The 144,179-nt window shown below is 42.2% G+C and overlaps 1 pseudogene across 1 annotated transcript; it reads left to right on the top strand.

The window, feature by feature from the left end:
* Positions 1 to 569: 569 nt before the first annotated feature.
* On the top strand, positions 570 to 59,563 carry LOC308614017 (annotated as a pseudogene). Its single transcript has 7 exons — positions 570 to 657; positions 760 to 785; positions 24,950 to 25,123; positions 41,372 to 41,496; positions 54,590 to 54,683; positions 58,473 to 59,178; positions 59,306 to 59,563. The product of its transcript is annotated as an uncharacterized misc_RNA (transcript).
* The last annotated feature ends 84,616 nt before the right edge of the window (positions 59,564 to 144,179 follow it).

Here is a 144,179-nt window from a genome sequence, read left to right on the forward strand (position 1 = left end):
ACATGTGATATTTGCTCTAGGATTTAGTACTAGGAAAGGACAGCAATCTTTGGAAGCAGGAAGAAAAATGAGCTTCTGGGCTCAGAATGGAAAGGACCCCACTGAAATCTTGGAAAATTTCCACCATGTTTTCTACATGGTTACAAAGGACAGAATTGTAGTATATGCTGATTACCTCCAAAAGTATATATATATTCCCATCTGAGTCCAGTTTAAAAATGCTGACCAAAGGGCAGTGCTTCATAGATTCTGACTGGAACAAGCCCAGTGCGAAAAGGCCTGGAAAGCATATGGCAAAGAAACTCTGAGTCTAGAGTATGATTTAGAAACTGAAGTGGTATGTGTCATCTGTATATATCTATATAACTAATTATAATGGTTGAACTCTGCCTATTTCTCATCCAACCCAACTAACAGCCCTGAAAAAGAAAGATAACAATGACCTGTGTGTTTGGGAGTCCAGAGGGACCGTCGGTGACAGAGCTCACCGGGTCCCCAGGAGGACCAAGAACACGGTCCAACCAATCGTCCTCTGGCAAGCTAAGGGTGGGCAGAGGAAGGCATGAAGAATGGCTGCACTTCTACATCTGAAGGACAGAGCTCACCGGGTCCCCAGGAGGACCAAGAACACGGTCCAACCAATCGTCCTCTGGCAAGGTAAGGGTGGGCAGAGGAAGGCATGAAGAATGGCTGCACTTCTACATCTGAAGGTCAGAGCATGAGATCAAGCAATGTGTCTTTGCTATTTTAAATCTGCAGCCTTTGAACCCCCAGAAGGTAAGCAGGTGAGTCCTGTTCACCGACTCGTAATGCAGGAATTCCTTCTCTCTTCTGTACCTCCTTAGATCAGGCCTAAAAGGGATAGCAGGTATTAACCTCTGTGATCCCTTCATTTGAGAAGGGAGGAAACTAATGTCCAGAGGACAACGTGATATGCCCAGAGTCACCTGGGTAGATGGCTTCGGAGCCAGGATGGGACCTTCTAACCAACCCAGCTTTCCTTTCCCAATCCTCAGCAGCTCACCTGGACGCTGACCACAAAATTGGCTCTGATTCTACATTCATTTGAATATATTCAAATATACCAAGCACTGTTCACCATATATTTTCTTTCCCTCACATTACTTCCACAATAACCTTGAGGTGGCCAGGGGAAAAACAAAAGAAAATACTACCCACTTTCACACTCGTTTAAATGAAATGTATACACCAGGTATCTGACCTGGACTCTTACTTCAGTGCCAATCTCCAGCTCAAATCAATTCATTTCCCTAACAGAAAATAGGAGTCAACTTTGCAGATGGAAAGTAATTTCCCTGCAAATATTAGCAGACAGGTTACTAGCACTACTGGACTGTTTTATTATTACTTTTGTTTCAGGCTAAGGTGTGGAACTCTACATTTGCCAGGTAGTCTGGTGAAAAAAGGTAGAGTTTAATTTTTTTAATTTTATTTTTTTATTGAAGTGTAGTGGATTTACAACGTTGTGTTAGTTTCAGGCACACAGCAAAGAAATATATATATTTCTTTTTCAGATTCTTTTCCTTTATAGGTTATTACAGAATATAGAATATAGTTCCCTGTGCTATACAGTAGGTCTTTGTTGGTTATCTATTTTATATAGTGTATTGTGTCTATGTTAATCCCAAATTCCTAATTTATCCCTCCCTTCCCATTCCCCTTTGCTAACCATAAGTTTGTTTTCTATATCTGTGGGTCTATTTCTGTTTTGTATATAAGTTCATTTGTATCCTTTTTTTTTTTTTTAGATTCCACATATAGGTGATATCCTATGGCATTCGTCTTTCTTTGTCTGATTTACTGCACTTAGTATGACAATCTCCAGGTCTGTCCATGTTGCTGCAAATGGCATTATTTCAAAAGGCAGAGTTTTTTTTTTTTTTTTTTTTTTTCTTTTTTTGTGGTATGCGGGCCTCTCACTGCTGTGGCCTCTCCCGTTGCGGAGCACAGGCTCCGGACGCGCAGGCCCAGCGGCCACGGCTCACAGGCCCAGCTGCTCCGCGGCATATGGGATCCTCCCAGACCGGGGCACGAACCCGTATCCCCTGCATCGGCAGGCGGACTCTCAACCACTGCGCCACCAGGGAGGCCCAAGGCAGAGTTTTTAACTCTGTATTAGTTTTAACATCAGAGGGCAAAACAAAGAACAAGTGTGTTGGCTGCATGCTGAGTACTTGGAAGAGCACCTCACAGGTTCCTGGCTTTCCACCTCACTTCCCACACACAAACTTTCAGATCCTGAAACATCGCATGGGTTGAAGGGAATTACTCAGCAGCACCAGCCTGTAAACACTGGTTATCAGCTCATTTGCAACGTAAGCCAGTTGAGGGCAAGTTAACGTGTTTTACTCTTCTCTGGATTTAATAGAAGGTTGTTATGTTTTGTTTTGTTTTTTTAAATTTTTGGCTGTGGTTGGGTCTTCGTTGCTGTGTGCAGGCTTTCTCTAGTTGCAGCGAGTGGGGGCTACTCTTCATTGTGGTGCACAGGCTTCTTATTGTGGTAGCTTCTCTTGTTGCAGAGCATGGGCTCTAGGCACGCAGGCTTCAGTAGTTGTGGCATGTGGGCTCAGTAGTTGTGGCTCGCGGGCTCTAGAGCGCAGGCTCAGTAGTTGTTGCGCATAGGCTTAGTTGCTCCACTGCATGTGGGATCTTCCTGGACCAGGGCTTGAACCCGTGTCCCCTGCATTGGCAGGCGAATTCTTAACCACTGTGCGTGCCACCAGGGAAGCCCTGAAGGTTGTTATGTTTTATGAGAACCCAATCATCTAAATATTTCACATACAGATGAGAAAACTAGACAACATAAAGATAACCAAGGGCTTCCCGGGTGGCGCAGTGGTTGAGAGTCCGCCTGCCAATTCAGGGGACACGGGTTTGTGCCCCGGTCTGGGAAGATCCCACATGCCACAGAGCGGCTGGGCCTGTGAGCCATGGCTGCTGAGTCTGCGCATCCGGAGCCTGTGCTCCACAACGGGAGAGGCCCCAGCAGTGAGAGGCCCGCGTACCGCAAAAAAAAAAAAAAAAAAAAAGATAACCAAAAGAGTATGTCATTAATAGCCACTTAGGTGTATTTCATTAATAGCCACGTATATGTACGGGCTACTTGAAGTCATGTTTTACTATCTATGTATTTTCTAAAGGGTTAGAAAGTGTTCGGTGTAGGGCTGCCAGATAATATACAGAATATTCAGTTAGATCTGAATTAAAAATAAACAGTGAATAAACTTTTGGTGTAAGTATGTTCCAAACATTGCATAGGACATATTTTTATTCATTTTAAATCAACACTGGGTCCGTTACTCAGCCGGTTTATTTATTATTCAGATCATTTTTGCCTCTGCTTCCTTCTTTTTTGACCTTTTGGTGGCTTAATTTTAGGAACCCTATTAGAGGGTGCAGGGAGAAATACAATTCAAGCACATTGCGTGTCCTACTTACCATCAGCTGAGGCTCATGTTTTAGTAGGGGAAGAATTTGATACTTTGGATTGAAAATGGTGATTATCTGCATTCTCCCTATTACCATATAGACAGAATTAGCCACAGACTGATGTTTTCCAGAGTTTGGATTTTGCAGAGCAGTAAAATGTAAAAAGAAAAGGAAATTGTGAAATTGTGAGAAGATCAATATATGGTTGCCAAGTTTAAATTCGATCAAATAAGAATGTTAAAAATACCACAACTGCCATCTTCAATGATCATTAATTCATAAAAGAAAATAACATTTGAATATCCCCAAAGTAGGAAGGACACAGTCTTAGAAAAAAGAATAATACTTCTTAAATAAAGTTGGCAGCCTTCCAATGTACCACTCTCAGTTTTGTGGAAAACTGTCGAAGTGTGGTGCTGGCCCTGGGATCTAAGCACACCCAGCCAGGGTATGCCATAGCAGCATAAGCCCTGCAGCAATCTTGCACATCATACAGGTTTGTGCTGGTAAGAGATAATCACAGAGCAACTTCTAGTAAAGGGAAGAGAAGGTGAACACCGCCAGTTTGCATTTCGATGATCTTAAATTTAGCTAATTTAAGGATTTAATTTCCGAGAAGCATCTTATTTGTGTGGGAGTCTATTGTGACTTTTCTCAGACCAGGAAGCATTTCTTCAACTTAAAACTTACAGAAAACCTTTTCCTAAATTTCCTTTGGAGCACAGCACAATCTCTGTACTCTTCCTCTCTCTCTCTCTCTCTCTCTCTCTCTCTCTCTCTCTCTCTCTCTCTAAAATGAATGCTTCAGGAACTGGAAAATATGACATTGAATTTCAACAGCCCCCTTCCTAAGAGAGTTCAGAGGTCTTTGAAACCACGGGTAATGAAGCCTCCTGGCTCCTGTGAGCTGGCAGAACGTGTGACCCCAGCTGAGAAGAGCTGGCCAAAAGACAGGTGTAGCTTGTAGCAGTGCTGGGAGACCGAGTCCCCAAGTTCAGAGTTTTTATCACCCTTCCCATTACACAAGGGAAAACGATGGTGTGAAAGTGGAGAATTGCCTGAAATTGCTGAGTAATTAATAGAAACCACGATTAAAATCAATTGCCTAACCCAAGTCTTGTGGGTAGTTTCTTCTGTCCTTCTCCTGCCTGAGAAACACACACAAAGACTTTTTACCACAGGAACTTTTCTTTAAATAGGACTAAAATTCAATTTCATAAGCCGCTGAGAGATTCAAAGTATTATTTACCAATGATCTTCAGATATTCTTTCCTTCCCCCATAGCTAGGAAGTTGGAAACTTTTAGGGGCTCTTAGAGGCAAAGAAGTAGTCACTGAACACACAACACACACACACACACACACACACACACACACACTGAAATATATGTTAGCATATGCTTAAAAACATGAAAAATACCCCTAACTTTAAAAATTTTTTGATATAATTTAATTTTTTTCTAGTCATAGGGGTATTTGGTGTCTTTTGATTCTATTCTATTCTATTCTATTTATACATTTATAAAATATATAAAAGTATATATTTTATTTTTGAAATAACTGTAATTGTTTATTACTTTAATAATAAGTAAAAAACAAAGATACAAAACACAAACTCTCCCATTAAAACTCACTTCAACATAAATTTTAAGGAGACCATTTAGCATCACCTCATAATCACACCCTATTGACCACAGTCCTCGCCTGACCCACGCGAGAAACTCAATACCCCTTCTGTGTTTGAGACATTTGTCTTTCTGAAAGAAGCAGTGCAACCTATTTTTTTTTAACCTCTCAGAATCTCAGCTCTTCTGTAATTACTGTAGCTCAGGTATCTTCCCCGCAGTCCTTTTCAATATCAGCTGTTTACATTCCCGTCTCTTTGTTGTTTGCCTTACTAATTCTGACACGATGTTTTTTTTCAGGCTCAACTGAACAGAAGAGAGAGATTTTGGCTTGGATTCCATAATGATGTTTCACAGAAAGTCAGCTCTGGTTCCAGGTACTTGATAAACATCTCACTAACTAATTTCTCGCTGTTTCTAAGCGATGAACATTTTGGTTAGCAAGTCCAGAGCCCTTCAGACATCGTTTGCATCCTACACAACAAGTGAGCTAATGAAACCCACGGAGCACGGCCTGGCCCTCTGCTTCTCTGTAATGGTGTAATGGTTTCTGTCATCCCAGCCAAGCTGCCGCGTCCAGGACTCTGCACATGGGGTGTTGCCTCAGGGCAGGTGGAGGGATGCAAATGAGTGTGGCCCTCAAATTGCAATTGAAGGGTAGCTGTTAGGTTATACTCTTCCCATATTTTTCTCTTCCTAACCACCAAGCTTGAGGATAATGTGCTATTTTTACTTATTTTCAGGGGAGAGAACATTAAACCTTAGGGTGATGGTGGCATATTGCTGAATTACGTCTTTTAGTCCAACTTGAATAAATCAGATTTTTGTTGCTGTTGTTGGAGAGAGGGGAGAAAAGAGAGCTTTCAATCCAAAGAAATTAGGTGAAAAAGCTAGGTTTTCCTAATTCCTGGGTTGTAGACATAAACAAAACATGATGAATAATATAATCAAACCGTAGGAAGTTGTGATCATTGACAAGGTGTTTCTGGCCAGACACCGAAAATCTGTGTACTCAGATTTTAATTACAGTTGTCCCTACTGATTTAAAATATGCTTTCTGCAATCAGAATGCAACGACAAGATTTAGAGGGAAAAGAACAGGTTCAAAGGCTTTCCAAAAGCGTTCAAGGCTTCTTGGACAGCGATGCTTTCATTCAAGGATGTGGCGTGGCATCACAGAAATGAATCAGAGACTCGGCCCTCCATTTCCTTAGAAACAGAAACAATCTGCATTTTGCTTTTAATTTCAACTAAAGAAAACACCCTGGGCTTCCCTGCTGGCGCAGTTGTTAAGAATCCGCCTGCCAATGCAGGGGACACGGGTTCGAGCCCTGGTCCAGGAACAACTAAACCTGTGCGCCACAACTACTGAGACTGTGCTCTAGAGCCTGCAAGCCACAATTGCTGAGCCCACGTGCCACAACTACTGAAGCCCACGTGCCTAGAGCCCGTGCTCTGCAACAAGAGAAGCCACCATAATGAGAAGCCCGCGCACCGCAACAAAGAGTAGACCCTGTTCGCTGCAACTAGAGAGAGCCTGCGCAGCGACAAATACCCAATGCAGCCAAAGATAAATAATCAATAAATAAATTTATTTTAAAAAATAAACCCAATTCACTTTGGACTTGTCTGGAGAAAAATCCTGAGCCTCTTCATCTCCCTTCCTCTACCCAAGTCAACTCTGGTATGACTGACTGCATTTTCAGTTTCTTTATTTTCAGATCTGGCTCTCACTGTGGTTGTAATGCTGTTAATAGTGGAAGTGATCATCAGGTTTATCACTTTAAGAGTCACCATTTTAAAACACCAAAATATATATATTTTTAGGTTAAACATTCCCTGTGCCTGTTTCTCAAATAAACTCCCCGAGGAAGCATGTTCCTGCATATTTAGAAGTGATCTACAAGTAGGAGGGCAGAGAAGCTCATGCAGGTCCTTACAGAGACCACTCCTTTTCATTTTTCTCTGCTCAGGCTGGGAAGGACAGATGCAAACAACCCTATCTCGCCACTCTTGGAAAGGGGGAGGGGTGTGGTGCTCATATTCCCTGGCTTTTACTTGGATCAAGTGTGGGTAAAAGAGAAGGGGAAACTAAACCTGTAGGAAGCAGAAGAAGGGAAAGTAGCCGCCCCCCCACCACCAAATCACCTAGCAATCTGCCTTTCGCAGTAAACTGACTCACAGTAGGTAGGAGTACCTTTATGGGCTTGAAAGTATCCAGTTATCTCTACTCTCAAGCAGAACGCAATCTAAGATTGCTGAAGACGGATGCTGACCATCGGTTCTTCTTTTTATTATTGTGGTAATTTGTAGGGGAAGAAAAAATTTCTTTTTCCTCTACCCATCTTGGATTCGTTGCTGGGGTCCTGCAAATTAGACTGATAAAAGGCAGATTAATGAGCGAAAAACAAGTTTATGAACTCAACACATAGAATACTCAGTGATGAGTAACTCAAAGGAATGCTTACAACTTGGGCTTCTATGGCATCTTAGCAAAGAACAATAAATTTATGGAGAAGTGACAATACAAAGGAGAAGGGTTTTAGGTTTCCAAGAGTGGTAAATATATGGGGAAAACCAATGGAAAATAAGGATTGTTTTAGCAAAGTTTATTACGTAGAGTCCTCTGGTGTAGTTTCTAGGCTGGTTAAGAGTCTAGAGTTGTCTCCGGTGGTTAAGAATTGGCCTGCCCTTCCTGGTAGTGAGGGGGAGGCCATAGAGTTTGTCTTGTGTCTGCTTTTTCTCAATTGTGTTTTCAGCTCAAAATAAGCCTTATGCCAGAGTGGCGTATTTTGGGGTGGCATACTCTGAATCCCATTCAAGTTTAATTTTTCCTTCCTAAAAATAAGACATATACTTGGTAGAAAATCTGGAATTTATATAGAAGTTACAAGAAGCATGCAAAAACATGACTAAATCTTATCTTATTAGTCACATGCAACCACAACTAGGAATGGTTCCAGTATTTTCTCCTATGCTCTTTTTTTCTTCACATAATTAAGATCATTCTTTACGCAGAATTTCACATACCATGTTTTTGTTCAATCAACCAAAAATATTTTCTCATGCTATTATTAATTCTTTAAATATTATTTTAACGGTAGTATCATTTTCCATATGACTATACCATAATTTATTAATAATTTTCCTAATATTAGACATCTAGGGTATACTTAAATACTTTGTGTATGTGAATAAATCTTAGCATTTCAAATTATCTCCTTAGGATAATCTACTAGAAGCAGAAAAATATGGGATCAAAGGATATCATCATTTTTCAGGTCTTTAGTACATATTACCAGGAAGGTTGTATCAATTTACATTAACACAGTACATGAAAGTCTTCCTGAAGCTCTGACTGCATTGATAGATGTCATTTAAAAATCTTTGCTATTCTGTCAGGTCCCTGTTACTTAACTTTGTCTTCACTGGTGAGGCTGAAAAATTGTTTAGTATATAAGAAGCTATTTGTATTTTCTCACCTATGAATGATCAGTTCATGACCTTTGTCCATTTCCTCATTGATTTATAGTAACACTTTATAAACTACAGTCATTCGCTTTCTTTGTGTCCCAGTTTTTGAAAAAAATACATCTTCTTGCCTGTTTGCTTTTGTCCTCTGATTTTGTTACAATTATTTTTGAGGTATAAAAATTTTATATTTCTCTATATTTCAAGTCATTGGCATTTTACCCTGATATTTCTTCCATTGCTTTAATGTATAGAAAATCTTTACCCATCTACACTAGATAAATATGCAGAAATACATTCTTCTAGTTATTTAATCGATTTTTCAAAAATAGTATTTCTTGAATCTACCTAGAACTTAATTTGTTACATGGTATGAGAAAAAATATATTTTTTCCTAATAAACTATCAGTTATCCTGGCACCACTTGTCAACTGTTTTCTGCACAGTTTTTATACGTATTCTGTATACACATATTCAAGACTACTCTTAAAAATGCAGGATTATGTTTCCGGGTTTTCTACTGATTTCTTTGCCTTTTCTTTAACCAGTAGTTTCTCCACCCCTAATTTTTGTTTTTAGATGTTCTTTTATCTCTTATATTGCATTCTTTCCACTTAAAAGGTGGCCAAGATTATGTACAAAGAAGATCGTTTAAAATTATCGGAGAAAGAGAATCTCTGCCTTTATAGTTTTGGGTCTTAGGTGAACAAGATACAGTTCACCTAAGGCTTCACCTAAGGTGAGTTTTTCTTGTGTCTATGAAGGGTGGGGTTCCCACTATGACACAGAAAATCAGAAAAGGACTTTCTTAGTTTCTTGATAGTCATAGTAACAGTAGTATAAAGAAGAAAAGTGACGTATCTTTTTATTCACCTCAAGAAAAGAAAATTTCCAGTGAGAAGATTAAGATGTTTAATGTTGAAAGATCATCTCCCCTTCTAGGGCACCAGTAAAGATTTCAACCCATGTATCTACAGAAAATTTCCAGAAACTGTCACAAAATGAAAAATGAGAGGAAGCCTCATGGTCCTGCTAGGGTTCTATAAGGTATGTGCCGAATAATTTTCTGGTTTTAAGGCTTGCTAACAGTGAGTATCTTAGGATGATGGAGTTATAGTTGACTTTTTTTTCTTTTTTAATTTCATTACATTTGCATTTTCCCCCCAAATTGCATAGAAGTTGTTTTCTTCATAATGTTCTGTTAATTAACTTCTGAAAATACAGTACTGGAAACCTTAGTCCCAAGAAGTGCAACGGTACCAAAAGTGGATTTTCTATTTCTTCACCTCTTTTCTTAATAGACACAGCAACACTAAAATTCATCTCATTAGAAGAGATTTTGAGAAAATGAGAAAGGACATTTCTAAACCAAGTGCTTTTCCTCTGAATAAGATTTAACCCAAAATGAGGTTGGGGACTGGAAGAAGGTATGAAAAACTACCTCTTAAAATTGCTGTTTCTAACGCTAATAGGAATTCTTTTGCAATAGCTTTTTTTTTTTTCCCTTGACAACCAAGGATTGATACATCTTGCATGTTAAAAAGTAGAGGACTATGAGTAAGTCATCACTGGCTACAATTTTTTTTCCTTGTAAATTCCCTTTTCGTGATAAAATTGTTGCTCTTTTACTGTCTTAAATTTTTCCATTTTTCTTTAATGGTCTCTCCTTTCCTCTTTTCTTAGTTCTTAATTGTTCTGCTTTTCATCAGTAGATAATTCTCTCTGGCTGACGAACAGTGATGGGGGTCAGAGTCACCGACAATATACTATATCTGGTTTTGTCTGGCTGCAGAAAAGTTAAATGGTGCTTCAGCCTCAAATTAGTCACTTTAAGTACAAGCGACAGTCAGCCTCCATGGTTGCAATCATTTCGTTGTTGTAAGCACTTGAGAATACCTGGTGTAATTTTTTCACATCCCCCTGCCCCAAAGCAAGTTTATCTTTGTTCTTAAACCCTAAGCCACACTCTGTATTTCCTTTCCATGCCACATTGAAAAGAAATAAAAACCAAGTGCCGTACATATCACTTCAACACATAAACAATTAGGTAAAGAGTCCATTTCTCCCTTAAACCTTTCATGGAAAGGAAAAGGAAAACCTTGTTTTCCTATCTTAGAATAAGACTTAAAAGCCATCAAAGCACCCACAGAACAAGTAGCTCTTCATTTCAGGGGCAGGGGTAGTGTCAGGTGTGTGTAGTCTTTGCTCTACCATGGATGTCCACGTAATTTCTTAGAATAAGGCTTGCAGTGGATAACCCAGTGAGATGCAGGAAGCTTCTTTCCACTCAGATCCTGTCAGGGCCAATATGCCTTTCAGGAGACTGTCTGTGAGATTCTGAAGATTGGAAGTGTAAAAAAGATTGAGCTGGACAGATCCTTGCCACCACTTTTTCTGCTAAATATAGATAAGTTGTCATCAGGTTGCACAAGCAATTTCCAGCTACAGCTCCTCAGGAAGAGAAGCAGGCACTGGGGCTCATGTCTCTGGTGGGTAAAATGCATAGAGAGGATCTGACCCAGACCTGGGGTTTGTGGGGAGCTAGGGAAGAGGGTAGAATGAAACGGGAGAAAGGAGTCTACGTTTTGGTTAAATATATAATGACACACTGGGGGGTATATAGCAAATGATGGTATCAGCTTAAAATCTCATTAAGCATTGATAACTTGTTAGAAAAGAGATATAGAAGGGGCGCTCCCCCAGGAGTCTGTGTTCAAGTTCCTTCTCTACTACCACTTTGGAAGCAATGTAGGAACAATGGGAAGAGACTATGAGACATGGTGTCAGATGGTCCTGAGTTTGAATCCTGGCTTCATCTGACCCTACGTTTGATGTGGAGTTAATTACTTAAGTTCTCTGAGGCTCAGAGTCCTAATATATAAAATATAGGTAAAATAATATCTCTCACAGTGTTCTTAGGATTAACATTAGGATTAATGTACATGGCCCTACTACGTGCTCAAATTCTGTTGGTGCCCATCTCCTTTTCCCCTTTGAGGCAAACCGTTTAAGCTTCCCTGGACTCTACTTGTTTTTCTCTTATCAAGTCCTTTGGGTTCTACCTCCAAAGTATATCCAGAATTTGTCCCCTTCTCTCCAATTCCATTGCTACCACGCCAGTACAAGCCACTGGATGTCTTGCCTAGGCCACTGCAACAGCTTTCTAACTACTTTCTCTCTGTTTCTAAACCCTGTACAATCCATCTCTACACAGCAGGCAGAGAAAACTTTAAAAAAATGCTTATTAAATCATGCCATTCTTCCACCTGAAACCCTCCAGTGGCTTCTTACTGAGACTAATATCCAAACCTCATCACAACCTTCGAGGCTCCTTGCCATCTGGCCCCTGCCTACCTCTTTACTCCTTGACTTCATCTGTATCACTTCCTTCTTCTAGTAATATTTTCCAGCTGTACTGGCCTAATTTAACTCCCTAGAACACATCAAGTTTATTTCTACCTCGGGGGCTTTGCATGTGCTTGGAAGAAGTTCCTTCTATGTTTTGTTGTGGTTGAAACCTTCTCAACAGTTAGGTTCAATGTTCCCTCGTAAAATTTGTCTTCCCTGACCTAGTCTCTATCACAGCCCTATATCATTTTTTTTTATAGCACTTATTACTGCATGAAATTATTTTAAATTTTGCTTCTCTGATTCCCCCGCTGGGGATGTAAACTTCATCAAAGAAGGGGACTACACTTTTTACCTCTGAATAATCCCAGAACACTCGGGCAGCATGTGGTGAACAAATTCTGATTAAATACGTAAAATGGGGTAATGATAACTTCCTGAAAGTTTGTGACTGGATTTGGCAGTCTTTCTATGTCTTTCCATTGCTAAAGATTCTATGACGCCTTGAACAGCAAGACTGAATCCCAGAATAATTTAAAAGAAATGTAGTTAGGAAATTTTCAAATACTCATCATATACTAATTCATATTAGGTTTACCCAGTTGAAACACTGTCTATCGGCTTTAATGAAAAAAAAATAAGAAGGACTTATAATTTGCATGTCAAGGGATCCTTTTAAACTACTTTTAAAAACTGTGTTCCTTTCAGTAGCATTAAGGTTTTCCCAACAATCTTATTTACAGTTGGCTTAGCACATCCTTAGTTCACAGATCTTGAAAAGGAATGTGATTCCACAGCATAACACATCTGCTAAAAGAAATGGCTCAGGTGAGCACAAACTGTGTGAATGGCATTTATTCAGCTCAGGGAGTCATTCATTCCACTTCTGGGGCTGGGCTGTGAGAGGGACACCGTACAGAATGGATCAATCTTAGGGAAGGAACCGGAAACCCTGTTAGGAGAAGAAAATGGGAAGGCCTAATTGAAGGCAGGCCTCGCTGGTCCGAAGCCTGATAACTGTCAAATATCTGGAGGTTTCTCATGAAAAGATGCTGCCCCGCACATGCCCTGGGACAAATCTAGAGCTGGTGAGTAGAAGCTACTGGGAGGCAGGTTTTGGTGCCATAAATGGAGGGAATTTCTAGCAGTCAGTCTGCCCTCATATATAAGCAAAGGTCTGCTTGGAAATACAATAAGCAGGTGCCATCACTGGATGTTTCAACTTCAGACAGGCAGACCACTAATCAGCAATGTCCCACAAGAATTCTTCCCATTTTTGGGCTTCCCCGGTGGCGCAGTGGTTGGGAGTCCGCCTGCCAATGCAGGGGACGCAGGTTCGTGCCCCGGGCCGGGAGGATCCCACGTGCCGCGGGGCGGCTGGGCCCGTGGGCCATGGCTGCTGGGCCTGCGCGTCCGGAGCCTGTGTTCCGCGGCACGAGAGGCCACAACAGTGAGAGGCCCGCGTACCGCAAAAAAAAAAAAAAAAAAAAAAAGAATTCTTCCCATTATAGGTGGGCAAGTTCTCACGGAGCTCTTTTCACGAATTCCAGGCTGACTAGTGGGGTCTAATATTCTGTGATTTGCATCACACAGCGTTCTTTCTAGTATGTAATGTGCAGAATATGATGAGTCTCTTATTGCTAATGATTCAGGCCCAGGAGATTTTGAATTTCAAAAGTTAAGCTAGAATCTCATAAATCCATGGTTTTACTTTCTGACCTGGAAGGAAGTTACTGGCTATTTCCTACCCAAGAGATTTCTTACCTGGAAGGCTGAAGCAGGCTACTTCTTCTCTTGGTGAATAATAGTTTGTGTCCCAAAAATAACCCTGGGTTTAGGGATAGAAGATAAGGCTGGAGAGTTTAAGAGTTGAATTAGCTCGCCTTTTAATTTGTGGTCTAAGAACTCTTTGTTACCCTTTACCTCTCCCTTCTGGCAGGGTGGCTGGTAACTCCGGGCAGAAGCTGACCCCCTGCTCAGCGACATCCCCCAGCCTGACCCCTCTTTTCACCTTCTTTCTTTCCTTCCTTCGCCTTTCATTAGAATCCCTGTGAGCCTTTGCAAGCTTAGCATGAAAATGAGCCCATTTTATTTTTGGAACCCACAGAGGCAGCCCTGAGGGGAGTTATTGTGTTGCTTTTAGCAGCTAAACAAAAAGGTGTGAAATCATTTGCTGGCTGTTCTAGAATGGGAAAAAAATAAATAAATAAACTGGGCAGGAAGGTTCGGGACAGTGTGTGGTCACTTGGACAGAACCTCGTGACGTGGCTTCTCTGAGACTTATTAGTAATAAAAGTGGCTGTGGGAATGTCTGTACATTTCTCTCACCTTCCCGGGAAGTTACTAGAATAACACGGGAAGCCACTGGGATTTTTTTTTCTTAAATGATTCACTTTGAAAAACTAGTTCCACGTTGCTTTGAAAATGACTTGGGGACGCGACTAGTTTGAGAAAATTCCTTAGAGCCTTTTGCAACGTTCCCTGTACAGGGAGGGTGAGGGAGGGAAGAGAGGACCATTTCACCAAGGGTTTTTTAAGAGCTGGGAACACCCAGCAAACGCCTCTGTGGACAAGTACGGGAGTCTTTACCACGGGCCTGTAACGATTTAATCACATTACAGTGGTAAGAGACAAAGACCGCCAGCAACAAAGACTTCTCGTGAAACTTGAGGTTTTTGCCTCATGCTGGTAACATTCACTGGGAACCATCTCCTCTTCTGGGGGGCTGTGGGCCTCTCTTTTTGGAAGAGCATCCTATTTTGAAATGTCTCTTCATTAGCAAAGGCAACTTCATTTTCAATTGGCATCTTGGATATGGGATTTTTTTCCGTTTTACAATGATGTAATCTTTTCTAAACTACAAAATATCTAAAACATGCAAAAATGCAGAGACTTGGTAAATGCATATCCTATTCCCAAGATGTCACAATTGCTACTTGAGCTCTTCTTAAAAGAAAGAAAATGCTATGGTTGTGCTTTCCTATCCCCATGCTTCTTTCTTCCTCTTTCCCAAGAGGCAAACTCTGTTCAACTGGTGTGCGTCCTTCCACCCTTGGCCCCTTCTGCAGGCCTGACCAAATAGCCATTTGGTTTAAAGAACTTGGCCTTTGGAGTATTCAGGCAGCCAGGCTTCTGTGATGGATGGGCATCACCATGCAGTGGGCAGTCACTGGGCCTGTCTTACTAAATGGCAACTCTTCTTTTCATCCAGCATTCAGGGCAGAATTACAGTAGAGTCAAACACTAGGATAAGACAAACCTTTAAAAAATACTATTTAATTGATTAATCAATCCATAGAACAAATGATATTGACTGCCCACTTATTGCCAGGGACCACGCTATGGAAGTCACAGACAAATGGAAATTATAACCACTGTAATATCAAAGCTTCTCTTAGGAAAGGAACTGTCTTTGCTTAGGAAAATTCCATGATAAGCCATGGCCATGATGAGGTGGGCAACAAGAACCAAGAGACAACTTCACTGAGCTGAGCGGGATTGTGGAGTGAAGGAGGAGAAAGGAGAAGGAGAGGGAGGAAAGAAATAACTAGGAATCTCAGGGTGAGAGAGAGAGGGAGAGATGAGAGATGTGAGTGGGAAAAAGGACAAAGGGGGAAGACAAAAGGATCTGTGGCAAAGTGGCTTAAGTGAAAATAAAAATAATGGTGTTTCAGGTGCTTCAACAACAAGGTCTCTAAAGATCAATTTGGGGTTGTGTGTGTTTCTGTGAAAGAAATCCATTGTTTGGTACCCATCCTCTTCTCTACACCCCAGTAAAATGTTAAGTGAAATAGATTTTTTAAATCAATTAAGGGATGAATTTTATATACATGTACACATATGTATACGTATATATATGTGCACGTGATATTTATATGTGTGTGTATAGATACACGTACATGTACCTAGAAGACACTGGATAAACTGAAATGGATCAGTGAAAAGCAGAAATTCAGCACCAGAGGTGACCATGAAAACCGAGCCCTGGTGCCTCCCCCTTACGCTCTCAAACCTTAGAATTCTCAGAAATCCGGCAAAGTCTTGGCTTTCCATGCAGCCTGGGGAAAGTGCATTGAGAGATGTCTCAAAGAGCAGAGAGAGTTATTTGACATCGGAGCTGGGAGCAGAGCTTACTGCTTCAGTTTTACACTGTAGGTAAGAGGGGACATGATTTGAATATGGGGGTGCATTCTGAAGTCATGATTTATCAAACCTCTACCACGGTTGCCCAAATGCTCTTTTCCCTTGTTTCCAACTAGCAAACACCTACTCATCTTTTTGGATTGTACTTAAATCTCACTTTATCTGTGGAGTTTTCCCTGACCCCCAAAAAGGGTAATTTTCTTCTTCTGAACTTCTGTATCTCTCCATATATATCTTTCTCTAATACACCACGGATGACATGATACCACATGCGATTGAACCTGCACACAACAAAGTAGACCTCAGGGTACCACTTTTGAATCCCCACTGCCCAGCAAGACATACGGGTCCTTTACAGAATAAAACCTGGCATCCGGATGTGAGTAATAAAGGGAAACTTACAAGTGGACACACAGCTTCAGAAAGAGCAGAACTCCAAGCCCCTAAATGGCGGTACCACTCTCCCCCAATAATTTTGCTATTGGATGCCATCTGTCTTGCCCCTTGTTCCTATTTAAAAATAAGAACCCCTTGCTCCCCAGAAGTAAAAGCAATGTAATAGTCATTTGTTTGTTTATTCCCTGAGCCAAGTCCCAGGGTGATGAGGCTGGATTGCACACGGGGCGTGGGCATCAGAAACTGGGAAGTCTCACCTTGCCCGGCCTGTCTGGCTCGTATGCTTGGGCAAGTCACATAGCTCCCGTGGGACTCCTCACCCAGTGGTAATGACCGGCTTCACAGGGTGGCTGCAAAGCTTAATTAAGGATTGAGAAGGAGGCAGAAAATATAAAGTGCCTCATACACGCAAAGGATTTTCTTCCCATATTTATCTTTGGGCTCAGTAGCCTGTGGTAGGAAATGTTTATAAGCTGGAAGAAGAGTCTAGCAAAAACTATAATTACTATTCTCATGCTAAAATGGCTCACTTGTATTGATTGGGGCAAGGATCACATATTTATTTCTTTTATTCCAGTACATTCTGTGGCCCTTGCTGCTAACTCCATGGGGACAGCTTGCTACCTCTTGGCCTCAGTTTCCCTGACTCCAAGGACTTTCTCTATGATTCCTTTATGCTCAGATGTATTGTGATGCCTGAAACTTTTATCTCAGTCCCCAGACCCTCAGATCACACTCAGAAACAAGGTTCAGGGACTTCCCTGGTGGTCCAGTGGTTAGGAATCCGCCTTCTAACGCAGGGGAGCCAGGTTCAACCCCTGGTCGGGGAACTAAGATCCCACATGGCCCGAGACAATTAAGCCCACGCGCCACAACTAGACAGAAACGCGAGCGCCGCAACGAAGATCCCACGTGCCACAACTAAGACCCAACTCAGCCAAAAATAAATTTAAAAAAAAAAGAAAAGAAAAGAAACAAGGTTCACAGATGGTACACAAAAGTTTGTGAGTGAACCCGTAGGGGTTGGTCCCTGAGCCAGAAGGCACAGGGACTTGTGAAGCCTTGCACAAGTGACCCCCCCTGAGTCTGCCTGGCTTCGTAGACACGCATCTCTCTTCTGAGCACTTGGAGACCTCGGCAGATTCACTGTTTCCATCACTGCCAGAGCCTGCAGCCTCATTGCCAATTGTTTTGCTGAACGATTGAGCAAAAGAACAACTGATCCCGAGGTAACAGTGAGAAGGGAGGAGAGAGACAGAAAAACAAACCAAAACAGTGGGTTGGGTTACTACTTTGAAAAACCTTCTTATTCCTTACTGCATTTTGTTTGCTTGTTTGTTTTGTAATCACAGAGGCCATTGCTGTACTAGGGATATTTAAAGACCAAAACCGTTCAGAAGGAGAAAAGGATTCTAAAGCTTTATACCCCAAACAAACTTCGCATGCAGTGTTTGTTGTCAAGAGAGGAATACAGGCCAGAAGATGGCTATTATCTCCATAGCGCCTCCTCTGTACCCTCATCCTGCCTCGCTGTCTTCAGAATCCCTGGCATCGTACCCCAGGAGGCAGCTGGGTCAGCCACAGGGATCAGATGAAGAGGTGGAAGAGTGGGACAGCTATTGCAGGTGCCCAGCCAGGTGTGGCGGTAGCTGCGGAAATGCGTGGAACCACCAAGGCTTATGTAAGAAGGAGGCCAAAGGGGAAGATGTAAGGTAGATTCTGATTGGCTAACTCAACATGAGGCCGACTGAGGGAGGAGGGGAAGAGCGGAAGAGAAGATACTTTTGATAGCATGACAGTGTCTCATTTGTACGCAAGTGAATATGAAGGTGTCTTCCAAATACAGTCCTGAAGAAGGTGGGGATAAATGGGAAGTTTGATATGCAGTAAACCACACGCCGCCTTAAATATATACACACAAATTAAAGAAGGTTGCTATCAGTAGAATATACTATATATCCTAACTACATCAATATTGGATGCATTGTTAATACAATTTCTCAAATGTATTTAAAAATGACTTGAAGAAAATGAAAAAAAAAAGAATGAAATAATGCCATTTGCAGCAACATGGATGGACCTAGAGATTATCGTACTGAGTAAGTCAGACTGAGAAAGACAAATATCATATGCTATCGCTTATATGTAGAATCTAAAAAAACGGTACAAAGGAAATATTCACAGAACAGAAATAGAGTCACAGATGTATAAAACAAACTTATGGTCACCAGGGGGGAAAGGGGGGAGGGAGGGATAAATTGGGAGATTGGGATTGACATATATACTATACTAATATAAAATAGATAACTAATAAGGACCTATTGTGTAGCACAGGGAACTCTACTCAATACTCTGTAATGGCCTATATGGGAAAAGAAGCTAAAAAAGAGTGCAGCATATATGTATAACTATTCACTTTGCTGTACACCTGAAACTAACATAACATTGTAAATCAACTACACTGAAATAAAAATTTTTAAAAAGAATATGCAAAAATAATTTTTGGAACTTTAACCTTGAGTGCCCATAGATCATTTTCTTAGGAAAATGTGACTATTGGAAATGTGAGATCTTTTTCAAGCCAAAGCATTATAACTGGTCTCCCATGCACCTAGAGTAAAATTTTCTACTTGAAGCAGTGTTATAGAAAAATACCACATGCTATAGATTAAACACAGAAACCAGCTAATCACAACACATGAAGGGAAATTTAGCGTGTTCTGAGAAGTGCAAATATGTTGAAACATGTCTACCGTGAAATACAGTCTTAACAATCCTCTGAAAAATAGCCCTTCTGCAAGGAGCACTTATACTTCACTGAGGGATCTCAGTTTCAAATAAGGTTCATTTTATGCACTTGGGTGATGGAAACAAAAGATACTTTGGAAACATCCTTTTAGTCCTGAGCACCTCCTCTCTTTTCTGGGAGGAGGGGAGCTTTCAGTGATTCCATGTATTTCTTACATTCAATAAATTGAGGATGGAAAGCAGTGCCAGGTAATTCTAACACTTAAACTGCTACTTAAGCATCAAGCTGTTAAAGGAGTTCAAATGAATTGTTAGCTACAAAAGGGAGGTTTCTCAACCTACATCCCACTCCAAGGTCAACTCTCATCACAGGTGCACTTGGCCAGGAGGCACTCGTAATCTCAGAAGCAGATATGGCTGCCAAGTTCAAGTTGCCATGACTCTGAACATAGTATATAACATTCCGCTCCAAGCCAGAGTCCATAACTCTTGCGGCTGTTCAGATGAGGGCCCTTCTTGGTACCGCTTAGGCTCACACCCACTGGCTACAGTAATGCAGCAGGTGAAGGACTTAAGTGTCACTCAGCTGGTTTCCAGTTGCTTCCAGGAAAAAAAAAGCCATGGCGTATAAGATTCTTGCATCTGACACCTGGCAAATTTCCCCTGTGTTCACAGGCCACAGACAGGATATCTGACCACTGCTGTCGTGGCCTGAAGTGCTGTCTCCCACACTTTGAGGGGCCCTGTGACATCCAGAAAGCTGGGGATGTTAGCATTTTGGAGACAAGGTATAGAAAAAGACTCTACATGTATCTGAAAACTCTGCCAAGCACCTTATCCCTGACATGCCACTTGTGAGCTCTTCCAGCTTCAGAACATTCTGTCTCAGGAGTTGTCAGCTCGACCTCATATTCTGGTTTTATGGTGTTGATTCACATCTACCAGAAAGGAGGCCAAAAGGAAGGACTCACCTCCATCGCTATCTTCTGCAAATGAGCCCCCGCTTTGTTCCTGGGCCGTTTCTCCATGTACTGTTCTTGGGCTGTCTGTCTAACTTGGACTGGGAATCTGTGGCCCTGAGGTTCCATGAATATTCAAATAATAAACAATAGTGCTATCATTACCAGTAGGTTCCTCAAAAAGCAAGAGAATAGCAAACTCACCTCAACTTGGCCTTTGTTTCTCTGGCAAATGAAAGGTCAAAATGCTATTTTGTCATTTTTGCATAGTCATTTACGTTGATATTTTCCCCTTGTGGGATCCAATCTTCAACGTGAAAATAAATCTAGAAACTTTCTGTTCACACGCTTTTAGGTGTGTGCCCCGAATGACACACTTGGGAGGTAAGCACGAGTCATGGTAACTGGCCACATCCTTTATCTGTTGGGACCTGAGAGTTAGCAGAACTTTATCTTTATGATGAAGTGGCCTTTAGAAGTGGGTATCGCCGAGTTCAGAATGCGAGCATCGTTACTGAGAAAAAGCACTTTCCTTTTAAACAGAGAAACCAACAGCCATGCACTACAAGGCCTGAAAAAAAAAAGCTGAGCTACCACAAAACAAACAAATATTCAGCTCGGTTTCAGGAAGTTTAGAGAGGATCAAACAAGCCTTTCTCTATTGAAGTTGTTTGAGAACATTGGTGCTCACTTCAGCCTCAGTTCCTATTTATGCTGCTGGCTTTTATACACCGACCTCAGGAGGGCATTCCAACTTCAGGTTACTCACAAAGTATCTTCAGAAAAGAAGGTCTGAGCATCCCAACCCCAGTGTGAGGGAGGGGAAGCACATAGATTTGAATTTGTTTACTGGTCTGTCCTTGAGGCGAAGACATCTCAAAAACTGGAGAGAGAAATTCCACAGAGAGAGAGAGGGTGAGAAAGCTTTCCCATGGTGTGAACATGCCTGTGAGGAGAATGACTCTTCTTGTGAGACAAAACCAGGAGATGAGAGAGGCTATCTGTGGAACCCTTGTGAAGGTTTCCACGCAGAAGGAGCCTGCAATTTTCTGATGGTCCCTGGGGAGGAGGATTTGGTAGACAGTTGAATTTTCAAGCAAACTGTCTTCCAAAATAAAAGAGGAACGATGCCAACCCCTTGCAAACAATATTCTTGTTTCATCAACCTATTACTTTTTAGTTCTTAGGGTCATTCATGCTCAGAACAATGTTTTGGGTGGTGTTGTTAATCCCCATTTGATGAATTAGAAAATTGAGGCTCAGAGATTAAGTCCAAAGTTACACAACAAATACGTAGAAAACCTAAGATTCACACCTGGGTCTTTCTGCCTCTAATGCCTGAGGTCTTTCTAACATGCCACATCAGCACCTTACTACATCCTTCCTAACAAAGCATATTATTACCAGTGGGAAGAGAGAGAAACTTTTGGATTGACTGGGGAGTGGGCACGACGTGGAGGGAAATGTTGGCACTTCGGTCATTGTTACTATGTCTGCATCTTTTCGTGGAAACATACAGAGATTTCTTCTTAAAATCTGCATGTTGGAACTTGGTGGTAAAACTTAAGTACCATCCTGCATATGGTGCAAATTCACATCAGAGAAGCAAGAGGTGAGAAAGCTGCTGTCTCCAGTAGGGTCAAGTCTGAAGGACGCACACACCTAAAATCACATAAATACTCACACTGCTTGCCTCTGGAGAAGGTCTCAGTAAGGTTTACCCATATGTCAGCAAGAATGAGTCCTCCACAGACATACAGATGGCCAACAGGCACGTGAAAAGATGCTGAAGATTGCTAATTATTAGAGAAATGCAAATCAAAATTACAATGAAGTATTACCTCACACTGGTCAGACCATCATTAAAAAATCTACAAATAACAAATGCTGGAGAGGGTGTGGAGAAGAGGGAACCCTCCTATCTTGTTGGTGGGAATGTAAATTGGTGCAGCCACTATGGAAAACAGTATGGATGTTCTTCAAAAAACTAAAAATAGAGTTGTCCTATGATCCAGCAATCTCACTCCTGGGCATATATCCAGACAAAACTACAATTTGAGGAGATACATGCACCCCTATGTTTATAGAAGCGCTATTCACAATAGCCAAGACATGGAAACAACCTAAATGTTCACGGACAGATGAATACATAAAGAAGATATAGTACATATACACAATGGAATATTACTCAGCCACAAAAAAGAATGAAATAATGCCATTTGCAGCAACATGGATGGACCTAGAGATTATACTAACTGAAGTTAAGTCAGACAAAGACAAATACCATATGATGTCACTTACATGTGGAATCTAAAATATGACACAAATGAGCTTATCTATGAAACAGAAACAGACTCACAGACATAGAGAACAGACTTGTGGTTGCCAAAGGGGAGGTGGGGTGGGGTAGGGTGTACTGGGAGTTTGGGATTAGCAGATGCAAACTATTATATAGACAATGGATAAAGAAAAAGGTCCTACTGTATAGCGCAGGGAACTATATTCAATATCCCATGATAAACCATAATGGGAAAGAATATGAAAAAGAACGTATATATGTACAACTGAATCACTTTGCTGTAGAGCAGAAATTAACAACATTGTAAATCAACTATACTTCAATAAAATAAAGTAAAAAATAAAGAACGAGTCTTCCACAAGCAGAGTGTTTTTCTTTAGGTATCTCCCACCATATACACGCCTTGCTATACAATTAGGTGACTTACTCTGGAACTGAGAAAAAGCTTCCTACCTATGCTGAACAACTTCCCTTTTATTCATTATGAAAGAATATATTTTGGTAATACAAACTATGCATCTCTTCTACAGTACAAAATTGAGGTGTATTCCCTATGTGGCCTCCATTCTCCCATGACATCAATACCCTCAAGTACACAAGAAGGCTTCCACTCCAGGAGGTACCCTCCTCCCACCCTAATCTTTTTTAAAGTTGGTACAACATGTCTATAAAGTCGACTATCCCTTCCAGAATTTCCAACAGCCATTTTAGTCACCTAAATCTGAGAGAGATAAATTTACAATCCACTTTAGGTTTATGTGGGGAACCGTAAGTATCAGGCTTGAGCCCTGAGGGCTAGAATTTCATGGGCCATTAAGTGTGTCACCAGGTGGAGAGCTGTCAAGAGCTGGAAGTGAGTTACATGGAGATAAGCACAGTCAGGCCTGCTTAAGAAAGTGTAGCCCCGATCAGAGACAGGTACCCTTTCCCCCCTGGCTCCACGGTTCCACTCACTGGTTCATCCCTCCCTCCTCGGAACTCAGTTCTCGTTCGGTGTTTAGGATTTGTCCCCTGTGCCAGACAGCAGGCTGCCTTTCTCTTACCTAGATTGAAAAGTCTAGGTGCCATATGGAAAGAACAGGAGATTGGCGGTGAGGCACAGCTGGATTTAAGTCCTTGTTCTGTCATTGGTGGCCATGAAATAATGCGCAAGTTACTTAACCTGTCTTAGCTCTAGTTTTCCCAGCTGTAAAATTATTAAAGATAATTAATAGTATAAGAAAGGTATAGCTAGGACCAACAGGGAGAGGTTGTAGGGAGATGGATTTCCTGCTCAGCAAACAAAAGAACCTTCTAAAAACGAGGTTGGCTCAAAAATAGAATGGGCTGCTGTGAAAAGACATGAAGAAGTAAATACCAGCTACTGCAGGTTTTGTGCCTAACCTGGATGCTGGGTGGAGGACTCTGGGCACAGGTCGGAGTTGAGAGTGGCTACTGCAATTCTCCCTGCTGCTCTTGAAATTCGACGATTCTATGATTTACACATGTGTCCTTCCAGAAAAGCCAAGATAAATCCTCTCAAAATCCACAGTGGAGAATAAAAGTAAAATGACATGATTTTTTTCTCCTTTTCATTTTCCTTCTAGAAAACTAATTCCTCCCATGTTTTTTTCCCCTCCACTCAGTTGGTAGAGAAACGCATTGCTACTGAGTGCACAGAACACACTGAACCATTTTGAAACACAGCATTTAACACAAAGCACGTGGCCATATGTTTTAATTACTTCCCAGTACACAAACAGTTCCATTTTTAGAAAAGTCAAAAGTCTGTACGCTGCCTCTTGCTCTCCTTCTCTCCACCGTGTCTCTGCTGGACTAGCCCAGCAGTGTTCTCCCATCCTGCCCTCGTGCTGTTGGAGCCCATGGCACCTGCCAATAAAAGTGATGACAGACTTGGACGCTCATGCAGGTTTCCAACAACAGAGTTCACTCCGTAATCACCTGGGTTCAGCCAGTGAACCCGATCTGAGTGACACTGGATTTTTTATGAGATGTTACACCATGGGCTTTCATTGCCACAGGTGATGAACCACTTCGAAAGTGAATCTTGTAGCTTGCTAGGAGAAATGACCTGTGAGTCTGCAGACAAATCCCACCCGATTGGGCAAAGCCCAACCCTTGGTCTAGTGCTTGAGTTTGCTTGGAAAATTGGCTGTCATGTATGAGTCATAGATACAAGGTCATCCTCTGGGAGAGTGTGAACCTGTGCTTGTGTGTGTCTTTGAACATGCCCAGGACAGGAAGTGAATCATAAGTGTACTTTACAAATAGTGGCCAAAGGGAATGTCAAGAGCAGTCTTAAACTGAAGGAGGGCCACAGAAGGTGAAGGGTGTCGTGCAATAGGGAATGAGGGGAGGGCTAATAAGACTAGGGCTGCCAGCCTAACCCTCATCACAAAATGATGGTTACACATTGATTACACATTGATCAGCCAGGCACCTGGGGAAGCAGGTGCTTGTACCCACATGACCTTATTTATTCAGCTAATTACCGTCATCCCCATTTCACAGATGAAGCTCAGAAAGGTTACGCAGTCTGCCCACAGCCACGTTACTCCGGGTGGTGGGAGAGATGGAAGTTTGCCCTACGATGATGCCTCTGGGGCCTCAGGACACTGTCCAGCTTTTGGTGCAGAGTCTGACTGTATCTGCTTCTTGGGCCCTGCCTTAGCCACCCTGTCTCATGTTTGTCTCTGATATTATATTTCTTGCTATTTGTGGTCAGATTCCTCCCTCTCCAAGTCGTTTCTCTTATTTGCCTAATGTTATAATTTATGCTTCAGATACCCAAGGGCATCTTCTCACGTTCAAACTTTCAAAGCTACAAAGCACTTTAGGGACAATTAAAATCCCATCAAGAGCATCGATTCTGCCAGGAGATCCCGACCTGTGCAGCTGACACTGAAGATGCAGAAGAGGCTTCTCAGATTCCCCTGGTGGCACAGTGGTTAAGAATCCATCTGCCAATGCAGGGGACATGGGTTTGAGCCCTGGTCCAGGAAGATCCCACATGCCACGGAGCAACTAAGCCCATGTGCCACAAGTACTGAGCCTGCGCTCTAGAGCCCATGAGCCACAAAAACTGAGCCCGTGTGCCACAACTACTGAAGCCCACGCGCCTAGAGCCCGTACTCTGCAATGAGAGAAGCCACCGCAATGAGAAGCCCGCGCACCGCAAGGATGAGTAGCCCCCGCTCGCCACAACCAGAGAAAGCCCACGCAGCAACGAAAACCCAACGCAGCCAAAAATAAATAAATAAATAAATAAATAAATTTTAAAAAGAAAAAAAAAGAAAAAGAAGTGGCTTCTCTTCCTTTGCCATGAACGCTGCCTCTTTGGATAGCTGGGATTTAGAATATCTATTATCTTAATCAAAGAAGCTATGGAATAAAGACTCATTGACCAAAGTTTCTCATAGGCTAAGGATGGAGGAAACTTATTTCTTCCCTTTGTAAATCAAGATTCAAATCTTTTCATTCGGAAATATGGATAATGTGACAGTTAAGATTTATACTCTAAAGTTCTTGATGGTACCATTAATGTTTGGTTTTCAAGGTAGAGTTTTGTAAGAGGAAAATTTATTTTTAAACTTGACACAATTTGAATTTAACAGACATATTTTCTCCACATTTTATTTTCCACATTTACTCCACTGAAACTATATGGCTGGAATAAAGCATCAAAAACAAACAAGCAGACAAGTAAGCAAACAAGCAAAAACCTACTCCATTTCCCCCTTGACAGGCAACCAGAACCTAAGCTCTTTGAGGTTAGAAATGTTGTATACTTTGTTGCACTAGGCTGAAAATGGCCCTCCCTCCCCAAAAGATGTCCATATCCTAGTCCCCGGAAACTGTGACTGTGTTATTTCAGATGGCAAACGGGACTTTGCAGATGTGATTAAGTTAAGAATCTTGAGATGGGGAAATTATTCTGGATTATCCTGGTGGGCTCAGTGTAATCACAAGGGTCCTTCTAAGAGGTAGGCAAGAGGGTCAGAGACACAGAAGGTGAAGTGACCATGGAAGCAGAGCGACAGAGAGAAAGACACCAGAAGATGTTATGTTGCTGGTCTTGAAGATGGAGAAAGGGGGCATTCGGCCAGGAATAAAGGTGGCTCTAAAGCTGGAAAAGTCAGGAAGTAGACTTCCCCTAGAGCCTCAAGAAGGAACTAGCCCTATCGACACCCTGACTTTAGCCCAGTGAAATTGATATCAGACTTCTGAACTCCAGAACTTTAAGAGAACGAATGTATGTTGTTTTAAGTCCCATGCTTGTGGTAATTTGCTATAGAAGCAATAGGAAACTAATGAACTCGTTTATCATTTATTGCCTCATATCTAGCATAGTGCTTGGCACATATATGGACTCATAAATTAATATTTACTGAATAAATTGAAAATGTACATGAAGGAAATCATGAGAATGGAATGTACCCAACTCAGGCAACATTTTTTTGGTTTAAAAAATTCCCTATTTCTAAGGATGAGAAGAACAGTTCTTTAAAGCTCACTTGGGTGGACGGTTACTCAGTTATCCATGACAAGACCCCCAGAGTTTATGCAGCTTTGCATTAGCTCTTCAGGGCTAGCAAGCTCTTTCTTGGGAGCAGGTGCAGGAGGCCATGGAGCATGATAAACAGCCTTTAGAGGCTGACTGCTTTAAGAATAACTATTTTGTGGGCTTCCCTGGTGGCACAGTGGTTAAGAATCCACCTGCCGACGCGGGGGATGCAGGTTCGTGCCCCGGTCCGGGAGGATCCCACATGCTGCGGAGCGGCTAGGCCCGTGACCCATGGCCGCTGAGCCTGTGTGCCCGGAGCCTGTGCTCCGCAACGGGAGAGGCCACAGCAGTGAGAGGCCTGCGTACCACAAAAAAAAAAAAAAAAAAAAAGAATAACTATTTTGTGTTTCCAAGGACTCAAAGCCCCAGGAAGACAGGGAGGAAGAAGAGGCAGTGCCCATACTGTACAATGCCAAATACCAGCACCTTGAAGAAAGTCTAGTATATAGTAGGCACTGAAGAAGAAAATGGTAGAGGGGACTTCCCTGGCGATCCAGTGGTTGAGACTTCGCCTTCCAATGCAGGGGGTGTGGGTTCGATCCTTGTTCTGGGAGTTAAGATCCCACATGCCTCGTGGCCAAAAAACCAAAACATAAAACAGAAGCAATATTGTAACAAATTCAATAAAGACTTTAAAAATGGTCCACATCAAAAAAAAAAAAACTTAAAAAAAGAAAAGAAAATGGTAAAATGAATGACATTAGAGCCAGTGTACAATCGTGACCTTGCACCCCTGCCCCGATCCCCTTCCTAAAGCCTTCTACAGGAGATGTCAATCTCCCCCCACCTCTGCCTGCTCTGCCTCCTTGGATGTCATTTCCATCAATTTTACTCATATAAACTAAAGAAGAGCGAAGGAGAGCACCCTCTAACCTCAGACACACACACACACACACCCAACAAGCCACAGGTATTTTGGCCACAGGGGCTGCAGACCACAGTAATACACCCCACCTTTTCTGAGACCCTCTGGCTTGTTCAATTTCTGCAAGTCTCATAATTTAAGAAAAATAAACTAAGCCATTCTGGCTGACTGAAGAATAGTTATCCTAAGGAACTTAACATCTAACAATCATATTAGTGATTTACAGTACTTCTCATTCAGGACTCTTTTAGATTTATCATAGAGGTAAAATCAATACCTTCTACCAAACTGGAGAGATTTAGATGATTCATTTTTGAAATATAGAATGGGAAAAAAATTAATGATAACGACTAAAAATAACTCTAGTTCTCCCAATTTAAGATGTGGCTGTCTCTTAAGGTCATAATTTAGAAAGAAAGAGGCCTTGGGGGTCATCTAGTCCTGCTTCTTTACTTCACAGATAAGGAAAACTGAGGCCCAGGGGGCATTTACCAGATCACACTGGCTAGGAAATAACATTTCTCGGCAATGGGGTCCAGGCCTTCTGAGTCCTGAATCCAATATGCATATCCACCTGCCTTGCGTCATCAGATGATGGTACAAGTTTGAATCACATAAAAATAGACACTAATCTTGCTTTCAAGGCGTTTATAGTCTAGCAGGGGCGATAACACGTATACATATAAATATAAATTATTACATATGTATATTATTACATATACATATAAATTATGACACAAAGTAAACAGAGATAGGCTCTACTAAAGTGGTGTAGATTAAAAAGGAATCTTTAAGTCACTGACCCCTGAACATTTTTTTCAATTTTTTAAATTATAGGAATCAAACTTGTGAAATAGTGAAATTCTTCCTTTTTCCAAGATTCCTTGAAACCAAGTATTTGGACTATAACTTAGTTAAGGATTTTACAACACCCGGTATTTGGGTATCTGATTTGAAAAAACAAACAACCAAGCCAGACCACACAATGTACATTGGATGAGATCTTCTGGGCAGGTATCTCCTGTCTATCCAGGAAAGCCAAACCAAAGAAGGCACTGGGTCAAAAAGGAAGGACGAGTAAAGGATAAATCCACTGACCACCACCTGAGGAGGCCAAGACACTCTCTCCTCCCTATTAGTCGTGGCTGGCTCTAAAATAAAAATAACACACTCAAGCTGTGATAGAGGAAAGCTCTTGGTTTGGAACCCAACTACAAAGTATTAGCAAAGAGAGATTATTACCCACTAGAGACTCTCTTTTGGGTATAATTAGAAGAAAAGAAAGACCATTGAATAGTGGTATTTGTGAGAAATATGGGTCATGTGTCTGCAGCACTAGTTGCTTGCAGAACTGGCTATGTGGGTTGGCACACAGCACCGTGAATATTAGAAACCACAAATCTCCAGAGTTTGCTGAACAAAGTTAAAAGGCCTTGTCTACGGATTGCCTGGTCGGAGGTCAGCTCATGAAAAAAGTCCCTGGATGAGCTCAAATGCTACCTGTGCGTTTCCTACTTCTCCTTCTCTCCCCTCTCACTCCCCCTCCTCTCCATCTTCCCCTCCTTCTCCTTTCATTTTGGATATGGGCATCTCAGTGGGTCTAACTGTAGCTAATGATGCTTCTGCCAACCCCACAGAAGAAACAGGCCCTCTCCGTGACAACAACCAGCTAGGAATTCACAAGCAGCTTTGGACAATGGGACAAACCATATTTCCATGAATAAAACCAAGGGAAGCTGATTCTTTTGCCCCTCAAGGACTAGAGGAGTTATTCCCCTGTCAGATTATGCGGCATTCAAAGGCCTGAAAAAAGAACAAACCTCCCTGTATTGACAACAAAACCAATTCTTGAAAAGCTGAGCCAGAGCGGGGACCCTTCAAAAACTTCTTGGGAGCCTGTTATTGAAACCAAGCACTTCCCTGTTTTCATTTGTCCAAAGATAGACTCCTCTACAGGATCGTTATCTTGAGTTCTAGAAAGTTAAGTAGATGTCTTTTAGTAGGTATAATTTGAGAAAAAAAAGGAAAAGTTGAAATGAATTTTTCAATTCCTCGGGATTAAGTATACCTTGGACAAGACAAAGAGCCACGTTTGTGCACCGTACTCCCATCTACCTCTGCCTGGAATGTTCTCTCAGCTCTTCCTTCACCTTCCTTCATGCTCTGAAATATTACTTAGCTACATCTTCACCCCAGGTGATTTCCAGGAGCCCCCAGTTTGCAGGGGGGTATCCTAGGTCATCTGCTTCCTTATTACTTGCCTCCAAAGCACTTAGATTCTGCATTTGTGTACTTTTCTGTCTCTGTACCCCTGCCTCCTCCAAAAAAAGGGGGTGGTGGTAGTGATAGAGATTCTCTGTCCCCAGTGCTTTCTACACATTAGGAGGTCAGTAAGCACAGGGCAATTCCTGAACGAACACCCAAACCCAGTGGCTGGTTTCCTCACAGACCACACCAACAGGGCAGTCCCTCTGTCTCTATTTCTATTTTCCTATCTGCTTGTATAACCATGTTTTTAGGAATCAGAGGTTGCTCTTTGTAAAACTCTTGAAAAGACTGGGTAACAATTATTTTATAAATGCCAGTCTGATCCTCTACTTTATCTCAATGAGCTGCTATTACATACTATGCAAAGAAGAGAAAATTTAGCAGGGAAGTTTGTGCTTAAAAGATTTTGGCCACAAATGTTAAACAGGATCAATGTTTCTATTTAGAGAAAAACATCCCTACTTCAATTGTGATGTTTGGAATTTCAGCTTACATTACAAAAGGCCTTGGGAAAGGCTTTAATAGCAGAGGCTGACGGTTCTCGTGGAATCACTAGGCCAAGTGTATCTTCCTGTCAGCCTGGACTGTCATTTGAGTATATTGACCCGTCCCTGACGGAAAGTCTATGAAAAGCCAGAGGGGGAAGAACAGGCTGCAAACCTGCTGCAGAGCATTAACAAGAACAGAATTAAACATTAGCACTTCTGGGACTTATCACACAACTTGGAAATGGTATTCAATAAAAGAAAAGATAATTTGGGGCCACACTACCCGGCATGAACATCTGACTCACAGTCACTGGTCTGGATTTAGAAAACTGCTTTGATCCCCAGAGAGTAGATTGTTAATGAGTATTTTAAAGGACAAGATTGAGGTAGCATGATAAGAGTAGAAAAGGGTACTGGTTTCCAAGGGTTCCAGTCTTGCTTCCACGTCTGTAAAAGCAACTGGAACTGACTTTGAACAAGACAACTGACTTTGAACATGACACTTTCTAATTCCCTGAGAAACTGTCCTCATCTCAAATATTGGAGGTGGGGACCACCAGATGAACTCTCTCTGATCCATTCAAGTCTCAAATCTGGGCCTCTATGACCATAACATTGAAAAGATTTAAAAACAGAGCAAATAACACTCATACCTTTTTCCTACCTGAAGTGAAGGTGAGGGAACTTTAATATAAAAGATAATTTTTCTTACATGCCTGCTAACAGTTCATGCATAATTTTTATAGCAAAGCATGGATTTTAAGAGATTATTATCAGCTTCCTGAATTTGACAAGCTCATCAGTGTCACCTCATTCTCCTTAAAGACTAATTATCCAAGGTGGTCAAACCTCCAATGTAAAAGTAATCATCTTATAAATCACAGACAAGAAGGTGAAAAAAAGTTAATCTATTAAAAAAATTTCAAGCTTATTAAAAAATTGAATAGTATAATACATCTCCATGTACTCCTCCTCTCCTCCCTGGTAAAACATTTGCTCACTCTCGTTTCACCTATCCCCAATTTACTTTTTTTCTGGAGCATTTTGAAGGAAATCTCAGACATCTTGTCATTTTACCCCCTAATGATTTCAGTACTCATCTCCAACTGATAAGAGATTAAAACGAAAACAAAAACAAACAAACAAAAACAACTGCCAGGGGCTTCCCTGGTGGTGCAGTGGTTGAGAGTCCGCCTGCCGATACAGGGGACACAGGTTCGTGCCCCGGTCCGGGAGGATCCCACATGCCGCGGAGTGGCTGGGCCCGTGAGCCATGGCCGCTGAGCCTGCGAGTCCGGAGCCTGTGCTCCGCAACGGGAGAGGCCACAACAGTGAGAGGCCCGCGTACCGCAAAAACAAAACCAAAAACAAAAAAAACAACCTCCAGGCCATTATTACGCCTGACAATATTGTAAAAAATCCCTTAACATCATCTAAAATACCAGTTCATATTCAAACTTCATCAACCACCTAAAAAAATTCTTTTTCAGTTTTAGCTTGAATCAGCAACAAAACAAGGGCAGAGGTGAAACTGATTTCACCCAGGTCACAATTCTTTGTCTTTTAAATATTTCTTTTAGACGCTACCATTACTTAGACACAGTGTATCTGGACACAGATAATGTGAAGGCCACTTTCATCGCAACTAAATATTTCATTATTTGAAATATCCTATTCTATGAAGCAGATACAAATGTAGTTAAAGACTCACAACTGGAAAGATACCAAGTAATTCTTATAGTTTTCTCAAACGCGTAAACAATTTGGGCAACTTTAACTGCATGCTTTAAAGATATTTTGTAAAACTTTATAACATTCCCAGGAAGAATCCCATCTGACAAACCCTAGTGACCTTTTTTTTTTTTTTTTTTTTTTGCAGTACGCGGGCCTCTCACTGCTGTGGCCTCTCCCGTTGCGGAGCACAGGCTCCAGACGCGCAGGCTCAGCGGCCATGGCTCACGGGCCCAGCCGCCCCGCGGCATGTGGGATCTTCCCGGACCAGGGCACGAACCCGTGTCCCCTGCATCGGCAGGCGGTCTCTCAACCACTGCGCCACCAGGGAAGCCCTAGTGACCTTTATTTTACCCATATAAAAGCTGAATGTCCTAAGCTGTAAAGCGGCCCAATAGCAAATGTAGCATTTTCATCTGTAGCTTCATCTCTACTTCGAAAAAGACACATCTGAAGGAACACAGCAACAAAGACACCAGCTTTGTAAATAGGGCTAGGAGCCCTAACCTGTCATAGACTCTGACTTTTGGGAAGGAGGAAGGTGAACAACTTCTCTATTCAGGCCTCTCTGGTAATACACAGGAGCTGCTGTGATTCATAACTGGAAACACTGTTTTATAACACGAGTCTGTGTTTTATAACACACACTGAAACAAACACACAAACAAACAAGACAATTTAGAAACCAAAACCAAGCCCTGCAGCGGGGCATTGATATCAATATCTCAAGATGTCAGAGTGGCTATTTAATCCAGGTGAAGTAGGCAAGGCCTTATCGCTTTCCTCGGCAAGAAAGTGGAAGCTTCCTGCCTGCTGCACATGCCTGCACGAGGAGCAACCATGAATTATAATTTTCTTAAAACAGAAGCATTTTCAGACTTGTGTTTTCCTGGACAGCTGCCTGGTGGCTGTACTATGTAATAAGGGCGTGTAATTGACAGTAATGTGAATCACTCACAAATTCTGGCAAAAAAAAAATCACGGAGCTATTTTTTTTTTTCCAGGAAAAAGTTAAGGAGCAGATTTATCCTGTCCATTGAAAACAGCAATTACTTTACATGTCAGCTCATTAGCTACCTTTATATAAAAAAAAATCACTGTGATTTGCACTAACTATCAGCATGTATTGTAAAGAAGTAGTGTGGATTCACAGCTCATGCAATGGAATGGTTTGGGTCAGACATAATCTGTGAAATGGCAAATTTAGATGGGTTACTTGTTATATATATGGGATTCCTCTCCCAAGATCCAGTTGTAGGAGACTATCCTCCCAATGATTTTGCCACTTGAAAAGCTGCCATCTGTGAGGACCTTGTAATTATTATGGTAATACCCAGGGCAGACTGATCAGGCTGCCATTGACATTCACAGGCAGCTTCAGAATTCCTTTCACAAGGCCTCAGACACAGGGATCTCCAAAATAATGGCTGGGGATTTTCCCAGGTAGGAGCTTTTGGAACCATGGAAGCTTTTAGACAAGGTAAAGTGTTGCTCCAATCTATTAATTCTCTTTGAATAAGGGAAAGAATAATCTGAATTAACTTCACTATCAACCTGAAAGGGGCCCTCTTTTCCAAGGCAGAGGCATAGAAACTAAACCGTGGAAATCCATGAAGATTGAATTCCACTGAGATAAACCCTGACTCCATCTGAACTCGACAGGTTCAGAAATTTATACCTTCAGCATCTGTGAAACTGGAAAGCTCCTGTTCAGATCTGCAAGGTGTCTTGAGCTTCTGGTTCTGGAGGGAATAGGGGTATTCTGAACTGTGGAAACCTCAGAATCACATGAAGAAAAAGCTGGGGCTTTAGAATGTTGGGGTTCGTGTTGGGGGGATTATTTTGAAGCAAGGTGAAAAGAGTGGAAACACTTAGGTCTTTCCTTCCGTTTATAATACTCCGTGAAGACAGTTTGGATTTTCTCAGAATGGGATCTCTCATTCTTAGAAGTAAAATTGAAGTCAAAATTTGCTAAATCAAAGGGTATGTTGAGATTTTAAGGAATGAAACTAAAGTTCATTCTCCACTCCATCACTAATTACTACTGAGAAGCTTTTCTTCCATGACGACAGTTGGGGGCTGGGATTATTGGCTCAGGATGGTCCTCAACACTGACAGCCACCACTAATCTCCAACTTAATTCTGAGTTTATTTGGCAAGTAGCTGCTAACAGGCAAAATGAGGGTGGAGTCCCATAAACCACTAAAAAGAGAGACATTGTGTACATAAATCAGCCCTGCAAAATATTTCAGATACTGTATCTCAATTATAAAACAGTAGCAGACTGCTAAAATCTGAAAAGTGACGCATAATATGTATAACTAGTTCTTTTCAGGCATGTTCTTTGTTCCTATATGAATACATTTCACATGAGCCCAAAGAGATGGAAATGACTTATTTATTTTTGTAATTGAGAAAAATGTGTCAACTCTCTGGAATGTCCATGTGTGGAAAAATAATACATTATATGGAATTGCACACACATGATTTATAATGCACATATCCAGAACCAGAAATTCTAACGAAGAACCTTATTCAACAGAAAAAAACTTTTTTTTTCTTTAGCATTTGCAATTCTGGTATACCATAATGCTGAGGCCAAGCATATATTTTATTAGTTTAAATCCTAGCTAAGCAATAAAATGTGTGTCATTTTAGATAAAGAAAACGTGTTTTTCACAAAAGTTAAATTTAATGTCCATTTTGGCTCCCCTGCGGTGATGCTATGGTGTGCCACCCAGATCTCTCCCTTCAGGATTGAAGCCCTTATTTCCCCTCTGGCCCAAAGTGTTGACTGCCAGTGGCTCACAGTTGAGTCATTTTCTGAGCCTCATCTTTAGCTAAAGGGAGCTGTCTTGCCCAAGACGATGCCCTTCCCTGGGGGCAGCTGGCATCCAGTGGCTGGTTTGATGCAGGGTAAAGTATCCAGTCCCTCTGCCTCAATCTGGGACATCTCTCAAAGGCTGTATCCTTGCTTCTGATCTCTCTGTGGCATCGACCAAACTGTGGTCACAACTGTATGACAGTTCAATTTCTCCTGTCCAATCCAGCTTCCTTCACTCATTATAGGTGTTGTTCCTAAGTGCACTCCCCAATCAGCTTTCTGTACATAAATCTCAGCATCTCCGAGTCTATTTTCTGGGGAACCCAATCTAAGATATCCACTTATTTAAGAATACTTCAGTGGAGCGACAAGTTGGGAATAATGATGAATTTTTAGATGAGAATATGGTAGAACTTCACTTTCTTCAGTGTGAGGTAGTCCCAGCCTAGCCTTGATGCCAAGGGGGTTGGTTCCAGAAGTTTCCTAAGTTTGGCATTGCGAGGTGAGCTCACTTAATGGTGATCATACCATATAGGAAATTTCATGATGAGATTTTACTATTGTATTAATACAGACAAATCATGGACAGTATGTGGATGCTTTGGCCATATGCAGAATGTTAGAAGTTGGCTCTTCTCTCTTGGGTTAGAAGTTAACCCAACCCTTTAGAATTCTTCCCTATAAGTGAGACTCTGGGATAGACCATTAAAGAGTAGCTTAAGCACTAGGAAAATCTGTGAGAATGGGACCCATATTGGTCATTTTATTCATTAGAAACCTAACTTAAGAGAAACACATCAATAGAATCTCAGGTAAAGCAATTTAGGGCAATAAAAACATAGTCTTTAAATGATACTGTCCCCCAGTGGCTCCCATAATGAAAATGAGAACATTTTCCCATCTCTCAAATCACCCCAATTATACACAGGATTAGGTAACTTCCACAAATCAGGCCATGGAAAGTGCTTTGATTTAGAGATATCAGTCAGAACTCTTTTTTTTTTTGGGGGGGGAGGGATAGTGGTGTGTATGTATGTGTGATGGCATAACAGCTTTTCCTTTTCCAACCTGGAAAACCATAGGTTCAGCTGCCTTTTAGGCCCGTTTCTACCTTGATTGCACTTTGCTGTGTGAAACTGCAGCACGAAATGAAGATAGCTCCTCTCCCTGCGTTATTAAAAACTCCCATCTGAGAAAGGAAAGGGATGAAAGAGACTACCAGAGATGGTGTTTCTATGAAAAAGCAACTTCCGAGTCCCTAAAGATCTCATAAGTTCATCCTGTTGTCATTGAGCTTGTTAATAGATGCATAATGACAGAAGAATTATTGTGAAGCTGAGATAACTAGGATTTAGATTTCATATGAAGAGATGGACTTTACATCAGAGGCAAAGGACTTTTATTCTCTGATTATAATCATTCTAAAGTGCTTTTTGACCTTGGAAGAAAAAAAATCAGTGTTAAGTTGGAATTGGATAGGTTATCGCCTAAGGAGGCATAAAAGGCCATCAGGAAATAAATTAAAATTAAAATAGATTCTTTTATTGGGTCACATCTCATCCTTTCATTTGTAAGCAAGCTTTCCACTCAAGGAATTGATTCTGCAGGGGATAATTTCGCTCCTCATGTTTTGACTCAAGTAAAAGTTACAAACAAAAGTGGGGAGGAAGCTGCACATAAAGCTTAAAAGACAGAGAGTTCTAAGGAATAGCAGACAGAAACCATGGTTGTGTGCAGCTACTTATGAAGTGGACAATGGTTTTGAAATCAATGGTCCCTGCTAAGTTAAGGAAACATACTTACATTCCAGACCAGACAAACATAGCAATGTCACATGTTCTGACCTTGAATAAATAAATGTCATTTCTTTTCAGAGTTTACTTTAAGATTCAGTAACTAATCTAGGATTATCAGAATATCTACTTCCCAGATTCTTTAACATATGAGGATCACCTTTTCCTCTAGAGACCAGACAAATACAGGATATTTCCCTTGACAGAATATACCCTCCATTCTTGGAAAGATCAGCCAATTCTCTTCTCTAATAGGTGGTTTTCTCCTTTGCATTTACATAGATGCCAGTGGTAACTGAAAATGTCTCTTTCCTTTTTACTCTATAGATTTGATGATCTGGTTTATAAAATCTTGTATGGATAATGCAAACAAATGGTATCTAAGAGGTCACGTATTCTTCATCTTTAGATGACATAAAAATATTTTTAAATTTTCTGGATGAGATTCTGATTTAAACCTTATAAACTGCTAACAGAAACTTTAAAGCAAGCAGTTCTATAAATCAACTCTACTTCAATTAAAACAATTTAAGAACACGAAACAGAGCAATTTGATCAACTTAAAAAAAAAAAAAGCAAGCAGTCCTAAAACTGAGACTCAAAATACATCCAGTAAATTGTCAGACATCAAGAAGCCCTTTGAGTTGTAGCATTGGTTTCCAAAGTAATATAGTACAAATCTCACAATATAGTTTCACATAATAAATATCTGTTCTTCCTTATAGCTGTTAACAAGGAAAAGGTGATTATTTTCCTCCATAGTCAAATGTGCAAGAAGAGTGGTCATAAAATTGTGTATGTACACACACACATGCACACACACACACACACATCAAGTCTACAGAAATTAACTGAGCACATAGTAGATACCAACCACTCTGCTAAGTCCAAGATATATCAAGATAATTAAAGCATATCTAGTGGGACAAAGCTACAGAACAACAACTATTCTATAAGATATTTTCTGTACTGTCACCTTAACAATGTCCTGTGGGAGCAAAGGAACTGCAGCAATTAATTTCACAAGGTAGGGTTGGAGAAGGCTTTGCATGGAAGTTGCTATTTGTGTTGGCCTTTGGTGGAGCAGTAAGACTTCCACGGGTGCAGAAGTTGGCAAAAGACATTCCTGGACAAACAAGGTAATACAGTAGAACCAAAGGCGCTGAGACATACCCACACACAGAGTCTTCTAGGAACTAGTCATTCAGGGTGGCAAAAACTGCTGGCATAGAAGTCAGGGAAAGAGCAATGGAAAGATTAAGACCAGGTTGTGAAGGGCCTTGTTTGCCATATTAAGTAGTTTAGACTCCTCAGGCAATGGAGAGCCCTAGAAGGTCATTAAGAAGGTAAAATAAGAAGATCCTGCTGACAGTGGAATCCCAAAGCAGGCCATCGTTTTTCTTTTTCTTTGCTTTTTATCTGGGGGAGGAGGGAGTAGGAACTGCTGAATGTAAAGGTAGTATTTTCTAATATACCTGGTCTCAGAGAACAGAATTTAGCCAAGGCATGTTCTTAGCACACAACCCTAGCACCATGAGACAAGACTGATCTCTCCACTAAGAGATTCACAACAGTCCTTCTTATTATTGGTGTTCTACTATATTCACACAGCAAAGCAAGCGGAGTGCCAAGCTGCATCTTGAGTACTCTGCTGCAGATTTACTGCCTGACAAGCCTTAAAGTTAGAAGAATATTCCAAGCTGAATCTGTCACTAACAGCTTTATACAGTTTGTTGTTTCCTGAGTCGTCTGGCCACTGGGAGACCAAGTCTGAAAAACACGTTTCCAATGGTGAGCCTTACTGACAACTGCTTTATCATCCTTCATGTTAAATAGACCAGCATATCGAAGCTCTTTCAAGCCAGGAAGCCAAGCTGATGATGTGAACAACCAAAAAGTGATTTTTCTCCTAACTGCCCACACTTATCAGAAGTCTGAATTTATACAGTACATGGGTAGCAAAGAATGCAACACTAATTTTTTTATTACTATTTGATTCCCCTTCACGACAGTCCCTTGTGGCAGGAAAGTGGTTAGTTTGCAGATAGGAGACACCTAGGACCAAAGAAATAAAATAATTGGAAATCATTGTTTTGATGGAGTTGAGGCAGAGTTAGCAACCGTGTTCCTGGGCTGCTGCTCTCCCAGGGAAGCCCGACAGCCTTGTTCCCACTGCAGACTTAAATGTTCTGAATCCATGTAGATCAATTCGATTCCTGAGCCCGAATGACAAGCTAAACTGGCAATAATGCCTTGCACAGGATTTTAAGCGACATAATCAACCGGAGAGGGACTTGTGTCAGTTAGACTTTGTCTCCTTAAAAATCAAGAGTAACAGTGGTGAGAGAGAAGTTTTTAACAAGGAGGAAAACCCTAGACAGTTGTCTCTAAGATTCTTCACCACAGCTTCAAGGACAACCAGGAAAAGAGCTGCTATTTGAGGCAACTTCATTATAAAATCATTTTTAATAAGCAATCTTAACAAAGAAAGGGAATACTCTGGTGGAGAAAGCCTCCAGGGACCCAGAGGCTGCCCAGTTAAGTTATTAGGAAGTTTCACACAAGGGACCAAACAGCTATTTCATTGGCCTCGGGGGACAGAGTTTAGTTTTCACCTGTTCTCTAGAGGCACTGGTGTTATCCTGTCTAAGAACAGCAGAGACTGGTAACAATCAATTATCCTGACACCCCAACTTGGTGAGGGAAAGTGAATATTCAGTTTTGTCAACACAAAAAGACATGGTGGAGAGAGACAGATAAATTAACGTGATTTGGTTCATTATATACGGAAGACTTTTCTGAATATGCAGCCAACAGAAAGCCTCATCTGAACCTTGCTGTTCTTTAAGTGAAACAACAGAAACTCGTTCTCGGAAAATGAAGAAAGACCAGCAAAGAGAAAAGGGAGTATCATTATCTTCTAACTGTACTGTCCAGCTATGTAAGGGAAATAGTTCTTTGTGCTTATGAAAAAATAATAATGCAGTTTACTTTACGTAAGGAGTGAGCAAGATTGGGCATGCGGGGTTCAAATTTTTGGAAAGCTAGGTAGGTGTGGCTGAGTCCCGGTATATTACAGTCGTTTCCAGGCAATTAGCAGCACGAAGGAAAGAAAGCAAAAAGAACCATTAGCCACGCAATTCAAAGTGCATGTGCAGTTTTCAAGTTTCACTGCTTATTTCATTCCTCTGATTTTAATGAAATGGCAAGCACTGGTCTTACAATTAGACCTTCAAACTGGGAAGATGGAGGAAAAAAATGAAACGCTTTTGCTTTAATAGTTAGAACAGCCTTCTCTTTTTGGACTAGATCTTTCCTGCTCAAGAAGCACTTTCTACACAGGTGATCAGAGGGGAGACCAGAAAAGGACCTCGATCTGAGGATAAGAATTTTGTCTGAGTTCAGAGAAGGGAATGAAGTATGGAACATGTGATTCCTATGATGCTCACTAAATGACAGCAATAAAAACACTGTTTACAGGTCACTGTATTTTTCACACCCATTCTGTGGCTCCCCGCTGGTTATGAGATAAAGCCAAAACCTTATCTCTGTTGTCCACGTCCTCTTTTTTTTTTTTTTTTTTTTTTGCGGTACGCAGGCCTCTCACTGTTGTGGCCTCTCCCGTTGCGGAGCACAGGCTCCAGACGCGCAGGCTCAGCAGCCATGGCTCACGGGCCCAGCCACTCCGTGGCATATGGGATCTTCCCAGACCGGGGCACGAACCCGTGTCCCCTGCATCGGCAGGTGGACTCTCAACCACTGCGCCACCAGGGAAGCCCTCTTTTTTTCTTATTAATACGCTACTGTAGTCAGACAGGTGTATACAACGCCCCTCCCCCACGAAGTCCTCCATCAATCTACCTGATCACACCTAAGCCTCGCTACCCTTCCAGATCCAGCTCAGCTCCCCACCCGTGTTCTCCACTCAGACAGACAATCCAACTGAATCACAGGCCTGCAGTCTCCTGCAACTCTTTCATTACTAAAAGCTCCTCAAGTGGGTCTATCCTTTCTCCTCGGATGTAAACTATTGGAGTGTGAGGACTGAGTTAAACTTTCTATTTTACACTGTGCCTAACACACTGCCAGACACAGAGAAGGGGTTAGAAATATTAAGCTAATAAAATCTTTCTGACTCCCAGACGCCTGCCCTTTGTACAGGGATTGGCTGTGGTCTGCTTTCCAGCCTTCCTTCCTTAGATTCCAGTATAGCAGGTATCTGGATCATCCACCATATAGTCTGCTCCTTCTCTCCTCTAAAACAAAAAAATTATAACAAAAGATGTATGGATTAAGTCTCTTTCACTGAATCCAAACCTGAATCTTGCACATTCTTGCATTTTTTGCTCTTCTCTTCAATATGCCCTCTAATCATTATGCTCGGCTGTTAACTATTTAAGACATTAGGAGCTAAAGTCCATGCCTACGAGTTCAATGAAGTCGAACAAGGTAAAGAGCTATCACTCCCTCATAAGAAAAATGTTTACCCAGAGGTGGAGGTGAAGTGGGTGGAGAACATTGCACTGTGAGGAATCTCGGGCAGTCACAGGAAAAAGGGTAATTGAATGCGTGGAAATGAAAAAGTCACCGTTTGTGCAGATATGGACATCAATTATAATCAAGAGGATCATGTGACTACAAATACATTAACTTCCTGGAAGTGTAGTTGATAGACCTAGTGTAAAATTTTTTGTATAATTCATAAAGCAAGTTAACATAGACCAATAACTTTCTTCATATTTCAAACACGTTGACATCTCTGCTTCTCAGTTTTCAGTCCTTTGGATGCAGATCTCCATAAAGAGAGAAGTTGATGTAACTGTAAATCCAATCCTAAATTCAGGTACTCTGAAGCATACTTGAAACCTAGATGCTTAATTCTCTTATGCATCCTTTTGATATATATTTCAGTTCCCTAAGGAACTTTTAGCTTTCATGGTTGTGTTTGTTTGGTTTTGGTTAGGTTTCAGGGAAACCACAATATCCTGAATCATACTACCTCTTAGTGGCAGTGAAAGTTATACATGGATTATCAAGTTGATCTGACAAAAGAATGCTAACATACAATTTTCTTATAAATGTCATTAATGTCTGTTAAAGGCTTTGTTGCAGTGGAAAACAAGTTCATGCTGTAAGAAATATATGTTACTACTAGTGTGGGGGGCATAACTATCTTAGAAGCAAAAATAACCATTTTGAACTCTTGTTTTATTACAGAATCAGTTGAGGTGAATGAATAGTGATGGTAAATGGATGTCAGTTCTTTGATGAATGAGGTTAGGTTGTCAAAAAGATAAGTAATGGTCATTTTAGGCCAACTGATTTAAATGAACTTTTTCATATAGTGGGAATAGCATACCTCCTTCTCATAATCAGTTGTTTCACCAAGCTTAGAAGCCTTTACAGGTAAAATAGTTCTAAGGTAAAAGATAACCTGAGTGAATTGTAGGAATGACTGTTCGCTTGGCTTTCTTCTTATATTTTCAAGTGGAAGGACTGCTCTAAGGAATGAAGTTCTTTATCCTAGGCTCTGTGGGTTGGCTTTAAACCCTGGCTCAACCACATACCAGCTAGCTGTAGAACCCTGGGCCTCAGTTTTCACCTGTAAAATGGGGATGGTAGCAACATCTCCCTCCTAAGATTGTGGTAAAGATGAAATAAAATAACACGTACAAAGTGCTTAGAGAAGCATCTAGCACTTAGTAAGTGCTCCACAACGTGGCACTCGTGTGCATGCAAGGAGTCAATCTACTCTGAGTCCTGGCTCTGCCCATTTCCAGCTGGATGAGTTTGCAAATTTTCTCACTTCTCTAAGGTAAGTTACTGACCCCCTCAGACAAGTTTTCTCATCTAAACTGCGGGTACAAGTAGGACAAAGCTCATGGGGCTGATGAGAAGATTAAATGAGATAATGCAAGTAGAGCGCTCGACATAATGCCTGGAATATTAGAACTGCGCATTAGGTGGTAGCTCCTGCTTTTGCTGCTACTACAGCAACTACTGGTACCTGGACTTTTCCTATCGCCACTTTGATTATTATTACACTATTATTATTATTATTGAACTCGAAGTAACACAAAATCCTGAAAAGACATCGGCCCTTCTTTAAAGATCAACTCAATCATGTACAAGAGTTTCACTAAATATACAATAAATCCATCAAGTAGACACCAGTACTTGGTAGGCTAGGCATTTTTATTTTCTAGCGGTGATGGTGGATTTTAAAGAGCCATTCCCCATCCCAATACACCCTTTTGAACCTATGTTCTGAAATGAGAACACAAATACTTTTTGTCCAAATTCAATTCACAAATCTGAGGTCTATGAACAGCAAACTTGAACCAACTGGATGCTCTGATGTAAACACTTAGCTAAATATTCAGATTTTTAATCAATTAATTTTTTATAATTTTTATTGGAGTATAGTTGATTTACAATGTTGTGTTAATTTCAGGCATACAGCAAAGTGAATCAGTTATACATATACATATATCTGCTCTTTTTTGGGTTATTTTCCCATATAGACTATTACAGAGTATTGAGTAGAGGTCACTGTGCTCTACAGTAGGTCCTTATTAGTGATCTATTTTATATATAGTAGTGTGTACGTGTCAATCCCAATCTTCCAACTTATCCTTCCCCCACCCCCAACTTTTCTACTACTATTGACAAGGAAGGGCCTTTCAAACAATTAGGAAAATTGCAGATGGCTCTCTGTGGATGTGAATATGAATCCGCTCAACAATCTGCTGGGATCCAGATGACTATTCTGACCCTATTGTAGCCTCAGTTGCCTCTAAAACACCAATACATATGTATATATGTATAGGCTTATAAAGTATATACCTATGCTGTTACATCAGTAGAGTATATGCACATCACAAATCCTATTCAAAAACCTTACGAATCAGAGCAAACTCACTCCAAGCCTGTAAATATTCAGATTTGTAAATGGAATTCACAGATCCTCACCATGAACTGTGGATTTTAAGACTATGCAAATCTTCTACCTTGGAAGAACTGACTGGCAGGGCCAAGTGCTATCCATTTATATCCTAATATGATGAGACAGAGAGATCCTGTTAAGTTCAGAGGCTTGGCTCTAGACATACAGGCCAAGTCTAAACAAGGCAAACGTCTCCAGACAGCACGGGGCATTTTTACTTCCTTGGACTGACTGATCTTGAAGGAATGACATAGGTGTTCCTCTGGGTGAGAATAGGGGGAGAGGAGGAGCAAAGGTACTTTTCAGTACCTAGAGTTAAATATTTACCTTTCCCTTCATTGCTCTTGTATACTTGGAGCACAGTGTCAGGACCCTGGAGGTCTCTCTAATTCTCCTCTCCTCTCCCACATTTCCGGCTTAGTCTACTTTCCAGTTTATGAGCCAAATCTTCTGAAAAGGGTACACTTAGCATTTGTATTTTCAGATTATTTTCTGTGACTGTGTGTCCCCACTTTCCCGCAGCCCCAACCTTGAACCTAGTCTGTAAGCTCCTTGAGGGCAAAGAACCTGTCAGTACATAGTAGGTCCTCAATAAAAAATTGTCCACTGATTAGCTCTAGAAGAGGCCAGCACTTATATTCTGGTCATGTCCCATCGGCAGCAAGCTCAGTGTCTGCAAGCTAAGAGATGAATCTTCTGGCAGCTCTGTGAGCACTAGTTTGTGACTGTTTGTCAATGGGTGGACAGGAGCTGGATGAAAGCCTCCTGAAAGAACTTGAGTGTGGCTATTTCTCAGGTCTGTCCTAATGAAACATCCAGCCAGCAACTGAAATTATAATTGCTGTGAGTCACACCATGAGTCACATGGGTTGCCACAGCAACCTATTAACTATATAACCAAAGCACCTTCCATTAGCTTTGCCAAGAATGGTTCTTGAGTTTTCCTGGACTGTGAAAATAATGTGGGTGAGCCCCAAGTTTGGGGCTGCTAAGAGTCTGCAACCAAAAGGAATAGCCTCAAGGAAAGGAAAAGAAAACGAGAAAATAAGGCGACTGTACTTCTTGGGCCTCCTGAGTAAATGGCAACAACTGTGACAAATTGTTGGGTTGGTTTTGTGATATCAGCAAATATCCAAAGAGAGGTGGTCGGGGCCTCAAAACTCATTTTCACTAAGTCAAACTTAAAGTCAAGCCTCTAGGGGTAAGAAGTGAATACATTAATCTAGTCCACTTTAAATGACTGCAATACATACTTTATTTTTCTTTAAAAATACAAAGGATTCGTTCTCAAAGAAATATTCTGATTTGTACTAAAATATTTTTACTCTAGAGAACTAAAATCTCTTTATAAATAATACAGCACTTTAATTTTACAACTTAGATATGAGCCTGTTGCAACCAAACATTTGCAAATGTACTAAATTCACTTTTAATGGTTATTTGGGTTAAAATTAAAAATTCCAGAAGCTTCAGAAGCATATTTGATTTTGTTATTTACTAGGGAAAACTGACATTCAGTTGGATTAAATTGACATATTTTCCTGACTGCTTACGGAGTAACTTGTAATTTTTACATGTTTGGAAGTTCCCGAGTGTGGAAGAAAGCAAGCAGAAGAGCCTTAAACAAGAAGAATAAGGAATATAATTTAGGATTACAAATTAGGTGGTTGGGATTAACATATACACACTACGATATATAAAATAGATAACCAACAAGAACCTACTTTAGAGCACAGGAAACTATACTCGATATTTTATAATAACCTATAAGGGATAAGAATCTGAAAAAGATATAGATAGATAGATAGATAGATATAGATATCTATATCTATCTATCTATATCTATATCTGAATCACTGTGCTGTACACCTGAAACTAACATGACATTGTAAATCAACCATATTCAATAAAAAACAAACTCTAAAAAAAAGAATAAGAAATGCAAACAAGAATGAGAACAGGAGGAAGTGACAATGGTCTGTTGACTCTGGAAACAATCCAGGGGCCGACCAGATATCTTTTGGGTTTGCGCTCTGGTGGCCAGCTGATAGATTCCCTAAGGTGATGAGCTATGATGCCAAACTTCCCAGTAGCTGGAAATAGCTGATTATTATCTGTTGTATTTTTCACTTTTTCATCTCCATATATGTCATCTTCTAACATTTTAGTGAATGAGAACTACCCATGCAGAATTAGATGAAGAAGTCAGGAACAAATGAACAGATCTGGCAAATAATAAAATGTGGCAACTAATAGAAACCAAGACAGCAGTTGATTCCAAGAGAAAGATACTTATCCACACAGTACTATTACAGCAGGAATGAGACCAGAACAAACTTGTGAATCACAAAGCAAAAGCAGTCTTGAAAGTGTCCAATCAAATACAGGTGCTATATAATCAACCAGAAAAATTAAATTAAAATTCTACACCACAGTGTAAAATTTCTCGAGTATATCCCTATCCCGCAAGTAAAAACTCTCTTTTATGTTCACACAGCAAAACCCAGCAGCAATATTTCCTGTCAACAACTGAAGAACATCGCAAATGTAAGAATTCTTTGACCAACTGGTCATGATGACTTCGGACAAGAAGCCCCAAGCTTTGCCTTCCCCCACCTGCCAAGTGAAGTTAATGACAAACACTGATGGTCCTATCCCAGGAGCTCAGGAGAATCTGTGTTCTCCAAAGACCATGCTTGTGGATTTCTCTGAAGCTAACAATCAGATTTCCTTTCCTGGGAATTTCTTGCTTAACTCACCCAAAGCATTTTTTTAAAGAAGCAATACCTGTACTTTCCAGATAACAAGGTGGCCTAAAATATTATCAAGTGTCACAACCATTCAGGTTCATTTTATAGTTCTTGCGCCTCTGACTGGTGTACCTGTGAGCTGACACTCGGGTCTGATAATATATTCTGCAACTGTACATGTTCATTTGTAAGTGGAACAATCTCTCTGTGCGGGCAGTTAGGAAACCCAGATTGAAACTGCTAATGTGAGCTGACTTCAGCTGTTGATGATTATGTAGTCAAGCCTTGACCAAGGTTTCCTGAACCCTGGCTAAAATCGGAAGTCTTGAGACGGCCCCCAAAATGAATTCGCACACTTCCCTGATAGTGAAACTTTTTAAAGAGCAGATGTCAAGATGATTTAAGAAGAGCTGAAATTTAACATCTTAAGAAAACTTATCAGCAAATTAGGACAGTTCAGTTTTCAAGAAAAATCCGACAGATGCTAAAGAAGAAGTCATTTGGGTGATAGTTACTAGAGAAAGAACTGATTGGTTTTCTTCCTCCTCACCAGTTGTGGGGCCTATAGAGATGCTAAGATCAGAAATATGATGGGCTGTCTGCTGAGGTGGGTGACAAAAACAATCTCCATGTTTACGTGGCATAGAAGACTTTCACTAACGTGCAATTTGGACAATTCAATTTCTCCTTGGCACAGGCAAAGTTTTGTGTCAACTGTCTTTTCAGGAGCTTTCTCCCCAACTTGTCATTGGGCCATTTTATTTTGGGCCCTCTCCCCCAAATCATGAAAGTAAACATCAGCCAAAAAAACCAAGATGACTTCTGATCTAAATCTTTCTATCAATTTAATATTTGAACTACATAAAGGAAACTTCAAATCTTTCTACATTTACATTATGCTTAATCCCTAAGAATTTTCCTGCTGATTTTCACAGTTAGAAGGGCACTCAAAATCTACCCAACTCTGGCTATATCTTGATTTTGTTTTAAAGCAGGTACAGCTGACAGAGTTCATTAAGCCTCTGCTGAAAGACCAACCTGTTCCATTGCCTGTTACTGTAGTGCCACTTTTTTTTCACTAGCTACCACTCTCATGCTGTCACCCACATCTGTCCATGAATTTAAATCCAACCACGGGTTATTATTTCTGCAATAGGCCAATGAAATTATCCTTAGGGATGACAATTCCTTAAAGGTCCTTATGGATGGATGGTCTATATATTAAGTAACACCTATGGTCTCTGTCCTATGCGTTGAGGGGTATTCTTTGTATCCAGTGGAGTTGAACTAGTGGTTTTTGTCCACTTATCCAGGAGCCAAGTCATAATGCAAACAGTCAGCGGCTTTCTGTATGTTGCCAGGTGGCCAGGAGTCCATACCCCAAACCGCCATAAACAGTAGGCACAATCATCCGCCCCTGTTCAGGAGAGGCCCAGGACTGAGCTAGCAGAAAGACTGAATTACTTACCACCTCTAGAGTGGGTCCCAGCAGGCCAGGGACGAGCTCATGGGCAAGGCTGTGCAAGGAAGCGCTCTGTACCATGCCTGCCCTGCGGATATACAGAGGACTTCAGTCTCCTGCACTGTCAATCTCTCAGTCATCATGAGCTCAATTATGCACCGACAACAGCAAGAACAACAACAACGACGACAACAAAACAACCCCCAAAACGCTAAGGGCCACAGACTACCCTGGTGGAGGGACAGCCACTGGAACCGTGTGTTGAGAGACGAGGTGCTGTCCTGAGCATGTGTCCATTACGGGCCTGAGCTTTGCCTCTTTCCTCAAACATTCCACTGAAGCCCACGGGAGAGCCACGTGGAGAGACAGCAGGACTGGGCCCTAAAAGTCAGGCAACCGTCAAATTGGATGGGGTTGCTTTTGGTTTTTTTGTTTGTTTTTTGTTTGTTTTTTTTGCTTTTTATGTTTGTTTTCTACAAATACAGATAGACAGACAGACAAACCCAAGAGCAGATTTCAAGAATCAACTGAGGCACAAGATAAACTACTTTGATGGTACACAGATTTTTTTTCCCTCCAAATTGTTCACATGAAATCAAAAATTTTCAAAGCATAAATGGGAAAAATTGGGGGACACGTCTTTGTCGGCCCTAAATTGTGCTGTAAATATCTCCATCGCTTGCCTTAGAAGGATGCCCAAACACGTCTCGTAGGTAGCACATATCTGTGGTCTGAAACAGTTATCAAATTCTAATGACACTCTTAATTGAAAGTCTAAATAATATGCTGGTCAAGTACAGTGAAAGTTGACTGCCTGCCATCAATGACGTATTGGTTTCATCCTGAGGATCAAGGCACAGTCAAACATCATTGCTCAGAATGCAGATCACAACACTTTACATTGACGTGAGTTTGTAAACTTATGGTGGAGTTCAAATGAAGGCAATTGATGAAAGCAGTTGAACCTGAGAGGTGGGAATGAATACAGAGGATAAATCCAGCACACATTTCCACATCAAACTACCCATGCCATTTACCAGGGCCCCCAAAGGCCACACGAGCGGCAGCGCCTAGATTCCCGGTCAGTATCTCTGCTCCACAGACACAAGTACAAAACGGCCTAAATCGTGAACTAGTGGTGAGGAAAAGGAGACCAAAGTTTAAAAGAAATCAAGGTGATGTTTCCTAGAAACATACCAACTCGTCTAAGAAGGATCCAGAGTAAGGGTGATCAGTAAGTAATTAATTGATCCTCCTGGCTAGATTTTATGGTTTTTCTAAAGATGAGTGGCTTGAATCGCTAGAATTTATTACACTATGTCTAGACTCTCTTTAACACACACTCAGTACAAACAGGTGGAGATGTACCACTTCTGACCACTACAGGTAGAGAAGTATGACCTCTGTTGACCATGGATCACAGCTGAAACATTAGTTGATACTTGAAAGGCCACAGCAGCCAGACATATGCGAATTCCAACTCTTCAGAAAACTTTGGACAAAAAAAAAATGCATTACTTACATGTATGTGTCTTCTTTGTTACTGAGATACCTAGAAGAGAAGAAACAATGACAAAGGTAAGAAAGGAGCCTGTGTATACTTCTTAGAACGTACATCATCCCCAATGTACTCAGAAATGCATTTTGTCCAGATGGGGACGGAGAGGCAAGATGCATTTTCATCACATATACAGCATCATTGGATCTACCCCAGTGTAACGAAACCATTAACGATGGGGCCAGCAAGCATTGCCTACTGGCTTAAGAGGTTCTGTGGTAAAAGGTAGCAGCACGGACAGTAATTAAACAGAGTGAGAGAAGACTTATTTTTGATTTTAAATAGGGGAGACGATCATGTTTATAGGCAGAGTGGGGAAGATTCAAGGCACAAGAGAGTGAAGCCAACTTACTCAGACAAGAGTGAACTGAGCCACAGAGCAATTAATTTGCTCTGGCCATTGATTTTGTGTTTACTTTTTAATGAAAATGACTTTTTGTGCTCACATGAAGCATCACTTTTAATGGTGAGGGAAAATACATCCACAAACTGTACCTCTCTGTCTATACTTGTTAAAGTCAGAAGGGGAATGACGGCTACTTCTTGGCAAATGGCAGCACAATGAACAAAAACTATATGAAAACATAAGGGGTTCATGAGTCAGCACCCTTGATACTTCTAAGATGCTTTATAGAGAGCGGGTGAAGAATGGAACTGGGCAAGATTCTGCACACATGGCCACAGAAAGATAACGTGAACGCACACTTAATGCAAACAGTGCTATCGCCACTTCAGAAGTGCTCCATTTTGAATTCTGTATGCTTCATTCTTCTTGGGGGATATTCTTGAGACCAAATAGGCTCAAAGTCATAAAGCTCTTGAAAACATTTAGCCTGTGACTAAGAAGTGTGGTAAACCTTGCATGTCTTTTTTTCTTTCAAGTTATTAAGAGAACTATTTAACCCTCCTCTGGAAAGTAACACTGTTGAAAAATTTGGCACTCAGATCAGACCTATTACTTAGCTATGGAATGTATCAGACAGGGAAGAAATCCCTTACGAAAATCCATGGTATAGCACAGGGAGAACAGCTCAGTGCTTTGTGACCACCTAGAGGGGTGGGATAGGGAGGGTGGGAGGGAGGGAGATGCAAGAGGGAAGAGATATGGGGACATATGTATATGTATAACTGATTCACTTTGTTATACAGCAGAAACTAACACACCATCGTAAAGCAATTATACTCCAATAAAGATGTTAAAAAAAAATCCATGGTAGACATAAAAAAAAAAGCTAGTGCCAAAATTGTGCACCAAGACCAAAATCACACACTTGTTCCCCCACAAATTTCCACAGGACTTATTTAGGGAAGCTGAAATTACATAGCCCAACTCAAATTCTTTTTCCCCCCCTTTCTACGGAGAAAAACACAACTATTGTTTTTCATCGTGTTTGACTTGGCTTCACACAGTGAAGTTAGAAGCTTCTGCAAAGAGTCTTGAACGCTCTCTCACATGGGAACTAACCAAAGGCTTTGAGGAGTTTTTGAAATAAGCTTTTTCATGGGGAGGGAACTGCCCCCAACAGCAGCAGTGAATCAAGTTGAAAATATGAATACCACTTGCAACTCCAGCTCATGACACCAGCACCAATAAATGGATAGTTTAGTGCTCTTTCAGCATTATGAGAGCTATATGTGTACTTTCCTTAGGAAATGATGCTTTCGGTAAAATCACTTTGAAGAGAAAGTGCTTATGCTGTCACTCTTGATTATTCAGAACCTTCACACAATTGGATTTAACACAGCCCCAAACAGACCTATCTATATTCGCTGAGTGTGGAACTATTTTCTCCTGACATCCAAAGGCCTGATGAAAATACCACTGCTTTGACTTTTCTACTTAAATTTATTATACAGTGTGATGCAGTATTCTCATCAAATATTTTCATGACGATTATAATGATAATAGATTTTGAAAATCTTTCCAGGAAAGCTGCCTGATCCTTGAGATCACAGCAGCACGGAGCTAAAATTTCTCATTTCTGTCTCCAGGAGACAGCATGACTTCTGTAACAGCACAAACTCAGCCCCTCAGTTTCGTTTAACTGCCAATTAGCGATCACTACAAGTAATTGGGAGATATACCTACAAGAGAGTTGCCAGATTTAGCAGAAACAATACAGGATCCCCAGTTACACTTAAATTTCAGACACTAGCAATTTGTTGTTTATCTGAAATTCAAAGGTAACTGAGCATCCTGTATTTTATCTGGCAACCCTAACCTATACAAATAAAATGTAAATTATATCTATCACATGCAAGGAAAAACATACCAATAAATTAATAGATACACTTTTATGGAGAAAGGCTTAAAAAACACATCCCTCTCACAAAAGCAATATTTTTTAAAGTGCATTACAACTCCTAACTATGGAGACATAACTGTGCATAATATTTTCTTTTTTTCAATGTTTTTACTTAATAGCCATTATGAAGACAAAATTCTATTGCTCTAGGAAAAGCAAATGAACTGAAACAATGTGGACACACAAAAGACAAATTTAATGAAACAATCAGAAAATTTATTGGAATTCCCTTCCTTCTCCTCTCCGGAAAAATAATTGTGCTCACACTAATGTCCTGTGTCTCTCCTTTCTCTAAAGAAGCTCCAGTTCTTCATATTAATTGACTCCACAGAAGTGAAAAAAAAAACAAAAGCAGGAAAAAAGAAAAAAAAAAAGAAAATGTCCTTCTCATTTCACAGATGGGTCAACTAAGGACAATTTAATCATCACAATAAAAAGTTTTCTGTAGAAAGTTAATATCTGATGGGAAGTGAGTCCATGGTATGTATTTTAAGCTACCTAAGGAGGTAAAAGAACTGTACTCAAAAACTATAAGATGATGATGAAAGAAATTAAAGACGACACAAAGAGAAAGATACATGGTGTTCTTGGATTGGAAGAATTAATATTGTTAAAATGATCATACTACCCAAGGCAATCTACAGATTCAATGCATTCCCTATCAATATACCAATGGCATTTTTCACAGAACTAGAGCAAATAATTTTAAAATTTATATGGAAACACAAAAGACCCCAAATAGCCAAAACAATCTTGGGAAAGAACAATGGAACTGGAGGAACCACGCACCCTGACTTCAGAATATACTACAAAGCTACAGTAATCAAAACATTATGGTACTGACACATAAACTGATACATAGATCAACGGAACAGAAGAGAGAGCCCAAAAATAAACCCATGCACTTATGGTCAATTCTTCTACGACAAAGGAGGCAAATATATACAGTGGAGAAAAGATAGCCTCTTCAGTAAGTAATGCCGGGAAAACTGGATAGCTACATGTAAAAGAATGAAATTAGAACATTCTCTAACACCATATACTAAAGTAAACTCAAAATGGATTAAAGGCCTAAATGTAAGACTGGAAACCATAAAGCTTCTAGAGGAAAACATAAGCAGGACACTCTCTGACACAAATTGTAGCAATACTTGTTTTGGCTCTGTCTCCTAAAGCAAAGGAAATAAAAGCAAAGATAAACAAAGGGGACCTAATTAAACTTAAAAGCTTTTGCACAGCAAAGGAAACCTTTGACAAAATGAAAAGACAACCTACTGAATGGTAAAAAACATTTGCAAATGATATGACTGATAAGGGGTTAATATCCAATATAAATAAACAGCTCATACAACTCAACATCAAAAAAGCAAACAACTCAATTAAAAAATGGGCAGAAGACCTGTATAGGCATTTCTCCAAAGAGGACATGCAAATGGCCAACAGGCACATGAAAAGATGCTCAACATCACTAATCATCAGGAAAATGCACATCAAAACCACAATGATATATCACCTCACACTGGTCAGAACGGCTATCATCAAAAAGAACATAAATAACAATTGTTGGTGAGGATACAGAGAAAAGGGAGCCCTTGAACACTGTTGGTGGGAACGTAGATTGGTGCAGCCCCTGGGGAAAACGGTATGGAGGTTTCTCAAAAAACTAAAAACAGAACTACCAAATGACCCAGAATTTCCACTCCTGGGAATATATCTGAATAAAAAAACAAAAACACTAATTCAAAAAGATACATGCACCCCAATGTTCATAGCAGCATTACTTACAATTGCCAAGATAAGGAAGAAGCCTAAGTTTCCATCAACAGATGAATGGATAAAGATGTGGTACATACACACACACACATACATATATAATGGAATATTACTCAGCCATGAAAAAGAATGAAATTTTGCAGTTTGCAGCAACCTGGATGGACTTGGAGGGTATTATTCTCAGTGGAATAAGTCAGACAAAGAAAGACAAATACTGTATGATATCACTTATATGTGGAATCTAAAAAATACAACAAAACTAGTGAATATAACAAAAAAGGAACAGAATCACAGATATAGAGAACAAACTGGTGGCTACCAGTGGAGGGGAGGGGCGAGAGGGGGGAGGGGATTAAGAGGTACAAACTATTACGTGTAAATAAGCTACAAGGATACATTATACAACACGGGGAATATAGTCAATATTTTATAATAATTACAAATGGAGTATAACCTTTAAAAAAATTGTCAATCACTATAGTATACACCTGTAACTTACATAATATTATACACCAACTATACTTCAATAAAAACCAGAAAAACCCTGGTATAGATAGTGCATCTAATAAGAGTAAATATTAAAAAAAAAAAGATTTACTCCTCAGAGCATATCACTCAGCAGTCAGCTCTATAACTAGTTTAAACCTACAGGGTCCTGTCCCCCAGCCTTAGCTAAACCAGGAATCCCCACCAGGGCTTGGGTGAAAGAGATACTTGAGAGGTCTGTGTGCCCTGGTTTGCAACCAGCAGCCATTTCTTCATCCCCCTCCTCCTTAAATGAGGTGGCTGGGTCTTCCGTTTCTCTTTCTTCTCATTTCCCCAGAGGTTGCACGATTCCTGTCTTTCTCGCCATAGAGCTCATCCTTTCTGAAATCACAGCAGCCTACGTTGTCCATCTTTGTCCTCAAGTGGAAGAGGTAAGACTTATCCAAACCTAATGCTACTAGCAGTGACCCTGAATCAACCATTCCCGGAGAGTTGGGTTTTCTAAAGATAAATTATGATGAGTGTTTAGGAGGCAAATAGCTCTAATTCTACCCAGAAGTGGAAAAGAATAAACTTTTTAAAGGCAGTTTTTAAGATAACTGGATTTGGAGTCAAGTTGACCTGAACTTACATTCTTAGTCCATCCAATTTCCTACCCAAGGCTGAGAGACCTTGGGCAACTTACTTCACTTCTCTGGGCCTGAATTTCCAGGTCTCTACAATTGTATATAATCATAATAATACTCAAAAGGCTGTTGTGAAAATCCATACAAAATAAGGATGTGTAAAGACCTTTACAAAGTGGGAAGTGTGATAGAAATGTTAATTATTAACTTTCACAAAAGGTGGGCAACACACACAGTCTTACTTTAACAAAGGTGAATTAGAATGTTCTACAGAAAGCTATGCCATAGCTACTCATGATTTCCTGGGTTTCACACTGACTCATAGCCCGGGATTCTGATTTTCAGACCAAGGGCTCTGACTTCAAAATTCATATCTGATGGAGGAGAGCATAAGACAGAGAACCGAGTTTCTAAAAGTAAGTGTACTCTGTTCTAGACCCCAAACTCCCCTGGACTCTACTCTCTAAAATCAAGGGAAGATACTTGCTCATGGGCAGGTAAGCTAAGTGGGCAAAGGACTTGGATCACCACCACCAAAGGGTGTCAAACCAAGTCCAGATGTTGTGAAGGTTTTGATATACTTCCCAATGCCTGGGAAGTGACACCAAGATCCTCCCCCAGAGATTCACAAACAGACCGCTGAGCAGAGGCATGCACGCCACAGAGATTGGGACTTCGTGGAGTTGTGGAAGAGTGATGGGTGGAGCCAACTCTAAATGCAAAGCACTCACAAACCATGAACCAAAAGTGACCTTGCTGGATGTTTTGGGAAAGTCACTTAACTTCTCTGGTCCTTAGTTTTCTCATCTATAGAATGAGATAGCTGAACTACACGCTTTCTTGATTTTCTTTCTAGAGCCTTGATCAATGACTCCTTGCCGTGCTTTCAAGCTAACAAACCAAACTTCCTCTAAGCAACAGGCTGCCAGATCTACTTCTCAGTGTGAAAAAAATCTAATGTAGCTCACAATCAAGGACAACCCCCTGAAACTTTTTTCTTTTTGCTTTTAAAAACCAAAGAAGAAAGAAGGCAGTATCCACAAAACGTTGTATAAGTAGAAGATACACTTCTTTTGGGTGATATTTTTAAATTATCTGGGCTACAGAAAAATGGTACCTTTTGATAAAGTTGTGAGACTCATCATCTTACCCAGCCCATCATATATATATATATATATATATATATATATATATATATATGGAGAGAGAGAGAAACATTCCCAGGTAATGCTTTAGAGTAATTTCAACTTAACACTATGATAACAATTTTTTTTTAATAACAAATTTAATCAGTTATACATATACATATGTTTCCATATCCCCTCCCTTTTGCGTCTCCCTCCCACCCTCCCTATCCCACCCCTTCAGGCGGTCACAAAGCACCGAGCTGATCTCCCTGTGCTATGCGGCTGCTTCCCACTAGCTATCTACCTTACGTTTGGTAGTGTATATATGTCCATGCCGCTCTTTCACTTTGTCACAGCTTACCCTTCCCCCTTATGATAACAATTTTAAATTGACAAGTAATATCCTTAAAATGAAGAGGAAAAAATCTCCACAACTACTCTCCCCAAACTAGGACCTCTAATACAGCAAGATTCCCTGACTCTATTTAGCCGACTATGCTTCAAAGTAAAGCAAAGGAAATGTCATGAAAATACCACAAATTTATCACTGTCAGGGTATCAGTAGTTTCAGAGTTACAGTTATGGCAGAGCAGGGCACTTGAGGGATAGAATCTGATTTTTCCAATCAGTGCCAAATCTTGGACCAATAACTTCCTTGATGGACTTCTTACTGTCTCTTGGTTTCTAGGCAATTGTCTGGGTACCAAGTTTAATTTAACTTTTTTTTTTTTGGTAAGAAATGGCATCTTTCCTCCTCCCCAGACATACCAATTACCACAATGGTATTTTCAGAGGCTCTGCATTTTGGACAAGCGCCTAGCTACAAAGATGTCCTTTTGCCACCTTGCTAATATTCAGTCTGTGTGCCTTCTCTTGTCCTCTCTCACAATGAGATAACAATTGTTGAGACAGAGATGTATAAGTTCTGTGTTAGAATAAAAAACAGAAAGAAAAACAAACACACACAAAAAATATCTGAAATAACAGATACACACTACCATATATAAAAGAGATAAACAATAAAAACCTACTGTATAGCACAGGGAACTATATTCAATATCTTGTAATAACCTATAAGGGAAAAGAATCTGAAAAAGAACATATACATATATATATGTTTTATATATATATATATATATATATATATATATATATATATCTGAATCACTTTGTTATACAACTGAAACTAACACAACATTGTAAATCAACTATACTTCAATAAAAAAATACCTAAAATAAGATACTGTGCAGTTTTTCTTTTCTTCTTTTTGTTTTTAAATAGATCAGTGTTTCTCTATTTCAAGTGAGTGTGTGTGGCAGGGAGAAGGAGAGGTGCTGAACGATAATTAACAAAATCTGTTCTGTAATGGGCCAGCTTGTTACATGCATGTACACAAGCCCCAGAACACTAACTCTTCTTTCATTTCTAGAAAAGGAGGGCTCCAAATACGAAGGCCTTTGCAAGATTTATTCTCCCTCCTCACAAGACACCTGCATTAAATAAGACGCCCATTATTCAAGCCGTGGTCTTGGGAGAATGGCTTAACCACTCTTGAACCTCTGTTTTCTTATCCATAAAATGGGGATAAAATTCTCAGTGCTAGGTTTATAGTAAGACTTAAATAAGGCCATTCACGTGGGACACATAGCAGAGTGTCTCTTTCCTTTTAAAGATGTTTCTAATTGCAGATACTTTGCACTGGATAAACAGAGAGCTACCCCTTGGGTGAAGACAGGCAATACCCATTAATTAGAGCCCTGCTGTTACAGAGGCAGATAATCTGGTAAATAAAAGTTTGAGAGCAAGGGCAGAACTTTCAGACTAAAATCTGGAAGATTAGACCCCCCTCCTGCCATAAAACCAACAAACACAGTGATAAGGTTGAGATCATCTGCATCCACCTGTTCCCTCCTGTCCTTCTCTTTCACTTCCGCATTGTAAGGAGCTGGTAGTTAAAACAGCAATTTATATGCAGCGTAAGAACATGAGATAAGAATCAAGGCCCAGCATGTAGGCTTTTTTTTTTTTGTGAATGGCTAACAATTGTTTCATAAAGAAAACGTATCACTTTGTGCTGGCCTCTGTCCCCGCTGGCCCCAGTCCTGACTTGTCCCATGAGCTTGCTCTATTCCACACTGTCAAGGAGAGAATCAGTGCAGGATTCAGATCAGGAACACAGCCCGAATAGGGCCTCGCCAAACAAAATGATGTTACAAAACAATGTCCTTGTCTAGGACAAAAGAGCTATTAATGATAATCAGTACATATTATTGAAAGTGCTCCAAGTAATCTCTGGACTTTGTTTTAAAAATTCTTAATGGACACTAATGCTTAGGGTTCACTCAAAAGAGAAATAAATTATGTGCCAGGGTTGCAGGGACCAAGGACAACACTAGGAAGGCATCAAAACATTAGCAACATTACGACAATCAAACATTTTTAATTGCATTAAAAAGCCTTTAAAAGGATTGCGCTCGGCGGTTCCCCAGATCTGTCTCTTGCTTCAATAGTGTTAGGACGGAACAGACCCAGGGTCGCCCTTTCCTCCAGCCTCCGACCACCCTCCAACCTTCGGAGTCAGCCACTCAGCTATCCTCGGTCACCGGGACCAGCCAACACCATTTTTTGAGCCGAACTCCTTATTACCGATCAACCATAAGCTCCCAGATTCGTCAGAATTATTCCACCGAGGTGGAGGCCGCCGTCAACCGCCTGGTCAACATGCATCTGCGGGCCTCCTACACCTACCTCTCTCTGGGCTTCTATTTCGACCGCGACGATGTGGCTCTGGAGGGCGTGGGCCACTTTTTCCGCGAATTGGCCCGAAGAGAAGCACGAGAGCACCGAGCGTCTCTTGAAAATGCAAAACCAACGCAGCGGCCGCACCCTCTTCCAGGACTTGCAGAAGCCATCTCAAGATGAGTGAGGTAAAACTCAGGACGCTATGGAAGCCGCCATTAACATAGAGAAGAACCTCAACCAGGCCCTTCTGGATCTGCATGCCCTGGCTTGTGCCCGCGCAGACCCCCACCTCTGCGACTTTCTGGAGAGCCACTTCCTAGATGAGGAGGTGAAACTCATCAAGAAGATGGGTGGGGCTTCCCTGGTGGCGCAGTGGTTGAGAGTCCGCCTGCCGATGCAGGGCCGGTCCGGGAAGATCCCACATGCCGTGGAGCGGCTGGGCCCGTGAGCCATGGCCGCTGAGCATGCGCGTCCGGAGCCTGTGCTCCGCAACGCGAGAGGCCGCAACAGTGAGAGGCCCGCGTACCGAAAAAAAAAAAAAAAAAAAGATGGGTGACCACCTGACCAACCTCCGCAGGCTGCTGGTCCCCAGGCTGGGCTGGGCGAGTATCTCTTCGAAAGGCTCAACCTCAAGCACGACTAGGAGCCTCCGGAGCCCAGTGGCCTTTGAGGAGCCCCTCTGGTGTCAGGGATTCTGCCTGAAGCCCCGCTCTGCAGCCAGTAGGCAGCTTGTTAACCACACTGGAGCCCTCTCCCATGCCATGGACCAAATGGAAACAATAAAGCTTTTTGCAGCAAAAAAAAAAAAAAAAAAAAGCCTTTAAAAGTCATTTAGAAATAATAATTATGAAGATAAATAATACTTTAACGTGAGGTTTCTTTTATGTTAGATTTGAGCCTAGGTTGAGCTGTTTCGATGATAATACTTCAGCTCCTTTACCAATCGAGGTACTTTTTACAACACACACACAAAAATTAATTTTAGTTTGAAAAGTGGTTATGGGAATGAATAAGAGAAATTTTTTCTGGTTTTTGAATTTAAAAAAATGTTTATGATTGCACTCCATCTCTAGGTCATATTTCCTGACATATGTGCCCAGAAATATCTTTTAGTTTTGGGCAGGCAGGACAGAGCTATACACTCTTTCAAGTCCTCCCTTTATCTTTGACAAAACAGTTCCAAGCACAAAACATCATTCCTGGTCCCCCAGCAAAGGCAACATCAAGAGACCATCAGTCTATCCTAGAAAGAAATTTTGAGCCTAAATTTATTTGGGAAACATCCACTTTCTCTCTTAGAGACGACTATTCACTGCATTACGAAAAGTCCATACCTAGGGAGGGTAATTTCTCCTCTTATGGCTTGCTGGTGCCAAATGTATGATTAGCACTAATGGACAGTAAGAATAATAAAAATCTTTGTTCTTTCACATTGATTTCCTTTTATCAAGTCTCTATCCTGAAAATGGAGTTACCCATTAGATATTACTTGGTTAACTTAAATTTGATCTTGGAGAGCTCTGGGCAGAGATGTGAACTGACAACTATTAACACTTACAGCTTAGCCTTCTGGAATTGAGTAGTTTTATCTTATAAGTGAATGATCCAACTCAGGTAAAGATCAACATATTTTACCACGCTTTTCCAGGAAACGCTTTACTTATATGCCTCTGAAATCTGTTGAAATTGTCTATCTTTGCTACTAATAGGGCAGGGACTGACTTGAATGATCTGTAGGTGACTTGCTTGGATGTTGTCAAACGCGTGGCCCTAGCTGCAATGCCCCAAATCAAAGCTACCAGAACTGGTTGGACAAGGATGACCCAAAGATTATGGAGTTGGGGCCCCAAAGCAAGTCAGGCTTCTCATATATTACGTCCTTGTATATGGATACTCCTCATATGTTATGTCCTTGTATACTCAACATAATCATACCTCATGGACCATGGATCCTGGTCAGCATACCAGGTCAAGGCAAGTAATGACTGAAGAAATCTCACCTGGTCTGCAGCCATCCCAAACCAAAGTCTGCTACTGATGTCAGAAGCATGGATAAAGCAAGGGTATACTAGTTATGGCAAAGGAGGAAACAATTCCATGCGTTCACTCATGTGCTGAATCACCTAGAAAGGAGAGGGAATCTGTTGAAGTGGAAACAAGGGGAATTTGGCTCTAAATTTGGAGGAAATGAGCTCTACTCTCAGAACTAGGATGAACTAAAAGCCCCAGAATCCAATGGGGTATCAAATAAGTATTTACAAGTGGAGAGATGGCTTCAGTTATTCCAGAATGTACAGGATACCAAGGGTCTGTAAACGTTTCTAAAAATGTCAACATTATTATCATCTTGAAGAAGAAGGATGAAAAGTCCAATTAAATCAACATCTATAGCCTTTCTACTCTCCTCTGATGACAATTTTTGGCAGTTTGTCTCGATTGACCACTGCTGGGTGACAATTCAAGAAAAGAAGGTAGTTGCCGGGGCATTTACTTTGCATTCACAGAATTTATCGAGTGTGATAATGATTAGATGAAGAAACTCTTCTCCCATATGAGATTTAGAGTCAGGAAAACTGGATCCCAGGTCTAGCTCTGTCACTTGCCAGCTGTGTGAGTTTGGCCAGAATACTTCATCTCTCTGAGCCTCAGTTTCCTCATCTCTGAAAGAAGGGAAAATCTTTTTCTCCTTTCATCTGGCAATGCAAACACTGGAAATGTAGGCTTAGGAAGTAGTTATGGATGAACACCAGGCTTTCATCACAACATTGTTTCTATAAGCAACACATGAGGGGGGAAACCACTCACATGTCAACAGTAGAGGAAGAGTTAAGTAAATGATGTATGTTGACATAATGGAATACCCTACCATTATTAAAATAATGAAAACTTAATCGCAGGCTTCCCTGGTGGTGCAGTGGCTAAGAGTCTGCCTGCCAATGCAGGAGACACAGGTTCAAGCCCTGGTCCGGGAAGATCCCACATGCCGCGGAGCAACTAAGCCCGTGCACCACAACTACTGAGCCTGCACTCTAGAGCCTGCAAGCCACGACTACTGAGGCCACATGCCACAACTACTGAAGCCTGCGTGCCTAGAGCCTGTGCTCCACAACAAGAGAAGCCACTGCAATGAGAAGCCCATGCACCACAACAAAGAGTAGCCCCCGCTCACCACAACTAGAGAAAGCCCGTGCGCAGCAACAAAGACCCAACGCAGCCAAAAGTAAATAAATAAAATTAATTAATTAAAAAAATTAAAAAATCTTAATTGCAAAGAAAGATGTCTTAAGAAAAACAAAAGACTAAAAAATATACACAAGGTTAATGACATTGGTTATCTCTGAGTGGAGGAATTATAAATGATTAGCATTTTATCTTCTTTGTCTGTTTTTTTAAATTTCGATAATAAAGCTGTACAAATAAGTTTTAACAGTAAGAAAGAAAAGTCAATATTAAAATGAAATAATGAATGGAAATGTGACTTAATATTGGTTATTATCACAAACATCACCTCTCTGGGACCATTAGGAGACCCAGTTTCCTATGGCAACTACTAATTGCATTACACACTCCAGGGAACTCTATCTGAAGTCTTTAGTATATGTGTGATGGCATAGCTGGCAAGTATAGGAGGGCCCCATGGTGATGGGCAATCTCATAATACAGTTGACTCTTGAACAACTCAGGGTTAAACCACATATAACTTATAGTTGGCCCTCTATAACCATGGTTCCTCCATATCCATCAGTTCAACCAACATTGGACCGTGTAGTATTGTAGTTTTTACTATTGAAAAATATCCGCCTGTAAGTGAACCTGTGCAGTTCAAACCCATGTTGTTCAAGGGTCAATTGGACTTGGTAAAGTAGTAATCAAACCACCAATCAACATGCTGAGGAAGGTCTGAAAAATAAGCCTTTTGAGTGCAATGTATAATGTTCTAGAATGCAGTGAGAAACCTGGACTCTGATGTTGGACAAGCCTTGACTCCTGGGCAAACAAGTGTCCTTTAGCTACCTAATAGAGGTGTTTTTTATGCTGATGACTAAGGGTATCTGATTGTGCTGTCAGCACATTCTAGCATTCAGGTCCCCCACGGGTTTGTGGAGACCTCTGCAGAGCATGTGTGGTCTCAGACACTGATCACAGATCCCTCAAGACAAGAGTGAGCCCTTTTGTCAGTACCCCCTGAGAAGTCGCTGGGACTCAGAGCCATGTAATGTGAAGAGCAGGATCTTTGGAGACAGGAGACCCAGGCTACAAGCCCGGATGCACCACCAACAGTGAAGTCATTTCACTTTAGGCAAGTTACTTAGCCTGAGCTGCAGTTTCAATTTCTGTGGGATGGAGGTAAGAATACCTTCTTTGTGGGGCTGTTATGATCATCAAATGGAACACACACCTCAAAGCTGAAAGCTGTCAATGGTTCTTGAATCCCATTACCTAAGAAAGGTATGTTACACCAATGCGTTGGAATGTCCCCATGGAGAAGGGAATGAAAAAAGGCCTATATGTCCTTGGACTGTGGCATTAAGGTGGCACTGAGCTTCGGAACAAACTATGGGTTCTTTTTGAGACTGATATATCTTGTCATAATTTGTTTGATTTCAGTTAGCACAGCCCTCCCTTCCTCTCTCTCTCTCTCTCTCTCTCTTCCTGCTTCTTTTAGTCTTAAGAAGATTGTAATGGCTTGAGTTATATCGCCCAAGAAGATATGTTCAAGTCCTAAGCCCTGGTACCTGTGAATGTGACCTTATTTGGAAATTGGGTCTTTACAGATGCAGTCAAGGTGAGGTCATATGGGATTAAGGTGGGCCTTCAATCCAGTGATTGCTGTCTTTACAAGAGAAAGGAGAGGGATATTTGGATACAGAGACACAGAAGACACACAGAGAAGGTCACAGGAAGATGAAGGCAGAGACTGGAGGGATGCAGCTACAGGCCAAAGAATGGTAAGGACTGCCAACAACTATCAGAAGCTAGGAGAGAACCTTCTAGAAATTCTCCCCTACAGACTTCAGAGGGAGCTTGGCCCTGCTGATTTTGGACTTTTAGCATCCAGAACTGTGACAGAATACATTTCTGCTCTTTTAAGCCACCCAGTTTGTGGCAATTTGTTACAGCAGCCCCAGGAAATTAATAACAAAGGTCCAGGAAACTTTAAGAGTTTCAGTTATCTTGACAGTACTCTGGAATTTTTCAAAAACAGGATGTGGCAGTTTTCCTGCTACCCCTTCAAATCCATTCTCCCATCTTCCATGGCAAGCACATTTTATTTCATTTCATTTCATTTTTTTTTTTTTTTAATTTGGCTGTGCCATGCGGCATGTGGGATCTTAGTTCCCCGACCAGGGATCGAACCCGCGCCCCCTGCATTGGAAGCGCAGAGTCTTAGCCACTGGACCGCCAGGGAAGTGCCAGCAGCCACATTTTAGATGGGCAGACAGAGGGCCAGTTAGAGTCTGCACTTCCCAGAGTCCCTTGGGGCTGGGTATGGCCACAACACTAGGTTCTCCCCAAGAATTGTGATCCAAAGGAGGGTGTGTAACTTCCATGTCACTTAAAAGGAAATGAAGGAAACTGCTTGCCCAGATCTCCCCTCTCTCTCTTCCCGTGGACTGGAACTTGCATGAGACCGCCACCCAGTTCCAGCCATGGGGGAAGGGCCATCTTTGGAGGCAGGACCCTGGAGCCCCTGAGCCAGGCTTCCCTGGCAGCCTCCACTGGCTCAAACCTCACAGGCGAGAGAAGCAAATCCCTACCTCATAGAGGCCACTGTGTTGTCTGCTCTCTTTGCTATAGCAGCTTTTAGCCTTTACCCTAACAAATACAAATGATTAGGAAGTAACTCTCGTTACAGTTTAGAGCCACCAAATGTTAGAGCTGGAAGAGTCTTAAGAAATTGTACCTCTCCCTGGTTAAGGACTCAGAAACTTTAGGGCCTGAGAGCAATTAGGTGATTGGTTCCAAGTCAACCGGCCAGTGAGAAGCAGGGCAGAGAATGGTGCTCAGCTCTGCAGGCTCTGAGGCCTGGCTGTGTTCAAGTCTCCCCACAATCATACAAGACAGATCAACAGACCACCCACATCATTTGGAAGCATCACTTAAGCTAGACCTACTTTTTCAGCTGTAAATCAGATCCCGTCAGCCTCTTTTTTTTGCGGTACGCGGGCCTCTCACTGCTGTGGCCCCTCCCGTTGAGGAGCACAGGCTCTGGACGTGCAGGCTCAGAGGCCATGGCTCACAGGCCCAGCCGCTCCACGGCATGTGGGATCTTCCTGGACCGGGGCACGAACCCGTGTCCCCTGCATCGGCAGGCGGACTCTCAACCACTGAGCCACCAGGGAAGCCCCCGTCAGCCTCTTACTCAAACTCCTTCCGTGGCTCATCAGGTCCTCCATGGCCCAGCCCACCTGGGTCTCCAGCTCGTGTCCTCCTCTCTACCTGGTCTAGCTCACTCTTCTACACTTGGATTTTCTCTAAAGCTCTGAGCTTGCTCTGGCCCTGAGTCCTTTCTGCTTATGACTCCCTCTGCCTGGTTCAATTTTCCTCCAGATTTTCCAGTCCTCCCTCACATCCCCACTCCTATCTCCGCTCACAGGCCACTTCCTCTCAGGATGCTGCCCGACCAGCTCATCCAGAATTGTGTTCCCTGCCCCATTCTCCACTTTGCTTTACTTTTCACAGTTATTTCTCTTCTGACATTCTATTAAATAGTTGATGTGTGTCTTTCCAACAATGTCAGCTCTTGCTGGCTGGAACTTTGTGTTCCTGATTTATCACTGAACATTTTAGTGTTTTGAATGTACCTGGCACAAAGGAGAAGCTCGAGAAAATTTGTCCAGTGAACGAAGATGGCTCCCAAAAGCTATGAGTCTAGTTTACCGATTGTGACCCCAAAGCTTAGTCCTCCAGAAATGTACAGAGGGCCCAAGGGGAATATAGATGGTGGGCCAAGTGCTAAATGAGATGGTTTAGGGGCACAGAAGGAAAGGTTTGCCCAGGTGAAGAGAAAGTGGAAGGCTCCACACAAAAAGTGAGAGGAGGGAGAACACATACTGACCCTGGTACCCACAGCAGAGGTCAGGCAATCAATAATAGCAAAGTTAAAATGGCCCTTTTAAACACTTCTGATAAAATCAATTTGGTCATTACCGGAGCTGAAAACAGGGCACATCGGCCTCATCTGTTAGCAATATCTTTATGATCTTGTTAACGGATCCCCGACATAGAAGCTGTAAAGGTTATAACCCAACTTGTAAAGCTAATCTCATATTGGCTCTGGGATAATAAAGAACCTACAGAAAAATTCCCACTTAGCCATATGTTATAGCAAGAAGCAAGGGCTTGCGTGGCTTCTCACACATGGCAATTCAGAATAGTTTAACTCTCCCACTGTTGAGATGGAGAAAGCTCTTTTGGAAGCAGTGACTTCCGTACTCAAGGTTCTTAGATACAACAGCTTAGAGGTTGGGTTTAGCAATCTCCCTTCTATTTAAAGTGACTTAAAAATAAAAGTCAGGATACCACCACCACTGAATTATGCTGGGACCGAGAGGAAATAGCAGTTTGGCAAAAGTCTCTTTGCCAAACTTATTTTCTATTTTTATTTTTTAAAGATAGTTCTGTTTTATATTTGTATACCCCAGAGTTCAAATCCTTGTATTATTATTATTATTATTATTTGATATGTGCGTTTGGGGTCATTCTTCTTAAATTGAATAATGCAGCATCATTTCTTCATTCATACCCTTCTGGACCGCATGGTCCAGGGCATGTCTTTGGGAGTAGTACGGAAAGGGAAAACCAGTTTATGCTACACAGCAGGTTTAGAAAACACAGCAAACAATCACAAAACCTTTCTGAGTGGCCTTGAAAAGGAAACAAGGGGAAATGTGAGTGCACCAGGCATTTAGTTGCTGTACTGAACATGAAATATGTAGGAGTGATATGATACAATGTCTGAGATTTGCTTTAAAATGCTTCAGCAGGGCTTCCCTGGTGGCGCAGTGGTTGAGAGTCCGCCTGCCGATGCAGGGGACACGGGTTCGTGCCCCGGTCCGGGAAGACCCCACATGCCGCGGAGCGGCTGGGCCCGTGAGCCAGGGCCGCTGAGCCTGCACGTCCGGAGCCTGTGCTCCGCAAAGGGAGAGGCCGCAGCGGTGAGAGGCCCGCGTACTGCAAAAAAAAAAAAAAAAAAAAAATTCTTCAGCAAAGGAAAAAGGGAATAGATAAAGCAAATGTGGCAAAATCTTGTGTTGAATCTGAGTGTTGGGTATACCGGAGTTCATTACACTGTTGCCTCCGTTTACATATGTTTGAAGTTTCCATAATAAAAAAGTCCTTATTGGCTAGAAAACATTAAAAAGCGGCTCAGTCTCCCTCGCACAGAGTTTGGGAGTGACTCTGCCCGTGCACGTGAATACGCAGCAGTCATATTTCCTCAGCAGCTAAAAAAAGTGTTAGTCACTAGAGCAGGTTTGCATACTTTGTAGAGCAGATACCCATAGAATATTTACTTATTTATTTAGTGAGTCATTTTATTTTTAATATGAAAAGGAATATGTCATCGCTTTTATTCCTCCCCTTTAATTCTCATTTCCAGTGAGGTCTTAGTCTTTCCAATCATGACTTTCTCAACCATGATACACTGAAGGAGCATTGGTTGATGAGGGAATACTGGAATGTGTTAAAGCTGTGTGAAGGAAGCACGCAGTAGAACATAAATCAGGAGAACTGACTTTGAATCCCACCAGCCCCTCACCAGCCCTCCACCATCTTTTTACTAGTGTTTTTTGTGTGTGTGTGTGTGGTACACGGGCCTCTCACCCCTGTGGCCTCTCCCGCCGCGAGCACAGGCTCCGGATGCGCAGGCCCAGCGGCCATGGCTCACGGGCCCAGCTGCTCCGCGGCATGCGGGATCCTCCTGGACCGGGGCACGAACCCGCGTCCCCCGCATCGGCAGGCGGACTCCCAACCACTGCGCCACCAGGGAAGCCCTTTACTAGAGTTTTGATGGCTCTGCCCTCTTGGGCAATCTTTTGCGTGATTCCCTTTGCTCTGAGCAGCCCACATTTTGTTGGCTGGATGGAGTCCCGTAAGTGGCATATAATAGCAGCCACCCTTAAAAGCTGGCCAGCTTAACCACACAGAAACCTAAACAAAATCAGAAGTCTCTTGGTTGATGATTCCAAACAAAAACGTGAGAAATCCTGGCTACCCTCTTAAATGGTTATTTTAAGGCAAATGGCTGTCTCCAAATTGCATTTCAGTCCCTCTGCAGGTAATTTCTTTTTCTAAATTTATTTTGTTGAAATACAGTTGATTTATACGGTTGTGTTAATTTCTGCTGTACAGCAAAGTGATTCATATATTTATATATATATTCTTTTACATATTCTTTTTTCTTACGGTTTATTACGGGATATTGACTGTAGTTCCCTGTGCTATACAGTAGGACCTTGTTGTTTATCCATTCTATATCTAATAGTTTGCATCTGTTATCCCAAACTCCCAGTCCATCCCTCCCCCACCTCCCCTCCTCTTTGGCAACAAGAAGTCTGTTCTCTCTGTCCCTCTGCAGGTAATTTCAATTCATCACCCAGAATAGCAATCTGATCCTCATTTAAACAACATGGAGCAATCTCCATGAGGGTTTTTTTTTTTTTTTTTTTTCCGAGTCCTACACTTTAAAAAGCTCATTTGAAGAATATTCAAGGGCAACTTGCAGTTCACCATTGTAACAACGTATTCACTCTTGTACAATGGACAGCATATTTTCACCCCATCTTCTGATTCCCTCATCTCCCTCTGTGAAGTAAGCAGTGAAGATACTGTTAAACCATTTTACAGTGAGGAAATGGTGTCGGAAAAGCGGAGGGGCATGCTCAAGGTCAACTAGCCCCTGTATGACAGAGTTGGGGCCAGAGCTCAGCCATGCGATGTTTTCAGTGGTCCTTGCAGTTACTTCCTCCCTTGGCTGAACCCTTTAAGGGCTCCTCCCATGCCCACACCAAAATCCAAAGGCACCCAGCAAACGGTACCAGAGACACACATCTGAATCCTGGCTCCAAGAGCTGCCTGTGTTCTCCCATCACCTCCCACCAGCACTAACCTTTTCACCAAAAGGCTCTCGTAGCTTTTTTTGCTGTACGCGGGCCTCTCACTGCTGTGGCCTCTCCCGTTGCGGAGCATAGGCTCTGGACACGCAGGCTCAGCGGCCATGGCTCACGGGCCCAGCCACTCCGCGGCATGTGGGATCCTCCCGGACCGGGGCACAAACCCATGTCCCCTGTATCAGCAGGCGGACTCTCAACCACTGCGCCACCAGGGAAGCCCTCTCCTAGCTTTACATTCTGGCTGTCCCTTCTCATTCTGTGCAGGTGGGATTTGATGAACCAGAGCTTAGATGGTTTACTGCTGCACAAGTGAGTGCCCCTTGTTCTACTCCCTGTATCTGTGAACAACACAGGAGGAGACTTGCCCAAGCCTCTGGGACATTCCTTGCTGCCAGAGGGACAGACTGGACTCCTGTGATATTATATTATGCAAACGCATGGTGATCCACTCTGCCACTCACAGCCATGTGTCCCACCCTCTGCCCTTTCACCCACGCAACATTAAAACAGCGCTCTCAAGGCCTTTATGAATTTGGAAATCAACCCCTATCCAGGGAGGTAGCTTTAGTCACTTCTATTTTCAGAACCGTCACTAATGTGGTCCCAGAACCAAAGGAAAGTGTGAAACTATTTGACCATCTCATAAATGGACAACAAAGGGACAATCTGATCTTTCAGCTCGAAGTAGAATTTGCTCAAGTATGAAACCTGAGACTTGCCATCTATATAACCTGGTTGACTGGATGACTGTTTTCTCCCTGCCCATGTTGTTAGGCACTGTGGTAAGTGATAGGATACAGCAAGATATCAATTGTCCCTGTACTCATGGTGCTTCGGGGGAAAGCCTACAAGATGAGAGTATCAGCCCGAGCCTCAATGGGTGACCCAAATTCCATTCTGGCTATCTATTTCACATCAGCCCCATCCACGCTCCTAGACGTCATTTCTTCTCCCTAGGGAAGCCCAATTATAGCTCTTTACATCCATGAGCTTCAAGAGCAAAAAGTGTTTGGGCGGCGGGCACTGAAATGTTAATTCAGCCCAACTCTTAGCACATTCCCTTTGCACTGTTGGTCACTTGAGGGCCTGTTGACTTTTTTCGGGTACCAATGTCCATCAAGGAATGTATGTGACAGGGATTTCTTCCTGCTTATATATTTTCCCATACAAACATCTTGATTTTTAAATTTGCATTCTAAAAGATTCTTATATATGATCTGAATATTCCAAATAATTCCTACAACTGCTGTATGATGAAGATAACTGATCTTGTTACTTTTTATTTATACAAATAAAGCCTATGCCTCAGTTTCCAAGGTAACAGAACAAATAAGACAAGCCATCTCCCTGTTGCCAATATGGGAATGTCAATATGATGTCACATGGCTTTGAACTTAGACATCAGGAACCTTTCAGCCAACTCAACATCCTCCTGATTATTAATAGTTTTCCCCCAACAGTCATATTTGGTGTCACTTACTGACGGCTACTTTAAATATGGCTATAAAAAGTACACAGATGAAGCAAATTCAGGATTTTAGTTTCAGCAAATGAAGGCAAAGTGACTAATCAGAGTGAATGTGACTCAGTCAGGAGCATCCATGGCAGAATGAATCAGCCTTATACAGCAAGTCTGGCACCAAGTACTGCTTCTACGGCCACCATGTCTCATATAAAGCACGAAGCTGCGCAGAAATCCAACATCACTTCTAAGCTGACAGAAGTATTATTATTATTATATATTATGCTGAAACTCTGAGCCTCACTGTAAGTCATCATTTGATATAGTTTTAACAATGACAGTAAAATACCGCCACAAGTGGCACTGTCAACTTTTCTATGAAGGCTACCTTTTCCTCACGGTGACATTCAAAGTACAGAGTCTCCTTCATCTAAAGGAGCTGTCCTATCCGCTTGCTAATGGGAACAATTCATTTAACCTGCACTGCAAGTACAGCCAAGGAATGGAGTAATATGTACAAGATCCAGGGGGAATCAGCTCTCCCAGCCGGCCCCTCCCGTCATTTGATTCATTGACAAGAGTTCCACTTTCTTTCCACTTAGGCTGACTTACAGAAAAAAAAGGACATTCCAGAAAATTAAGTTAACTATTAGCCAAATCCCCTCATGCTGCTGGCTTGGATTATATAACAATTCCCTAATTCCAGAAGCTGGGGAACAGGAGGCCCATATTTCTCTGGTTTCGCATCATTTTAATGCCCCTTTCACTCTCCCCTCCCCTCCTCTCAGCCCACCATAAGGCCACATGTGTCTCTGACAGGCTACAGAGCACGGATGCCTCATGTGTTTTAATTACGTGGGATGCTTGTGCTTTCATTGCAGCGCATCCTGGCTTCATAAAATCCTCACTTCCCAGGACCCTCACTCACTGCCTCTGACCCACTCACCAGATCACATTTGCAGAGCCAAAATTCTAGAAACAACACCTGCAATCATTAACGTATTAAACCGCTGTTCCAAAATGACTAAACGTATTATTTCTGCTGTAGGAGAAAATGCTGAGGGGAAGCAAGAGCAAAGGTAAAAGACCTGATTTTCCTAAAATGGAGATGGCCTCGGAGGCATTTATATTCTCGAAGGACACAGTTGAGATTCTTCTGATCATTTTTAAATTGACTTAATGAGTGTGAGATGGTCCTCTCGCTAAACTGATATAATAGATAAACAATATCTGCACTTAGGGTGGGCAACTGAAACTGGGAAACTGTTTTCTGAGATTCTAAAGGGTTTTTCAGGGGAGCAAAACTGAGGGTCCGACATCTGAAAGAGGCCTTATGTTCTGCTCTCGCTCTTGACTGGCTGACACAATAAGGAGGGGAAGAGATTTTTGTGCCACAATAAACGAAACACAACTCCAGCGTGTATGGATTGCTTTTGGTAGGATTTTGAGTAATGTCCATATTACAAATTTTACCTCTACCTAGGATTTCCTTGAAAGGTAACTAAATGCCAAGCCAGTCGCAATAATAAACATCTACAGAGCTACATAAACCCCAACAGACTGCTTTTTCAAAAACCAAAAGCCTAAGTTAGATGCTCTTTGTTCCACACAGCTGCCCAAATGAGGCCTCCCCTCACCCCAATCTCCCAAGTACAGTCAAAACCCCAGATCGGACCTAAGGATCTTTTACAAAGTGAATGTTAAAAGCAAACAAAGTATCATCTAACCAGCTGTCCTCATCCTCTCAATCTACAGAGTTGTCCACATTTGCTCTTTCCTTCCTCACATCTAACTTTTCTGTTCCCAAAACTAGAAACTTCAGAGCCACTCACGCACTGCAGAATTTCTGCCAGGTCTGGATCACACCAGGCCTGCTCTTGTGTTAATGAAATCAGGCCTGCTACTCAGTACAATCTGGGGTCTACTGCGACCCTGAAGAGACAGAAATTTCTCATTTTTACACGTTCCTCCAATTTCATAAGGTATTTTTGTTATTGCAAAATCCAGTGCTTTATAATAAATTTATAGGATGCCTAGGGGGATAGCCATTCATATTATATGGCATCTCATTCACGGTTCCTCCGGGATGGAAAAGCAGAGTTATACCTCTCAGTCAGTTGACAACTCTCACCTGTGAAGTTCCTGTCTGATAGGACAAATGAGACTCCTGTGGGATTCCACACACATGCAGAATATGAAAGCTGGCAAAGTGAAAATGGTGCCACTCCACTCTTGAAGTAGGATCACCCAGGTAAGCTGGAAAAAAGCTCCCGTGTTTGTAGTCATGAAATGATTACATATTTTATGGTAGAAACTGGTAGAAAGTACCAATCTTGAGTGATTTTTACATACTTGATGCTGAAATTGATGTGTCACCCCTTCCTCTTTCTTCTCAGAAGCATCAGCAGCCACAGCTATGTACCGAGGAGGGGAGAATGCCATGGGAGCAATGGCCCAGGATGCAGGCAATAATTTAAAAACAATAAAAATCCCAGCTAAGAGCTGGCTTGCTTTTGATTATTACCATGGGCTGACAATTCTAAACAATGTCAGTGATAAAATATTCCTTCCCCAGGGCCAGCCACTCCCATCACCTGCCCCTGTCTGATACGGCACTGTGAAAGCCTTCCAATATCTTTCTTAAGATCCATCATCACTTAAGAAAAAAAAGTAATACATATTTCCTGCAGAATATTTGGACAAAATTTTTAAAGATTTAAGGAGAGAATTAAAATCCCATTAACTCTACCACTTATTAATAATCATAGCCCTTTCTGCCATTTCCTTTTGTTATTAAAAAGAATTCTACTATAAATATCCTTGTTACACAGATGTTTATTAACACGTGATTTTTTTAAAAAGTACATTCTTGATAGTTTAACTTTTAAAAAGAATTGAATATATATTAAGGGATCCTGTAGAAAGTGTTTATTGATTTATAATTCTTAGAGTACTGTATACAGAACAACATCACAAAAAATAAATCTTGAGAGTTAGTTGGCTAAAAAGGTATCTTCTTTTAATTTACATTTCTTTGTTTACTTATGAGATTGCTTTGTTTAACTTTGTTGATTTTTGTATTTCCTCTTTTGCTAATTGCCTGTTCATAATCTCTGCTCATTTTTGTATTACGGTAGTATTTGTCTTTTACTTACCAATTTAAAATAATTCTGCAAAGTTAATCATATGTTGCTTATTTTCTATCTAAATTTTGTTTGGGTTATTCTTTTTACATGTGCAAATTTAAGAAATTTTATTTTATTTAAGGGGATAGAATCAAATCTAGTAGGCTTTTATTTATAGTTTCTGCCTTTGTTTATATGCCTACAAAGCCTCTGTCTATTCCAAAAATATATTTGCCTATATTTTTTTATTTTATTTTTTTTTTATTTTTTATTTTTTTTTTGCGGTACGCGGGCCTCTCACTGTTGTGGCCTCTCCCGTTGCGGAGCACAGGCTCCGGACGCGCAGGCTCCGTGGCCATGGCTCACGGGCCCAGCCGCTCCGCAGCACGCGGGATCCTCCCGGACCGGGGCACGAACCCGTGTCCCCTGCATCGGCAGGCGGACTCCCAACCACTGCGCCACCAGGGAAGCCCTTGCCTATATTTTTAAAAATTAGTTTTATGATTATATTCTTCATACTTAATTTTAAAATTCAAATGGAATTTATCTAGATATACTTTTCTTTTTCTTCTTTCTTTAGCTTAGCTTGTAGATAAATTATTCCACCCCACTTCTTGAGATTTGAGTCTAAACAATACACCAGCTATCTTACGTCTTTCTTTGTTCTCCTCCCAAGTGAAGTATGTCACTGTGCCTGTCACATCAGGAAGGAAATCAGAAATATCAAAAGGCTTAGAGCCAAATTCTAGCCCAAAAGCTTTATATGTAGAATTTGAGTCAGTTCACCCCTCCTATAGAAAATGAGTCCAACATTAAGATTTGAAGCATTCATTTCTTAAATTTGTTTTCACCAAGTAAACTTGGGCATGTTTCCTGATTTCTGTGTAAAATGCAGATTATGGGGAGAAGCAGAGAACTGTAGCACCAATTTCTAACACTTTCTATAGCAGATCCCTGGCACCACACAAAGTTTCCCTTTTATCTTTAGTATATTTCATATTGGCCCGCAATGAAAATTACCGGTGACGTTTTAATAGTTACCAATACCTTTCCAAATAGAGCTGATTCTATAACTTAGGCCCCATGTGCTCTTGACCCAAGTTTGTTTAGATCAGAATTTTATATTCCAGAAGCTAAGAGGGCTCCATTCACTGACTTCCCACAAAGCACATGATGCGACACTCCCGACACTCCCACTAGCTGATCTGCTTTTTGTCCAGGAGGAAAGCCAGGGAGGTCAAAGAGACAGGAAGGACCTTGCAGAGAGGCCCGTCCTGTCCAGATGTGGGAACTATGCTCATTAGGAGAAATGAGGGGGGTGGGTAGGTGGGGAAAGCATACATTTTATGAAAAAACTAGAGCATGGGAAAAATAATGTGCACCCCGGTCATCGAATGGGATATGAATAACAATTTCCCATTCTATTCAAAAGTGTCTAAAATATAACAACTCTTCCTTATTATTCCCTTTCGCCAGGTCAATTGCCAGCAAAGAGGTCATGTAGAACACGATCTTCAGCAGCATGCTTTCCTTAAGGGAAAGTAAAGCCTGCAGTAAGAGAAGGGGAGCAGGGGTTTGACCTTGATCCTGTCTCACCATAGCCCCAACACCTGACATCTTTAGTTTTGCAGAAATCGGAGGAAGCAGAGACAATGTGTTGATGCTTAAGGGAAATTTTTCATTCCACTCACAGGGAACAGAAATCCAAGGGATACTTTCAACTCACTCCTTAAGGATGTGGGAATCGGGTGTAAACTAGTCATCCTCTACTTCGTGTGTGTGTGTGTGTGTGTGTGTGTGTGTGTGTGTGTGTGTGTGTGTGTGTGTGTGTGTGTGTGTGTGTGTGTGTGTGTGTGAAAGGACAGCCCAGTAGATAAAGCAAGAAAAAAAATTCAGGAATCTTTTTGCTGATATATTTCACCAGCAATAAATGTTTTCCTAATATAATGCTGTATCCAAGGCATCAAGGAATTTACTTAATGAAGAAAAAGGCTCCTGGTTTCTCAGCCTTTAGAGCTCCCCAAGTAGTCCATGTTCTTAAAGAGCTCTGAGATTTCTGGTCTTCTGTTTCTTCTGCCGGGAATGCGATACCTTTTTTCTCTCCTGGGCTAATTCCCACAAAACCTCCAAGACTCAGCACAAACTCCATTTTGCCATCAGCGTACCTTTCATCAGGCCTCTGCTCTGTTGTGCAGCTTGGTCACAGCTCACGGGCACCGGTTAAAGGATGGGCGGGACATATTTCCTTCACGAATCTATGAGCCCAGGTGCGGGTCTGCATCTGCATCCACCTCTAGGAAAGGGTGCCTTTTCTAAATTCCCCCAAAGTTGCCTTTTTTCTCTATGCTTACCATTGTCATAGCTGTCATGCCACATGATCTTTATTTACTTATCTGTCTAAACACGCCCCTATCCTCTATCACACACCATCCTCCCTCTCCAAGTCAGAAAATACTACATCCTGTTAAGTACAGGGACACTATCTTTTGTTTCTGAGTCCTAAGCTCCTGCCATTGTGCCTGGCACATGGTAGCTCCTTAGAAAATACCTCTGGGATATTTGCTGAATGAATCAAAGGTGAATGCCTTCTGTCAATTACACTGCAATTTAAAAAAAAGGGAAAAAGTGAATGCCTTGGGACTTCCCTGGTGGCACAGTGGTTAAGAGTCCATCCACCTGCCAATGAAAGGGACACGGGTTTGAGCCCTGGTCCAGGAAGATCCCACATGCCACAGAGCCACTAAGCCCGTGAGCCACAACTACTGAGCTTGAGCACCTAGAGCCCGTGCTCCGCAACAAGAGAAGTCACTGCAATGAGAAGCCCATGCACCGCAATGAAGAGTAGCCCCCGCTCGCCGCAACTAGAGAAAGCCTGTGCGTAACAAAGACCCAATGCAGCCAAAAATAAATAAGTAAAAAGTTTAAAAAAAAGGGAATGCCTTCAAGAAATGCACGGTTCTATATGAGTACCTTATCTTCCTGTAACCACTGTAACACACAAAATAATGCTTCATATGTTAAGTTTCTGAAGAGGGGCTGGGACAAGAACCATCGAGGATCAGAGGCGTCAGTAGAAGTTAAAAAAATTTACACAGAGGAAGTGAGCTGGTATCACTGCCTCACAGGGTCTCATAGAGAAACTTCTCATTGGAGATTCAGTTTCTCTAAAGTTAGGGTAAAGTGGGCAAAGTATTTTGAACTCACCAATGTACTGTTTCTTCTCTGCCCTTATAACTGTGAGAATTCATTCATTCACACACTCAACAACGTTTATCTGTTATTTACTATGTGTGAACCCCCAGCAGCACCCAGACCCTGCTCTGCAGCACGTGCTACAGGAAGTGCCTGACCCTGACTGCCGAAGCTCTGATTTTTCCCAATCTTGTCCTTTGTACCCATTTTTGTACAAGAGAAGGATGGTGGCCTCGTCCACTGGTGTCACTAGTGTGCTCACCACTGACTTCCAAGGTGTGGTGGCAAGACTGACAAGGTAGCATTTGGAAAGGGCTGTGGGTACCGCAGGGACTGATTAGTCAGCCTCGGATCCTCACAGACCCCAGGATACATAAGACAGAAGCATCTTCTCATAAAGGGCACACTTCTGTAATTTCTTCTGAGTTCCTTCCAAGGAACACTTACTTGACCAACTGACATGAAGGGCCCTCCCTGAAAGACTGTCTTCCCAGGCTGGTGGAAGATAAGGACAAGGACTTTGGGAGGGAGGTAATTTAGGGTCACAGCTGACAACGCAGGCAGACAACGGAGTCTGAGGCTGGTATTAGCACTTACCAGCTGTAATACACTGGGCAAGTCACTTCTCAAAGCCTCACTTTTCTCATCTGTAAAACTGGCATAATGGATTCAACGATCTTATGTATGCAAACTATTCAGCAATGACCACATGAAATGAATTCCTTTAGGGGCCATCTGTATAATCTTAAGAAATTATGTCATTTATAAGATAGTGTTAATAATACCTAGCTGGGAAGACTTTTATAAGGATTAACTAAAACAATTCACGTGCGAATGGTTGCCACAAGGTAAACCCTAGAAAAATGTGAAATGTTAAGATGACTGCAGTGAGATTTTTCTATCGTCCTAAGTTTAAAATTCTGAACTCAGCTTGGGAAGAAGCCTCACTTTCCATGGCAAACTCATTTGGAATAGGCCTTTTCTCTCTTGCTGTTTTCATTCAAAATATCTGTGGCAGTGCTGCGGAATATTCCAATACATCCTCTTGACCTCTATCCATAAACAGCCTTTCTCACAATGAGATGTTCTGAGTTTAGGAGCCTTGCTATTTTCAACAAAGAATTAATTGCAAAGTAATTAAGTTTAGAGCAGGGGAATAGATGAACCCTGTCTATCATAAAGGAACAGTGTGTATGGTGACATAATGAAGCAAGGAGACGATGCTTTAGATTAGCACACACACACACGCACACACACACACAATCTCTTTTCCAAAGCACAAGAAGAAGTCTCCCATCACTTATATTGACAGGATAAATCTGAGCTGCTTAAAGAAGCACTTAATTTTGTTCTCATTAAGTCCTAGGGTTAAGGGCTTTACCCTCAACATCCATGGAAGCAATGTTAGGTTTTCACCTTGGAAAGTTCTCTGAGGCCCTAAGTCCACTGACAAATATAGCACTAAGATGTGTTACAGAAACATGCATCGGAAAGCCAGTTGCATTGCTGGCCACATTCCCACTTGGCTCCACTTTCCTCAAAGAACAGAGAACATGCAGAGAACACCAGAGGGGCACAAGTGTTCACCCCTGTCTTGAAGCACGGATATTTGCAATAAATCAACGGTGGATATGGAGGAGGTAGATGAGGACAGTCACCAGCAGGTTTTACCACTAGAACTAGGAGACTTAATCTGCTTGAGGGCAATTAGGTTGATGTCACTAACATTTTTTTCCAGTTGCTTTAGGGACCGAGAGGATGCCAGTTCACATCACATATCCTTTTGGGCCAATGTGAGTGGGGAAGGTGCTGGAGGAGAGGTGGTAATGGGTAATGTAAGGTGCATCCTTACTCACCCCTGTGTTTTGATTAAAGCAATATATGTCCAAATACCATATATTTGAGCCTGGAAACATACTACCTGGGGTTTAAGAAAAATCTGAGCACTTACAGGAAAGAAAGGAAGGAAGATAGACATTCTAACAGGCGTGAGGTGACATCTCATTGTGGTTTTGATTTGCATTTTCCTAAAGTTAGCGATGTCGAGCATCTTTTCATGTCCCTGTGGCCATCTGTATGTCTTTTTTTGGAAAAATGTGTATTCATCTCCTCTGCCTATTTTTTAAACTGGGTTGTTTGTTTTTTTCTTGTTGAGTTGTGTGAGTTCTTTATATATTTTGGATATTAACCCATTATTGGGTATGTGATTTGCAAATATCTTCTCCCATTTGGTAAGTTGTCTTTTCATTGTATTGATGGTTTCCTTTGCTGTGCAGAAAGAAAGAAAAAAGGAAAGAAGGAAGAAACGAAGGAAGAAAGAAGGTCTAGAAGGAAATATATCAAAATTTTAACTGTGACATATCTAGTGTTTTTCTGCTTTTATATCTTTTCTAATTTTTAAATAATGAGTATTGTTTTACTTTTATAGTGGGGACAATAAAATTAATTTGATTTTGATAATTTATTAAAATTTCTTAAAAAATCAATTCTGACAGAATATGCTTTAAACACCCTCAGTGCCCTCAAGGCGCTACCTCTAACTGTAAGCAACACAGTTGTGACAAAGTCACAGTGGGTGACTCCAAACTTGAATGGGCAAAGTGGAAAGTTGAGGATTTTTCCAAAGTGTCTAGATTTTGGCTTTCTTTTCTGGAGCTTTTTCATGGTTTCGGGTTGGAGAGGAGTTGTGGGAGGAGCTATATCAGGCTGTGGTTACAAAGAAAGAAGGGTGTGGCCATGCTCCCTTCACCCTACCCATCCTAAGAGCAAACACAACCCACAAACCCTGTTGTCAGACTGCCTGGGTGGCTCCCTGGAGATGCTGAAGGCATACTCCTAGAGGGTGGGGCTGAGCAGGCTGAGATGCAAAAATAAAAACAATCATAAAAAGAATCACCCAAGCTCTCTCGGGCAAAGTTTTCTGTTGTCTCCTTTCTCCCTGCCCTTACTGTCTACAGAAGTTGACTGAGTTTTGCTTAAATCCCTCAGGTAAGCATTAACCTTCTCATAAAATAAAATAAACAAAGTAGAAAAGATAAACGCTTGAAAAAGATGGCCATGAATGCACTGGAAAGAAAGAGGAGATAGTACTGAAATTGTGGGTGCTTCAAATGCTTCATCTAGGTCGGATGGGCGCCAGTTCACAGCACACCGTATTAGAGACACTTTACACCAGGCCTTGTTGGCTACTCATTCAGTTTGTTCCACGGTTACCTTTTGGATTGCAATATACTGGCTTCAGATCTTCCACACTGAACGCCCCTGACTCATGTCATTTGGGATGGTGAATGAGCTTGCACATGACACCACGTTGCTCTCCACAGTGACCTACATTACATTTTCCTGTGAATGAGTTTAATGGATTAAGATCTGATTCGTATGCGCTTCGACCTGTGATGGCTAGGGCTGGCAATGCTCTTTGTGGGCACACAGAGGCACTACATACATTTGCTTTGGCTTTTCTTCTCTAAAATTCACTCAACAACTTACTTTAAGGTCTCTCTCTCTTTTTTTTTTTTTTACTTTGTGCTTTGTTTTGCTTTCCCCCAGAAAGATTCTCATTCTCACCGTGGAATTTTTCTGTCAGACAAAAATAAGAAGGAGAAGAAAAAATAAGCAGTTCCCTACCTATGTAGTGAAGAAACCTAGGCAGTTTGCACCTCATTGTAGTAAGTTATCCAAAACACAGGGCACGTCGAACTGGTTTCATGTGAAGGCTGGGCTTGTATTAAATGCCGAATAAGGCATTTTGACACGATCTGGAAAATGAGGTGAATATAAAATGAAGACTGGTTTGAGTTTTCCCTGAAATTTCTGTGGACTGGAGTTTGGATTTAAAAATTTCCACTCATAACTCACATTATCAATTTGTAAAATAACACCACAAGTATGAGTGCAATGACGACCTGTGACTTCTGAACAGCTACTCAACTACAATGCCATTTAATCGAAGGATTCAACAGTTGGAATGGTCAAAAGGCCATAAAATAAACAAACAGAGAAATGTAGAGCTATCTTTACTGTGTAATTATTATAAAGGAGACAAGGGCATTTTATAAAATCAGAGGGAAGGTGATAGCAGTGTCTATTTTCTTTGTTAACTATTTCCTTAAAAACAAGCTTGTCGAGTTACGGTTAGGAATCCAACCCATTCTCTTTCACCAACCAACCTGCCCTGTCTTTGTTGCTGCACGCGGGCTTTCTCTAGTTGTGGTTAGCGGGGGCTACTCTTTGTTGCGGCGCGCAGGCTTCTCATTGTGGTGGCTTCTCTTGTTGCAGAGCATGAGCTCTAGGTGCGCGGGCTTCAGTAGTTCTGGCACGCAGGCTCTAGAGCACAGGCTCAGTAGTTGTGGTGCACGGGTTTAGTTGCTCTGCGGCATGTGGGATCTTCCCGGACCAGGGTTCAAACCTGTGTCCCCTGCATTGGCAGAAGGATTCTTAACCACTGCACCACCAGGGAAGCCCCTACTTTGCTTTTATGTAGAATCTTTCTCCAAGGAGTGTAAGCATACTCTAGATACTCTAATTAATCCTCCTAGGGTCCCCAGGTGGAAGGGAGGTGGCCAGTCTTATGAAGGTTCATCAAGATCATCAACACGTCTCAGGTGAGGAAATGGAGCTGTATAAAGAGTGGTAAAAAGGGTACACGCCTACGTCTGCATGACCTCAAAGCACCTCATCAACTCATTGAAAAAAAAGAATCAATCAAGTTTGATACTGTTGATGAATGAACAGCAGGACAGGACAGTTTGACCGCATGCTTTGCCCTTCCCCCAAGTGTGCTCATGCGGCATGAGCTTTAATGGGGCCGCCAATGAAAGAACCCATACTTCCTGACGTTTAGCCTGGTGGTCTCTTCAGAAGGCAAACTTGGATATAGCACCGATGCTGTGGATAACTCGAATTTTCTATGTACTGCTTGACACAGTACTCTCAAATAGCACACCAGCCATGTGGCTCTAGTTTTGCTTCTCACTGTCCTTTGGTTTGGTGCGGTTGACCACACTGGTGTCCATGGCCCTCTGCAATGTGGGTTTGTGTATGGTATTTTGGGGTGTGGTGCCTTGGTAAGAAAGGCTCGGGGGCTTGAATGATTGGTTTGCTATTCTCTATCTATTGATATGAAATTGATAGGAAACATGCCATAAGTCCTCATCTCTTTTCTTTTTTTTTTTTTTTTTTTTTGTGGTACGCGGGCCTCTCACTGTTGTGGCCTCTACCGTTGCAGAGCACAGGCTCCGGACGCGCAGGCTCAGCGACCATGGCTCACGGGCCCAGCCGCTCTGCGGTATGTGGGATCTTCCTGGACCGGGGCACGAACCCGAGTCCCCTGCATTGGCAGGCAGATTCTCAACCACTGCGCCACCAGGGAAGCCCAGTCCTCATCTCTTGAATCAAGAGAGATCTAATCATGGGAGTACTGAGAGAGAATGTGTTGGCCCTGTTGCCTCAAGGAATGCTCCATTTCATCTGTAAACATTCCACTGGCAGAATTCAGCTTCCCATCGTTACACACCCTCTCTGGAGACTGAAGCCTATACCAGCGTCTTGATCAATAACTGATGAACTGAAGAGGGTGCTTCGGCAAGGAGTGAGCAAGCCTGAAAGCAACAGCCTGGGTAGCACTTCCTCAACTTCAAACTCTTTTAGTGCCAAGCTCTCTGGGGAATTGGGCTCAACTAAAATCACTTTTTGAAAAGGAAAAACCCCCAAGAGAAAATTCAAATTAATAAACTAGTCGCCTCTGATGTGAACTATAGTTTTTGACACGCTGAGATAATAAACAGTTTCTGATTCTTACTTACCTAGCTCGGGAGAAACTGTTACTTGTTTTGTGTTGTTGTTGTTTGTTTCTTTGTTTTTAAGACACTAATAATGTCATTTGTTTAGCAAATGGAGGAGGTATATGGTGTGTTTTGGGAAAGATACCACTTTGCTCAAACTTGGAACTTAATAGGTCAATTGATGGCCCTCAATCGATCCTTGGAGTCTGTGGGTCTTGGTTAGCTAGGACAGAAGTGGGCATCTGCTGAAGCAACTCAGAATGGCAAACTAGCTTACTGATGGCTATTGCAAAGGGAAGACCTCTTCCCCAATCCCTGAATTAACTCTCTGACTCTAGTCTGCCCCTCAGAAAGCAAGAATAATTCCCTTTAAGCATCCATGATCCTCTATTTCTTGAAGTTACTCTTGTGGTCCCTAGGACCACCTCCTTTTCTCACTCCCACATAAATCCTCTTTTATTATTCTCCTTGGCTCCTTCCTCTCCAGCAATTCTTCTCTTATTTTATTGAGTTCCCCCCTTGTGCCACGTTGTTAGCTTGTACACTGGCCATTCTCCAGTCTAGAACACATCGACACTGGGATCCCACTCTAATTTCTCCCAGATATGCTCTCATCCTGATCATCTCAGGAGCCCTGTAAGATTTACATAAAACGAATTGCACACATACTTGAGTTCATGTTTATCACCCATTTGCATACATGATTATTGATGTTTGTTCAACCTGCTCCCTGCAAAGAAACTCTGGACTCCTTGGACTGAGGCTTAAAGTTTAGGCTTCTGGTGGGGAGAGAGAGTATGTATCGGGTCCTGTGAACTTCCCCACAGCACTCTGACCACAGAGGGTCCTTCTGTGTTATCTGTATTTACTGCCCAACTGGGACTTTCCTAGGCACCTACCTTCTTTTAAAAATCAAAATGTCACCAACTTCTCATCCAAGAGGCATTCCATTGTGGCTTAGCATTAGATGTTGAGCTTCTTTTATGCCTGTGTGTGTCCCAAGGTGGGTGGGAGAAACACTTAGAAATAGCTTCTATTATATAAAGGGCCAGGAAGGAATTTTCCATACTATTTGGACAAAAATTATTTCACTCAGCTCCCCAGACTCTCTAGAGAAATTCTGACATCTTCCCCTCCCTCCCAAGCCCTTTACGTTCCCTACACTTTCACCCTCCCTGTTCCCAGGGTATAGCAGCAACACTGCGGCTAAGTCTGCTTGGTATTAGAGTTAGAATTATTTACATCTTACAGCTTAGGCTTGTTTATGCAGTAGAATTCTGAGAAGGAAGTGAATCAGGAGATCTGTCGCCTAACAGGGCATCCAGGGGTCAGGCTGAAAACAAGTACTGATGATAAGGTAAAACCCCATGCTGTACAGTTGGCTTCACTGCAGACCTTGAACAACACAAGGGCATGCAGGGAAAAGGCCTTGATGTGGTGTCAGTGCAGCCAGCAAAGGGTGTGTGAGCAGGTAGACATGAGTATCTCAGAGCAGTTCCTGAAAGTCCACGAGGATGGGGGGAATCCCAGAGCCTGTCAAGAAACCACTGAGCTGTAGGTCCTTCCTCCAGGCCTTTCCACCCCCAAACTTATTTCAAAAAGATCAGTGGTAGGATTCTACCACATAATATACCTTAATCTTTCCTCCCCTCATCTGATGAACTGCATGTAAACTCCTCTTTGACCTAACTGTAAGTTTCTTAAGCAGCAGTAATTAACAGCTACTACCATTCACTGGGTTTCTACTATGCACCAGGTATTTTACATACAGATTACATTTAATTCTACAACACTGAGAAGCCATTATTACTACTCTCATTTTACTGACTGAGAAACTCAGAGGCAAAGTAACTTCCTAAAATCTCATAGCTATGAAGTAACAGACTGGAGACGCAAACTCAGGCCTGTTGATTCCAAAACCCATCGCTTTCCCTTAGGCCACCCTCCTTTCCGCATGATGCAAAGGAGGCCATGGCCACAGCTAGAGGGTGGCGCCTGAGGGTTTTGATGTGGAGGGAAGAAGTAATTAAATATCCAGTGTTGGGTTAATTGGAGTTTTTAACCTTGATTTTACTGTCTCAGGAACACTTTGGGGTTGGAGACTTGGTAAGACGGAGATTAGATTCTAAGCCAGGCTCTGCCACTTTGGACAAAGCCCCTGTCTTGCCTTGCACTTGGACTTGGAGAGAAGGATTCCTCCTTGCCCTAGGAATGATCTATACCAAACAATAGAGCAGATAACCTTCCACTGTAAATGCTCAGGCAGATCGTAGATAGATATCCATCTAGGATGTGGCATAAGAGACATTTAAATCTCTACCAAGGCAAGAACCGTGAGACACAAGGCGTTGGCTGTCAATGGCCGGATGGCCTTCACTTGGCATATTTACTCATATTCTCATTGTTGTGGCCCAAGTTCCCCCTGAAGAGCACGATGGGCCTTCTGGATGGCTCTGTGGTGCCTGGGAAAGCAAGGCTCTTCTCATTGCACTGGTCTCAGGTCAGAAAAGAGGGAGGGCAGGCCCAGCAGGAGGAACCCCAGACAACCATTGCCCCTCCACGCTCTGGGGCACATATGCAGTCAGGACCTGTAGCCCCTACAGCAGAAAGGGGCCTCAGGGATGGTTCCTCCAGCTCCATCACTTAGAGGTGGGAAACCGAGGCAATGGGAAAGGAAGCTCCTTGCATACCTAGTCCCACGGCTAGGGAGTGGTGTGCTGAGTCTAGAATCCCAGAGCTCCTTGTACCCCGTGGTGCCAGGCCTCTCTTCTTCCCCTGGCGCCCAATTTAGGCAAATTGATCCCGGAGAGGCATTGCCTCTATAAGGCCTCATAACGATGGGTCACTGCTTGCCCTTCCTATGTGCAGCTCCCAACACGTGTCCTCAAGGCCACATGTATCTCTTCACTCACCTGGAATTAGTCATGAATGTACATTTCTCACTCCTACTTCTAAATGCATACTTCTGCAGGCCTGGGACTATGTTTCTTTCTCTCTTCACTGCCAACTTCTTTTTGCCCAAATAGCTGCCAGCGTAGGGCAGGTAATCAATACATATTTATTAAATAAATGAATGTATAATGAATAAACGTCAAAAAGTTGCCTATGGTACTCAAGAAGATGGACAGCTTGAGGCAGTGGTTAATTAGAAGCCAACAGCAAGAAGCGGTAATATACGGTGACTCTTCTTCCCCATTACCGTGCCCTGCCTTCCATGAACACACGCTCACTCTCAAGATGCTATAAATGATAGGAACAGTGGTTTCAACTCTCTTTTTTCCTGCAACAGTAAAATAAAACTATTTTGTGATAGGTAATCTAATAATACATGGATTTTTTTCTCTTTTAGACGTGAAATCTATGTCAACAACAGTATATTTTCCTTCTATGAATATTAGAAGTGATGTTTGTTACCTTAGAAAAATTGGCTGATATTTTCAAATGGAATCCAGACTCTAAATAGGACATATTGGGCTTCCCTGGTGGCGCAGTGGTTGAGAGTCTGCCTGCCGATGCAGGGGACACGGGTTCGTGCCCTGGTCCAGGAGGATCCCACATGCTGCAGAGCGGCTGGGCCTGTGAGCCATGGCCGTTGGGCCTGTGCATCCGGAGCCTGTGCTCCGCAATGGGAGAGGCCACAGCAGTGAGAGGCCCGCGTACCGCAAAAAACCAAACCAAAACAAAACAAAAATAGGACATATTGAAAATATCCTTGTGTTGGTTTAGGGAGGAAGGTTTACTCCAGGGGTGACGCACCAGTGGTTCCCTACATGTTCTACTTGGATTACAAATGGCTGTTTAGCACTTTTGAAAAACTGAATTATATTCCAATATTTAAACATTCAGATGTTTCCCTTAATATGAATATACATAGTATGTCATTCAGATCAACTGTATAATGATTGTATAATGATAGAATATAGGCTTTCTGTTGCCATATTTCTTCTTTTTTAAAGGTCATTTATTTATTTATTTATTTATGGCTGCATTGGGTCTTTGTTGCCGCACGCTTCTCACTGCGGTGGCTTCTCCTGTTGTGGAGCACGGGATCTAGGGGCGCAGGCTTCAGTAGTTGTGGCATGTGGGCTCAGTAGGTGTGGCACACTGGCTTAGTTGCTCCGCGGCATGTGGGATCTTCCCGGATGAGGGCTTGAACCCGGGTTCCCTGCATTGGCAGACGGTTTCTTAACCAATGCGCCACCAGGGAAGTCCCGCATATTTCTATATTCAAGAAAAGGTGGAGCTTATCTCTCTCTTTCTCTCTCTCTCTCTCTCTCTCTCTCTCTCTCTCTCTCTCTCTCTATATATATATATATATATATATATATATATATCTTGAAGATGGAAATCCTGTCTCTCAGACTAGCAAGCCCCAAATCTCTCTGCTCCAAAATATTGGGCCTCTACCCTATTCAACAGTCAGGGTGGATACTTTGAACCCCAGTTAAGCTAGAAAAAAACAACAATTAAGGTTACATTAATCAGCAAGGCAAACAGATTTTTCATTTCTTTTATTTTTCTCAGACTGTGGCCAGGGTTTCACTGGCACTAAATTGTAATTGTAAACAATCACACTAAATTGTTCTAAATTAGGTAGGAAGATGATAGTCATTAATACAGTCATCTTCCATAAGAAAATGAATGTGCTAAAGCCAGCAATCCACGCCAGAAGAGCCCAGGAACTCCGCCTTTTATTAGGCTGCCCGGCCACCCAGGAGCAGGAAAGTCATTCCTCCCGCCACAGCGATGAGGCTCAAGAGGTCATCTGGTTCAAGGAAGTGGCTTCTCGCTTCCTCCTACCCCTCTTTACCCACTAAGAAAACCAATGGCGCCTTTTATCAGTTTGGCAAAAAGACAAAGGGAATGTTTAATTCTGTGCTTAAATTTCTTGGTTCCTACTGTCGGCATTCCCAGTGATCAGAGAACACTGAACAGATATTTGAAGAGTTTTGTGAAACTGACACTGAACAGCAGCAATGAGGAGGAAAAGATCCAAACTTAAAAAAAACATTTTAAGATACACTTCCCCATATATTCCACTCTCCTCAATTTTCTCTTCTCCCCAGCCAAGTGATAGATGGCCCTTGGGGATATTCCCATAAGAGGGAGGCGGATGTCATGTACCCCTCCTGTCTGCGTTCAAATCCTAATCACCACACTCAGGTACCGGTGGACTTAGGTAAGTACACAAACGTCTCCGTGCCACAGTCTCCCCATCAGTAAAGTGAGGTTAATGTCAGTCCCTGATTCTACTACCTGTCACATAGGAAGGGCTCAATATATAGGAGCTGCTGTTATCCTTTTAGTTTTCTAAAGAAAGCACCTGATTTCCCAGACATACACCTTACGACAGGATTTACAATATATGGTAATAGCTGCCAGCTGGTAGACCATTGACCCGGAGCCTCTCAGGCTAAGATTTCATAGAATAATAAAGTTCTGCAACCATCTCGAATGAGTGAGGTGGCCTTGTTTAGCAAAACTGGACCCTGCAGAAACCCAAGAGCAATTGAATTAGCACCTTCTTAATTCTCTTTCTTGTTTAAAGAAGGATTATTCTTCCCACACAGAAAATTTGTATTTATGGGGAATCCTGGGATGTCAAAATGGGCTTCTGCCTTCCCAGTTTGATATACTGACGGGACCTGTGACCAGATAGAAAAGGAGATCATCTAATGAGCCTATTGCTGCACTTAAAACGTGGTCTCCTTATTTTGTAGACTGAATAATGGAATCCTTAAATTCCAAGGCCAGAAGAGGTTGTACCAGTTCTCTTTTTGGAGAAGTGCCAGCCAACCCTTGAGAGTTGAAGAAATAGGATGAAAATCTCTTAACAACTTAGAGGCAAGGGTGGGGCTAGCATGCACGTCATGTGGCTTTCCCGTCAAATGAGTTTTTCATTTCACAGGCCACCTCTGGCAGCTGGCTTGATTGACTATGCTGTTGGAAAGTGTTAGCCTTGCAAGACTCTAATTCTAGCTCTTTCTTGCAAGAGAGGATCAGCTTCAACAGCTATGCAACACACCCCCTCCCTTCTCTAGTAGGCTCTGTGATGCAATGCCTCAGCTATGCCTCCAGTGTATAATCATTTCTACAAGAAGACCTACAAGGAGCAGGAATCCAACGTACAAGGACACAGTGAGGAGGAAAGGCACAAATCTGGGGCAAAAAGAATTTCAGTTGTGATGAAAGCTTGAAAACACCGAATACTGAGAACCTCCTATCAACAAGGTGATGTGGCACGTTCAACTGCAAAACATCTTTTTCCTTTGCTAACTTCCTTGAAAAGCTTCCTGGCAACAGGTGGGCGGTAAACTCTGCTTTTCCAAAGACCTTCACATGGTGTCTCATGACCAACTGAAGGGGGCTAACTTGGAGATTGTCTAAGGAGAGTGGAGGCAGCCCGAGCAAACAAAGCTAGAAAAACCACAATTTTACTTATTCCTTAAGGTTTGCATTCACACAAATTGGGCAAATTGTGCTGCATGTTGAAAAACAACAAAACCAAAATCATATTTTTAGAAAGGGAATATAATGAAAACACAATTGAATTTCCATTAATGTTCCAAACACTGCCCAACAACAGTTTCTAATAAATTCATAGGCTAGTTTTTTCTAGCTGTGTGTGTGTGTGGGCGCACACATACTCCAGGTTTAGTCGTCCAAAAGCAATCTAAATGCTGGAGAAGGGAAAGACCCATTTCCTAGTTCAAGCCACCAATCTGGAGATTCACAGTTGGAAGAAATTCTGTTCTACTATTTTTTTAATAAAAAAATTATGATTCTCCCTCTCAGCCTAATGCAGGAGAATTGCCTTTACTCAGAAATGATCTTACGCTACACTAGAACTATTCAGTCAGCATATTTAATTATCATTTCCCACAAGCCTCTAGGCCGGTGCTTCTCAAAGTTTAGTGTGCATATGAGTTGCCTGGAGATCTTGTTAAAAATGCTGACTCTGATTCAGTAGGTCTGGACTGGGCCCTGCGATTCTATACTTCTTACAAGTTTGCAGGTGATACCACAACTTCTAGTCCATGGATGACACTTTGGGAAGCACAATTCTAGATGAAGCCCACTTAACATTCTTCTCACCAGGGAAGGAAATGGGCCACAGACAATTACAGAGGAGCAGGCTTCTATGAACCACTATGTTCCTTGTAAATCTTCCCTCATTGCAATACTGCCTCAGTACCATCTTCCTCCCACTCTTCTGAAGGTACTTGCAGTCCCTAACCTAAAGGATGCAGTCTATTGTACTGGCACAAGGAAAAAAGCATGCAAACTTGGGTTTGAATTTCAGCAACACCATTTACTAGCCAGGCAATTCTCATCTCTGAGCCACATCTAATATGGGGCTAAGACCCCCACCCATGCGCTTGTCACTGTGAATAAATGAGGGAATGTACCCAGCACCGTGCCTTGCACAAAATAGGAGTTCAGCAAACATCAGGCCCCTTTCCGCCTTCCTTTAAAGTGTCATGCCCAGAATCAGGGCTTCATATGTGGCCTGATCAGCACAGACTTGAAGAGGGGATGGGGTTTGTAACACCTAAAGCATGTTACTAAGATCTTCCCATGACACTGGAAGTTGGAAGGCAAGGTGGGTGGAAATACAGGTACAATCTTCCTCTCTTGGCAGGTAAGTTATAAAACCCTTGTCCTGCATTACGTTCTGTCATCACTCCTAAATTGGCGTCCTTGGATCTCATCAATTACTTAATTAACATATCTTTATTAAAGCTCCTATTATGTGCTAGACACTGAATCAAATATCTAGATCAGCGGTCCCCAACCTTTTTGGCACCAGGGACCGGTTTCGTGGAAGACATTTTTTCCAGGGACCGGGGAGTCGGGGGCAGGGGGATGGGTCAGGCAGGAATGCGAGTGATGGGGAGCCGCAGATGAAGCTTCGCTCGCCCCCACCCGCCACTCACCTCCTGCTGTGCGGCCCGGTTCCCAGGGGTTGGGGACCTCTGATCTAGATGAAGCCTCCAAATGTGACCGGCTTCCCGATTAGTTGGATTTTACATAGGAAAACTTTGGATAATTGATTAAAATGTTGCATTTTCATTGTAGTGTTTGATGTTCTCTAGCTGGGACCTTCCTATCAGTGAAAGGTAGGTCAACAGGGCAGAGTTGGCATAATAAAAATTAGTTCGACATACAGGCAGAAATAAATGGTGGTCTGAACATCACTGGGAAGATATTTATCCTTCTGGTCAGCCATCAGTCACCAGTGGAAGAATCTTTCTAGAATGTTCAAGTTTCTCACCTTGTCCCTGATGCCATGTTCAGATGCAGCCACTCTACCTGCCAACTTTCTAAACGTCTTTCTCTTGCTGTGGAATTCAAGGTGAATGTGACAGCAGAGAAGTAAAGATGTTCACCTAGAAAAAAGGGACCCCCACTTATAAAATCTAGTCCAGTCAATGAAAAAAAGTTAGATTTACAAATTGAATAGGAAAAACCACTTTAGAAGAGGGTTTTCTGGCTGGATATGAATGAAAGTCTCAGGTTTAAGCACATTCAGATGAATAGTGGTGGTTTGCTAAGTTTGACTTTCCTGTCAAAATTGTCACCATGTTGCAAATAAATTTTAAAAAGATAACTAGAGCCCGAGTGGAATAGTGAGAACTTAATACGCAAAGCTCGGGTTGCAGGAAATTCATCTAAACATCCACGTCCTGACCTCCTTCTAACCCAAAGCACAGAACTTGGCAGAAAGCAGATGAAGTCATTAATATGTGGAAAAGGGATCTCTCAAAGGCACACCAAGACTGATATACATCAAAAGGAACTGTACAAATATTTACCACAATAAAATAATAAGTTCTGTCACAAAGCTGAGGAATTTCCACAATAGATACAGGACACTGTGTCATTACCAAGGCAAAGTTTCTGTTTAGTACAGGCTCTGGATCCCTTCTGAAAGTGAAGTGTGGAGGTCAGGGTTCAAGGACTGACCCTTCTTGAGCTTTAAAAAAAAATGATCATCTGTGTGTGAGTGTATGTTTCTATGTGTGTATGTGTGTGTTTGTATGCACATGTGTGTATGTGTGTGTGGCACTTTTAGATGAGGGTTAACAAAATTAAAGCTGCTAAAAGACATCATGCAAACCACTCAGTTATGATTCACTGCTTTTCTTCCTTGTTTGGCTCTTTGTAAACTTGAAAATGGACTCAAAATTATACAACATTAAGGAATTATTAATTTTCTTTCATTTTGATAATGGCTTTATGGACATATACAACTTAAAAGGAATGTCCACCTTGAAATATTTATTAGTGAAATGACATGATGTCTGGGATTTTCATTAAGTTACTCCAGCAAAATTTAAAAGTATATGTGTGTTTCTGGGGTGGGGGAGTGGATAAAACAACTCTGATACCATGTTGATGGTTACTGAAGTTGCATGATGGGTCCTTTGGAGAGCTGCATTGTTTTTCAACTCTTGAGTATGTTCAGAAATTTTTACAATAAAGGTTAAAAAAAATCCAACCCCAAATAAAGAGGGTTTCTTTAAAAAGCACTAAAAATAGTTTACACAACAATACCGCCTTTTGCGGTAAAACACAGGGAAAAAGTGCAAAAACCCGAGAGCAATAATTAATGGCCAATCCTACGTGCATTCCATTAAGCCCAAGCAGCTGTCATAAACATCTTAATTTAAAGAGTTGGGGTTTTGGGAATCATGGCACTGCAAAGAGCTACGTCCTGCTGCTGCGCCACAGAACTGGTACATATCAGACCCTTAAATTTTTAAACACGGTTTTCATGTTTTCGAGAGCTGAAAAACCTTTGAAAAGTCAGCTTGTTAGGAAATTCACCTTGCAGACTCCTGCTTCAAGGATTGGAGGAGGTGCTTGGGTACTGGCAGAATTGATTTGGGGGTGGGGTGGATGTTCACAGGTCAAATAGATGTGTCATATGCTCAGGAAGGAGCAGAGAGATGGTTCGGAATATATGGGGCATAGCTTTGTTATCTAATGCAGGATAGACTAACTTGATGGAGAGGCGTTTGGTCTACAAACCTCCCACCCACCTTTATTTTTCTTCTCCCAGTTTCTGTTCAAAAAATGGACAGAGGCAGCATTTTGAAGGGAGGGCTATGGGCTAACCAAGAAGCAGGAACCTAGAATTCATCCCCCTACTGCTGTGTGCTACTGTGAATCTTAGACAATGACCTTGCCTTGGTGCCTCTCTGGGACACGGGAACAGCATCTCACACCCATGTCCTTCCCACCATAACGGCGGCCCAAATCCCCCTCTCCTAGAGCTAGATGGCAAACAAGAGTCCTATTTGGGTTGCAAAGTTTAAAGTGAACAGAGGTGTGCAGAAAATAACCCACAGATCTAAGTCAGCAATTGAAAAATCTAGACTCCCCAGTCAAAAATACCTGAACGGGTCCAATCACCTTTCTCAGTAGCAGATTTAACAGTCCCCCTTAGTGCCTGCACTTCTGCCTAAATAAGCGAGTGCTTTGCGATTCTATGTATCAATGGTTCCCCATGAACTTAAGAACACCTGGGTGCTAGCTGAACTTGACAAGAAAGGAAGCTTGCTGGCAGCCCAGAGCAAGGTCTCCTATTAATTTCTTGAATCGATCCTGGAAATACTATTATCCGGGCCAGGAAAGAACACTTCTTTACTCACAGCATCAGATTTGAATTTTTTTTTTAAACAACACTCTCTATTGCCCGTAAGAATGACTAATAACTGTCGGCTGTAATTTCCCAGAGTTTGTGGGTATGACTTCTGACAGTGTTCCTCACGTCTGAATTTGCCATATTTCGTCTGGGGGATGCTTAGGCTTTCAAACACAATTTAACCAAAACCCCCTGCTGGCTCTCAGTTCAGCCGGGAGAACTTTGTGGTTCTCGAGAACTCACTGCCTCCCGCCCCCACCCCTAAGAGTCTCCCCCGACGCTGCTTTCCTTCCCTGCATCCCACATCATCAATCAAACAACCAGAGAAACGCAGAAGCCTCCGTTCTCAACTGCAATCAATACAACCACCTTTCCTGGGGTAGCACTGCATTCGTTTTGAAGGTCACGGAATGAGTCAGGGGCAGAAGAGAGAAAAAGAGGCCACGGGTTCTTTAACTCCGTGTCTCAGAGAGATCAGCCTGTACAGAAAAATAACGCCATTAAGATGGACTGACTGGACATAGAGAATGGACTTGAGGACACAGGGAGGGGGAAGGGTAAGCTGGGACGAAGTGAGAGAGAGGCATGGACATATATACACTACCAAATGTAAAATAGATAGCTAGTGGGAAGCAGCTGCATAGCACAGGGAGATCAGCTCAGTACTTTGTGACCACCTAGAGGGGTGGGATAGGGAGGGTGGGAGGGAGACGCAAGAGGGAGGAGATATGGGGATATATGTATATGTAGAGCTGATTCACTTTGTTATACAGCAAAAACTAACACAACATTGTAAAGCAATTATACTCCAATAAAGATGTTAAAAAAAAAAAAAAAAAGATGGACCGATAGCCGGGAGTGGACAATCCAAATGAACAAAAATTTTGAATGATCAAAATACTGTTTTGCTATTTTATATACAGTCTCAAGGGCGAGACAAATAAACTTGCCTGGTGTAAGTTCTGATTCACAAACAGATAAGAGGAAACTGAAACCACAATAGCCAAGTACCTCTCAGAGGAGAGCGAGGCGCTGCTTCCATTGCAATAATACTCTTATTTACATATTCTGACGTACATTATTTAAGTAATATTTATTTACTCATACAAACCAGATTTGTTGAGCACCACTATGTGCAATTCATAGTAAGATGTGCCATGGGGAAGGCAGATCAGGGTATCTTCGAAGAACTTGGTAAATAGCTATTTCTTAAGTGCTCTTCCAGTAGGAAAAAATAATTGCTGGAAATCTTATTTACACTATCTATATACAAGGGTATTTAAACAAATCCAACACAGGAAACATTTGTATGTGAAACACATCTATTACAGATGAATCAGGATAGGTCTTCTTGATTAAAACAAAAGACAAAATCCTTTGCAGTTTGAGCAGAGATGATTTCGGCAAAGGGACATCTCTGTGAGAAGTGCCTGACACTCCAACAGAGCTTCACTCTTTGGGAGTCATTCCTTAGAGGCTGGTGATTTATTTGACAGAAGAATTCACCATAGAACATGTACAACCAGCTCTTTAGAAACACATCAGTTGTTTAAACAAACTATATACCTATATTCATTTGTTTAGCAAATCATTTTGTTATGGATTTAGCCCAGCCAAAGTCTACATGATTACAACTGGCTACATTATACCAACACCTTTTCTACTGAAAGCCTATCAAAGAAATAACAATAGCCCATGTTATCACTGTTTACCGTTGACTCCATTCTCTTCCGTTTCAGTTTGCCAAATACTGGTTAATTTCTTGAGTCCTGAATTCCAAGAAAATTTCTACGTGTTATCAACATAACATATATCATTAACGTAAGTGCATGACATTATCTACATGTCATTAAAGAACTGAGCTTATGCTCAGTTAGCAAACTAATTGGAAATGAAATCACAGAGATAACTACCAAACTGAGGTGGAGCTAAAGTGGTAGCTTCCTCCTGTCACCCAGTACATTATTTCTTAGAGCTCTTATCTTTACAAATACACAAATAAAATGAGTGTTTCTGCCCTGCTTTATTCCTATAGAGGACTTACCTGCAGTTCTCTGAATTTCTGACTCTGATTAACCTTGAAGGGACCTGGGTACCCACATGCAAGAGGCTGACGACACCAGAAGAAAGCTTCCTTCTGAAGAATCAGAGCTTGTGGCTCACTTTTACTGCTCTTGTCACCTGTCTGACCTCCTGGACTCTGGGCCCTGCCCACCTAGGGTATCACCTAGACTTGCTCCTCTGAGGTTCAGCTGACTTCCCTGGACTCATTTCCCTGTTGGCCTGGACTGTCTACATGCCAGATCCCTCAAGCAAGGCTGGACTCTAGTCATTCCTGGGCAGCCGTGTCCTGCAGTCATCCCAGAAGAATACGGGAAAGGAGGACCACACCCTCGGAGGATGCAGACCTTCTTGTTCTGCATCAGTGATGGCCAACATCAGACCCCAGAGTCCTCCTTCCCATTCCCCACCCTCCTCTCTCCACGTCTCACAAACAACGAGCACATTTCCCAGAGAGGTGATCAGGGTCCAGTGAGACAGGAAGCCACAGGAATTCTGCTTGTGAACATATTTACAGACTATTGAGTTTGTCTCACCTACTCTTTGCAAAGATGGAACAACACTAGTTGGAGAGAAATGCTGGATTCTCTGGGGTATCTGTCCTCAGGCTGCTGAGAACCTTAAGGGTGTGGAGATAACGGACTTTCACTTTTTTCAGTAATCATAAAATAAGAAAACATAAAAGTTTTCTTAGGATACACATCTCCTTATCTAAGGAAGGAAGCCAAGTAAGATAGTGCCAAAGGCTAGATTTTATTAAAAACCTAACAGTTATGCAGCTATAAATGGCCTTAATATGAGGACTTTTATTTCAGCAATAGCAGCTACCCTTGGTTTAGATGAGTAAAGAGGTTGAAAGACTGGCTGAAAGGAGAGAAAAGGACCATTTGTTACCTCAAAACTGATAGATATAGATAAATATGCCCCTCTCGAACCATTTATACACACACACACAAATGGCCATTTTCTTGCAAAGTCAGGAGGAGGGAAAAGCAAAGGAAAAGAAGGTAGGTTTGGATTGGTTAAGCACTTTCTCAATGAAACAATCTGGAAAATGACTTGAAGTGATTTGAATCTCCCTAAATAAAACAGATGGCAGATTCTAAACAAATAAATTCTTCCTGGAGATTTCCACACCCCAAACAAATATGGTATAAACTCCTGAGAGGTTATCAGGCTCAGCGTGATGGCTCAAGGCAGGACTATCTTCAACACCATCCATGCATCCATGCATTCACCCATGCATGCATGCATGCATGCATGCATCCATTCAAATAACAAATCAAGAAGTATTTACCGAGGGCTTACTATGTGCAAGATCCTGTGCTTGAGGACTGGGGGCTACAAGAAGGGCCAGGCAAGCTCTCAGTCCTCAAGGAGGGTGAGAGGAAGGCAACAGTTTGCAGTATGTGCAGATGTGTAGGGCTCTCCTCAGCCACACTAGAGACCAGGTGGTTCTATCTGTGTAGCCCAACTAACTCTGGAGCCCTGGACCTTGTGTTAGAGAGACTAGGTACTTAGGTAAAGGTGTTAATTCTCTCAAAGCTTAGCAAGATCTGAAAACATGCAATTTGTATACTTTACCTCTGGCTTCATTTTATTGTTTTACCCGTGTTTTCTTTCCACCCTGATTTATTCACTGAATTTGTATCTTGTGTACTGTCTCTATTATTATAAGCCACCTCAAAGCCTCTTGGGAAATAAAGAGGTCTAAATTCTTAAAAAATAAATACAATTACCCTACTAGATCATGTAATAACAATAACAAAGATGGTAGTTTTTATTATTACAGGTAATGTTCATTGAGGAGTCCAGCGTGTCAGGTATCATTCCAAGCACTTTACAAGCATTTTCTCATTTTTTCTTCATGATAATCATGTGAGACTGTCATGATTATTATCCCTATTTCATAGATGAGGAAAACGAAGCACAGAGAGTTGATGTAATGTGCTAGGAGGTGGTAGAGAAGCCCTCTGCTTACTGGGCTAACTCTATTGTTTGACCCTAGGACTCTTATGTTGGGCCCTACCTAGTCTTGGGGGCCTCTGGAATACTGGCCTCCTCTTCTTTGTGACCCCTCCCTGACTTTGTGGCTGGGTTAGTAGGAGGCTCCCACATCTGAGCACTTGTATCTCTGGAGGGTGAGTTCCTCAAGATCATGGGCTGTGTCCTCCTCACTTTCAAGGTGTCAGTGCCTGGTAGCATATATGAGCTAGAGCAGATGTTTAATCAAGGCTGGTGTGGGTTGATTGAACTCATGAGGGCTCCATCACGTTCCCATGAACACTGTACAGCCCTCCCAGAGAGAAGCATCCAGGTCCTGTCTCCCTCCTCCCCACACTGGTCCCTTCATAATGGCAGCTGTCGGGAGCTTCACCTACATGTATTTGGATAGTTCTCCCTGTCTAGGTGCTGCTTCTGAAGTTAAACAACTGTTAGTCTGTGAGTTGTAAAGCATATGCATCCAGGTTTAATCAAACACAGAGAAGCACATTTTGCAGGGAGAAAAGGTCTTCTTGATTAGTGATTATAAAATGGACTTGATTTCAGTCTAACTTAGTATATTCAAAAGTGCTATATTAAAAATTGGAATGGGCATTTTTAATTATCTTATGAGTTCAGGCATTTCAACATTTTCTCCCCCCTGTATCCCTCCCGCAACGATTCATCTTAAAGCAACACCACCAGCACCAAAGGCTTCCTTCTTCTGCTCTGACATGGTCTTTCCCCTCTTTCATCGTCTGTGCTCTTATTTCCTGGGCTATTTACTCGACAATTAGTCATGTTTTACTTAGAGATATAGACTATCGTGCCCAATTCTTTTTTTTTTTCTTATAAGTTTATTTATTTTTAAATTTATTTTTGGCTGAGTTGGGTCTTCGTTGCTGCGCATGGGCTTTCTCTAGTTGCAGCAAGCGGGGCCTACTCTTCCTTGCGGTGCACAGGCTTCTCATTGTGGTGGCTTCTCTTGTTGTGGAGCATGGGCTCTAGGTGCGTGGGCTTCAGTAGCTGTGGCGTGCAGGCTCAGTAGTTGTGGCTCGCGGGCTCTAGAGTGCATGCTCAGTCATTGTGGCGCATGGGCTTAGTTGTTCCGTGGCATGTGGACCAGGGCTCGAACCCGTGTCCCCTGCATTGGCAGGTGGATTTTTTTTTAATTAATTAATTTATTTATTTATTTATTTATTTATGGCTGTGTTGGGTTTTCATTTCTGTGCGAGGGCTATCTCTAGTTGCAGCGAGCGGGGGCCACTCTTCATCGCGGTGCGCGGGCCTCTCACTATTGCGGCCTCTCTTGTTGCGAAGCACAGGCTCCAGACGCACAGGCTCAGTAGTTGTGGCTCATGGGCCCAGTTGCTCCACGGCATGTGAGATCTTCCCAGACCAGGGTTCGAACCCATGTCCCCTGCATTGGCAGGCAGATTCTCAACCACTGCGCCACCAGGGAAGCCCTGGCAGGTGGATTCTTAACCACTGTGCCCCCAGGGAAACTCCAGTTGTGCCCGATTCTTATTTAACTCTTGCATTGTTAACTCATGGTCCCCACATTCCTGACTGTCTCCTGTGGAAATTTCTTGACAAGAGACCATCGTGACTTATGCCTCTTCACAGAGTTTAGTCACTCAAGTATTGGTTCCATGGTGGTTTGGGAAAGTCCATGGAATGTCATAAAAGGTTATGTCCCTCAAATAAACTGAACAGAAATGTCCTCCACTACTGGGTATTTATAAGTGTAGTGGAGGGAGGTTCTATAGAGCAGTCTTCAGGCAGAACTGTAGAAGTTCTGGTCAAATATGAATGGTAAGAAAGGCAGAAGGTGAGGGTGGTGATGGGGGGTTGTTTAATATTTACTGAATGGCCACATAAGCTAGATGTTTTGTGGGCTAAATGTTTTGTGCACTTGATTAGTAATCACAACAACCCTCAGATGTGGACATAATGCCCCTTTCCTTCTACCTATGATTAAAATGAGTTTCAGAGAATTTAAATAATTCAGACAAGGTCATACAGGGGTGGGTTCGTGTAGGACTCCAGGTTTATCTGACTCCAAAATTATACTTTTTTTTCTTTATACTGCTTCTCAGAGTCACCTTCATCTGAAATGCATGTACCAGCTAGAATCCTCCTTCAGGCTCAGAATGAGGGAAAGAAAGGTTAATAAGACGCCTAGCTGGCAAGGCCAATAAATGAATGAATTCAGGACCAAAAGGAAAGAGAAGCTGAAAGGTCTAAGTCCCTGGTTGTGGTACCACTGCAAAAACAAAGAAGGCAAATGGTTCTCAACACTGGTCATCCACGGCCAGTTTAGAGCACCTACTGTGTGCAAGGCAATCTGCCACAGTGCAGAGTGGAAGAGACTCTGGACACAGTCATATTACCCAGCTGCAGACTTGCATTAAGGCCAGATGAGCCAAAAGGGCTCCCTCTGCCTTCCATTCCCGCCTGAAAGTCAGCATCCAATGGGGTCTTGAAAGACCCAGCGAAGTTGGTCCCCAGCCTCACCGCCCTCCTGCGGGGCTGCAGACGCACCAGGTGTCTGGGGATGGCGGTACCCTGCAGACGCCACCAGACTGCAGGCAAGCAGGGGGTTAATAGCTCATAAAATAAAACCCTCTAACACAAAAATGTTATTTTAATTGTATTACATTGAGGAGCCCTGAGGGTCGTGGGGTAGATAATCAAAAAGGACAAGGAGGAAATTAAAAAAGGGAAGAAGGCAATCAAAAAGGCCATTTAGGAGAGCCCCTTAATCCTCCATAGAAAGAACACTAATTATACTCCAGAATCTCCTTATAATTAACCCTGATATAAAGTGTTTTTTGAGCAGTAATAACTTTCACATTCACAATCGTTTGGATCGCAAACTCCAGTGAACGCCTCACAAACAGCAGCCCGCGCAGGTCGGCCGCTTTTCCTCCCCAGCAAGCCTCACGATTACATGTCCACAACCAGAGAGAAGTATTTCTGCCCTCAGCTAACTCCCCTGCTCAGTTGAACTCAGCCCGTTGCTTTTTTTTTTTGGCAGGAATAGCCCCAAGCGCAACAATACTTGCGTCTCCGTTCTATCCCTTCCTTGTAATTGCTTCCCTGTGCTCCTTGAGCCTTTACTATGGCTTGGAATCCCGACGGTTGCAAACCTACTGAATTCCCAGCATACCTTCCTTAGCGAACAGACCCCTGCTTGGATGTACCTCCACTCCTAGGCTACTGGGCACACAGTGCTATAATCGTTCTTAACGTTTCCAGACAAAAGGAAGGATTCAGACAGACTCTGCCCGAATCCCATCCAAACTAAGAGCCTCACATTCCTTGCCCTTGACAGCTGATCCCTTATGAAGTAAAGCTCTGAGCTGTCAACTAGAATAGTTCAGGAGCAAAACAGAGCAGGGAAAGACTGCAGACCGCTCTATGCTTCAGGTGTGCAGGGATCCTTGGGAAGAAAGATGGAAAGGAAAAGGCAGCTTGGACCCACGCTGCGAAGGAAAAAGGCCTGGAATAGGTTGTTTGGGGCTTTTTTTTTTTTTTAAGGCATGCAGACGAAAAGAATCTGTCCCTGTCCTCAGATGAACCGGCCAGTGTTCTCATCCCACCCAGTAAGAGAAGGAGCAGGGTCTCAGATCCCATGAGATCCCCAGGGAGTGGTTTCAATGGGGCGCCTGGCTGCCAAGTGAAACCCTAGGAGAGGCTCACAGGGCTACTGACAGTCACAGCACCCGGAAGGTATCTGTCCCCTCTTTGAATGTTCTCCTGGGCCTGGCTTCCCCTCCTCCCTCCAAAAACACAGTAAACGGGTTTGAAAGGTCTGCTTGCTCACAACAGGCTGCCTCCTGCCTTTAACCAGAGATTAGGAAACCAAGGTCTGTGGAACACTGAACCCAGTGTTTTTCCTCTGTATCAAGAGAATGCACGCCAAAGGAATTTTTCCATTTTTTCTTGCATGCTATTGGAACTAAAATCTTACTCCTACTTTCCATCTGGGTGATTATTCTTTATGTAGAATTTAACATGATATGAAGATGCTTCCTTTGTTTCTGTTTTCTTTTTTTTTTTAACCCAAATCCATAACTGAGAGACAGATGTTCTCTTATCATTCATTAGTACTGATTAATGATCTCCAATATGCTCACTGCCCTGGGATCTAGGCAATATGGAATAGGGATTATATTGTCCCTGCTTGTGTGGGGACTATATTGCTCCTATGTGATTATATATTTGGTTGAGCAGCAAGTTATAGTTTGTTAATACAGACAAACATATGTTTGTCTGTATGATTTTAAAATATCACTACTCAATAAATCATCATTCTTCTCGTACAAAACTCCTATAAAGACACACAATGCACTTATAAAGTTGAACAAGCAGATTAAAAATGAAGAATAGATGAGTCTCCCACTTTTTAGTATTTTATAAGTACAGTGCACATGCACGTACAACTATCATACACTAAAGAGGGTTAAAAAGATCTTTGTTGACATCCTTGCTCCGCTCATGAATTCAACAAGTACATGCTGAGTGCTAGTCATTTCTCAATACCTAAAGATGAGGCAGGCACAGATTATGCCCTCAGAAAGCTTAGCGAGTGATTGAGGGGGAGCAAGTCACACTTACGTATAATTAACTTGCAAGTCAGAGCGTGAAAAGTACCATAAGTGAGGCGCAGATTAAAAAAATTATAAAATGATGAAGTTGCTATATAAAACATAAAATATTATTCATCTCATCTGGCAGGGGTCTCCTCTTAAATTATCCCGTTTGAATACAAAGTGATACTCTAGTTTCCATAGATGGGATATTTACATCTTTCTTTGGTGGGGTATCTATTCTATGTTTAATTAGTATTAGCAACAGGAGCTGGAAGCCCATAGGAAGAGCTGAAGCTGGTGCTGATCTTTACCTCCTATTTTTTTTGGTGTCCCTCTCTTTAGGTTGCAGTTTCCCACTTTGGCCTCCCTCCCAGATCCTCCACTCCATCCCATATGCTGGATGCCTCCTGCTTCATCAAAACTTCATCACTAAGGAACCTCACAAATGCCAATGAAGAGCATTCCACTTAATGCCAACACATTAACTGGAAAGGCTCAATGTCTCGGTCGCTTTCCTTATTCCAACCTCCAATAAGATACATTTTAACAAGGTCTTCCGGGGGTGAGTCCTGAACCAAAAGAAAACTCCGTATGAGGAAAGATGGAGAGAGGAGAGTCAGGAGTCTTGGGTGCAAGTCCTACATTACTCACTCACTATAGTAACCTTGGACAAACCCATTTACTTATCTGAGCCTCTGTTTTCTTCACTGTTAAAATTCAACAGTAGCAGACTCACCATGTTATATGTAATATGTAATACAAAGCTCTCATGAGGTATATGAACACAGTTTAAGACAACCATGAATGGGAACTTTAGTCACGTGCAGGGAATCTTTTTGATAGGAGCCCTGTCTACAGTACCTTGAGTAGGTTTGTCCTACTGTGACAATAAATGGCATTGAATCCATTCCAGCTGGACTGTAATAACAACGCAGTCACTTGTTTACTTGTTCTTCTCATTATGTGTTTAATCCAAACTGTGCTTTATATAGTCAGGAGTAGGGCTAATAATGTAATATTTTCCATCTGATATTTCATCTCTCTGCTTTAAGGCTAGCTGCTGACAAAAGATGTAGCTTCAACATTAAAAAATTGCTAGATTCCCTCTTTCCTGGTTCCATCTCTTGGGGTAGTAAATCAAAGTGGCCTGAATCAAAGTGGCCCTTGTCGCGACCTGTCACTCTTTACGCTTATCTCTCGTCGTACTAAAATAAAGCCACAAACAAGAGTAAAAAGCTAGCGTGTGGGAAGCAATTTTTAAAGAGCAGACCTTGATATCATTTAAAAATAGTCAGCAGTTCCATACGAGGCCCCTAGCATCTTATCTTCCTTCAGCTGACCACAGGAGAGGGCCTGAAGTAGGAGATGCTAGAAGGCCCTCTACACTATAAAGGAAGATGGCTTTCCTCTCTCATTTCATGTGTGTGTACAGGACCCCAGGAGATGATCATTACCAGCTGGAAACTTTAGGATTATCAAGGACATAGGAAATGCCATTCTCCTCACTCTGAATAACTGCATTTGGTCCAATGGCCTTAACCTTTCATGGCCTGAGTTCCTTTGTTGCTCTCTTCCAATTAATTTCAATCATTCTTTCTTTAAAACATAGAGGTAATACATGCTGGCTGTAAATGCTAAAAAATACAGTCAGGTGTAGAATAAAAAAATCAAAAGACCCCATTCACTTCCTCCCACATTCCCTAACTCCTCTCGTCTCTTCTAAGGTAAAAGTTTTTAATATAAAACTTTCTAGGCTACTTTATAGGCTTTAAATATAGGCTTAAATATATATATATATATATATATATATATATATGTATGTATACATATATGTATGTGTGTGTTCACTTATATTTTTCTTTGCACATTGTTTTGATTATTTTGTTTTACTTAATAATATATCATGGATTGGTTTCCAAGTTGATTTATCTATACGTGTATCATTCTTTCCAACTGCTGTATAGTATTATTTAGAATAAATTGAAAGGTGTATTACAGTCTGAATTGTTGTGTCTCAGAAGTTAGCTACTTTATGTAGGAAAGGAATGCTTTTTCTACAGAAAGAGCAGTATTTATGTTGCTTCTTGACAATAATCTGGCATATATTAGGGCTAAACAGTAGCAAGTGGTAAAGCAAAGAGTGAAGCAGTCCATCATTTTTACCTCAAGAGGCTTGAGAACTCTGATGGGCCGTATGGGGCGAACAGCTATCAGCGATGGTGAATATGGTCATTTGAATTGTGTCAGGAAATGGGACATACCTCAAACCTCCAGATAGTACACCTGAATTTCACCAATAGAAATTCATTCCTTTGGTCTAAACATGGCTAACTCTAAACATTTCTTTTTTTTTAAAATTTTTTTAAACATTCTCTTTAAACATGCATGTTTTCGGAACGAGCAACCACTTAGTTGTTTGGGTGCTTTCCTTCCCATAAGGTATGATTCAATCTGAAAACATTGAATGTTTCTGGTGGAAGAGGATTCTAAAACTGGGGAGGGAGAGATGCCTAAAGAAGAAAACAAAAAATAAAAACAGTAAGATTTCCAAATTAGCTGAATATCAGTCACCTGTCTAGAAATGGTCCCAACTGCTTACAAGCAAAAGATAATTTCACCAAGCAAATAAAAAGAGACTTTTATAAAGGAGGTGCTTTCTTTTGTTGACTAGAACAGAGGAGAGGTGGAGAAATACAGCAAGCATCCCAACACCCCCACTCCTGTTTATGGCGACATCACTAATCTACTGTGGCATTCTTTCCCACTGAACCAGGACGCGGCCTCAGATTTCTTCTGTACTCAGCACTCCAGGCAGCCACTACGCATTGACTCTAGTTGGTGCCCCAAATGAAATCCAGTTTGTCGTTCATTTATGGGAGTCACTGTCTCCATTATGACCAACCATGGGTTTGAATTTCACAAGCAGATAGCAATTACATAACCTTAAAACTGCTGTTAGGATTCTCTTTCAGTCAAGTATCTGCAGAGGACACATTCCAGGGAAAACAGGAGGTCTCTGAGCTGATGAACTGGGATCCTCCCCAACCAGACTGGAAGCTCTGCAAGGGGAATGGCTTTGTTCCCCTAGAGCCCAAGAGAACATCCAATGGATGGCAGGTACCGAGTTGAGTGATGGCCCAAATGAACCATAAAATGGAATAGAGCACATCTCCAGCAGACACTCGGTGTAAGAGCTCTCAAGGATTAACAACAAGTTTGCCTTAAAAAGTCTTGTTTGGATAGTGCAGCCTCTGCATATGCACCTCCCCCCTGCAACTTAGATACATGTAAAAGGACCTCTTATCTAAAACCATGATGCAGTGTTTTCAAATATGGCAATCATCAAGGAAAACAGAAATGGAATCTGACAGGAAGGGGATGTGAGTGTCCACTTTTTGGGTAATGTAAGATGGAAAGGTAGGTGAGAATGAGCCAGCACCTTCCAGATTCTGGAGAGGGGACAAAGCTGGGCTGCCTGCTCAGAATTCAGGCCAAAGCTTTTCTCCCTGTGGTGAATCTTCAACAAGCAGCTGGCTTCCTGCACCCAGGGCACACCGAAGAATCTACCATCACATTTTAGGAAGTCTTCCCAGAGTTTCAGGGCAGAAACTGTCCCAGTCAAAAAAAAAAAAAAAAAAAAAAATCAGCAAATAAAAGAAGCCCTTACCTGATTTGACCAGCTTTGTTCATCATATCAGAGGGAGGTCAGGCAAGCCCATCCAGCCTGTCTAAGATGGGATAATTAATCTCATTGTCTCTCTCTCACTCACCCACTCATACACACAGCCACCCACATACACTCACACACATGTACACACGAAAACTCACACATGTACTCACACTCACGTATTCTCACACACACACATACACACACACACACATACACGCACATCTACTCACACACCTACTCATTCACACATTACACACACTGTCCTATCTTCAGCCCCCAGAGAGGCAGACTCAGATATTGCCCCACCCCCATCATATTATTTTCCTTCTCAACAGCAACGACTCTCCTTTGATAGAAATCTCCTTCTTCTAAAGGGACACTCTCATCAACACCAAGCCCTGGGGACCGTGTGGAAAATAAGCACACACCTGCTCTGCCGTCGGCCCCTTTATTGCCGAGATGGTATTAGCCTGTTCCTCTGGAGGAATACTGGCTCAGAACTTTTATAAGTAGGAGACTCAATTATGCTTCTTATGAGTTCCCTAAATTTGGAAATAGAGCTAAATAAGGAAATACATTAGTCAATGTCCTTCTCAACCTCCTCCCCTACTCATTTCTCAATCTCTTTTTTTTTTTTCTGCTTTCATGGGGTGCTTTCTTTGACTTAGTAAAACTGCCAACTGTAGCACCATAAACAGGGCCCCATACTGAGATGTGAAAGGGCACAAGTGAGGAAACAAATGCCAAACTAGGTACTCTGAGTATGATCAGCCTATGGTTAAGGCCTCACGGGCAAGTGAGGGCCAAGCCAAGTTCACTGAACAATGATCAGTATCACAGTGAGATTCCCAAGAAAAAAACCATTTCAATACAGGAGATCTTTATACTTGAACTAAAGTGCAAATAGTAATGTTGCCAATATTTGGGGATTACAGAAGTGTCCCCCAAGAATAAGTCCTAGGGAGGAAAAAAAGACCATGGCCTGAAACTTAAACCATATTATCCCACACTATAAGTCACAGCAGAGATATGCAGTTACCTTACAGAGGTCTTTCTGGAAGACAAAATTTGAAACCTGCTTGATTTAGAAATACATCAAAAGAAGATATGACCATGAAGTCTGACCATGGAAGCAGAGAGAAAGGAAGGTTATGGAAACCAACTTGGGCAACGCCCTTCTAGGGATTTTTCAGGCTGAAGGCCCCAATCAGTTGTTCCCAGTGGCAAGGAAGGAAGTTGAGTTGCCTGATTTATGTGTATTCAACTACCTGCACACCGATGAGGTACTGGAGTTAGGAGAGAGAGGGAGAGGGAGGGGAGGAGGGATGGAGGGAGGGACAGAAAGAAGGAGGGAGGAAGAGGAAGAGAGGGGGCAACTGAGAGGAGAAAGAGGAAGAGAAGGAGAGAGGAAAGCGGAGGAGCAGAGAGAAAGGGAGCGTGAGGTGAATACAGGGGATGTGACCCTGTTAGTTCTTCAATCAGCCCCAGTACTTGAGCCTATTAGCATCTCTCTGTGCTTCGTGATTTTCAGTGCTTAAATATAGCTATTGCTCATTCAATATGACCCTTAACCAGTGTTTCCAAGTGTGATCCTTGGACCAGCAGCACCAGCATCCCCTGGGAATTTGTTAGACATGAAAACTTGGGTCCCACCCAGTCCTACTAAATCAGAAACTCTGTGGGTAGGGCCCAGCAGTTTGTGCTTTAACAGGCTCTCTCAGTGATTCCAACGCATGATAAAGTTTGAGAACCGCTGCCCTAAACACAAGTCAACTACTGCATCTGGAGCTCCACTGAAGAAAGAGCTGGAGAAATCTCTCATTTACATAAACACAAGAACATTCTGGTTTTATACATCAGTTTGGGAGCCTGTGGGATTTGAGTCTGTCCTCACATCTCTGAATATTGCAAAGACAAGTCTTTGAGCTTGGGGGAGCTGAAGGCTGGTCCTTGCCAAGAGGAGAGAGTCGCCAAGGTAATGACTCACTACTAGGCTTCTGGACATCTGACTTCTCCATATGCTGGGGGGAGGTTCTCCTCCATTTTCAGACACAGAAAAATAGGTTTCTGTGATTTGAAAGAGACCCATACCTTGGTACCATGCTTTAGAAAGGTCTAGTGCACTCTTCCAAAACGGCCATTCAGCTCTATGTATAATGTCATGGTAATCATGTGGCTACTTTCAGGTGACAAATTTCTGTGAAACTTTTGGCAATGACTAACTAAACTGTTTTCTTGCAATCCAATATATCACTCTCATGTGTGTTTCTATACTGCTTTTATTGTTTTACGTTCTTTGTTATGTGCACTCAGACCTGACTTGTAGACAACTGTGGGCAGCACAGTTGGGTATAAAAGAGAGTTATTTAATGGTGTTATTTAAGGTGTGCACCTTAGCCATGCAGTTTACAAAAGCAAATCCCTGTGAGGTATAAAGCATCAGAGAGCAAAACAACAGTCACTGACTTCTCTGTAGAGGAGAGAAAGAAGCTGAGTCACTGAGCTTGCAATTCAAGAGAAGGCAAATATATCACAGAACAAAGGATGAACCTCCACCCTGGGTCACAGGACATCAGCTTCAGAGATGTTCACCAACACAGAAAGATTTGTTGCTTACGATAAAAGACATCTGTGAAATGTCTTTCACTGAACAAAGCATCATCTGACCCCTAACTAAACATAGCTTGCTTTATAAAAGGTTGTTTTTTTTATATAATATTGCCAAACACTATTTCTGTAGCTCTTTGAAGAAGAGAAAGACCAGTTAGTGTTATTGAATCTGTGGCAGACATCATTCTAATCTGTGTCTGGGAAAGTATATCACACCTATACCTACCTGCTTAATTTGCTATATATTTAGGGATACACACCAACGTTATTTAATCAAAAACAAAGCAAAACACTTACACTACTGAGTGCCCACCATCTGTAGAACTGTGCTAAGCATGCTCAGGAAAAAAAGAAAGGCAGGGACCACTTCGGCTTCCAGAAGAGACAAGGTACACAGAAGTTCAGTACTGAAATGTTTGTGTTTAGAGAAGTTCCATGTGAATTAGAATGTGGCAGGAGAAACTTCCATGGACGAGATGAGCTTTGCTCAGTAGGTAAAATTTCACAAGGAAGTTTGGCAGGAAATATAAGCAAAGCAGAGCAACAGAGACAAGATTCGGTGTTTTTTAAGATAAAATTCAATTCCTCATTTCCATTTGGGATGAAATATCTGGAAGCAGCAAAGCCACCAACAGGAAGCTTGATTATTCACCATCAGAGAAAGATGTATTGACTTGACTGTCCAAGCCCAACTGAATCCTCCATTCCCAATTCTAAACACAAAGTAGATGAGATGTCTCCATGCCCTTCACACCAGGGCATCATCTAGCACATTTCAGCTGTCACCACTCCTAATTATCTTGCTCTCTGTCACCTCTAAGAAGTCATCTAGGGATCAAAGAGATGCTATCAGAAGCAGGGACTGAGTCTGGTGGAGGAGCTGTGCAGGTTGTGGGAGTCAGAGTGAACAGGGATGTCAGCTCGCTGCTGGCTAAGTGTAGGGCCCAGATTCAATTTTCTGCTTTTCCCCCTGGTCCCAAAGTATCCTGGAATAGTACTTCCTGGTTGGGCTAAGAGCTTTCATCTTGGCAATGTCAGCCGGTTACAGGGACCTAAGGCAGATGACAGGTGCCAGCAGCATGACAGGAGGTCAGATTTATCAAGGAAAAAAATCTCAAAGCACAACCCCTTCTGTCTCCCTCTTCCGAAGGGCAATGAGAAGAGGGGCCCGTCGGCACTTAGTAATATTAGAGAAAGGACTTCTGCTCCCAGAGGAAGACCTTTGCATATGCCAGCATTCAGTTGAAGACTTTTGGCTTCAGTTTCTCAGTTCATGAACTCTAATTTGATATTCTCTGATTTAGACACACTCTGATCTGATATTCTTTTTTTCCCTCCTGAAATGTAATTATGTTTGTGGTATGATGACTTCCGGAGCAACTTTGAGGAGCTGTGAGTCTGCTTTTGTGGCCCTGTCTACCACGTGTGATTTGTGGGCCTGACTCAGTCTCCCCCACTAGAACAACAGCTCCCCTGGATGAATCACATGGGCATTCTCCAGCTGCCCAGCGCAGAAACGTGCCCAGCAAAAGTGCTCAATGAATACACAGAGGAGAGAACTCAGGTTCTTTCCACTTCTCCACCGTGCAGAAGGCAGGGTCTTGCTAAATCTTTTTTTTTTTTTTTTTGCGGTACGTGGGCCTCTCACTGCCATGGCCTCTCCCGTTGGGGAGCACAGGCTCCAGATGCGCAGGCTCAGCAGCCATGGCTCACGGGCCCAGCCGCTCCGCGGCATGTGGGATCTTGCCGGACCAGGGCACGAACCCATGTCCCCTGCATCAGCAGGCGGACTCCCACCCACTGCACCACCAGGGAAGCCCCTAGATCTTTATTAACTGCTTCTCCCCACCAACCCTCTGTACCTTTTCTTAGACTTCCCCCGTGCAGTGGTTCCTAGGTGTCTTAGCAACCTAGTGTATTTTCGTACCTGAACCCCTGCAGTGCCTTGATCCTGGACCATCCTGCTACAACCATTTAATAGCTATACATCACTAGATGGGATGCCAATGGGGTAATGAGGAGGGTAGCAGTTTGCATGGACCGGGAGCAGGGTATCGTTACGTTGATCACGTTGTCATTCCTGCTGCATGGTCTTATAGCTAAACTACATAAAATCCTTCTGGAAAAGTGACGGTGTCTACTCCTATTTCCAGGAAAGAAGATTCGATGACTTCAGGCAGTCATTCCTACGTTAAAAGTTCATTCTGTCCCCTAGTAACTGCGGGATGGTGTTCTCTACCACCTATTAGCAATAAAGACCAATTGAAGGCTGATGTCTAGACCAGTGCTTCTCAAAGTGTGGCCCCTAGACCAGCAGCATCCGTGTCACCTGGGAACTAGGTAGAAATGCACATTCTCGGGCCCCCTCCCAGACCTACTGAATCAGAAATTCTGGGGGTGGGGCCCAGCCATTGGCGCTTTTAACATGCCCTCCAGGTGACTGTGATACTCACTACAGTTTGAGAACCACTGGTGTACAGACTGGGGGCCAGGAGAATCAGGTGTACACATCACTTGTCAATGTAGAAACACAAACTTAGGTTTGTTTGACCTAAGTCACCTCTGTTTATTGCTGCTTGTCAGGAAGAGATACTTTAATTCCATAGTTTGTGTGAACTGTCAACTTGGAGAGGATGGGATACAATCTTCACAGGCCACTGGGCTCCCGGAAGCTCAGGCTATTTGACTCTGAAGAACGACATACCACATCCTAATGAATGAATTTGTCAAGAGCTGCTCCCCTTTGTGAGGATTTTAGCAGAGACGTTGGTGACAGCCATCCACTTTTATGGATTTTCACTGAGTAATTAATAGGATAACAGTTACAAGTGCAAGTTAAGTGCATATTATTTCCACTGGATTGGATCATAAATAAGTCATATAGCTTTGAAAGTGAATGGGAAGAGACGGTTGAAAAGAAAGACCTGTTGGGAGCTGAATGAGGGAGGCCAGACTTAATTTTAAGCCCTACCTTCTCATTTTCCTGAAGCAAGCCGTCCACAGGGGACCAGCCGAGACCGTGGTGGATTGTGTTTCACTTTGTGCTTCCGCACAAGGTATCGGAACATAGACAATCTACCAAACGTAGACATTCCCGAGTCTCTCCTCCTTCCACAGAAATCAAAAGTGAAAACAGCTCAATACGCCAGAGGTAAGGAGGAAGGACAGAGCAGCAAAGCTTCAGGAATATTTTGCAACACACTTACACAAGCTATTGGACGTTTTGTCTCTTTTTTTAGTACCTGGGCTAACATCCTCCCCAACCACAAATTCAGGGCTTCTCTTCAGCAACAGAGAGGTCTCTCGATTCAACTCCTTTTCTGAATCAAGACCGGGTCTCAGGGCCACATCACACCTTTTGTGGGCCCTGGGAGCTTTTGTCCTCACAAGTCCTTTCCTCGACCAAAAAAAATTTTTAAATTATATTTTATGACTGCATAGGTATAAAGACAAATATAATCCAGGCTGGGCTTCATGATTATATATTTATTGTTATTATAGTCACTAAAAACGTAAGCACGTTAGTATTTACGTTTTGCAGGTCTGTTAGTAGCTTCCTAGGGCTGCTGTAACAAAGTTCCGTAAACTAGGTGACTTAAACATCAGAAATTTACTGTCTTACAGATCTGGAAGCTAGAAGTCCAAGATCAAGTCGTCAGCAGGGCCGTGCTCCCTTTGAAGGTGTTAGGGAAGGAACTGTTCCAGGCCTCTCTCTTAGTTTCTCGTGCTTCCTTGCCTTGTGAGAGCAGAACTCTAATCCTCACTTGCTGTTCTCCCTGTGTGCAGGTCTGTCTCCAATTACCCCTTTATATAAGGACACCAATCATGTCCAATTAGGGGCCCACCCTACTCCAGTATGACCTCATCTTTACTAATTACTCTGAATTCGACCCTATTTCCAAATAAGGTCACATTCTCAGGTGCAGGGGATTAAGGATTTCGAGGGGATACAATTCAACACAACACGGGGCCTACACTCTGTGTCTAATGGAGAAATTGTCCGTGCAAAGCCTCCTCTAGGATGCCGAACGGGAGATGCAAGTCTGGGGTTTCCAAAGCATCAGAAATGTGATAAGGGCCCAGGGGTGAAAGAGGGAGACATTTTACATTTAGTTTTACCCTCTTTTTAGAAAAATATTTCAACAGCTTTATTGTGTAACTGACATACAACAAACTGCATAGATTTAAAGGGTTTTACACATACATATGCCAAAACTTATCAAACAGTTTGATCCTGTTTTTAAAGGAAATATTTCAGGATTCAAAAACACTTCAAGGGAGATTTTCTGTGGATCAACTCACCCTGGAGGAGGTTAACTTCTCTCAACACCCCACTTCCATTAAGCCCAGGTGAGCCCTAACCTGCCTCGACTCCAGATCAGGAGCCAACCTTCCTCCACTTGGACGTCTCCATCCTACATGTTTGTGCTTGTCTCTTGGAGCTGAGCCCTCCTAGGAATTGAGGAAGGACACAATTTCATTTTTTTTTTTTTAAATCTGATTTTCACGGAGGCAATGTACATCTCATGCTTTTTTCCCCCATGTTAACCTTTTTTCTTCCCCTGCAAGAAAACTTCAACTTGCCCCTCGGTCCTAACGGAGGATCCAGCTAAAGAGACGGATGTGTCCATCGCCCCCAGACGCGACCTCTTTTTCCCCTCTCCTCTATTAAAAAAGAGAGAAAAAGACCGAGGGAGATTGGGAAGGATACCTGAGATGAGTACTCCCTTTGTGGCTTCCATTTTTAAAGTTACTATCAGCCCATTGCAACAAAAGCCTCCAAATTCTTTCTCAGTCTGTGGTTCAATGGTTTCATTCCCAGAGGATTCTAGAAACACAAACAAAGTGCTGGCTGTCCTCCTTGAACCTTCCCCTCCCCCACAAAAATCACCTCACACAAAAACAGCCAAATAAAGCGGCACAGCCTGAGGCGGGGGGCGGGGGCCCACAGAGTGAGAACTGAACAGTCCATGAACTTGGCCTGTCCATTTAAATTGCAAAAGCTCCAGCTCATTTGCAGACACACAATTGGGTCTGGCAACACCATTCACAGCCCAGGATGTGAACTGGAGCCTAAGTCGTCATTACAGGCACCCAGGACAATGCCAGTTAGGCTGTGTCAAAAGCCAGGCTGTCCCCGAGAGAAGGTTCTCTTAGAGTATAGTAAATAATAGTAATGGCTTTGAGGGTGTGTGTGCCCAACACGAAGCATTTCATGTTTCCAAGGAGGAGCACTTGAAACCACCCTAGGAAGGCTTTTTCTTCCTGCACAAATTATAATAAAATAATGGTAGTGGTGACTCCAAGCCATAAATCTGTTAGGTCTTGGTTAACTTAAAAAAAAAAAGTGATATTGTTATGTACATACACACAACCCAGTGACTTGTGGAAGAAGCTAGTTCTTCTTTCTCCTCAAAAAAGATCCTCAAGTTGGTTGACCTACGAGACTCAGCCCAAAGGTTGAGCAAACCCCAGTGAGAAAGAAGCTGTGGTCTTTTTAAAGGCTGTACACGCAGAGCATCTCTATTTCCTGCATGGTATTCAGCAACTACAAAATATAAGCCCTAGGCATCCTGCTTGGGCAGTGGAAGAGGTGTGGTTTAGAAGGAATGGGTGGTCTCAGCTCTGGGTCAGTATATGATGAACCGCTGGAGGTGTCCCAAGGTCCTCTCCAAATGCCTCAGCTGACTAATCCTATACAACAATGAAAGCAAGCAAATCAGGTGGCACAGGAAGAGAAAGTTCAGTGGACAAATGACTCAAATTCCATTCCCAGCCAGAAACTTCATGCCACACAGTACGGACTTCAGAGGACAGTGTCCCGGGGAACGGTGGCTTCTGCGTCATATGACCTTGTGATTTTCTTGACCTTGGAGGAGCTGCCTGCACTCCCATGCTTCTCCCTCTCAGAAAAGGAATAAGACAGTTTATTCCCTGTCCACACGATCTCTGATAATATGGCTTTCAAGAGGCCACCAGCTTCATGCTTTCTTTCTGCAGGCTATACTAACCAGGATCAGGGCAAAGTGAGAACAGGAAAATGCCTCCCTGGGGAGAGAGTTTCCAAACAATGGAATAAGGCAGAGGGTGGGGTCAGACAGACTGTGAAAATTCTCATCAATGCTGCTCACAGGGCCATGTGCCAGGTCAGAGATGGTGGCTGCTTCTTTCCTGTCTGGTCCTGGAAACGTGGAGGTTTACACCCAGGGCATTGAGCCAATGCCCCATAATTCACTAGGGCAGGTGCTGGAACTTCAGCTCTGTGCACAGAGCTGGCGGCCAAGCTTCACTGACCTAATGGGCTCCACGGACTTAGCTATGGGGGTCTAGCCCTCTCCCTCCAATCTCATCTTTAGAGCCTCAGGGCCCATCTTACTCTCCTCACCTCTTCCTTATTCACGTGGGAGGCCTCGGCAACCTTGCTTTTCCTTGTCTTCTTTCCCCACTTCCTGCACAGCCACAGCTGACCCCCCCTACATGCCTCAGACCAACTGCACAGATCTCCTTGGGAACCCACATGCCACCCCTTGCCAAGCTTCCTCAGAACTCTACCTTCCCTCCCAGCTGAACAAAAGTTTCCCTCATTTCCAACATTTATGTAACTCCTGAAACCCGACCTCCTCCAGGAAGCCACTCGAGATTGATTAGGGAGAAATGCAAATGATTCCCACGGCCCTAACTAAATATATACGTATTTATTTCTAGGAGTTGTTGTCTCTAACAACCGCCAAGTCCCTAGGTGTCCCTTCTCTGCCACCTCCAGTGAATGCTGTTATTCTTTTAAAAAGTGAAAGTAACTTTAATGTTTTACTCAGTATAAAAATGTCAGATGCGTACACTAAAGTTAGATTTGTAGATGTAGAAACTTATCTGAAGAATGTAAAAAAAAAAAAAAAAAAAATCACACAAACCCCACTATACAGAGGTAAATTTTTACAGGATACACTTCTTTCCATTAATGCATTTACTCTTGACAGATATTGCCTCTAGGACACAGACAGAAATGGGGCTAATTAACATAGCAAAGAGTAAGTAGCTACTCATTAATTGGTTCTATTTCCGTGCCTACCATGAAAAGATCATTTCTATGCTTAAGCAGAGACTTTCAGCTTGACTAGGACTGTGATTAAGAAAACAGTGAACGCCAAAAACAACATTTCTATGATTTCATTTATATGAAATGTCCATAATAAGCAAATCTATAGAGATTTGTGTGGCATGTGAATTATACCACAATAAAGCTTTTTTTAAAACACGAAAAAAAAAGAAAAGAAAACAGTGAACACAAGTAAGATACCTTCAGTGAAGTGGAAGACGAGTGAAGTTCAATCCCGTTATCACTTTGCTACAGACACTGATGAGTCTGGCAAAAGTGGGAAACATTGGTTTGGGTAAAGGGTGACTGAGGTTGACAAAAGAAGTGTAAGCAGGCCTGGTGAGCAAATCTGCCAATCTTTCTGCCCAGTATCACAGAGCATGAGTCTGATTCTAAACCCAAATCTAGTGTGAGGCTCTGCCAGGCACAGCTGATACACCACTTGCCTTGGCTTGAAGGCCTGAGGCCACCGTCTCTATGTCATATGCACGTGTGACCAGGAAAACAGAAGAATCACAGCTTCTGTCTCCCTCCTGCCATCCAGGGAGAAGACAGCCTTGGTCCAATTTGATCCTGGGCCTTATTGGTCCAATCAGAGTAATGGATTAGGGATGAAGGAGACTAAAAGGAACTGAGATTTTTTTTGACTGGTTCACAGTGGAGAAACCAGACTCATGGAAGAGGAAATAATAGATTTGGAAGGTAAGAGGTAGGTGAGGAAAAGTTAAGAATCAGAAGGCACTGGGTTTGAGAAAAAGTTTGAAGATCTTCTTTTTGTTTTGTTTTGTTTTGAGGAGAGGGAGTGATTCAGGCAGCTGTCATAATGTGATAGGTGGCGTTTTGGGGAGATAAAGAGATTTTTCAGAAAATCTGCTGTAAGCTATAGGTGAAATCCTTCTTTTAGCATTTTCTGAAAAACCGTAATAAAGATACAGATTGCTTCAAAATTCTTTTTGGAAGTCAGTGTGTGTTTCTTTGGCAGTGACACAGTGCTGATACTGGAGATACAAGGCAGCTTAGTCTTATGCGGGTTACATATAAAAACCTGTGTGGTTTGCTTTGAGCTCTCAGTTTCTAGAGGGCAGGGATCCATATCCATGCAGATGATCTGGATACGTCCTAGGAGGCATTTTGCCATCGTTCTAAAAGCTCTGAAGGAGGAAGGAGTATTTGAGTCCTGGTTCACCTTCTTACTAGCTGTGTGGCTCAGGATACATCACTCCCTGAGTTCAGTGTCCTCACAAGTATACTGTGGGCAAGGATGGTGACATCTGCCTGCACCTTGGGGTTCTGTGAGGATCAAATGAGATAAAGTATATATGAGCATGTTCTGTGAACTGTAAAGAGCTACCCAAATCATCACGTGGTACGGCGTCCTGGACAACATGACATTCAGCCACTTACTGTAACTCACCATAACAATGGTGGCTGGAATGGTTCCAGGACTGATTCTGCCCAGGGCTATTAGCCAGTCCTCTCTAGTCCTTCCTGGTATCTCCTCTGTCTTGGGAGCCAGGGAGGAATAAACTCAGTCCTAGGAAATCTACTGAGAACTTCACAACTTCTCTACCTCATTTCACCCAAGGCCTCCACCACTGATTAAATGGAAATGCTGGAGGGTGTAATGGGCCCAGGCCAGGATTCTGTTGAATCCAGCCTATGACTGGCCACCGCGCCCTGGGCTGATGGTGACTTCACCCACTGGCTCCCGTCTCAATGGACGGCTCTCTCTGAAAGGCCATTTTGTGACTTGTCCTGGGAGCACTTCATTCATGCTGGCTGAAGTTCTTTCCCTTTCTGCTCAAAGTTAACCCTACTCAGCCCAAAGCAGCCACAAAGAATCTGAATGAGAGAGCGGTAAGGGAGGACCTTGCACAATCCAAGTATGTTTCCAGGGGAGTTTTCTTTGCTTTCCAGGATTCCAAGAGAATCCCATCCAACCACGGAGGCAATGGCTTGGCGGGAGCCAAGGGCCCGCCGCCCGTGGAGGTCTCTCCCCATATGTTCCCATCCCTCCCAGGAGCTGAACCTCCCTATGGAAAGGAAGCCAGACACACGTCTACCTGCTGCCTCAGAATCGGACCCTGCCTTTTTGTTTTCAGTAGCTGAGACCAAAGGCCTGGCCCATTCCATCCTTGGTCTGAGGCAAGAGTCCTTGCAACGGATTTTCCTGAGAGGCAGCCCAGAGGCTGGTGTGACAAGGAGCTGGCCTGCTTTCCTTGGCCTCGGCCTGGCCAGTTCTGCCCTTGCTCTGAGCCAGGCCAGCAGGACTCGGGGCTCAAAGCAGCACCAAGACCTTGAATTAAGACACAGGCAACTCATTCCACTTTCCTGGCCGCCTCAATGGATCTGTCTTGTCGGCCTGCGTCTAAAACCCTTGAACGATTCCAGCTGCTGAGCTGGGCCTGCGGACACAGTGACATTTGGTTTCTGTTAGAGCACAACAGATCAGTGTCTTCACCTGCTTCATTTTTTCCCTCCTGCACCAGGAGGGGGACAAGGCAGCCAAAGCCTGATGCTGCTGATTTGGAGATTTCCCATTTTGTTTCGGTGACTTCATGCCTTGGCCTGGACTCTGCTGGTATCTTCCAAAACCATTTGATTTCCTGTGTATTTCCAGCACTTGGCCAAAAAGAATGTACAGTATGAAAAAAATGTCTGCTGCCCTCAATTGCAGAGACCCTCTGGAAAAAAATATCTGGAGGGCTTTTAAATAAAAGAAAATAATTACAACCTGCTGAGTGCCTTACAGAATCTATGAAACTCGACCTTTTCCAAAATATCATAGTATTTCCTGTGGCTTCTGTAGGCTAAGCCTTCATGGATTTATAAGAATGTGTCCAACACAGTCTCTGGGCTCCATTTCTTTTTAGATCCAAAAGTCAGATGTGAAAAGGCCAAAGACATCCTCTTGGAGGACAACATCCCAAAAGGTGTTAAGCTAAAACCCAGCTGGAAAAATAGAGGCTGCCAGCTGTCGGGGGGTGGCAGGCCATGTGCATTTATTTTATTTTATAATTTTTTTAATGAATGGAGGTTTGATTTTCCAGCTTGCTGCCCAGTTGTAGCTTTGCAGATGCTGTACATGGCAGGTATGCCTCGCAGATGTGTAGAGGCACAGCTTACAACTATACGGTGGGTGGAGAGTGGTTTATGAGCCTTGAGATTCATAAATTCTAGTCTTTAGAACTCTCTGTATAAACATGGTTAAAAGTTAGAAAGGGAGAGAGAGAAAACATTCTGACCTTAAACTACCTGTGATCAACGATCCAGACTCCTGCTGGCCTTTCCCAAGAGAAAACTGAAACCTTTTGAAACAGAAACTCAAGGAGACAGAAGCTTCTACTGACTTTCCGGAAGAGGTAAAGATTCCAGGCTTGGGTTCACTGTGTGTGACTATTGCCCACTAAGTCTATACGTGGACAGACGAGATGAAACGGAGGGAGGTACAATCAGCTGGACACTTAAACCTACACAGGCCATCTTAAATACGTGGTTATAAAAATCTCTCTCCCTTGGTGGCTTTGCAAAAATAATTCAGGTTATTGTCTTAACTTCGTACTGTAGGCCGCCCGCTTTAGTTAAACCTGTGGAATTAAGGCCTTCATTTCCAGTGAGGAGGAGTCGAATTCCATATCAAATGACTCTGAATAAACTAGTGAGCACAAACTCACTAATCGACTCTAGTTAGTGTCAGCCTCAGGCTGAACTGTGAACTGGTGCTTCCCTTGTCTCCCCACCTTGTGCTTCCCTTGTCTCCCAACTCGGGACCCTCCCTTCAAGCTTGGCAGCATCCCAGGTTGGGAGAAGTCCCTTGCTCAACTTAAAACTTACTTAGGAGTTTTCTTCTCTAGCAAAGTAATTTCCGTTGAGGTGAGAACAGCTGAGTAGGGTTCACCTCCCAGAGAACAGCCATGTTTTGGACGGGAGAGTCCAAAAAAAGTCAGACTCCTGGGAACAAAGGAGAGCTAATGAGAGAGAGACTGTAAATTGGGAGATGGAAACATTCAACCAGTCTTCATTCCCAAGAGACAGAAGTGTAAGGAGGAGCCTGCTTTCCTCTGGGGTACAGAGTTTAAGTGATAGGAAGTGGAGGAAACATAAAGGAACAGGCTGGAAATAACCAACATCTCTTTATTCAACCTTGGCCTGTTAAATAGCGAAATACTAACAACTATTTCATACAGAGAGAAAAATGCTAACACACCCCAATTACTTTTCAGGGACACTTTATAAACTTCCTGTAGTTCAGGCCGCCTCTACCATCTCAGGACTTCAGAGTAAGTGAAGCTTGTTACCATATGATCCAGCAATCCCACTCCTGGGCATATATCCAGAGAAAACTCTAACTCTAAAAGACACATGCACCCCAATGTTCACCGCAGCACTATTTACAATAGCCATGACATAGAAGCAACCTAAGTGTCCATCGACAGATGAATGGATAAAGAAGATGTGATACATATATACAATGGAATATTACTCAGCCATAAAACAGAATAAAATAATGCCATTTGCAGCAAGATGGATGGACCTAGAGATTATCACACTAAGTGAAACAAGTCAGACAGAGTAAGACAAATATCATATGATACCACTTATATGTGGACTCTAAGAAAAAGATACAAATGAACTTATTTACAAAACAGAAATAGACTCACAGACAAGAAAACAAACTTATGGTTACCAAAGGGGATAGCAGGGTTGGGGAGAGATAAATTAGGAGTTTGGGATTAACATACACACACTGCTATATATAAAATAGATAAACAACAAGGACCTACTATATAGCACAGGGAACTGTAATCAATATCTTGTAATAACCTATAATGGAAAAGAATCTGAAAAACAATATATATGTATGTATGTATAACTGAATCCTTTGCTGTACACCTGAGACTAACACATTATAAATTAACTATACTTCAATTAAAAACGTTTTAAAAAAAAGAATAGGTGAGGCTTTCTCATGTGGACCACGAGAAGGAGTGCTGTGCATAAAGAGAGGAGTTCTCAGATACACAGTGTGTGATGGCTGGAGGGTACAAGCAAGGCATAGGATAGAATACATAAACAGACCATGGGAAATTCTTGGATGAGTTGTCCTGGGTTCCCAGGTAAGCCACAAATCAAGTATTAGTAAGTAGGCAGAACCTTTCTTGTTTCTGCGCCTTTCCTTTAGGGATCTAATTCTTAGTAAAGCAAGAAAAAAACTAATGCTTCTTTGTTTCTAGGACTTGGCCCTTTGTTTTATAATTAATATAGATTCCCACCCAATGCATAAATGTTTAAAGCATCATTTATATTGCATTGCCCACTTGTTAAAGTTTAAAATGCTGCAAATAGCCAAGAGTCTGTGCTTTAGTTACAAGCAAACTTGCTCACCCCATGGTCTTAATCTCTGGCAAACAGTGGCATAAAATTGACTGCTAGGTGAATTTTGTATTTGTTGTACACTCTTTGCCATTATAAAAAAGATACTGGGCTTCCCTGGCAGCTCAGTGGTTAAGAACCTGCCTGCCAACGCAGGGGACATGGGTTTGAGCCCTGGTCCGGGAAGATCCCACATGCCGCAGAGCAACTACGCCTGTGCGCCACAACTACTGAGCCTGCGCTCTAGAGCCCGTGAGCCACAGCTACTGAGCCCACGTGCCACAACTACTGAAGCCTGCATGCCAAGAGCCCATGCTCCACAACAAGAGAAGCCACTGCAATGAGAAGCCCGCGTACCGCAAAGAAGAGTAGCCCCCGCTCGCTGCAACTAGAGAAAGCCCACACGCAGCAACGAAGACCCAATGCAACCAAAAGTAAGTAAATAAAATACATTTATAAAAAAAAAAGCTATAAAGATCCAGTTTTGAGTCAAAGCTTAGCTTAAATTATTTTAAGTTATGTACATAGTTGGATTGAAATGTGTGTGTTTACACATGTGCACATCTACATGATATACTGTACACTATTTTTTTCCACCCATTTCACCCAGAAATGGGTGAAAAAAATAGTCCTAACCCAATATTGGTGCAATTAGTTAATATAGATCTAAGGAGGTATAAACCAACACCTTCAGACATTAGGGATTGTTTTTTCAATTGAAGTATAGTTGATTTATAATATTATGTTAGTTTCAGGTGTACAGCATAGTGATTCAGTTATTTTTTCTGATTATATTTCATTATAGGTTGTTACAAGATACTACATATAAATCCCTGGGCTATACAGTAAATCCTTGTTGCTTATCTGTTTTATGTATAGTAGTTTGTATCTGTTAATCCCATACTCCTAATTTGTCCCTTCCCCTCACCTCCCCTTTGATAACCATAAATTTGCTTTTTACAGACATAGGAATTATTTTATTAACAAATGAATGGGTCTAAATATTGAAAAAGCCATTTTCTTTAAAAAAAAAAGTCATATGGAAATAGAGTAAGAATATTCCTCCTCATGTCATTCTTAGATATTCTAAGGGTTCACACCACTTTGGTTTGTATGTCAACTCAAGGGTGGATTGTGCAGTGGCTGGAAAGCAAGGCAGGCTCTTTGCCAACCTTCATTCTCATAACTGGGCTTCTGACCTAACCCTTATGAGCAAGTCTCTCCGAGTCTTTGTCAGGTTCTACCCTGGTTTTCTTTCCAGGCCTCCCAGGGTCCCAGCCTGGTTCCTCTCCTTGCCTGAATCCCAATCTTACCATCATAATTTTTAGATTTTCTGACTGTCAGAGGGTTATAACGCAGGAAGCTTGGCACTGATTGTGGGAAGTTGGGTCTGTTTCAGTAACACCTCCCCGTTATGGGGGAAGATGAGTCTGCACTACCAGAAAAGTCTGAATTCCGAAATATTTTAAAGAGAAGAGGTCCTGGTATTTTCCAGTAAGGAAAGGAGGAGCTCTATTCAACTACTAAGAAGGGTTTCCTGGGATACTTCAGTTAAGGTATATGTGATTTATCGATATTCCGAGTAACAGCTGTTCTTAAACTTTAGTAAACCTACGAGTCACTCAAGGAGTTTGTTAAAATGCACATGCCTAGGTCCCCCATCCCTCCCGGCCCAGGATCCTAATTCAGAAGCTTTGGGGTATAATTCAGGACTTTTGGACTTTTTCTCCCCCTGATTCTCTCTCTTGGATGGAATTTTGAGAAACATTGCTCTATGTATTCAGTAAACAACATCCATGTATGAATCACAAGTTTTATTTTCATACAGACCATTATTGTTAGAAAAATATTTGCTGTCTTTAAAAAGTTTAGTATGTCCCCTATAATCTCATTTGTACCATTAATTCTTCAAGTAAATTATTTCTATAAAACATAGATATAAAAGTTAACATAGCCTGATCCAGACTGAATTACTGCAAAGTGCTCTAAGAATGGATGAAATGCAAATGAATGAGATTTCTGTAAATGCTTGTTATATGTTGCTAACTAATATTCTATGGTGGTGTCAGTTATGATATATACATTCAAATACTGAGCTGTTTTAGCTATTTTAGGAAATTAATTTCAAGGCTATTTTTACACTAGCTAAGAGGGAGAATACAGCTGATGGTCATCTAAGTAACCCTTATGGGCCAAATGGATATGATCTAGACCTGCCCAGATAAATGTTTCAGGGTGACTGTTAGAAAATTTCGACACTATCTCCTTTACCAGGAGTAGGACAGAGAGAAAATCTGCCCCATGATTTTAGGCATGTAAAGAGTTAAATCTAAATAACAACAATAACATTAACAGCTAATATTAATCAAACCCTTTCTATGTGTCAAGTACTTTACATTCATTATTTCATACTGTCTTCACAACATCCCTAATGATATTTACAGGTGAAGAAAATGAGGTTCAGAGAGGTTAAGTAACTGGTCCAATGTCACACAGCTAGAATCTGACTCCAAAGCCCAAGACATCACGGCCGTGTCTATACCTGAGAAAAAACTTACTCTCCCCACTGCATGTGACCAGTCTCCTCAAACAGTGTTTCCTTTATTTTAAGGGTAAATCATGCAACTAAAACTTGCAGTTTGAAAAGTTCATGTAGAATGAAGTGGTGCACAGAAAATAATTATCTTTCTTTAGGAAAAAGAAAAAAAAAAAACCTCATCTTCATTTCAGTTTCAATACAGTTTTGCAAACCTATTTTGGTCTGAGGGCCCCAGAGCTCAGCTTTGTCCAGATCTGATGCTCAAACCTTGGTTTTCATCCTACCCAGGTCTAACAGATGCTTGGGGCAGCCTTATCATTAGATCGCCTGTATAGAAAATCTTTAGAGGAGAGACCTGAGATTAGATTAGAGGAAAAAGAGTGAAAGATGACCATGAATAGTAATCTCTTCCCTTCTGTGATGGGCTTGTAGAGAATGGTTTTAGAAGTGAATTTTTATTTTTTACTTAAAAAAATTCAAGCAAGGCAAGGAAAAATAACATTCAATGTCCTAGTAGTTGCTTCAGAAACAGGGAATCAGCTGGCACTCTGGGTTACATGGGCTATGCCCCTGCCGTTCATGTTCACAGTCAAAGCCACCAAGGCCCACAGACAAAGTCACCCAAAGGGTGAAGGGCAGGGAAGGATTTGAGTCTCCCAGTCCCCAGGTTGGTGCCCCTCCATTACACCAGGATAAAGGAAGTACTTCATTCTGATGTGAGGACTTTGTTGGTGGAGGGCATTTCAAAGCAGGTGGTGATCCAAGCAGAGAAGAAAGGCAGCCGGGGGACTCAACATGGAACAAGGCAGAGGATTGTGGAGACCAGGAGAGCAGGGAGAGGCTACCATCAGAGGCTCCAAGGAGAATGTCTCCTAAGCTCATCCAGCTGAATGTCTTTTCCCTCCCCATGGCGGGCATCCCTCCCCACAACCTGTCCATGGGTTCAACTGTTCATCCCCTTCAGCCCGGCTGTCATGTCTCGCTGACTTATGGCAAATAACATCAGGAGTGATTTGCAGTTGTATGAAGATAAGTAGTGGGAATAAGAAGTGGGGAGAGCAGGAAATGGATCATCATTATGATTATTGTTTTTATCTAATTAGGTTTTGCTATTAGAACAATAAATAGCAATAATAACAATGATAATAATGCTGATAAACCAACACTTAGAAAGCCAGGCACTATGCCAAGCATTTAAAATATGCAATCTTGTTCAACCCTCTGCTATTCTGATCAGTGTTATCATTATCCGACTTCACAGATGGGGACAGTGGGCCACGAAGAGCTCAGCTCCTTGACCAAAGTCACTGGGTGGGTGAGAGGCAGTGCTGGGACCCAAATCCCAAAGTCTGGCTGTAGATTTCGACTCCAGAGCCGGCATTCTTGACCGCTATGTGCCAGGCTTTCATAGGTGTCACCTCCCTGAATTCACACAGGCAGAGGTGGGTGTTGCTATCCCCTCTTACAGATGAGGAAACTGAGGCTCAGAAGTGATAATCTGTCCCGGGAGAAGGGCAGAGATGAGGTTCAAAAACAAGACTCCAAGCTGCTCTTCTGCTGTTACCTAGACCATTCTGAGAAACCCGTTCTGAAATAAGGATGGGACTCTCTCTCTTGCATCTAGGACTCTATGTCCAGGTAGGAGCTGGGCGAGAGTTTGGGAAGAGGAAAGGATGGACAAAGTGTGTTAGAAGATAGGCAAGCTGTAAATATGTAGCACATCTCCTGTGACCTCTCAGCTGAGTGAGTGGGTATCACCAAGGAGTTGGAGAGGGTCACTGGAGTTAGGTAGAGGTTCTCTGACTTGCTAAAACAACTGGGGAGACAGAAGTCAGGGCCAGGTTGGGGAAAAATAAGAAAGAGAGTGAGGCAAACATAAAGAAAGAACATCAGGCGAAGAGAGAAGCCTCTTAGAACAGCATTAAACACAACCAAAATTTCAGGCATCAACAAAACCCCGCTGACGCTCAGACACTTCCGACTCCCTGCCTTTCCTTCCCCCATGGCACAATTGGAAGCTCTGATTTCATATCTCCTTTTACTTCTGGATGATGCACACTGATAAATACAGTATGTGAAATGTAGGGATGTGTGAAAAGGAAGTGTGGCAAGAGTTGTTTTCCATCTCCAATAATAGCGTTTCAATTTGCTACCTAAATAAACAGTCTATTTTAGTGGCTCCCCTTTGATACCTCGAATGTTCCCTTCTGTTATTTCTGGCAGTTCCCAATCCTGTGATGTGATTAGAGAGGATGATTACACTTACATAACAGCATCAAATTAATTTGCCGCCGAGAACAACAGCGGCCGGAAATCATTGGAGTTCTCAAATCGCTCCCCCAACCTGCAGCCGCCTCGAGTTTATTTAAGTGACATCAAGGGATTAGAGTGAAGTCGGTCAGTAGAGCACTGTTGGGAAAACAACCAAAACATCGACGCTGACCTTGTAAACGAAAAGAGGAACAGAGCTAATAATGAAAAGTGCTGGTCCCAGGCCTGGCACCAGGGCCATCGGAAGAATCAGCCTCCCAAACACACATTTCCGTCTGTGGGGGAAAGAAACAAACTGTACGTTTCAGTGAAGATTATTTTCTCGGGCTGCGTCCTGCCAACCAAGGACTGTCAAAACCAAAGATATCTGAGATTGTGCTCATGTTTTTTGTTTTCTTTTTCTTTTGGCCCCTTTTCAAGAAAAAAAAAATTAAGTTGACTTGAATTTTTTACCCCATGAGCTTAGATCAAAACAACAAAAGAGAGAGAGAGAGAGGAAAAAAAGCAGAGGCAAATAGTATCGCCTCCGCTTTTCTAAAAGATAGGCAATAACTGCTCAGAGCGCTGTAGCCCGTGATCTCACCCAAGGCTGGAGGTTTACAGCAGAGGGTAGCATGTGGATGCCTTGAAAAGGGGCTCACGATGCATGCGGGGCTTGCAGTTTTCAGTTCTGACACTGACCCTTGGGCAGTCATCTAAAGTCTCTGAGCCTTGGTTGTCTTACCCAGGAAAGCATCTCTATTACAAAGTTGGTGTTCACCCATCTGTTCATGCCGTTCATCCATCCATTCAACAAATACTGATTGAACACCAATTCCAACTCAGGAACTATGCTGGCCACTGGGAATACCAGCTGACATTGTCTCAGCTCTAGGAGCTCGCGTCCCAGTGAAGTGTGACAATAAAGACAGCCACTGGGCACCGAGGGCCAGTGTGGTCAGGCACCCACCTCACCACCCTTCATCCATGATGGCGTTTAAATCTCACAACCACCCTATCAGGGTAGGTATCACTATCCCTATTTTACAAATGAGGAAATGGAGCCTACATACTTTAAGTAACTCCATGCCAAGTCATATTTGCAAGTGACTAGATTGGAATTCAAACCTAGGCTTTCTGAATTTAAAGCTCTGCTAGGTCCCTTTATACTGTTTTGGAACCTGATAAACTCTAAAGCATTCTGCAGGTACAAAGAATTATTTTAATTGTGTTTATGCAAGGTGTTCACACACTAGACAGACAGTACAAATGCACAAATTTTGGTTGCCTCATTCCAGCAGATCCAGCTCTTCATTTAAGTCACATCATTCCTATTGTCTCATTTAATCCTTGTAACAGTGTGATTGTTCCCATTTCACAGTTGAGGAAACCAAGGTTACATAAGCAATATGCCAAAACTGGACTTAGAACTGTCCTAGGACAGGAACACTGGTCAGGGGCTATTCCCTCGCCACTGCCCCCCCCCACCCATCACCAACCTCCTTTCAACGGGCATGTACAAGTGGAGGCTGATGTTTTCAGTTTTGGCTTCAATCGATTTCTGGATGCTGCCTATATATGTCAGTCTTTTGGGTTTCCATGGCATCCTGTGTTTAGGTAGAAATCCACATCTGAAATACAACCTGGGGTATTTTTATACTTGCCCACTTTGAATATCAATTGCTGCTTTTCCACCTTGTAAAAACTTGTAGCATTTCCCGTCACCTTTTATTAGTATCATCACCATTCATGAACATGGAGATGCCATCGTACATTCTTTCACTTAGCTCTAGTGTAAGGCTGCTCTTTACATCAATATATGGGGGTCCCAAAGTTGGTAGTACTCCAATTAGATCATCCCAACCTTTTGTTTCTTGTACGTAAGCAACAAAACATTGCAACAAGGAGACTTATGCTAATTCCAACTTTACCATGGAATCTATCATGTCACTTTACCCTGCTTGTTCGTACCTCTCTTCTCCTAATTCATAAAATGGTTGTTGGAAAAAAATTTTGTACCATTTTACCCTCATGGCTGAGTTCATTGCTAGTCCTTCTGCCCGAAATGCTTGCCGCCTAACTTCTACAACACTCCCCCTTTCTTCAAGGCCAACTCATTCCCACGTCCTTGAAGACACATTTCCACAATACCTCTGCCAACACCGACATCCACCTACTCTGAATTTGCAAAGCCCAGAGACTGTCAGAGTTTATTGGGTAGGCATCTTAGTGGAGACCCAGTCCTAATTCCTTCTTATATGGATGAGGAGACTGGAGTCAAGAGAGGTCAAATGACTCTCTGGTTGACACTGAAGCTGTAACAAGTACCCCACTCCCTGATTCTTGAGGTTTGCATTGCTTGTGTCAGACCCCTCTGCCTCTCCCCTGATGTCTGTGGAACTATATAGTGTGTACACAGTCTAGAATGGATACCTGTCTCGTTATCCCCATAAACTCGGTGAGCTTCTGGAAGGCAAAGGCTGAGTCTTTTTCATCACTGAATCCTACAGCATCTTTCACAAGCCCAAACATACAGTAGTTGTTCAAGGCATAGTTTGGGATAAATGACTGTCTATGTATGCTACATTCGTTATGGAAACCATCTGCTACCCTACCCCTGCTGGCTCCCTCTCTTGTTCAAGCCTCCCTGTTCCTCAAGCCCCCCTCCACCTCATTCCCCATTTCCACAGAGGGCTTGGCCTTCTTCACCACACATTCATTACTCTGCTCATTCACTTAGTAGCAAATATCTGTTAAGTGCCTATTCTGTGCCAGGCACCGTCCCAGGTGTTGGAGATGCAGCAACGCACAAAATGAAGTCTTTGCCCTCGTTGAGCTCATCAGCCCTCAATGTCTCCACCTTCTCCTCCTAAGTGACAGTCCCCAATGTGCGGGAAGCCCAGAGTTGCACAAAGATGTTCCAGGAGTGTTCACTCATTGCAGGTGATAATGGTAGGTATTTTAATTTCTACTTAAATAACTGAATAAACACATTGTTTACTTAAATATGTTTTCCACTTAGAAGAGTTTGGGATCACGTACGTGTGCTCATGACTTGGTTTCCACTACTGGGTGCTGAGCTGAATACCACCAGCCACTGTGGCAATCTGACTACCATGCAATTTCAAATGTTTTTTTTTTCCTTTGTTAGTTGTTTACTTGATTAACTTGTCTAATTTTTACCCATAATCGGCCTTTAGGTAAAGGCAAACAGCAGAAGAATTCTGAAGAAAAAATTTGAAAAGTTTATGAAGAGCTAACAGAGGTAGTAACTCTGCAAATATACTTTAGGCTGTTCTTCACCAGATTTCAGAATTACATTGATTGACCTCTCACATAACCCACTGAGATTTATCATTAAAAAAATATGTTAATAATACAAAATTTGGTATTTCTTATATCCAATTCAGTTTTCAATTACTTGTATATAAGTGCTTGTAAATAATGACCAAAAATCTCTATTTCACTATTTAGAAATAAAAGAAACAAAGAATAAAAATACACCAGAAGTTTTTTTTTTTTACACAAAATGAAAAGTTTCTGAACATTACTTAGGAAAGCAGATTTTGTCTGTTTTTGTCAATATTTGATGCTATGATAATGAGTTAAATTTCAAGCCACAGTTTAATATTTATTTGGTTTCCAAACTAAGCGCACTATTAGATGTCATTTTAATGTATGTTTTATAAATTGTAATTTCTTACATAATTAAAGTAAATTAAACTGTGTGCATCACTTGTTAGATGGAACTCGTTCAGAACTTATTATAATCCATGAATATTAGTAACTATTGTATTCAATTAATTTTGTAATGAAATCTTTAATATATACTGATCTAAAATGACACACATGGGGCTTCCCTGGTGGCACAGTGGTTGAGAGTCTGCCTGCTGATGCAGGGGACACGGGTTCGTGCCCTGGTCCGGGAGGATCCCACATGCCGCGGAGCAGCTGGGCTCGTGAGCCATGGCTGCTGAGCCTGCGCGTCCGGAGCCTGTGCTCCGCAATGGGAGAGGCCACAACAGTGAGAGGTCCGCCTACCCCCCCAAAAAAAATAAAAAATAAATTTAAAAAAAATTAAAATGACACACATACTTTAAAACATTAAATCACTTAATTTTGCATTGCATGCGAAATGATCAGATGATTCAAAATTTCTCCAAATAATATATATTCTTAAGAAATGATTTCACAAGTTTAAAAATGGTTGGGGAATACTGTTCTAAACTCTTTATATCTGACTTGCTTTTATTATTATGCTCCTTCTCAAGATGAATGTCCTTCTCAGCACCATCTATCATCCTTTCTCTTTCCTGTATAGTCAATTTTTCCCTTTCTATTTTCTTCTTTTCCTCAATCTACAAACATTATCAAGTCTCCCTATTCTAAATAGCCAGCCAACCAGCTGTAAGCAGCATCAGGAAACCTCCTCCTTAGGCCCATCTTCCCATCAAGTTGCTAACTTACACAGACAAACTTCAGGGAAGAATTTTTTCTGCCATCTCCTCTGCCTCAGGGCCTTTACACTAGCTGTTTCTGCCACCTGGAATGCTCTTCACCTAGTCCTTCATGTAGCTGGCTGAGTCCTGTAGTTCAGCTCTCAGCTCCTCCAAAAGCTGACCAACCTTGCTAAAGTGCCCATCCAATCCCAACTCCACCACATCACCCTCTTCTGATTCTGAGTATTTATTACTGTCTGACATTTATTCATTTTGGAACAATTCCAAAGAGAGAGCATTGCCTGCTCCCTGGATGTGACTCCAGTGTGAAAAATAGTGCCTAGTACACAGAAAGTGCTCGATAGTTATTTGTTGAATAAATGAACAGATGAGCAAATGATGATCTGTTTCAGCCTCCTTTGCTTTCTTCTTTATTCCTTCACTCACTCCTTAAATGCTTGCTTTGTGTAGGAGTCTGCCTTCCAACCTCTTCTCTTCTCCCTTTTCACACTTTCCACTTCCCTTGGGTTACCATGGCCACCCTCAGAATTCCAACACCCGTCTATATGGAGATGGCAAATATGGAGCATGGTGCTGCCCAGGGCAGACATTACTAGCAGATTTCAGCTCTCTTTTCAAAACAGTCTAGTCCTAGTGTGCACGGTCCTCCAGGCAGGCTCTGCCAACTGAGAGGTGTTGGTTCTCCAGATGAAAGCTACTTCTCTGATCTATATACCAATGACTCCCCAAATCTATATCTACAGCACTGGAGTATTCTGACCTCCTTTCACACTGCCTCCTAGACACTTTCATTTGTTCACCTCCATCATCCAGCACCATACCTGGGGCATGGTGAATGCTCAATAAATGCTTTGGGCCATGATAAGCACGTATTCAGTGACACTATCTACTCAGACAGTCCCTACCAGCTTGCCAGGTATGAAAGTGAGACTCACGTACTTGTCCTTCTCTGCTTTCAGAGTTTCAGTGGCAACTTGCCAGGTCTGGAGCACAGTACCCATTTGTAACAAGCTACACATTTTGGCCAACAGTTCCACAATTTCACCCTTGAGTTCCTTCAAAACTCTTGGGTGGATGCCATTAGTTCCAGTGATTTATTCACACCTAGAGTGTCATTCCAGGACATCCTGTCCACTCACCATGGCTTGTTCGAATGCTTTAGACTCTTCTGTTTTCACACAGAGTTGGGGAGTGGGAATTCTCTTTTGCATTTCTTTAGTTAACAGCTAATGCAAAAAATTTACCATGACTCTCTCAACTATTTTTTGCTTATCTTTAAAGTGGTGGTGATCAACTGGGTCCAAATGATCCAATTGACTCTCATTTCCTTACTGCTGCTGGTACATATTAAAAGATTGTTTTCCAATGGGCACAGAAATTCCCTGCAAAGCCATCCTCAAATTCTCTCCTGTAGCACTATGCCAACTAACTCTGTAAAGTTCAGGCTGATCACTCAAATGGATTAAAGAGCCTTCACATCCACCAGCTCATTTAATCTTCATAAAAACCCTGAAAGATTGATAAAATAGGCTAGATTATCATTTTACAGACCAAAAAAAAAAAAAAAAAACCCCAAAACCAAAAATGAGATTCAGAGAGGTCAAGAGATTTGATCGTCACATAGTAAGTCAGTAGCTGAGCTGAGGTTGGAATAATTCTCTAGGTTTACAATGTAGTGGGTTTTGTTTTCTCTCCTTCCTACACCTTGATTTAGTTGACCTGTATCAACCTATTCTAATCCAATCAAATGCTCAATGAACAGTCATTAGGACAACTGGAAAGAACTAACTGACGTTAAAATGGTTGATTCAGTGGCCACACGTAGCTATGGCCTCATGTAACAAATATGTGCTCTGCTAAGAAATATTCCTTAAGGAGGGCCCGAGGGAACACACTGAGAGCCCTGACCCACAGAAGCCAGTCCAGACTGTGTTTGAGGGTGAACATCATATCACACATAAATATATACACAGCACTGTGCGCTTCCAGGCTTAAAAGTTCTTTCTGCTAGATTTTCTCTTGAGACGAATTGAATTCTCATGATAGGACCCTCCACTGGAGTCCAGGCTAAGATGAACCTTGGGGCCACCTCTAGCAATTAATACATCACCAAGCAGAGGGGCGGGGGGAAAGCTTTGAGACAGTAGCAACCACAATTCCCACAAGGGGATAATGAGGAAGCTGAGTAGCTGGCAGGATTAAATACTGGCATTTCATTTTGAGGATCACATTCTGTGTGCAACCGCAGCTCCAGACCTGAAAGACCGGCCGTCTCAGATTTGCCCATAGACACAGAGAAATCTGCCTCTAATGGAATCTGACATCGTCCCTACTCTCTGATTAGCCACTTCTGGGTAGGCCTCGAAGAAGTGCCTGCCAAATACTGCCCTGTGGACCCCAGGGGGGCTTCATTCTTTCTTCAACCTAGACTTGCCCCCAATATTATCTTGCCAGTTAAGCCTGTCTGGCTGAAAGTAAGGAATAGTTTACCATCTCTGATACAACAGTAAGGTATTACCATTTGAGATCTGATTTCCCTCCCATCAAGGACATACCAAATGATTTGTCATTTTTGTTTAATTTCTTTGGTACAAAGATCAGTCTGACAGTACTTGAGACTTACTAGTCAGTCAGTAGCTCAGTATTTAAAAAATTTTAATGTACAAACTTGGACTATTTTTTTTGTAGTTTTAAATGTGAATCATCCAAAATTATGTTTTTTTTAAAAAAATGTTTCAGTTTGCTTCATTACGAGTTCTGAGTTTGTTTGTTTTTTTAAAAAATATGTTCCAAACCACCCTTTGGAAGAATAAAATGTTCTTCTAACAAATGTCAATTGATGATTGATGCTAAAATAAAATTCAAACTTTTCTGGGGCGCGGGAATGGCGGAGGGGCTGAATGTGAGCTAAACATTCTCTGGGCCCCCAGCTGATAACCTCTCCTACATTCGGAGTATTCGCTAATGAAGGAGCATTGGTATGGGATTGAAAAAGGATTCCCTAGGTCTGTTAATTTACTTGGAATAATTCATTAGCTGCCACTTTCAGCTGTGAATTTAGCTGGTAACTCCCAGGTCACCCCAACATTATGTGCAAAGAGGGTAGAGCCATTTTTGTGCAAGGACTTCACGAGGATGGATTAAAGCCCTCTCTCCCATAGTTACCCCGACTTGAGGGAGCTTGTTAATAAACAGCTCTTCAGAGCCTTTCCTTTGTACAGACACTATATGAATATTTATAGAGTATTCCATTGGTAAACAGCATTAAAATATAAACAGAGCATACCAGGAAATAGGAAGGCCATTTTCACCTAATACATAGCAGTGCCGAGATACACTGGGGTTCTGTTCCTGGAATGGCTACAGAACAGCACAGAAGGAAATATCATTTACTTAACAAAGCAGGGGGCAGCAAATTGTGTTGTCTGGTCGAACTTTGGTGCTCTTGTTAATTGCGTCTTCTGAGTCATTGAATGATATATGCATATCTACACACACAGACACAACTACAAACAGGCACCTGATATTTATAATCACTGAAATTGGCCATTTGAAGTCACTGCTTTTGTAGATAGAAAGTGGTCAAATATCGGCATTTTCACACTGTTCAACCTAATTCACGCTGCCCCAAGTTTCTGGCCCTTCTCCTTTTGGGAACAGGGAGAGGTGGGAATATGGAATTCTGTTTGCATGTGGGCTCCAGCTAGCAAGCTATGCAGGAAAAGGAGGAGGGACGGGGAGCTGAATGGAAACCTTCACAGAGACCCATCTGCAGCTTCCCTGGGCAGTATCACCTCCTCCGAGGCAGTGGGATGGAGGATGTGGCGGGGAGCACTCAGCCTGTATACCAAAGACACTTCCCACTCGCCAGCTATGGCTGCGTGCTCTTGATTGCACACCTCTGGTACCTGTCATAAATGTGTTACCAATTTTCAAAGGGATTAGTATACAATAAAATACACTCAACAAAAAGACCACCCAGAACGCAATGAATCATTCTTTGATGATTCAAAAGGCACTTTGGGATCCTGTAGTGCCTAAGGGTGAGCATTACAAACATCAATTATTTTCTGGTAAATGTGTGGAAGAGCCAGTGCACTAGGGGTACTAGTTAAGAAAGTGCTGGGCAATATTCTCTTACAATATTAAAAGAAATAATGTTCTATCCCAGGCCTCCTCTGCTTTCAAGCTCTTGCCAGTACTACTACTACTAATCTCTGCAAAAATGGTTCACTTATCAGCCTGGAGAAATATCCATTCCACAGTATGCCTGAGTAGGTCAAACTGAAATTCCCTCATTTTCCTATGAACCACTTTTTGGGCAGGCTTCTACCCTTTTCCCATAACCATCTACTGATGCCTCTAATTACAGTCAAATCACTATATGAGAAACTTGGTTTGACAAAGCTGACAAAATTATTTTTTTAAATATTCAGAGTCAGGTGACACACTTGTGCTTTGCTTAGTTTCAAATGGTCCTAAAACCCAGGAGGACGTGACTACTGCACTCAAGTCAATCACAAGTTGAGTTTCTCCCTCCTTGAAAACCACAGTGGTTGGTAATGAAGAGAAAACATCTAGTCCTTGGAAATCAAGTTCATGGGCACTTTTGAAAACAAATTAAGCCAAAACATCTTCAAGGATTTTATCTTTAAAAACCCAAGCGTCTAAAACTTAAGAAGACAAAAATACATACATGAGGCTTTGGAAAGTAAGTTTTTGAAAAACAGGTTTCTAGAAGAAACAAAACTTCAAAAAATAAAACGTAGTTGGCTTTATGCATCTTTATTTTCCACAGATTTCTCCTGTTGGCTTTCAACAAGGAATGGAATTCCTAGGTGAGCCTCGTCAGATTTTCCAAAGGGCTAAATGCAATGAGGGGCGTGCACACGGGCGCGCACGCGCACACACACACACACACCATGAAGAAGTGTTTCCAGCTTGCTAGCATACAGTTACTCCCATTACTATGAACAGGTGAGCGTGCATACGATCTAAATGAATGTCTTTTTGCTCGAAGCGATTGTGGCTTTATAGCTATGTTTTTCGCAACATCTACAAATTCAATACCAGCTAACTGCTACCCTAAAATTGTGTCTCTAAGAGAGACACTACTGGTATTTTGTAAAGTGCTGCTGCTTCTCCTCTCTCTGTTATACATGGTCTAATGGGTTTAGAAAATGACATTCAAAATGCTGCTTTGCCAATTAGAACTTCCGCTACCTGATTCTTGAAGGACATAAGCATGCCTAATTGTGTGCTCAGCCATTTTATTAAGTTGTTTTGAGCGCTGAAAGTCTCTTAACCTTCAGAGAGACCCATATTCATAAAAAATAAATGTTTTGAGGGAAAAAAACAACTGGAGGAAAAAAAGGACATTTAATTCCAAATGGAAGTTCTATTCATTTCCGAAATGCACAGAATTTTACCAACCTACCAAAGCAAAAGCAGGCTACGGATGTTGAAAACTGAGTTAGGAGACCTCGCACAGATATTTTCCGCAAACTGTCTCGACAGTGTGGTGAACGCTGTTCTGGGCAGCTAAGGGGGAAAGACAGCATCGTCTTGCCAGGGGCAGGACTTACTCCCAAACCATTTTTTGATGGTGAGAACTGAACAAATCAGACTTAGATGCTTCCCCTGCCCTGGGTTAACTGGTCCTCGGGTAAATTTAAGTCCAGGGTCTCCTACCAGGGAAATTATTTCGTGCAAGGAAGAGACTCCTTCAGCATCGAAGTCCTTAGCATTGTTTTTTTTTTAGGAAAGTTTCTTTTTCAAAGTTTAGGAGGTTCCACAGTATGTTAAAACTCTTGACAATTTCCGAGGCAGAGGAGAGACAAGATACGCTGCTACCAACCTTCCAAGACAGCCCATCGTTAACCAGCCCCAAATGGCACCAGGACTACGGGTCCCCATGTGGGACATACTTAGCGTGATCACAACCTTGCCTCGGGAAGCATGTGCGGGGGGACACAGGCCAGATGGTAGCTCCCCGGTTCTCCTGCTCCGTTTCGGAGATGTTTCCCATAAACTACACAGATGGGCCCATTCAGGAACACCACCAGCTCCCACTGGACCTGCCCCTCCAATTCTAGATCATCCACGTGTGTTTCCCACCTCGGATGGCTTTTCTTTTCCGCTCCCTACCTTCTCGCTCCAGTGCCAATCACCACTCTCCCCCAGCCACCCCCCTCCCCAAAGGCTTTCCGAGGCTGCTCCCTTTGTGATGGCATCTCATTAATGAAGAAGGGCTGGTGTCTCTCTCATTACAGTTACAGTGAGTGAGAGGACCTCAGAACTAATTTACTTGCTCTCACTAGGGAAGACACTTCCCTCCATCAAGAAGTTCACTTTCCTGCCGCCTGTGGCAATAAAAGAACCCGTTTTGTTTTAACATTAATAAGGTGAGAGAATAGAGAATTTCCAAAAGAAATTAAGAAAGGCAAGAGGGTAGGTGCTGGCCCATGGAAGTTTCCCAAAACAGGCCTGATGCTGGAGTTCAGTGAGGGACCTTTGATTCAGCAGCGATATGGATCACTCCAGAAAGGCTGGCAGGCAGATGAGAAAGCAGCTGCTCAGGGAGTCTGGGGTGAGAAGCAGGAGAGCTGGGTTCTAGTCCTGGGTCCTATGTCCCTGAGTGACCTTGGCCCAGTCTTTGATTTTCTCTGGTCCTCAGTTTTATTATCGGTAAAATAAGGGGAGTGAATAAAGCCATCTCTTAGGGTTCTCCCAGCTCTCAGATTTTAATATTCAATAAATGGGACTCTGGATTATTTAAAACATTTTCCTGTTTGGAGTCAGTTTTTTATCTCTGGCAACAAATTAGAAATTCCTCCAGAATTAAAGAGCATGGAATGGAAATCATTTGGCTTCCTCAGATGAAAAGGTCAAGTAGATTCAGAAATGTACTCCAAGCCTGCACCGTCTGCATGGAAACCTAATTAGAGATCCTACTTCATTGGCTAAAAGGGATCAAACTTATCCAAGCTTTCATCTGGATATGTATTTTTAAAAATTACCCTGAGTTACTAATTCATTTATCTTTTAACATACAGGAAATTCCACTCATTGATAAAGCTCCGCTTTGACACTCCTGCTCACATAAAATACCTTCCTTCCCAAGAACGTTACTTTATGATTGTGCCCCTTGATCATGTTGTGCTTAAAATCCCTTGTCATTTAAGAAACCATAAAAAGGACATCTTAAAAAACGTGTTCATCATGTAGCTGAGAGGGCTTCTGTGCCTGGAACCAGAAGTGTGCCCTCTCGGTGGCTTGCCTCAGTGAAAGGAGGGCAGCCTAGAGATTGTTACTGCAAAAGACAGCATCCCGTGTTGCCTTGATTCCATCTGAATGGGAATGTTGGTGTTATATTTCAATATGGGTGACAAAACAGTGGAAATCAGAAATGCTTACATTAGGGACAGAGATGGGAAGACCCTAGAATCTACAGCACATTTCTAACTCCTCTCTCTCTTGCTGATACTGGCTATTTGTGAAATGGGAGAACCAAGTTAACAGTTTGGTCTCTTACCTTTAGTATCTATGGGCTGAACTAGTACTCCCTGCTCCCGAGATCCCTCACCGAACCCAGTGAAAATTAATTTCATGTGTACCTACCGAGTTTGGCCTGGGAGCGCTTGAGATCCACTTAGAATCGGGGTCTTCCTGTCATTCTCCAAACTCTCATACCTACTTCTACTGGTTCCTAAGTATAGTCCTAGGGCACTGACAACCTTTTCTCCTACTTACAGTTTTTGAATGAAATTAAAACTAATCCTCTCTGGCTTGGTTAGGTCTTGTGTAAGATTCCCACACCCCACAATCAAGGCCTTGCAATGTGGCAGAAGAGAGAGGCAAGCCACCACACCTCCATCATGATGCGGACAAGGATCCTATTTTTTGTCTCCTGTGTGGCAGCATTGAATACCCGAGTCACAAAACCTCCCTAATGCAAATCTTCACATTCTCCATCTCAGTCAGGACATCAGCCCCTCCTTTTAAACACGAGAAGAGAAGGATGAACAAGAAATGTGTGCACCTGAGAATAAAAATTAAAATCTTCAGATTTCCCCCCAGCATCTCACCAGGCCAGTGTGTCCCAGCTTCACTTTCACCTATACCATGGGATTGTAAACCTAATGCTGGTGTTTTTCTTCACTAGTAAGAAAATAAGGGAAAAAAACAAAGGCAAGAAAACAAGAGACAGGGGACCAATTTTCAGGTCATCCTCTCCTTCTTAAAAGAAGGGATTTGCCTGCAGTGTCTGTAATTTAGAAGGTTTTAATGAATGGCTTCTAAATTATTTATTACTCATGGAAAGTCATAAACATCCCTGCCTAAACTATAATGAAATTATCTGGGCAGGAGTCAATTGGTTCAAACATTTGGCACTTTTTACTGGGCTGTTGTTGAAAATAGTTCTGATCTGTGAATAAAACTTCTTTCCTTCCTCGTTACCCGGGATTGTGTGTGAGCATGGGAGTCTGTATCTGATTACTGATGTGAGATCGTCAAAGGTATCTTAGCTTTGTAATTTGTTCTTTTGCAGACTTCTGACTTCATAAGCAAGTCCAAAATTAGTAAAAAATAAAATAAAATAAAATGAAATAAAAAAATTTAAAAAGCCATCAGCAGAATATACAAACTGGATATTCAAGCAGAAGTGTTTGAAATGCCTGAGCCTCATTTCAAAGAGCTTCCTGCTGTCAAGCCCAAACACCCAGACAGGTAGACTGCTGTGAAATATGTAGGCGATGGCTGCTGCCTGATTTTCAGATGGCGAGCAGGCATTTGAAAGCATCAAAGTTCCCTGTATAGATGTGTGTACATTAATCCCAGCTTCTGTGATCTCCACACTTGCCTATTGTAACTTGCTGTTTAATAGATGGTCAAACTTTGCCCTTCACAGACTGCGCATTTTTTTTTTTTTCCCCAAGAATCGGCTCCTCTCCCAGGAGCTTCTTGCTGGGGCCGAGTTTTAAAAGTTTTTCATTCCTGGCCTTGTGCTATGGCACTGGGTCACCCTTTGAATTCTGCACTTTTGAACACCTCACTTGTTGGCTGGCTTTTCCTCGCCCCGGTGCCGATGTCTGTACGTGGCTCCAGTCTGAGCTCTCCAGCCACGGAGCAGCCGCCATGAGCCAACCCTGATACAAATCATTAACAACCACAGCCCTTGCCCTGTAGGAGCCTGTAATGTGGTGGGAGAGAGGAGACAGATATCAAAGACCATAAACTGGCAGCCCACAGGTCATGTATGGCCCACAGAACTGTTTTGCTTGCACTGTGTTTTAAATTTGGATTAGCAGCTAAAGTAGAAAAGTTGGGAAATTTTAGTTAGATATCTGTACTTCCAGATTCTCCTGGAAAACTGGAAGATGCTATTGCACAGGGCTTTCTCCCTGCATGTGGCCTGTTTCAGATGTTCTCTCTCAACTCAGGTGAGCGACAGATGACATTAAGCACCTTAGATGTGGATCTCTTGTTATCTTTACCTTACCTGCTGGGCCACTGGTCTTTCGAGTTTGTGACCCGTGATAAGGACACATACAAAGGCAGATAATGACAAATGGCACATTTGGGGGACACCAGCAGGCGTTTAAGAGATGTCATCTCATTTGATTGTCCCAACACATCTACAAGGCTAGGAGTCTAACACCCATTATGTTACACGAGGAAAAACTGAGGCTCTCTGCTCTTAAGTAACTTGCAGTATTTCACACAGCTGCTGACTGAAGAGTTGGGTGTTGGAACTAGAGCCATTAGCTCTGAAGCATCCTTCTTTCCAATTAGCAGTGTAGGAAAGTTCCTGGCAAGGGTGTACCAAGAGCTCCTGGACCCACCCTCTCCTCTCCCACTCTCACTCAGTGATGCTCTGGTTCAGACACGCTGAACTTCTCACTATACCCCAGATAGTTTAGATCATTTGGTCACTTCTTGCCTTTCCATAGGCTTTTCCCTCTGCCTTGAATGCTCTCTCCTTACCTTTCCTTCTGGACCTGGAAATGCCTCCCCATCCTGCAAAACCCAGTTTAATTGTCAGTTCCTTTGTGAAGGTTTTCATGAACACCTGAATCAGTCATCCTGACCTTGGAGCTCTTGTAGCCTCCATTCTTACTTAAGTGTCCCATGGTGGAAGGTCAAAGTCTCCTCACAGATGACCGTCAGGTCCTTAAGTGCAGGACCGTATCTCATTCATCACTGCATCCCACATGCTGAGCACAGGTGCCTGACAAACAGTACGTATTCAACTCAGGGTGGTCTATGGAGTGAAGGATCTGAACCATACACCTGTCAAGGTCTCCTTGGGGAAGTGAAATTAACTAAGAAGGGTCAACAGTACATTCCATGTATGTTTTAGTTTGTTTTCTCCTGCCCCATTACTGCACCCGTACTTATCCTCCATATTCAACGCTTAACACGACTGCCACTCACTCCCCTGGTGCCAGATGGCTGAACACACTCACTGCTTTGAATACCCAGATAAGTTCATCGAGCGGCTTCAAAATGGAAACACATTAGAAACTTGCTGGGTACCATACGGGTAATGAGGAACTGGCGTATGTGCCCTGCAGGATCGTGACGCGGCTGTAAACTCAATCAGGAAATGACCAGTGCTACCAAGAGCCTGTGAAAATACCTGAAGGGATGGCAGGTGTGCCCAGATGTGAACCGAGGGCTGGCTGAACACCTCTTTCTCACATGGGGTATGGGAAACTCTGGATATACACTGATTTCCCTCCAAATCATTGGCCTCAACTGACCTTCCCAATTTGATTCTCTACTCCCATACTATTTTTGAACATGTAAAATAATTGTCTCGACAGGTAACCACTAAAGGCCTCATTAAATAATATGGAGTAGCATAAGTGTGGAATAAACTAAACCAGAGGCCAAAGCTTAAACGCCATCTCATCTCACGCCCGACTCATAAATAAGTGGTAAAATTAAGAGCAGGTGCACAAAGAAGGAAGGCTGGCCTGATAAAATGGAGTTTTCTTCTTCCTAATGAACTCATCACAAGCAGACAATGAGAAAGGAATGACCACGCAGGACGGAAGTGTTGACCTGGCAATGAATTATTAAAGGTGAGAAACACGTCTTCTCACAAAATGATTATTTCAAGATAGGATACGGAGGAGAAGCGGTAGTACCTTGAGGGGAGTTTTAATCGGCATGTTTTTGTTCCCCATCCTGAGCAAAGCTTCACTGAATGTGCACTGCAGGTGTGGTTATTTCTAAAATGTGAACAGTGAACGTAGCCTGAGAAACTATGGTCATCATCATCACCAGGCCACTGATACCCTCTGTGTCAGTGGATGTATGATGGATTGGTGTATGGCAGAGATCACATTTTTTTGAATTATTTTTCCTGTTGTGAAGGGAGGGTAAAGAAAGTCCACCACTTTCCCTTAGTAACAGATTCTTAACTGTTAGTGCCAGGAAGTAAAGTACAAAGGGAAATTAACTTCCATGATCAATATTTGTTAAGAAAAATACTCTTTAATTGAGTTGGAATGAAAGTAAATGTGCAAACTGCTATTTAAGATAACTGTCTTGATAAGCTCTTTGCAAGTACAATATGAAGCAGAAAACCTGTTAACTATTTTGTTTCTTCTCTACTCACCAGGGTCAGGCGCTCTTGGCAGGGGTGGGAGGGGGGAGGGGGGAATCTGGACCAGTAATACCTTGGTGAAGTTGCAAAAAGAAAAGAAAAAAAATCCATTCCGTTGAACATGGTGAACTGATATCTGAATCTATAAACCAAGATAATTACAGAGTGGCTCTACAAATTTGGTTAGGGTTTAGGGGATAATCCTAGACGAACAGAATTAATAGCTCTATTTGTCTAAGAGATGTTCTCGAATGTTCTAGTCACCAGGTCAGAAAAAGTGGATTCTTCCTTTCTGGTCTTGTCGGGACTCGTATACTGATGGTATAAACCCTAACGCTACTGGTTTGACTCTTAAGTCTGAGGTCCTTTAGAATCACCTCGAAAACTCACTAAGAGCAGTTTATATAAAACTCAACCAGTCTGGCCTCTATCCTCCCGGGCCTTCTCTGATGAGGCTGGGCCTTTCTTCTTCTTCTCCTCTAATGATAAGCCACCCAGTGTCCTCTTCAAATTTCTTCCAACTGTTTCCTACCCCCTGCATTTTTCTTGCTTCTTTCATTTTTCCTGTGTATGCTGACTCCCTAGTTCCCCTCTACTAAATTATGCTCTATTATTTCCACAGCCTGAAGAACTCACAGCTGAAGCATTATTTCTAACCTTATTTTGTATTCCTAGCATGTGCTATAACCTGTTTTTTGAGTTTTATTTGCAGCCAAGGTGCTGACACAGCTCCAATTTTGTTTTCATATTTTGATTGGGTAGGAGTGTTCATTACTGTGGGTACCAGGGTAGGAAAGAAAAGTCATTTTAAAAGGCACAATTTACACCTCCGTTAAGGGGCTTTTTGTTTCTGAATGCTGCCCATTAATATCCTAAAAACTACAAACATTCCAAAAATACATTACTTACGTTCTTGGAGAAAAAAAGATTTTAATGAAAACTGTTGTGGTCCAATATTATTTTCCTATCATGCTTTTTATGTCATGCCTATTATATCTGATCTCCTTTTTTCTTAAATGTCCAGCACACACAGGCAGGAGGAGAAAGCCTAGAAGTCAGGGGTTTCTAAGAAACGATGGTTTCAAAGCCCAATCCAGCTCGACACTAATCAGCCTTCCTAGGGACAAACGCTTCATTGGTGACATTGTTGAATTCATGGTAAGTGTTAAGCTCATGTCTAATAACCAGGTAATTCATGCATTTCACCTACAGGGAGCCCCTTAGATGGGGCGTGAGATTTCCACTGAGCTTTCCCATAAATGAACACATATGGTGAGTAAGATTTCATAATACCTCAGGTCTTTATATTTGATTTTCAGGCTTCTTTTCGGAAGAGGTTTATCTTCATGGGGCTCTTCTATTCCAAAACAGTTAGGGTGATCCGATAAGATACAGGACACCAGTTATATCTGAACTTTAGATAAATAATGGATAATTTTTCTATAAGTATGTCCCATGCTGCAATATTTGAGACATAAAAATTATTCTTTGTTCACCTAAAGTTCAAAGCTAACTAGATGCTCTGTTTTGCTTTGTGTGTTTTTCTAAACCTGGCAACCCCATCTGCAGTGTGTTAAGAGGTCAGGCCTCAACTCTTAAACCAGGACGTCTGGGTCCTTCCTCCATACGCTGACTCTGACCCTCTTCTCTCTGCCTTCTTTCCTCCTATATCTGACCTCTCCTCCCTCCTCCAATCCTGTGCCCCATTTACCAGCCTCTGAGTTTGGGTTATTTTCCACTCCAGAAAGCTTCCTTTCCTTCCCTCTCCCTGGATTACTCAAATGCTCCTCCTCCGAGAAGCCTTCCTGGAACACCCAGCCAAAAGTAACCTCTTGCCCCATTTAGATCATCCAGCTCTTTCTCTCTGGACCTCTCACACACTGCCAAGGAGCGTGGGTGGTCATCTCCCCTGTATATTATACTGTTTCCACGAAGGCACAAGCTCCTGCGTGGAAGTGGCCCTACCTTTACAACCTTTTTCTGCGCTTCATAGGGTGCAGCCCTAGGCCTTTCACGTGGTCAGTGCTCACCAGATACCTACTGGTTTCAAAGGTGACTGCTGATTGTCACTGAGCCCCTCTCTCCTGCAGCTTCCACTTTCCCTTACTTGGTTTCTCGCATGGAGGGAAGGCACAGTGCCCCCTCCACAATGTGAGCCAGTGGGCACACGGGAAGCCTTCAAACATGCATTCGGCCACAGACCTGATTAAAAGTTTCACGGCCAGATCCATTTCTCCTGGGCACGTGAGTAAAGAACGCAAAACCCCTTCTTCTGTGGACAAGGCACTTGAGCTCTTTCAATGTCAGATACCTTACCTGGGAGAAGAGCCTAGTACTCAACCTCCCTCCTAGGGTCCTGAGGATACATGTGATCTTGGAAAAAGATAGGTAGCATGGTGTCTGGAGTGCACTTAGTGATGAGGATAAGAACACAGAAAAAACTTCTCCAAAGTGTATACTGTTTAAACTGGATGTTTGGGTTTCTCACGAGGATTTCCGGGCTAATGTCAGCAACAAATCTTCAAATCACGATTGACAAGATGGGACTTAAAATGACACAAGGGGAGAGAAAACCAGCTGAAGAGCATGTGTCAAGATTCTCTGGCTAAGCTAGGGGCCTATGCCATAGTCCCTGGGAATTTACACTTAGAAACTATATCGCATGATGATCTGGATTTAGAAATACGCAGAAAAGGAAATACTAGGAAGGACAATAACACTGGCTTTAACTTTCTCTGAAAACTGTTTTACATTGTTTTCATCTTTCGATTTTGCTTTTCCTTGTATTCATATAGGTCTCCACACCTCGTGGGAGCTGTTGATCATCTCAAGAATCAAGGCTGTCA

Source organism: Mesoplodon bidens (assembly GCF_964165515.1).
Source record: "Mesoplodon bidens genome assembly, chromosome: 3".
In the NCBI taxonomy this organism is placed as follows: Eukaryota; Metazoa; Chordata; class Mammalia; order Artiodactyla; family Ziphiidae; genus Mesoplodon; species Mesoplodon bidens.